Source organism: Telopea speciosissima, chromosome 2 (assembly GCF_018873765.1).
Source record: "Telopea speciosissima isolate NSW1024214 ecotype Mountain lineage chromosome 2, Tspe_v1, whole genome shotgun sequence".
Taxonomy (NCBI): Eukaryota; Viridiplantae; Streptophyta; class Magnoliopsida; order Proteales; family Proteaceae; genus Telopea; species Telopea speciosissima.
The window spans coordinates 1905962-2034790 of record NC_057917.1 but is presented as its reverse complement, the minus strand read 5'-3'; the positions used below and the strand labels follow the sequence as shown (position 1 = coordinate 2034790).

General features: G+C 40.6%; 7 protein-coding genes across 9 annotated transcripts; 4 read left to right on the top strand and 3 right to left on the bottom strand.

The window, feature by feature from the left end:
- Positions 1–7431: 7431 nt before the first annotated feature.
- On the bottom strand, positions 7432–9368 carry LOC122652088 (pentatricopeptide repeat-containing protein At5g66520-like). The gene has a single exon (XM_043845757.1). It carries the CDS (start codon positions 9347–9349, stop codon positions 7451–7453), a length of 1899 nt encoding a protein of 632 aa, XP_043701692.1. The 5' UTR covers positions 9350–9368; the 3' UTR covers positions 7432–7450.
- Positions 9369–26590: 17222 nt separating this feature from the next.
- Positions 26591–26935, bottom strand: LOC122653243 (nicotinamidase 2-like). The gene has a single exon (XM_043847208.1). It carries the CDS (start codon positions 26933–26935, stop codon positions 26591–26593), a length of 345 nt encoding a protein of 114 aa, XP_043703143.1.
- Positions 26936–27548: 613 nt separating this feature from the next.
- LOC122649840 (respirasome Complex Assembly Factor 1-like) lies at positions 27549–41398 on the top strand. Its single transcript, XM_043843087.1, has 4 exons — positions 27549–27885; positions 28362–28465; positions 40736–40865; positions 40984–41398. Exons 1-4 carry the CDS (start codon positions 27775–27777, stop codon positions 41020–41022), a joined length of 384 nt encoding a protein of 127 aa, XP_043699022.1. The 5' UTR covers positions 27549–27774; the 3' UTR covers positions 41023–41398.
- A 2691-nt stretch (positions 41399–44089) lies between these two features.
- On the bottom strand, positions 44090–50576 carry LOC122651369. Its single transcript, XM_043844737.1, has 7 exons — positions 50193–50576; positions 49702–49764; positions 49537–49623; positions 48933–49170; positions 48401–48474; positions 48186–48284; positions 44090–44468 (listed from the first exon to the last, which is right to left on the bottom strand). Exons 1-7 carry the CDS (start codon positions 50454–50456, stop codon positions 44376–44378), a joined length of 918 nt encoding a protein of 305 aa, XP_043700672.1. The 5' UTR covers positions 50457–50576; the 3' UTR covers positions 44090–44375.
- LOC122651368 (oxysterol-binding protein-related protein 3A-like) lies at positions 48286–78754 on the top strand. Of its 2 annotated transcripts, XM_043844736.1 has the most exons (11): positions 48286–48290; positions 53278–53399; positions 59757–59850; positions 62952–63068; positions 63172–63244; positions 63325–63443; positions 63669–63790; positions 70047–70223; positions 71164–71308; positions 77275–77453; positions 78504–78754. In XM_043844736.1, the coding sequence occupies exons 2-11, from the start codon at positions 53302–53304 to the stop codon at positions 78748–78750; spliced, it is 1371 nt and encodes a 456-aa protein (XP_043700671.1). In that variant the 5' UTR covers positions 48286–48290; positions 53278–53301; the 3' UTR covers positions 78751–78754. The 2 variants fall into 2 exon arrangements, with proteins under 2 accessions (XP_043700671.1, XP_043700670.1); XM_043844735.1 differs by lacking the exon at positions 48286–48290 and having other exon boundaries at positions 53094–53399.
- A 19786-nt stretch (positions 78755–98540) lies between these two features.
- Positions 98541–105028, top strand: LOC122651570 (telomere repeat-binding protein 5-like). 2 transcript variants are annotated; one of them, XM_043845008.1, is made up of 10 exons: positions 98541–98661; positions 100030–100174; positions 100274–101084; positions 101181–101372; positions 101492–101554; positions 101659–101738; positions 102663–102904; positions 103273–103587; positions 103703–103766; positions 104527–105028. In XM_043845008.1, exons 2-10 carry the CDS (start codon positions 100094–100096, stop codon positions 104695–104697), a joined length of 2019 nt encoding a protein of 672 aa, XP_043700943.1. In that variant the 5' UTR covers positions 98541–98661; positions 100030–100093; the 3' UTR covers positions 104698–105028. The 2 variants fall into 2 exon arrangements, with proteins under 2 accessions (XP_043700943.1, XP_043700942.1); XM_043845007.1 differs by having other exon boundaries at positions 101181–101390.
- A 10018-nt stretch (positions 105029–115046) lies between these two features.
- LOC122653231 (scarecrow-like protein 9) lies at positions 115047–117468 on the top strand. Its single transcript, XM_043847184.1, has one exon. It carries the CDS (start codon positions 115177–115179, stop codon positions 117466–117468), a length of 2292 nt encoding a protein of 763 aa, XP_043703119.1. The 5' UTR covers positions 115047–115176.
- Positions 117469–128829: the final 11361 nt, after the last annotated feature.

The following is a 128829-nucleotide window of genomic DNA, read 5'->3' as shown; positions in this document are numbered from 1 at the left end:
AGAGAAGAGAAGAGAGAAAAGAGAGAGATCCATTGAGAGGGTCAAATCTCTCACGATTTGGTTGAGAGCAAATCGTGAGAGAGCAATTATATTTATAAACATAGCACTTAAGTGATTACAAGTGAACTCCCCAAAATACCCTCACAATAGAATAAACCCAGAAATATAAATAAGACAAAAATATCCACAGCCACTAGTAAATATAAAACGACTACTCTTAACACTCCCCCTCAAGCTGGAGCGTAGACATCACCAAGATCCAGCTTTGAACAACCACTCAAGAATTGAGGTCGAAACAAGGCCTTCGTAAACATATCTCCAAGCTGAAATTGGGAACGAACAAAAGGAGTAACAATCAACTTTTTCTAAACAGCATCTCGAACAAAGTGACAGTCAATTTCAATGTGCTTGGCTCGCTCATGAAAAACAGGGTTGTTGGCAATATAGATGGCAGCTTGGTTATCACAGTACATCTCCATGGGTTGATCACTGAAATAACCAAGCTCACGAGCAAAAGAACGAACCCACATTAATTCTACAGTATGAGCCATAGCTCTGACTTTACGTGCTTGGAACGAGCAACGATGGTCTGCTTTCTTGCTCTTCCAAGTAACCAAATTACCTCCAAAGAAAGTGCAATAGCTGTAGTGGATCTTCTATCGCCATCAGAACCAGCCCAATTAGCATCAGAGAACCCAGCAATGCTGGTATGACCACGGCGACGATAAATCAGCCCCTTACCTGGAGCACCCTTGAGATAGCGTAAAATACGACAAGCAGCATCCCAATGCACTTGCTTAGGTGTCTGCATGAACTGACTAACAACCCCCATAGCAAAGGAAATATCGGGTCGAGTAACTGTAAGGTAGATAAGTCTACCGACCATATGTCGATACTGATGTGGGTCACTAAATTCCTTGTCATCAGAAGTGCCAAACTTGACATGGGGATCCATAGGAGTATCAATAGGTTTGCAACCCAACATTCCTGTCTCATCAAGCAAATCAGGAATATACTTCTGCTGGGATAGGTGAAGACCTCGAGAGCTACGAACAACCTCAATGCCAAGAAAATACCTGAGGCTACCCAAATCCTTGATCTGGAAACTGTCATGCAAATATGTCTTTACCTGTGCAATCCCAGAAGCATCATTACCAGTTACAATAATGTCATCGACATAGACTGCCAAGACAACCACGTTAGACCCCTGACGTCTAACAAATATAGAATGATCAGAGTAGCACTGAGAGAACCCACAACCAGCTACAACACTGCTGAATTTATCAAACCATGCACAGGGAGAGTGTTTCAGTCCATAAATTGCCTTATGAAGGCGACAAACCCGGACACTATCCTCCCCCTAAGCAACATAACCAGGAGGTTGCTCCATGTAGACCTCCTCCTGTAGATCACCATAAAGGAAGGCATTTTTCACATCCATCTGATAGAGAGGCCAATCAAGATTGACCGCCAAGGAAAGCAAAATACGAACAGAATTCAATCTCGCAACAGGAGAAAAGGTCCCAAAGTAGTCCACCCCATAGGTCTGTGTAAACCCCTTGGCAACCAAACGGGCCTTGAGCCGTTCCACAGTGCCATCCGGGTTGTACTTAATTGTGTACACCCAACGACACCGAACAAGATCCTTACCAAGCGGTAGATCAACCAACGACCAAGTCTTACGAGATACCAAGGCATCCATCTCCACATCCATAGCATTTTTCCACCCAGGATGGGATAAGGCAATTGTATAAGAATTGGGAATAAAGGTAGAATGTAATGCAGCAACAAAAGCACGATAATGGGAAGGAAGATGAGAAACAGAAACATAATTGGCCAAAGGATAGAGGGGAGTTTGAGTGCGAGTGCGAGTACCTTTCCGCTTTGCAATAGGGAGATCATCAATGTCTAAAGTGGGATCCGCAGGCAAGGCAGCAGCTGGTGGCGGAGGAGGAGCAGCATCAATAGGTGGAGATGGCAATGGAAGCAGCTGCGGTTGAGCACGGCGCGTATAGACCTTTATTGCGGTGGAACCAGGATGTGCAACTAACGGGACAGGAGGAGGGACAGGTTCAGCAATAATACCATTCACACCACCATTATCAACACCCAAATCAACACCAATGGAAGAACCAGCAAAATAAGGAGAGTTTTTGAAGAATGTAACATCAGCGGAAACAAATTGCTGACGAGAGACGGGATCAAAACACCTATAACCCTTCTGGGTACGAGAATAGCCAAGAAACAAACACTTGACAGCCGTAGGAGATAGTTTATCAAGGCCAGGACAAAGCACATGAACAAAACATTGACAACCAAAGACACGAGGGGGAAGAGAGAAAACAGACCGATCAGGAAAAACAACATTAAAGGGAATTTGATTATTAAGAATAGTGGAAAACATACGGTTAATCAAGAAACAAGCGGTTAATACTACATCAGCCCAATAGACCTTAGGGACATTCATATGAAACATCAATGACCTAGTAATATCTAACAAATGGCGATTTTTGCGCTCTGCCACACCATTTTGCTGTGGTGTGTAAGAGCAACTAGTTTGGTGAAGGATGCCATTGTCAGAACAAAAAGAAGAAACCTCACGTTGTATCATCTCTAGGGCATTATCAGTACGCAGAATTTTTAAAGGAATACCAAATTGAACACGAATTTCATTATAAAATTGCTTGAAAATAGAAACAAATTCAGATCGATCCTTCAAGAGGTACAACCATGTCATACGAGAATGATCATCAATAAAACTAACAAAATAAGAAAAACCTAACCAACTCTTGACCAGACAAGGGCCCCAAATATCAGAATGAACTAACTGAAACAAAGAAGTACTCCTAGACTCTGGACTCAAAGGAAAAACAGTACGATGATGCTTGCCAGGCTCACAAGCTTAACACTCAATGCGGGAGACAAATTTGCAGCTAGGAACAAGATGGCGCAGCTTGGATAAGGAAGGATGTCCAAAACGATAGTGCCAATGTAACGGGGACATGCCAATAGAGGTAGCAACCGCTGCCGTAGTAGTAGATGTCAAATCAAAATAGTAGAGGCCACCCTTCTCATGCCCGCCACCAACTGTCGTCTTTGTTGCAAGATCCTGTATGACACAATGAGAAGGATGAAAGGTTATAGAACAATTCAAAGTCTTAGTTAATTGACTAACAGAAAGAAGATTTAAAGGAAGCTTAGATACATGAAGAACATTAGTCAAAGAAAAATCAGAAGTTAAGGGGATATCCCCATGACCAATAATGGGTATAGAAGAGCCATCGGCAATAGAAATCCGAGATGGAATAGCAGACTGCGTAAAGGATGTAAATAAATTGGGCTTACCAGTCATGTGAGAAGAGGCTCCGGAGTCAATGACCCACGGAGAAGATGAGGAGGCGAAACAAGCAGTAGATGTACCTGAGTGGGCAAGGACAGCTGTAGATGAAGAGGATGATGCCTCAAGTTGCTGAACTCGTTGAAATAACTAAGAAACCAGGTCATTAGAGGAACTACCACCATCAGTAGAAGAACTATGAGTAGTGTCAGGAGGATGCACAGGATCAGCCACCCCATCAGAAACTGCAGCGTTTGCAAATTGTTCTAGTGCCCATTGTGGTTTGCCATGTTTCAGCCAACATTTGTCAATAGTATGGTTAGGGCGACCACAATGAGAACACCACCGAGAGGAACCATCACCAGAAGATGAACCAGCAGGGTTGGAAACAGCCCCACGACCACCAGAACCAGCCCCACGACTACGGCCAAATCCAGAACCATGACCTCGAGAAGAGGTACCACCACCACGACCACGTCCTCAAGTAGAAACAAAGAGAGCAGAATTGTCTTAAGAGATAGGCGTTGGATCAGATTTCACCACTGAAGGAGAAACAACTCTCTGGATTCGACAATATGCTTCATTCATAGACGGGATCTTCTCACCAGCCAATAATTGGCCTTTGACGGATTGAAGATCAGGATCCAATCCAGAGAGAAACTTCGCAACCAAAAATTCTGACCGTTGGGATTTGATCACAGAGGCATCAGTAGATATAGGCTGGTATACATTGAGTTCTTCCCACATTCCCTTCAGAGCACTGTAATATTCACCAAGAGACTTTCCTTCTTGCTTGAAAGAGAAAAACCTCTCATACAAGTCATAAATTCGAGATAAATTGGTGTTTTGAGAATAGCTCTCCTTGAGTTCGTCCCAAACGCCCTTGGCAGTTTTATGAAACATAACATTAGAGGCTACGGAAGGGTCCATGCTATTCCAAAGCCAACAAAGAAGAGTTGCATTTTCTGCCTTCCAATCATTATATTTGTCATCTGTAGAATCTGGTGATGTCATGGTAAGATAAGTCATCTTCCGGCGAGCAGTAACGTAAACTTCAAAAGCTTGAGACCAAAGTAGGTAGTTGGAGACACCATTCAGTTTGATGGTGGTAATCTGTACATTGAAGTTATCCGTAGGGGGCTTAGAATCAGCCATAAGATCAAATAAAAAATTGCCAAAGAACCCCTTGGATATAGATAGTGTAGAGGCAGCCAAAAACAGCAGATCAGGCAGAGATCGATTTCAGCCCAAAACCCTGACAAGGGCAAAATCGATGAACTTGAGATGAAGGAGGCTGGATAGTCCAATCAGTAAATATTGAGAAGAAAAACAACCCAAATCAGCAGTCGATGTTGAGAAGAATTCCCAAGAGAAAAGGGAAAAATCGATTCCACAGGGTATTGGAAAATCGATTTTTCAGATGTAAGCAAGCCTCACTTCGATTAGCAGAAAATCCTCGAGCAGCATCAGGCATAGGCACACATAAAAAATATCTTCAGCATATTAGGGAATCTTAGTCTTTCATTAGGATACGACTAAGATTCAGAATAAGAAATACAGCATCTGGTTGCTGTGAACCACGATAAAGGAGCAAGGAGAAGGAGAGACCTTCAAACCAGCAATCAAGGGACAAACAATCGATCAGAAATAGTGCTCTGATACCATGAAACAGATTAGAGCCCTAAGTCTAATCAGCAGCAAAAGAATAACAGAGAAGAAGAAGAAGTAGAGAAGAGAAGAGAAGAGAGAAAAGAGAGAGATCCATTGAGAGGGTCAAATCTCTCACGATTTGGTTGAGAGCAATTATATTTATAAACATAGCACTTAAGTGATTACAAGTGAACTCCCCAAAATACCCTCACAATAGAATAAACCCAGAAATATAAATAAGACAAAAATATCCACAGCCACTAGTAAATATAAAACGACTACTCTTAACATTTCCTTTCTCAAGTTTGATTGTGACTTGAAGGGCTGAAGGAGCCTGGCTGAGAGAGCCAAATCCACCTATCCTAACCCTTCCATTGTCATCTTCTCCTTATCCCCTTCTTCTACCTTCTTCTCCCATCTCCATTCGATTCCCGATGTTATAGTTGCTTCGAGTCACCAATCAAGTGTTGTTGCTACACCTGAGAAGGACCAGAACTCGATCCAGACTTCTGTTGGAATTGTTGTTGCTGATCAGAGCCAAGAAACCTTCTTCTCCATACCTGCCGGCTACACCCTTTGCAGTCCCCTGCTGCTGAAATCGAAGGACCCGAGTCCAGCATCCTCTGCTCCATCGAGGGTGGTATTTGAAAGGTTGATTCAGACCTGCAAGAGGTCCACTCAACCTCAGTTGCCGAGCCCTCTGTTGGCTGGATTGTTCTACAGCACAGACCTTCTAATTTGAGTCCTACCTTCTATTTTCATTCTTCTTCCTCTATCCCCACTTCTGGCCATCAAGATTGACCCAAACTTGCAGACAGAGCTTCTACCATTAAGGTCTATACTCGGTTGCAATCAGAGCCCAAGATCAGCTCTGTTTGAAGATTTCCCTTGACTTTCTAATTTGGGGTTTCCCTGATAATTCAGCACGCAGCCATGAGAACTGAACCAATTTTTTAGCCAAAGATCCTTTTAGCAACCCCTACACTCGACCCAAGTTTGATCACCATCACATGGCTGGTTTGGCTGGAAACCCTAAGTTTCTAATTCTGACTTTATTACAATTTTTAAATTTTGTGGGTTTTTCAGACTAGTAACCTAGTCTTACATGAGAAGGTGGATCCTCATTCAGTTTCTTCCTTGTATTTGTATGTCTGGGTATGCATAGACTTCATTTTTGTACATCATTTTATTTTATCTACAAATTTTTCTGACCTTTAGCCCCCCCCCCCAACAAAAAAAAGAAGAAGCACCAATAGGGTTGAGACAACTTACCTGATTTGTTGGATTGCTGAACACCGGGAGATGAAATACTAGCGGCGTTGAGACACCAGGGAGATGAGATGCTGAGAAGTTGCAGTGTGTCGCAAAATCGCAAATGAAGAGGAAGGCAAAACAAAGGGTTTTATAAACAGGATTCAAAATTACCAGTTTACCCTCACTTTGGAGTCGTTACAACACGAGCTAATTAAAGGTATAGCGCATAAATGGAGAAATTTGGTTTTTGGCCATAACACATAAATGGCTCTTGAGCCTTTTATGGTTTTTCTGTTATTTTTAGTTTATTTTAAATGAAAACAAGGTCCAAATGATACCAAACACCTGCAAAATGAAAATGTGCCAGAAAAAAAAATTGATACCAATGACAGCCTAAAAAGGCAAAAAAGTAAGGTTACAATCTTGTTGTAATCAACCTTGGACAACAAGATTATCCATGGTATATAACAATAAAAGCTTAAATTTCAAAGTTGTTAGTTTGGGTGGCCTAAAACTGTATAACGGAAATGATAGTTTCAATTAACGATTTAATAACAATGAGAATAAATAATATAGTTTAACTACTTGCAACCCTCCCCCCCCCCTTATGAAACAAAAAAAAAATGAAATTGTTCAATGAAACTGTAAGAGTGCAAGCTCAAAAATTTGCACTGAAAAAATATTCAAAAAAAGTTAGTTAATGCAACCATAAACAATTTAAAGAATGATTATGGGTTTGTCAAAAGATTTCCTGTAACCAAAAAGAAATTCATGTGACTGATAAAATATATGACTTTACATAAAAAGTTAGATATAACCATTCCACCATTACGCGTAGGATAGGTATCCTTTCCAATTGCCTTCTTTAAGGGTATGTTTGGAAGCCAAGAATAGGAAGAAAAAAAACATAATAGGTCAAAAGTAATGATGACACTAATGAAGTGTTAATGTGTCTATCTCCCTCCTCTTTTTCAAAACAAAATTAAATTTTTTTCTTGGCTTCCAAACATAGCCTGAATGCCAACATCTACCACATGGCATATTAGATGTGACTCAAATTTTGGGTAGACAGGTAGATACTTAGGTCCCAACTCACATGTCATGTTTCAGCCTTGTACGAATTTGCCACATGGAAAAATAAAACCTTTTTTTTAAGCTCCATAAAATCAATGATGTATCACTACCATAAATGATTTAAGTTGAATTTCATTACCAATAATCTTTACAAGAACAAGAACCATCTTTGAAGCGATGGAATCGATTCCGATCACGCACAACTATCTCTCGATCAACAATAGCCGATATAATTTTCAAAGCAACATGACAGTCCTCACAAACCCGAAGGTTCTTCATTATCCTGATGGGTGTTCCTGGTGGTGTCTTCATCAACCCGTAAACAACGGCCAACTTCTCACTGTGGCGATATAGAACAAGCTCCTTCTCATGCTCATCCATGTCAAGCAAGACTACTGAAGTATCCGGCACATACCCTTGTTGCTTCATCTTCACTAGCAGTTCTTCCCATCCATGATACATCTCTTCGGCTTGGGGATGGTCTCCATCCCCAGCCACAAACTTGTTAACAATACCATTGATGGTGATCGAGCTCCATCCGGGCGTTTTCTTCACACCTCGATCCCTCATCATCTTCCTCACTCTTGCTGTGTCCTTCCACCTCCCTGCATCCGCATATATGTTTGACAAAACTACATGGTACCCATTGTTCATGGGGTCCAACTCAATAAGGTGTTTGATCGCTTCCTCAGCCAACTCAATGTTCCTGTGCACTTTGCAGCCCCCAAGGAGAGCCCCCCACACAACCCCATTAGGCTTGATGGGCATGTTCAGGATGAACTCATGAGCTTCTTCAAGTAGCCCAGCACGACTTAGTAGATCCACCATACAACCATAGTGTTCAATCTCAGGTGTAATCCTGTAATCACTAGTCATGCTGGCGAAGAACCTGCGACCTTCACTTATCAAACCCATGTGGCTACAAGCATGTAGAAGGCCTATGAAGGTGACTGCATTAGGCTTGATGCCTATTTCGGTCATCCTGAAGAAGAGGCTCAGGGCTTCCTTGCCTTGGCCGTGCATTGCAAGTCCTCCAATCATGGCTGACCAGGACACCACTGTTCGTTCTTCCATCTCATTGAAGACTCCGCGTGCATCCTCCAGGCATCCACAATTGATGTACATGTCAATCAAAGTGTTGCACACGCGAGCATTCCTCTTGAACCCACATCTGTTCGAGTACTGATGAACCCTTCTACCCAAATCCAATGCACCCAAATCCGCACAAGCTGCCAGAACAGCCACAACCGTCACCTCGTTGGGTTTCAACCCTGCTGCTTCCATCTGCGTGAAATGATCAATAGCCTTCTTCGGCTGACCACACTGGGTATAACCTGCAATCATTGACGTCCAAGACCTCACATTTCTCTCAGGCATTTTATCGAACAATTCTTGGGCCTTATCAACCTGCTCACGTTTTATCAACTGGGTTATCATTATATTCCACGTTACAATATCTCTCTGCGACATTTTCTCGAACAGACGCCGAGCATCATCCATTGATCCAGAACAGGCATACATATGAACGAGCGTATTTTGCAAGAATAGATCTGATTGGAACCCAAGTTTCACAACCAACCCATGTACGATTCTACCGTTCAAGAGATCCGATAAGAGCGAACAAGCTTTGAGAACGAATGAACAAGTGAACGTATCGGGTAGGACATTAAAATGGCGCAACCGATAGAAGAGATAGATTGTGTCAATCGGGGAATCCCCCTCTGCAAAGGTTTTCAAGCAAGAATTCCATATTACAATCTCTGGCTTATCGACCCATTCGAAGATTTCTTGAGCGTAAGTGAAGCTTGGAGAAAAAGCACAGACCAAGCCAACTCTAGGGAGAGGAAGAACAGAGTAAGAATTGTTGGTTTTAATTATGTGAGAGTGGAGCTGTCTGAGTTCAAATGGGGTTTTGAAGTTGAATTGGAGATCTGTTCTGAAATTCTCGTCACATGAAGATTGTGAGGTCTGACGGTGAATCCGACTGGCTCTCAGTGAGGGTGGTACGTTAAGAGAAGCCAGAGATGACACCATACGTATCTTTCTGCGTCTGTGTCTATGTCTGTGTCTGTTGTGTGTGGGATGGGAGGGGAATTTTTATCACCCCCAATTCGCTGCCCGCTCCAATTCCTCACATAGAAGCAGAAATGCCCCCTACCCCACCTTGGGCAGTGTGTTCAGGCAGGGGGTAGGGTGGTCATTTCCGCTCCCATGTGAGGAATTGGAGGAAATTGGAGCGGACAGCAAATTGGAGGTGATAACGATTCGATGGGAGGGGGTGTGGCGAGAGAGAAGCTTTCGTCTTCTGTTCTGGTTACCGGTTCTCTCCTTCCGGACAGTACTATAGCATACAAAACGGGCGAAACATATTTGCTAACGTTTATCTAGATTTTCGAACAGTTGACCAGTGAGTGTTGGACTGGTGAAGTGTTGATCATAGTTTTAGTAGGATTAAAATCGTCTCCAATTCCCTAAAAGTGAAATGCGGTACAGTTCCGTAGTGGGATGTCGCCACCTGGTAGACGCGACATCTAATGGTCCGATCTTAATTCAGCCAGTTTTTTTTTTTTTTTTCTTGAGTTCGAATCGTTGAATGTCACACCTGCCAGGTGGCGACATCCCAACCCAAACTGCACCTCACTGCACTTTTATGGAATTAGAGAGAATTTTTTCCCATTTGATCCTCCCTAGATTCTATAGTGGCAGAGCCTCGTGTACTGGCTGCACTTTTTTTAAAGGGAAATTTACAAAACACCCCCTGAAAATGGGTCGAAACTCAAATCACCCCCTGAAATTTGAAAATACTTAGATCACCCCTGGTTTAGACCCAAAATACCAAATTAGTCCCAGACGTTAGTGTTATGCTGTTAAGTGATGATGTCACCCAGTTAAATAAACTTAAATCCCTAAACTACCCTTGACCAGTGTTGATTTACATTTTTACCCTTATAACTAAAAACCCCAAATTCTATCTTCTTCCTCACACCACTCTATTCCTCACCTGCAACTTAATCTCACTTCACCTGAGAGAAGAAATTTTTTTTTAAGGTGGAACAACACTAGAAAAAAAATATTGAATCTAAACAACTGAAGCGGGAGGAGGAGGAAGAAGAAGAAGAGTAGAACCGGAAGATATTGCAGAAAAATATATGATTCCAGATTATTGCCTAACTGAGCTCTGCAACCTACAGTTTCTCAAAGCTAAGGGCTTCACCTGCAACCCACCACTACTGACCTGCGACCCTAAACTGATTTTGTTTACCCTCTCAAAACCCATGAATGACAATGAAAAAACTGAAATGGATTTCAAAACTGCTTTTTCTTCTTCTTCGCACTTGAGACTGCAAATCTGGAGATGGGTTCATGCTTCTCTTCAAACGCCACTGGTTATATACCTCAGATCCGTCTACAGCCAAAGTCATCTCTTGATTCCTTCAACCATGATTGTCTCTTATTCGATGACTGTATTCCCGCCCTCGATTCCATTGATGAACTTCTGGCAGATCAGATCTATTTCGTCCTCTATACTAGTCGCCTATAGTATCGCCTCGCAGTGAAGGCTAGCACCGCGCTCGATGGAATAAGAAAATACAGTTATCTCTAGTTTTGGAACTGAACAACCAGAGATTCGGGAATGGTGGGTTTGATGGATATTATGATATGATTTGTTTAAGACTTCCAATGACAAGTCGAGAATCGGAGTTTCAAGATCTGAGTCCATTAGGAAATTGCAGAGAAATTCTTCCAGAAGAACCAAGTTTGGTATTCAGATCGTTTCGAATGAGGCTGAGCATCATTTACGAAGGATCGGTGGTCGATTAATTCTGGGTTTACTCGATCGGATCATCATCGAGAATTCGACAACCCTTTCATTTTCCTTCCAAGATTCTCCACCTGCAAAAAAAACCTTTTTCTAAGACTCGCCATTTTTGTTCTACAATTAACTCATTAATTTAAATCAAGATTTATCATTTATGGAAATCGAATTACGGACATCACGAATAAGGAGTAAAGCATCGAAGACCAACAAGTTGCATTTCTGTAAACCAAGTTCAAAGTTAAAACCAAGCCAGAGGAAGTGAATCGAAGATTGGAAATAGATCTTCTTCTTTCTTCTCCCTGATCGCACAAACCAAATTTTTAGAAGCCCTTAAAATGATGAAGACAATCATATGAGAAATCAGAAAACCCATAACCCTTTCCAAAATCAGCAGAACAAATTCCCAACCCAAGAATTGCATAAATCGAAATCGGCAGAACCAAAACCCTAGAACCTTCTCGTTTTGGATTTTCCATTTTAAATCTCAGGAATTAAATTTTGTGAATTTTTCTTTAAGTTCCCATCTCTCATGGCAATGCCTTCTTTTGAGTCACCATTCTCGGAGGAATCGTGTGATTTTCATTCCCAAATGAAGCAACAAAAGGGCGCAAGATTTCTTTTCAGCTTCTCTTCGTGGGGTTATTGAAACCCTAAGTAAAGAGAAGCAGCGGCAGCGGCAGCGGCGGCGGCGGCGGCGGCAGTGGTGGTAGTGGTGCTGCCAGCGGAGTTGCAGGGAAGGGGTGGGGTATCTTAGGTTGAAGAAGAAGGAAAGGGCAATATTGTAAATTTAATTCTAATGATTTAGTACAAGGGTAAAATAGTCCTATTACACCAATAACTAACAGTAGAATAACACTGTTAGTGTGGAGGGGGTGATCTGAGTATTTTCAAATTTCAGGGGGTGATCTGGGTTTCGACCCATTTTCATGGGGTGTTTCATAAATTTCCCTTTTTAAATCACGAATATTGTCAACTCCAAAGCCAATACCATATCGGATGCATATTAGATAGGATGGTTTTTTCCTCAAAGACATTGATATTTTACCATTTTACCCTATGTATTGTATCACTGATCTGACATTGACCAAATATCAATATCAGTGTCGGCCAATCGATATTGATTGCTAAAACAACGTTGATTAGAGGTACTAAAGGAACATATGGACACATGGGAATGCTGGCATGGCCCAGACAGAAAACTAATTTTCTTTAATCAAATACCCTCTCATGTATTGATATGCATTCAAATGTATTTCCATGCATGCCTACTATTACTTTGACTATTATTGTGCAATATCTCATAATCATAGATCTTCAAAGCTCAATTTTGCTGCTTGGAAAATTTCTGATTGGACTAAAACTAGTAGAGGAGTCTACTTGTTCACATAATTTGTATCACCTGTGTTGCGTCAAGAAATCGTCGAGCGGTCCTGCGAGTGCCGTCACCTGCAAGTGGACCAAAGGGGTCAACAGAGAGAACCGGTGTGGTCCCGGCCTAGGGCTCTCCGATGCCAAAGTTAGATCTCCTGGCGCAAACAGATGAATCGTGATTATTCAGTATGAGTTTAGATGTCCCCTGATGGGGTTGCGTACCTTGCCTTTTATAGTAGCATATGGCGGTGTATGGCGGTGTGGAGAGTCCCCGTTTGAGGGCGATTGTGCTGTTGAGTGGATAGAGGCCCTGGGTAACGGGACTCTATCCTGATTGGCCATCTCCCCGTGAGAGGGAGTGTCCTGGTGGCATCAGGATCCTTGGTGGATAGATACCCGCGTGTGGTGATAACGTCCTCGGTGCTTGAATCCGTCTAGATGACGTGACCTCTAAGCGGCGGTCTAGAGTCCTGGTAGTGACGTGAGTCTTAGCGATACGAAGGGTCGTAGATGGGTGGCCCCCACCTCACGTGCCCACGATGCTTGCTTGGGTGCGGAGGCGCGCGCTGGGTGAGGCCGCGCTGGATGTGTGGCTGCGGCCGAGGCCGCGCCCAAGTGGTGGCCGCGCCGAGTGAGGCCGCGCCCTTGTGAGGAGGCCGCGGCACGGGTGAGGCCGCTCCCTGTTGCGGGGCCGCGCCCCCGAGTGGTGCTGGGACCCCGGTTCGTTCCCCTTAGCTATGGAGCGGGTCGTCTGTGACACGTGGCGATCGTTGATTGGCCCGGTGAATATTGGATGTATCATTTGCCCCCCACTCTCTTGGGATAGGATGTCCAAGAGAGTAGGTGTCTTTGCATAGTGCTACGAATAAACTTTCCTGTGGGGTTTGCCTGTAAGTCCACTGATGAGGTAGGAGAGGTTGGGGGTTCAAACCTTACCTCCTACACTTTTCTTTTTGTTTTTTGTAGGTATATGTTCCTTCCTCTCCCTTCTTCTTTCACTTCTCATTTCTCTTTCTTACTTTTTGTCTTCCCTTTTGCTCTCCTTTCTTCTTTTTGTCTTTTGTCCTCTTTTTGGTGCCCACCATGTGTTTATTTTTGGGTCACCTCCACTAGTATCCACTTTGCTTGATTTTTGGGTCCTTGTGCTTGGGTGGTGTTCTCTTGGTGCCTTGGTTTGCTTGGAAAGCTTGAGTGCCTTGCCTCTTGTGACCTCTATTCCTTGGTTGTGCCTCGTGGTGTGGCTACGTCATTGCCGTGTGCTTGTCCTTCCTGCGCGTACATCGATTCCAACCCCTTTTTTTTTTTTTTTTTTGTAGGGCGTCTCCTCGAGGCGCTTGCGGGGTGTGGCTGCGGTGAGGCCGCGCCCTGCGGGTGTGGCCGCGGTGAGGCCGCGCGCCCTGCGGGTGTGGCCGCGGTGAGGCCGCGCCGCGGGTGGCCGCGGTGAGGCCGCGCCCGCGACGGAAGGCCGCGCCCGCGGGCTGGGGCCGCGCTGCTGGTGAGGCCGCGCCCGCGGTGAGGCCGCGCCCGAGGCTGTGGCGGCGCCCGCGGTGAGGCCGCGCCCGAGGCTGTGGCCGCGCCCGCGGTGAGGCCGCGCCCGAGGCTGGGGCCGCGCCCGTGGTGAGGCCGCGCCCGCGGCCGGGGCCGCGCTGGTGAGGCCGCGCCCGAGGTCGTGGCGCGCCCGCGGTGAGGCCGCGCCGAGGCTTTGTGGCCGCGCCACGCGGCCGGGGCAGCCCCCGCGGTGAGGCCGCGCCGCGGGTGTGGCCGCCCGGCGGCGCTGGTGGCTATGCCTGGGTGTGGTCCACGCCTTGCAGTGATGCCGCGCCTAGATGACCGCGGCGTGGACGTGATGGACCCTCGCTCTTCTTCCCTATTCCTCCTCTTGTATGTGATGGAGGCTGCTTGTTTATATTTTGCGGTGTGACATTCCTTTCCTTTCTTGCCAACTTGGGAGATTGCTTTCTCGAGTAAGTAGTTCGTTCCCCTCTTGTCCTTCATGTCGTTCGGGTGACCTTGGACTGCTTGATCGGGGTTGGATCTTCGGAGGAGCGTTCCCCGCGGATATTTTTCTTCTTTGCCTTCCCCTGTTGGTAGTGAAGGGGAGGAGGAGGTTTACGGAGATTCCACCCCTAGTAGGGGTCGTAGGGCCTCGGAGCTTCTATTTCTGTTGGTGACCTTAGGAGTAAGTTGGCTTTCATTCCTAGCGTCTTGATTTCTTCGGACTTGGCGGTTCGCATCCTGGAGAAGACCCGTGATTATGACTTCTCAAGGTTCCCGAGGTCACTCTGTTGCTACCCGAGACCGCTATAGTGGCTCGTGTCTCTCCTGAGGATGATGTTGTGGTGACAGAGGAGGGTGCGGTCTTACCAGAGGAGAGTGTTGCTTGTCCTGGTGAGGCGATATGATGTCTCCTTACGGATCGAGGCGCTCCTCCACTAGATGCCCCCGATTTTATAGATGTTCTTTCGGGTGTTGACTTTTTGGATGATAACTTTTGGATTGTGATGCTTGCTTTTGTATGTACTTGACTCTTTCTTTAGATGTTGATATGATTTGATCCTTGTCGCTTTGATATTGATTGCATTGTCTCCTGGTGATCGTTTGCGCGTTGATGCTCTCTGACCCTTGATAGTCCTCGGGTTTTGGTAGTGACGTCGTGCCTTGGTGATCCTCTGACCTTGGGGGTTAACGCCTTAGGCGTAGAGCCTCAGCGGTGGCATGACGCCTTAGGCATGAAGCCTCAGTGTTGGCATGTTGCCTTAGGCATAAAGCCTCAATGTTGGCATGTCGCCTTAGGCACGAAGCCTCGGTGTTGGCATATCGCCTTAGGCATAAAGCCTCAATATTGGCATGTCGCCTTAGGCACGAAGCCTCAGTGTTGGCATGTCGCCTTAGGCACGAAGCCTCAGTGTTGGCATATCGCCTTAGGCACGAAGCCTCAGTGTTGGCATATCGCCTTAGGCATGAAGCCTCAGTGTTGGCATGTCGCCTTAGGCATAAAGCCTCAATGTTGGCATGTCGCCTTAGGCATGAAGCCTCGGTGTTGGCATATCGCCTTAGGCATAAAGCCTCAATATTGGCATGTCGCCTTAGGCACGAAGCCTCAGTGTTGGCATATCGCCTTAGGCACGAAGCCTCAGTGTTGGCATATCGCCTTAGGCATGAAGCCTCAGTGTTGGCATGTCGCCTTAGGCATAAAGCCTCAATGTTGGCATGTCGTCTTAGGCACGAAGCCTCGATGTTGGCATATCGCCTTAGGCATAAAGCCTCAATATTGGCATATCGCCTTAGGCACGAAGCCTCAGTGTTGGCATATCGCCTTAGGCATGAAGCCTCAATATTGGCATGTCGCCTTAGGCACGAAGCCTCGATGTTGGCATACCGCCTTAGGCACGAAGCCTCGATGTTGGCATACCGCCTTAGGCATAAAGCCTCAATATTGGCATGTCGCCTTAGGCACGAAGCCTCAGTTGAGTAGTAGAAGAAGCCGAGTATTCCCGAATTTTTCAATTCATCTTTGAAATCGTAATGCCATCTCTGCTATCGTTGGTGGTGCCAAACTCCCTGTTGTTACTTATGCGATAGTACTTCTTCAAGTATAGTGAGTTCCAGTGCGGTCTACCTTCTTGCCCCCAGGTCTTCAGCGGTAGGTCCCGGCGTATCCGCTTGGAGACTATGTAGGGTCCTTCCGATTGGGTGATAGCTTCCACGCCTTTTGTGGGTGTGATGCACTTGCCCTCCGTAGTACTAAATCTCCCTGGTGGAATAGCCTTTCCTTGACCCTGGCGTTATAGCACTGCGCAAGCGCTGGCGGTAGGCGGCGTTCCTTAGCAGGTGCTCTTCCGCGGACCTCATCTATAAAGTCTAGGTTCGCCGCAGATCCGTCGGCATAGGTGCGTTCATTAAAGTGCGAGAACCCTATGGGACATAGCGCGAGACCTCTACTGGCGCCAATGCTTGATGCCATATGCTAGGCGGAATGGGCTCTCTCCTGTGGGCCGTCCGTCTTGTAGTTCGGTATGCCCACGGGACGCTTGGTAGCTCTTCTACCCACTTGCCTTTAGCTCCTTCTAGCCTTTTCTTGACTCCTTCCGATGCGTTACATTGGTGACCTCCACCGACCATTGGCATGTGGGTATGTTACCACACACGGCCGATAGTCGATGTTGTAGCGTGACGAGAATGCTTGGAATTTAGGGTTGTTGAATTATTTTTCCATTGTCTAAGACGAGGATCCGTGGCACCCCGAACCTGTAGATGACGTCGTCGCAGACGAACTTCTCCATCTCTGTCTCTGTTATTTTGGCCAAGGGTTTAGCTTCAACCTACTTGGTGAAGTAGTCGATCGCGACGACCAGGTACTTTCTGTTTCCTGGTGCTGCGGTGAAGTTGCCCAAGATGTCTAGTCCCCACATGGCAAAAGGTATGGGGTTGAGGATTGATGTCAGCTTGGTGGCGGGTAGATGGGGTACTGGGGCGAACAACTGACATTGCTCGCACTTCTTGGCATATTGGATGGCCTCCTCTTGCCTTCGTGGCCAGTATAGTCCCTGGCGGAGGATTTTGTAGGCTAGGGCTCGTCCCCCCATGTGGCTTCCACATATCCCCTCATGGACTTCGGCTAGGGCGTACTCTGCCCCCTTAGGTCCTAGGCACCGGAGTAGTGGTGCTATTGCCCCCCGCTTATATAGTACCCCGTCTAGGACGGTGTACTTTGCAGCTCTCGTCCTGATCTTCCTTGCCTCGGCCTTGTCTTCTGGTAAGACGTCGTCCTGTAGGTAGTTGAGTATAGGGTCCATCTAGCTAGGCCCCTCCTCAATCTCATTAACTTGCTTCTCCCGGCATGTTAGCTCATGTAATATTTCCACGTACACTGCATTGGCCAGGTTTCTGAGTTCATCATTGGCTAGCCTGGACAGTGCATCAACAGTTGCATTCTCGATCCTTAGAACTCGAACCATCTCGAACTTCCTGACCTCGGACCTCGAACCTCGAACCTTGAACCTTGAACTTCTACCATGGTTTGTCGATTGTGGCCCTTGGCCATGGCCAAAGACCCCCTTTTTATTTTTCTTTCTTCTCTCTTTTCTTCTTTGCTTTTGGGCAGCGGCCTTTGACGGATGGCACCCAAAATTTATTTTTTATTTTATTTTAATTTTTTTTTTCCTCTTGATAGGTGACGACCATAGCCCTTTGGCCGTGGCCTCTTGGTCGTGTTCTTTTGGCCATGGCCTCTTGGCCGTGGCCTCTTGGTCATGGTCTTCTGGCCATGGCCTCTTGGCCGTAGCCACTTGGCCTCTCTCTTTTGATAGGTGACATCCATTGATGACGACCATAGCCCTTTGCCCGTGGCCCCTTGGTCGTGGTCTTTTGGCCATGGCCTCTTGGCTGTAGCCACTTGGCCTCTCTCTCTTCCTTTTTTTTTTTCTGGCTCTGTCTCTGGTAAGGTGCATTCAACGACGAAGTCTGCCAAGGCTTGGCCTTTGATGGCCGTCCTTGGTTGGAACTTGATGTCATGCTCACTTAACTCCACCGCCCATGCTATCACTCGTCCGGAGACGTCCGGCTTGTGCAATATCTTCTTCAAGGGTAGGTCTGTGAGGACTGCGATGGTATGGGCTTGGAAGTATGGTCGTAGCTTCCTGGCTGCCATTACCAATGCATAGGCTACCTTCTCGATCCTAGTGTACCTGGTCTCTGCATCGATCAGGACATGGCTGACGTAGTAGATGGGCCTCTGGACTTTGTCTTCTTCCTTCGCGATCTTGCTGGCGACGGCAGGGGTGGCGGCCAGGTATAGCGCAACTCTTCGTTAGGTTTCGGTCGCCCAGCCAGGTGGGCTCTCTAGGTACTCCTTCAATTCTCCGAACGCCTTTTGGCACTCTTCCGTCCATGTGAAGTCCTTAGGGCTTCGGAGGTTCTTCAATGTTTTGAAGAATGGTAAGCACTTATCACCTGATCGTGACACGAACCTGGAAAGGGCGGCGACCCTCCCATTCAACCTCTGCACTTCCCTGACCGTTCGAGGAGGTGCCATCTCTTGGATGGCCTTGATCTTGGATGGGTTAGCTTCTATTCCACGGACTGAGACCATGAACCCCAGGAATTTTCCTGACGTTACACCGAAGGCGCACTTTGCAGGGTTTAGCTTCATCTGGTTCCTCCTCAGTACTGCGAAGGCTTCCTCTAGGTCGGTCAGGTGTTGGTTGGTGTGGACGCTTTTCACAAGCATGTCATCCACATATACCTCCATGTTGCGCCCGATCTGCTCTTCGAACATCTTGTTGACCATTCTCTGGTAGGTGGCCCCGGCATTCTTTAACCCGAACGGCCTGACGTTGTAGCAGTAGTTCTCTTTGTCCGTCCGGAATGCGGTGTAAGACTCGTCATCCTCATACATGAGGATCTGGTTGTATCCGGAGTAGGCGTCCAAGAAACTCGGCATCTCATGGCCGCGGTGGCGTCGATCGTGGAGTCGATCCGGGCGGTGGTACTCATCTTTTGGGCATGCCTTGTTCAGGTCGGTGTAGTCGACACACATCCTCCACTTCCCACTTGGCTTTGGTACCATGACCACGTTGGCGAGCCAGGTTGGGAACTTCTCCTTTACGATGAACCCTGATCGGCTTAACTTCTCGACCTCCTCCTTGATTGCTGCTTGTCGGTCAAGGGCGAATTACGCCGCTTTTGTTGAATGGGCTTCTGGTTGGGTCGACATGTAGTCGGTGTTCCACTATGGAACGTGGTATTCCTGGCATGTCGGAGGTCGACCATGCGAAGACATCCATGTTCGCTTGGAGGAGGTGTCCAAGACCTTCTTTCTGTTCCTTGCTTAGCAACAGCCGACTGAACGACCTTGGAGGGGTCATCTGGGCCGAGGGGCCATGGGATGAGGTCTTCCACCGGCCTTCCCCTTCTCTCTGTCGAGTTCATCTCTCCGTCACCGATCATGCTCTCTAGGCAGAGTGCCATTCCACGGGTGTTGCCATTATTCTTTTTCATGAAGGTGGCGTAGCACTCCTTGCTTTCTTACGATCTCCTCGGACTTCGCCTATCCCATTCTCGGTGGGGAACTTCATCTTCAGGTGAAGTGGTGATATGACTCCTCTAAGGGTCAGATGGTCGCCCTAAGAGGCCGTTGAAGGACACCACGGACTTGACTACCATGAAGTTTACCATGATGGTTACTTGTTGAGGGTGTACCCCGAAGGTGACGGGTAGCTCTATGGTACCTCTGATGGAGGCGGTGGCACCTGAGAATCCATGGAGATAAGTGGGCTCTGGTTTGAGCTGGTCGTCCCCAAACCCGAGCGTCGATAGGCGTCCAAGGAGAGTACGTCCAACGCGCCCCGTGTCTATCAATACCCGTATGCAGTCGATTGGCTACCTCCACTGTACTCCCAGGGCATCTTCATGCGGGAAGTTTAGTCTTTCCAAGTCTTCATCTCGAGAAGGAGATCACCGCCTCAGTCTTGGCTATCTTGCTGGGCTTCTCTGCCACTCCCACGAACCTGGCATGAGCTTTAGCTTTCCTGGTGGACTCTTGCCCTGGTCCTCCAAGTATGATGAGGATGGGAGGTCCCTTGGTGCCACTAGGTTCTGTGGCATCTCTCCGCTCTTCTGGGCGGTCTCTCTCTCGATCTGTTCTTCTTTCTTCTCGCCTCGGCTCCACTCTGTCTCCGTCGCGACCTCTATCTCCTTGGCCTGAGCGGTTGTCATGTCTCCCCTTCACATATTTGTTCAAGCTTCCTGCTTTTACCAGTTGTTCTATCTCCCTCTTCAATTGATAGCACTCCTCTGTGCCGTGCCCATTCTCTTTGTGGAAGAGACAATATTTGTTAGGGTTTCGCTTCTCTGGCGCTGCTAGCATGGGTCGTGGCCAATGGAGTAGGTCACGGTCTGGATCTGCATGAGTATCCGGGACTGGTGGTGTTCGATGGTGTGAACTCGGGGGTGCTTGCCCTCTCACTTCTCTCTGGGCGGCGGTCTGTCCTCCTAGATGGGCGGTCGCTCTTCTCTTGTTGGCGCTCTGTCCTCGACCTCTTACCCTCTTTGCGGTCATCAGGTGCTGACCTCTTGTTGTCTTGTGGCTTGGCCTCGATTATTTTTGTTCTAGCTTGTAGTACCTCGGCCATATTTGCAAACTCGTTGCACCGCTCCAGGAGCTCTTTCATAGTCCTGGTCTCATGACGTGCCAGGTCCTTGATCAAGTCCAGGTCCCTAATACCTCCTGCTAGGGCTGCATGCTGTGTCCGGTCATCCAAGTCTCGAACCTCCAGGGACTCCTTGGTGAACTGGTAACGTATTCCCTGAGAGATTCCCAGGGTTCGTACCACGTTTAGTAGATTGACGGTGGTCTTCTTACGCTTGTGACGCCGCTTTGGAAGCGGGTGACGAACTGCTCGCATAGCTCTGTGAACGAGCCTATAGATCTCAGTCGTAGCCTGGAGAACCATGATGTGGCTGCTCCCTTGAGGGACACAGGGAATGCCCGACAGGATACCACGTCTTACCCCCCATACAGCGTCATCATGCCATTAAAGTAGTTGATGTGGTCATTAGGGTCAGTGGTACCACTGTAGAGTTCAAAGGTGGGTAGTCGAAACCTGGAAGGTAGTGTGGCTGACATGATCTTTGCCGAGAAGGGGTGTTGTCCAGGTATGGAATGTGTCTCGCCTTTGGTCTGCTTCTTCAACCCTTCCAGCTTCTCATCCAGGTCGCGGAGTCTTTGATCGAGCTCCTCGTCCCGTGTCTGCCCCCCATGCCTAGCCGGACGTTCGCTGTGACCCCGTTCACGCTCTCTCCTGGATGTCCCCTCCCACCTTGAGCGTTGGCAGGATGGTGAACGGTCATGCCGTGATGAACCCTGTGGTGAAGGTGAGGGGCTTTCTTCTCTGCAGGTCCGGCTTCGTCGTGGTATGTGACCTTCTTCCAGTCGTCCGTCGAACACAGACCTCCGGACCGATCTCTGCGGGCTAGACACCCTCGCCCTGGGTGTTGGCGTCCTCCCATGTTCTGACCGTGGTGAGAGGTCTCTTGTTCTCCTGGGATGCTTGGGAAGGCTCCCCCGCCGCGGAGTGGGGGTTGCCTGTCGCGCAAGTCTCTCTCGATCTCGCGCCCGGGAGATGATCTCCTAGGGTTTGGCTCTTGTTGAGGTATGGGCTCCACCCTTGCTGATGGTGAAGTCCTCCGACGGTGAGATGTCGCACGCTGCGTCAGGTATTCTCGAAAGAGTCATTGTTCATCAAGGATCTGTCATTGCAGGTCGTTGATCTGACCCACAGTGGCTGGAGCATTGGGGTCAGGTGTCACCTCCACCACCACATTGTCGGCCTCGTCATTGTTGGGCTCGGCGATCACGAACTGGTCATTAAGGGGGATCTCCTCCTCCAGAGGGACATGGTCCTGGTTGTTGGCTCTGCGGCGAGAGCACTCGGGGTGGTGATCCATTCCTTGCTCCGTTGTTGGTGGTGGTAGTCTTCCTTCGTGCCATTGAATGAGTATGGAAGCGAGCTAGTAGTCGTAATGGCTAGCGTCGTTCCCACAGGCGGCGCCAATCATGGCGTCAAGAAATCGTCGAGCGGTCTGCGAGTGCCGTCACCGCAAGTGGACCAAAGGGGTCAAGAGAGAACCGGTGTGGTCCCGGCCTAGGGCTCTCCGATGCCAAAGTTAGATCTCCTGGCGCAAACAGGATGAATCGTGATTATTCGTATGAGTTTAGATGTCCCCTGATGGGGTTGCGTACCTTGCCTTTTATAGTAGCATATGGCGGTGTATGGCGGTGTGGAGAGTCCCCGTTTGAGGGCGATTGTGCTGTTGAGTGGATAGAGGCCCTGGGTAACGGGACTCTATCCTGATTGGCCATCTCCCCGTGAGAGGGAGTGTCCTGGTGGCATCAGGATCCTTGGTGGATAGATACCCGCGTGTGGTGATAACGTCCTCGGTGCTTGAATCCGTCTAGATGACGTGACCTCTAAGCGGCGGTCTAGAGTCCTGGTAGTGACGTGAGTCTTAGCGATACGAAGGGTCGTAGATGGGTGGCCCCCACCTCACGTGCCCACGATGCTTGCTTGGGTGCAGGCCGCGCCTGGGTGAGGCCGCGCCTGGATGTGTGGCTGCGCTGAGGCCGCGCCCAAGTGGTGGCCGCGCCTGAGTGAGGCCGCGCCCTGGTGAGGAGGCCGCGGCCTGGGTGAGGCCGCTCCCTGTTGCGGGGCCGCGCCCCCGAGTGGTGCTGGGACCCCGGTTCGTTCCCCTTAGCTATGGAGCGGGTCGTCTGTGACACGTGGCGGTCGTTGATTGGCCCGGTGAATATTGGATGTATCAACCTGAATTGCTACATGACATACATTATATCGGTCTAAAAAACGATTTCATCAATAATGGAACCCACATAATCAAGGAGGAGAGAGAATATTAGTGCAAAACCCAAATGGTCAAGAAAGAAAGAGAGAGGAATACATAAACATACGAATGCACAGATTATACTATTCGAAATCCCAGTACATATATTAAACCACATGCAACACAGGCTTAAAGGCATGGAGGAACCCTTGACCTTCTCAAAGGCCTTTGTGCCAGCTAAGAAGTTTCTATAAGTATATTTAAGTACCATCAATGACATAGCTGATAACATAGCCACCTGATTTGCCACTTTGTTGCATTAGACAATGGATAAATGTTGGTCTTCCCGTTGCCTTGGCAACTCAAGATCAGAGAATGAAATGTCTGGAGTTGTTTTGGCCTTCTTGTTCGAAACCTCTGTTGTATGGATGCCCCGAGCAAAGGCTTTGGCTTTATTTGAAGATGAAGAACTTTCACCTACCGCAGGTCCTCCATTGATTGTGGAGATAATTCCCGCTGAGGTATGGGGAGCTGTTTGTTTGCTGGATTGACCCTTGCTAGGCGAATGGTTTCGTCTTTGATCATCATCCACATATTCCTTGGTGGAGATCCGATCATCATGACGGGCAGATCCCTTAATCCTTCCTTGATTAGCAGGCGCTCTTTGATTGCCGCGATCAGAATCAGCTCGAGGATCATATCTAGTGTTGACGTAACAGTTAAGGTAGCCTCGTTGGATAAGGCTTTCAATTTCGCTCTTGAGATTTCTACATTCATCGGTATCATGACCACTACTGTTGTAAAATCTGTAGAATTTCTTGGGATTATGTTGACTTGGATGATTACCCATCTTGGGAGGCCATTTGATGAACTTCTCATTTTGGATTTACATGAGGATTTGGGAGCGATTATGAGTGAGAGAAGTATATCGATCAAATACTTTCAATGGGTTAGAGGTGCGACATTTGTCAGGAAGTTGTTTCTTCCTATCATCCTTTCTATCTTCACAATCGTCACGATCCGGCCTTTTCCCCCTAATTTTTTTCCCGTGCATTCTCCTTGGCATGCATAGTTTCTATGGCATTCATGTACTTTTCACTGCGTATCAGGAGCTGATTTAAGTCTTCCGGAGGATTCTTGTAGAGGAAAAAACTAAGATCTATATCAGCAATCCCGGTTGTAAGCGCAACTTTAGCAGCCTCGGGATCTAGATCTTCAATCTCTAACTTCATGCCATTGAAGCGAGAGATAAAATCACGGAGAGATTCATTTGGCTTCTGTGTCAGGGTGGTAAGACTGACAAAAGTTCTCTTATGACTGCAACTACTTGTGAAAGTAGTAGCAAAAGCTGTGCTGAGCTCGCTAAAAACATGGATTGACTTGGACGGAAGTCTCGTGAACCATGTCTTGGCTGCTCCATGAAGGGTTGTTGAAAATGCCCAACACATGATGGGATTAGAAGCTCCGCAATATGCCATGAGAGAGTTGAATCCCTCCAAATGTTGAACGGGGTTAGTTGTCCCATCATAGTATTCAAGAACTGGCATCTTGAATCCTTTGAGAAATGGAAAAGTTGAGATTTCGTCAGATAATGTCGTTTTGCCGAAAAAGACAGGCTTCTCGGCTTCGGCTTGTACTTGAACCATTTGATGCATTTGGTCTTGTAATTCCTTAATGTGTCTTTTAAGGTTATCTGTTGTAATCTAGTCAGTGCTTGGCTTCTCCTGTGGTTCCTTGGACTTTAATAATGTTGCGCCGGTTTAAGACCTTCTTTGAGCACGACTTAGTGGGTTTCGGCGAGTCGTAGAAGAGGACCGGCTATGATCGGCGGCAATTTGCTTTGGACGATAGAGCGAAGTTTTGTTTGAGCTTGTGCTTTCGTGACCGCTGAGTGTTCGATTGATAGCCATGGTCAAGGTCGAACTTGTTCTTGAAGGATGTCAAACTGTGACTTAGTAACAACACCTTAAGGATCTTGAGGAATGCTCTTGAACTGCTGATTAAGTTGGTTATCTCGGTTATTTTCTAACTGAGATAGGCGTCCTCGGCTTTTTCCCCCACGAATAGTGTTGCGTGGGAGTGTCGCAGGAGTTGAAATTTGGGCACTGTTGGTGATAAGATGTTGATCTTGCTCTTGGGAGGCTTGATGTGAAGCCCGTGGATGGTTTGATGTCGTCAGTCGGGAGGCTCTAGTGACTACCATCTTTGGTATTCGTAGGTTGGATTGTAAATACTCTTGTTGTTCCCACAGACAGCGCCAATCTGTTGCCGCTTGAACTCGAGATGGATGACTTGTAGAAGAGATAGAGAATGATTAGATAAAACCCGAGGTTAACTCGTGGTAACTCCGATGATTGAGTCAGAATTGGGCAATCAGTATATAAGAGTGAAATAACGTAAGAGTAATAAATGTGAATACTTACTTTTGTCAGACACTGTTTCTTATATGGTCTGAATTGATTTGTATTACGATCCGATTGGGTGGATGGTGAGCTGCTACAGTAAACTAAGTTAGGTCAGTCGTCTTTGACCATCCTAAAATGGATTAGAAGACATAATATCCCAAGTGTATTAATGATATGGGGCCCACACCGTTGTACGCAGTTGGAGGACCTCCCTAATATGCAACCATGTGTATAAGCATATTTTATGTATATCAGTACATATTGTATCTTAAATCAAATCAAAATCCATTCAACCATAGGTTCAAGAATTGAATCAGATTTTCATCAAAAAAAGAATTGAATCAGATTGGTTGAGACCAATTCCCCAAGGAGAATTGATCAATCGGCTCTTTCAATACTTGTACGGATAAACCCTAGGTGCAAAGAATATATCGATTCTGGGCCGACCCTGACCGATCAGATTCTGTAATCCGGATCCCGATTCCATTTTTTTATTTTGAGAAATTTTCGGCGACACCCCCTCTGATGGACCGTGGAATTAATGCCATCCCACTAAAGGCCAGTATATCAATTTTGACCCAAAAACTAACGAAAAAAGTCTTTAACGGTTAATTAGTGATGTCAGCATGTTAATTTTTTTTAAAGACAATTTTACCCTTATTATTTTTTTATTCATTTTCTTGCTTTCTTCTTCTCCTTCTGCTGTATATTCCGATGCAATACATTGCCTCGCCGCCGCCGGTACCCCCCTCCAGCCCTCCTTCTCTTGCTCCCCTGCAACCCCACCACCACCCTCTCCAGTCTCTCCCACCCCACCATGCTCTAAAGGATGTTAACTCAGAAAAACCCTAACCCTCTCAGAGCTCTTGGTGGTAGATCGCGGTTACAATGGCGGTGGATCGCGGAAGAAAGCAGAGCCACTGGAATTTCAGATGTGGGATTGATTTGCAACCACCGGTGAAACTGACACTTGACAGTTTAGTTTAATTCTTCGTCCTGCATCTTCCTCCACATTCATAACCAAGTAAAAACCCAAGAAAAAATACAACCACAAAATTAACACACAAAAAATAGAAAGAAAAAGAAGAAGATTTGCAGCAAAGATAGTAATGAAATAAACTAACAGAAAAAAGGGAAGACACATCGAGAGAAAAAGAGAGGGTGTAAAACATAGAAATTTGTAACTAAGAAGTATAAACACCTCTTTCACCTTAAATGCAGCACAGATTACAGTTCACAGATATGCTCAAATCTCTCTCTCTCTCTCTGCAACTCTCTTGGCCCAAGCCCTCAAAACCCCCCAAAGAGCCACGCCAAGACCTTATTTACCTCAATCACTCATCACTTTTTAGAGAAACCCTCCTTAAGCCTCTTACAATCAACCAAATAAGCAAACCCATAAGCCATATTCTTAAGCGTAGTCACATGCAACTCCCTTGCCAAAGTCGCCATCGCATCCATCGAAAAGAAAACCCTAAACCCTCTCACAAACGCCTCCCTCACCGTCGTTTCACAGCACAAATTCGTCATAACCCCTGTAATTATAACCTGCTTTATCCCTCTCTCCACCAAGTACTCCTCCAATCCAGTTCCTATGAAGGCACTGTAAGTGTTCTTTTCAAGAACTTTATCGTCAATTTTACGATTGACCTCCGGCATCAGCTCTATCTCGGGTGTTCCGTCCATGATCAAATTGTTGTTCCACCATTCTCCAAGCACTCCGTCATCGGAGGGGGACTTGTGGTTGTGGCACGTGAATATTATTGGGATCAAAAGGTTTCGGCAGAGATCGATTGCAAGCTCTGTTCTAACAAGCCAGGGGAAGAAGTGGGGGATGGTGGCGGTTGCCAAAGCCTATTCTCCGCTCAGTTGCAGGCTTGCAGCAGGTGGGCACAAGTGGGTCGGTTGAGAGAAAGAGACCAGGAGTGGCGGCGCAGGGAGGGAGATACACTTGCAGATTGATTGAATGGTTGTGATGCCTTCGATTTCATCGAACGGCCTAAAAGATGTTAGTAGATAAAGGGTAGTTTAGTCATTTGCATTTAATTCAGTTAACCCCGTTAGATTTTGGGCAAAAATTGATATATTGACCCTTAATGGGGTGGCATTAATTCCACGGTCTATCGGAGGGGGTGTCGCCGAAAATTTCCACTTTGTTTTTTATTGAGCCCGATTCCATGTTTTGAATCCTAATCAACTCAACTGGCCACTGAGAATTTTAGAAAGAAAGATATACTATCTTCCTTGAGTCTTCAGATCCACCAGCGAAGCGAAGCTAAGCATTGTCGTCTTAAGTGATGTTGTTACTGTTGTGTTTCGGTTGATCAAACAACGTTTAAAGTCGTTTCTTCGTTAATTATATTAATTCGTTTCGCTGGTCCAAAAGCCTAAGATGCTTTATTCTTTGTCACTCCTGCTGTTTATGGTGAGAAGGAAGAGCGATTGATCCAGAAAAAAATTAATCGAAACATCCATCTTCTTCGATTTCACTGCGATTTTTGTTGGTAATTTCCTTTATTTTCAGTATGAGAGAAGGAAAATCCGTTAAATTTAATATTCAGCAGCAGCAACAGAGTGGTCACATCTCTCAGTTTAAATTCGCCAAATTGTTAGATCCCGAAGCTTCGTGGGACAAGGTATGGTTTTTTTTTAAAGTTCTGTTTATATACAATGTTTTTATTTGAACTGTATTTCGGCTTTCTCTGAGTTGTGTGTTCTCTTCATGTCGAATTTACGCTATCCGGATTTCGATTTGATATTTTGGTGGAAGACTTCTATTTTCTTGTCCCAATTTCATAGGATGTGTAGTAGATGTTTCTCCCTCCAAAATTTATGCACTAAAACTTGTGTCTTTTTGTTTTCAATTCCGTTGATCTTGGTGCGTTAATAAAAGTGGAAGATTTTCATTAATTTCAAGTATTCCCCTAAATTCCTCATCTTTTTTCCCATTTTTAATCAATAAAAATGTTTTTATTTTTGGGCTTGTAAAATAGTCATCAATCCCATGTCTTTAAAATTTACTGTAGGACCGCCTACGAATTTAGCTACTACTATAGGCTGTCCCCAAGATGTTCTTATGTTAGTGAAGGCCAATGATTTTTTTTCCCTGCAGGATCAATTGGGCGATGTTTTACATTGGATTCGGCAAGTTGTTGCCCTTGTATGTGGGTTACTGTGGGGTGCTGTTCCTTTCATTGGAGCCATTTGGATTGTCGTGTAAGTTCAAATGCACAGACCTGCTTAGTAACACTGATATATTGATTATGGCTATATTCACGTTGTATATACTTGCCTTTGCCCGTAAAACTACATTCAGATTTTCTGTATTATTCAGAAAACTATATTCACTTGGTTTTTACAACATTTGTTAATGTGTATATGGTTCCCTTTCAAGTGTATTGTCAATCTCATAAAATTCTCCTATGAGTTTCTGATCGTGACAAAAATTGTGTTCTATCATACGTGAATTGGGCATTATAATGTGTCTATTATGTGGTAGTTTTCTTGAAAAAAATCTATTGTATTATGGAGAGGGAAGCCTTGGTGGAGCTTAGATTGTGAGTATTGAGACTATCACTTTTGTTACCAGGATTTCTGTTCCTGAATATCCTCTTATCGGTACTTAATCAAGAATGACTATCTATGATAGGTGGGAGGAGCCCAAGTCATAGGTTATTAGAACTCTTAAGATAAATCACGAGCTTCAAATGGATCATATTTATCTTCCACCTTAAGGTAGAATTTGTTGAAATGAACTTTGAAAGAAGGCTAGTTTATGTTAAAGATCTCGTTCAGGAACCTCACATGAAGAAACAGACTTTGGTATTGACACTAATAATAGGGTTCCTGCTTATTGTTTGGGTGGTTGAATATAGACCTTGTCTTGCAGATATGGAAAAGAAATCTTGGCACAATTAAATGACAAGGTTCTGTATTTTGATGGGCGGATGATGGTCTTGATGTGTCAAGCATCTTCCATCTGTACAATAGCTTTGATTTGGTTGGTTATACAGATTTATCCTTTTCCCTCATGTTCCTGGTTTATTCCCTTGAAATTCTCGGATCAGAAAAAATCTTTCGGAAAGGATGTAAAATATTATTTATTTGAAGAGAAGGAAAATATAAGGGAAACAAAATAAGCTAGAAAGGTCCCAAGGGGAAGGACCATTTATATTCGATCCTCTCTTTTGAATCATAGTTCGAGAACTCGTTTCGTTTCAGTATTTCGAGCCGACCGAAATATCCGAAATATTCGAAATTTTGGATATTTCGGTCGAAATATTGTATTTTTTCTGGTATGTTTCGATAGGTTATTTCGGTGGGTTTTAGGCCAAGTTAAGGCTTGAAACTTCATGGAAACCCTATTTTAGGCTATATAAACACATTTAAATGTTCAAATTGCAAAAATAGTTACCCAAAATGGTGTTTTGGATGTGCACCATTGATTGGCAACGTATGGTCGAACCCTAATGTATAACTTAGTTAATTACACAAATACACATACACATTGTACATTAAACAAGTAAATTGACTTGGAACTAAGTTGGAAACATAATGACTCATAAGTTAAGTCATAAATCATAATATTAAGTACATAAGACATCAAGTCAATAACAAGTTAACAAGTAACAACTTAAGAGTTAAGATTTAAGAAGATGATATCAATTATCAAACATTTCAAATCACAATATGTCAATATCCCCAATTGTCCCGTACAAGGCTATAAGCCAAGTAGTCAACTAGTCATCATTCATCTCAAATGTTTACAAATTTGCTAATAATAACTACTCCGCCGTCCAGGATCAACCCCACTCATGGTCCGCTGGAGCCGACGTGTATTGCTCTCCGACTGTAGGACAAATGCATGCCACGTCATAGTCTGGGAGAAGAAGCGAGTGTAGTCATCCATAGTGGCCATGTAAACTGCATCATCAACATGCTGAAGGTAACCTATCCTAGGATATAGGTCACCAAACTGTGAAGAAGTACTACCCACTGATCCACTATAATATGAGTCATATGACGGCTCTGGGAGCATGTACGGTTGTATGGCTGCGGCTGGTAGGTTGGGTAGCCAGTGTAGGAAAAGAAGTCATCCACAAAAGACGATCCACTATATCCCTGTGAGTGGGAGTCATACTCAAAATTGGGAATGGATAGAGAAGATATAGGCTGCTACCCCCAAGGGTATTGCCCAAAATGCCTTTCGCCATATGGATGTGAATGAGATGAACCATGCTTTGATGGACTGCTGTCTACATGAAAAGATGGGGCACGGAAATGCCCACTCGATCTACTGTCTCTATCGCCAATACTCAGTCCACCAACAGAGCCAGATAGGGCATCAATGTCCATAAGCTCAGCCTGCCTACTAGTACCACTACTACGACCACCAGGACGGGACTGGCCACGCTGCTTTCTCCAGTAGGTCGAGGTGGACGATGTGGGCCGTGTGGCTGGTGTGGGGTCGGTGGGGGCACGGATTACCTCTTGCTGCTCTTGTACCACAAACAGGACTCGAGTTCCCTCATATGCTTGACCACCATCACCATCATCATCACGTCCATCATTACCTTCATCATCACCTCCATCATCACCATCTCCACCAGGACCACCACCACCATCTCCACCAGATGACATAGACCAATCTTCATCCTCATCAACACCACCAGTAGGCTGGAACGGTATGGGTGACGCGTCCCGTGCGTGTACCTCACCCTCTACAGCCATAAAGTCATCCACATTAGCTTCTATGTGTTCAACTATCAAGGGGTCAGGTCTACCTCCAGGCTGATCTAACACTGGCTCACCTCTATCCCTCACCCAATCAACAATAGGATCTTCATCATCTAACTCCACCTGAAAAATGTCGGCGAGATCGATATTTTCCCTGATACCCTCTTGTCCCATGCGTATGTGCTGCATCTTCAACCTTAAATTATAATGCACATACACTAAGTCAGAGAGACGTTCAGAACCCAATCTATTTCTCCTCTTGGAGTGGATGAGAGAAAATGTACTCCAATTCCGTTCACAGCCAGATGCTGAACATATCTGGGAGAGAACCTTGATTGCTATTTTTCTTAAATTGTTTGCCGAACTCCCATACAACACCCACCATTCAGCTGCATTACAACAAAAGAAACATGTTACCTTCATTTCAAAAGAATAAGATATTGAATTGAGTAATGACTAATGAGTACCGGCATCACCGCGTGTCCGGCCTTGCTCTGCAACATCGGTTCCAAAACTTCCCAATGCATCCCTAAAAGTCTTCAACTATAATCATTTGGAAAATATTTAAAATTAGTAATGACTCATTACTATTTAGTATTGAATTGAGTAATTCCAAATGAATTATAACTTATAAGACTCACCTCATTGTTGCATATCGCCTGTAATTTACTATTCGGCTCCAACTTGGCAACTACTTCTTTGACTGCGTCAATAAGACTATTATTCAACCCAAGCCTATGACTGTATTGGTACTTGGGGTTCAAATAATATGCTGAAATTGACATTCATATTGACTAGTTAGTAATATATCCTTCAAATTAACTTTAAAAGATGTAATTGCATAAAAAACAAAGAGTGTGCACTCACCAGCCTTATGCAGTGGATGCATAAGTTGATTTTCCCAGCGCTCCTTGATAATTTTGAGAAAGTGTTTGCTACCTCGTGGATTTACATTGTAAACACCTTCATTCATCAAGTTTATGGCAGCATATAGATGTGGCATGGTTGGTCCCTTGAGAGCAGAATCAACTATATGCAAAACCTTGACCACTGGGTCCAGAAGTTGTACCACTTTATGCAACTTAGACCAAAAGTCATCTGATGAAATTGTAGCTTGTGCTTCCCTACCACCATGGGTATTGGACCCATTCCAGTTGAACTAGTCTTCAGAAGCAAACATTGTTCTTAGTCCAGACTTCTTAGTCTCTATACTCTTGAGTGCAATGTAGTTGGTGGTGAATCTAGTTATGTTTGGCCTCACTAAGTCACCCCCACACTTCTCCCTCAAGAGGTTTAGTGCAAACCCATGGTTGTAGACAAAGTTGGTAATTTGCCTTGCCTTTTCCACAACATGTTGTACCAATTTGATCTTTCCGATGTCCTTCAACATGAGGTCTATACAATGGGCAGCACATGGAGTCCAAAACAACCGGTACTTATTGTTTTGCATCAACCTCTCACCAGCACTCTTGTAGTTGCTTCCGATGTCCGTTACAATTTGGACAACGTTCCCCACTCCTACATCTTCTACCACTTCCTTCAGCAATTTGTAAATATACTTTGCATCCTTTTTCTCTTTTGATGCATCAACAGACTTCAGAAAGACTGTCCTCCCATCACAATACACCATAAAGTTGATGATGGACTTTCTTGTAGGACCAGTCCAACCATCACACATTATGGTCACCCCATAGTTCTCCCACAGCCCCCTTATTTCATTGATGTAGTCTTCAAGCTCTCTCTTCTGCTAGGGCAAATACACATTCATAATCTCATATGGGGTGGGCCCCTTATACCCTGGGCCAGTTTCAGCAATGGAATCTATCATAGTCTGATAAAAGGGGCCTTATGCTGTGTTTGTTGGGATGGTATGGTATAACATCAACTTAGCTATAGATTCCTTCACCATCCCCTTCAGATTTTTCCATGCTCCCTTGATTTTTGGTTGTTTGTTGCCTTTCTTTCTATAAATACCAAGTGCTTGGTAAAGTGCTGGGTCATCTTGTGGTGGTGGAGGCGGAGGGGAAGCTGCCCTCGTACTCTGTGATCTCCTTAAGGGATTAGGCAACCCACCTCCTCTACTTGTACCTGCTCCTCCACTACCACTAACACCAGCTCTAGAGGTACCAACTCCTCCACTACCACCTACTCTCTGTATCTCGACTCTCTCTTGATCCTCATGATAACTGGCTCTGCTCATCATCTGTGCTTGTCTCCAATCCCTAGCCTCTCGCTCAGTCTCTATATCATCAGGAACATAGACATCATCACTGTCATCATCATCATCATCACGATGGCTTGATTGGCCTCCCGCTGTACACCTCACTGCTTCCTCAAGATCTACTTTTGCCTTCTCCCTTTGAGCCTTCCGCTTACTCCCTCCCTTCATGTTATCAATGACAACCCTAGATACCTCCACAGGGACCATATGACATGCGACCACTTCAGGAGAATTCCCAGCTAAATGTTGTTTGAGTCTAGTGGCACCACCTCCCAAAAACTGCATATGACAATAGTTGCATTAGGATTTTCTTTTATCCCCATCAATTGGAGTGCCATGCAACCATGCAATGTCACCCCTAGTGTGCCTGGGTGTGCTCCCCTCCCCCCTGGGTCTGGGCCGGCTGCCTCTGCCCCTCTTGCTTCTGGCTCTGTCGTTTACCACGGTTTGCCATAATCGGACTAGTTTAGTGTTGCATGAATAAAAGACCATTCATTAATCACTTAAGCACATCAATTCTTTTAGTTTAAATGTTTAAGAATTAAGATTTAAGAGCACTAACACAACTATATAAGTATATAACTATTTAGTATTTTTCCTCTAACCCTCATAATTTTCTCATATTTAAAAATAATTTTTAAAAATATTTTTCAAATAAATATTGGCCTAGCACAACAAAATCGAAAAGATATGTAAATGGGCAGCAAATAAGAAGTATGTACAATTTACTTTTATATTTTTCAGTAATTTTAAAACAAAAACCTCATATTTTTTCTTATTTTTTGCTATTTTTTTGAAATTGTGAAATATTTTTTATAATTTCTGAAAATTAAAATAATTAATTATTGGCAGAAAAATATTTTTGACACCATGAGGCCATAGATCGACCAATGGTGTCTAACATATATTTAATTCATCACCATACAATATACATAACCCCTACTATTTTTTGATTTTTGTTGTAAATAAATCCAAATTTTGAAGTAGAAAAATAAATAAATAATATATATACCAAAAAAAATTTCGACACCGTGAAGTCGTAGATCGGCTTTCGGTGTCTAACATATATTTATTTCATCACAAACAAACATGTTGATCATGCATTTCCCTAAAAAAAATAAATTTTGAGAATATGGTTTTACCTGAAATAGTGGAAAGGCTTCACAGATGTGCTAAGAAGTTTGTTCTCCAAGTGATTCCGGAGTAGATGCGGCAAGGATTCAAGTGGGAAATGGAAGATTGAAGAAGAAATGAGCAAAAATCTTAAAAAACCAAGCAAAAGTGCCAAAGGAGGAAAAATGCTCTCTGTTTCTCAGTCTCGGTCAAAAATCTCGAAATATCTCGAAATCTCGAGAATTTCGATCGAAATTTTGTATTTTTTTTATTCAAGGGGCCATTTCGTTTCGAGAGGGTCGAAATCTCGATTGAGATTTCGCGAGATTTTGAACTATGTTTTGAATAACTTGAGTGTATTCTATTGATTTTCTTTTTATCCTGTAACCTTTATAAAGGATTGTCCCAATGGATTGTCCCTTAGTGACATTCCTTTGATTCTTTGTTAGTGTAGAATGTAGACTTCAGTGTTTAGCTTCCTTTAAGGTTCTATTTGAAAAAATTTGCATGGTTTGTTTCTGCCCCTAGTTTTCCTGAGGTAATAAGCTGCTTCCGAGTTTGTTCCAGATAGCATTAGGCAGACAATGGTTTTGAGCGTGGTGCTTGAAGAAAATGGGTTTTGAGCTCGAGTTTTGACATAGAGCAAAGGATGCATATTGGTTCTGGACTGTAATCTATTCTAGCCATTATGAAAGAGCTTATCTTTAATAGATGTTGCAGACTTGCAATCTTTTTACTGCTACAAGAGTATGCTTATTTCTTTTGGTAGTTTCATCTCATCATTTCTGCTAGTCAAGTTGATTGTACTGAGTTACAGTACCGGATGATGGAGATGTTTTTGTGGTAATTTTGAGTGAGCCCAGAGACTTTACGAGATATTAAGTGAATGGGCATCCATCCTATGCAATATTGGAGGAGGACATTTGCAAACCTTGAATGATGAAGTGGAATCTTGGACGGGAACAAAATATGGCTTGGCAAGGCCTGAGTTTGATTGAAAATGAGAACTCACGCTAAATGTGGTTTCAAAAAGTAAGAGTTGGAATTCTCTCCCTCCCTCCCCCTTAATAGTCCGAGATCTTCCAGATCTTGCCGAGATCTCGCCGAGATTCTCGGTTTTTGGATTTTCCGAGTCGAGATGGCCTACGAGTCCCAAAAGTATACTTTCTCGCCGAGATCTCGGTTTGACATAGGCAAATGCCCATCTAGGTCCTTTATATGAGTGTCACATCTCGAAATCTTGGTATACAGACACCTATCTATGCCAGGAACCAAGGCAGACAAGACAGACAGTTATTTATGCCTAATAAGTAAATGTTTTTGTATTTGTATTTCATTTACTTATGATATTAATCATAAATAAGCAAATACCCCCTATTTGAATCCAATAAAAATAGTTAAAAAATCAAATTCCAAAAGGAAAAAAAGTCAACCCCCTAGTTCAAGAACAAAAACTGGATTTTTGACGGTAGGTGCAATTTTCAACTTTCTAATGCTGGGGTTTTTCTCAAATCTAAAAATTTCATAAATCTTATTATGGTAAAACATTGCTAAAAACCAAAAGTGCGGTAAAATATTCATTTGTTTTGATGTCCAAAGAACTATTTTCATTCAGACCGATTTTGACAGCATTTGCACACACCGAATTAAGTTTGACCGGTACATAACTCTTTCAATATAAATCAGATTTTAGCAATCTTGGACTTGTTGGAAAGCTTTGTGTTGAAAGCTTTCCAACAAGTCCAAGATTGCTTAAATCTGATTTACATTGAAGGAGCTATGTACCAGTCAAACTTAATTCGATGTCTTGTAACACTTTCAAAATCGCTCCGAATGAAAATAATTTTTTGGACATCAAAACAAATGAATATTTTATCGCACTTTTGGTTTTTAGCAATGTTTTATCATAATAAGATTTATGGAATTTTTAGATTTGAAAAAACCCAGCATTAGAAAGTTGAAAATTGCACCTATTGCCGAATATCTAGTTTTTGTTCTTGAACTGGGGGGCTGACTTTTTTCCTTTTGGAATTTTATTTTTTAACTATTTTTATTGGATTCAAATGGGAAGATATTTGCTTATTTATGAATAATATCTTAAGTAAATGAAATACAAATACAAAAGCATTTACTTAAATGATATTAGGCATAAATAAGTCTGTCTGTCCTGCTTTCTAGCATAAGTAAGTGTCTGTCCTGCTTTCCCACTAACTGAAACTCCTATTTGGACTTTGTTTTTGCAAAATCTGATAGTGCCATTGTGTTTAAATGGCCTAAAATAGACTGAATACCAACTTTCAGACCCAAAAGGGGTCTAAAACCCACCGAGATGGCTCCGAGACCCGAGTTTTCGAACCTTGCCCCTTATAGCGAGGGAAGCATGGGAAGGACTCACAGTTGCACTAGGGTTGGGAGTCCCACTCCCAGTAGGAGTCTCAGTAGAATTATAGTCCAAGTAGGGATGCTTATAAACCATATTCAAACAACAACTCCTAGTCCAAACTGGATTTGATTTGAGGAATCCTAGTCCTAATAGGATCATGAAATCCTAATCCAAGTAGGACTTTGAATGATGAATTAAAATCAAATTAGAAATCCAATAGTGTCTCCCAATCCAAATCTGATTAGACTAACCTAACAAGGAAGTAACCAAATTTGAATAGCAGAAAACAACTTACTGAATTGTGGAATGAAAGAACAAAACTGAATTTTGAAGAAAAACTGCAATCTCAGTATTACCATATGCTTAGGAATAGAAAACAATAAAATCCAGATTTATAGAATTGATAATTCAAAACTGAACAAAGGTATCAATTTGAAAATAAGTTTACTGCTGGAAACTATGAAGCTGAAAGCAAGAACAGAATAATAGAAAAGAAGAAAATATGATTAGGAATCCACCTAAACTCTGAAGATAATCCACTTTTCCACTATGGAATCCACCCTAGAACTGTTGGAAGCCCATCCAAGCACATCATGAATCTACAAGGTAGAGGAAAGCAAAACCTCATTGCCAAAAAACTGAAACTTGTATGCATGAATGGCTTGATATATATAATGTAACAAAACAGGGATCTGGTAACATTACCTGCAAAGTAAAAGAGAGAGGAGAGAGAGAGAGAGAGAGAAGAAAGAGCTAAATCCACAATAGGTTCAACATAACTATCGTTGTCTGCCAATGAACAGTAAAACTAAAGAAGACCAAACATATCACAATAGGGACACTCCCCTATTGTGAGTAAACACAGTACATATCTCAACTATATATATATATATAAAACTCAATCCTAACATGACTACAAAAACCTAAACCATCTACTAGTCAAACTTGCTACTTTATAAGGTAAATTTCATATTCATAACTCCCACCCACATTATAAGCCCGTTAAGGTGATCAAATACAATGAAAATTTCTTGGACTAAAAGTTCAACACATATGTAACCCAACCCAAGGCTTATTCTTTCTCTCTCTCTTTGTGTGTGTGGGTGAGAGACTACCCTATCTTCTTCTTCTCTTCTTTGATTTCTTGTTTTTCATTTTATTGTTGGACCTGAAGTTTGTGATCCTCTTGTGGACTGGTCTACATTATTTGGTATCGGAGGCATGGAGGGACGGCATATGAAATCAACGGTTGTTGAATTCTACTTCCCATTGAAGGATGATCGTGCAAGTCTGATTCAACATCTCTACCAAACTCGTGGACGAGTGTTTTTTGTTTTTTTTTCTTTCCAAGCAGGGGGGGGGGGGAATTGATACAGAATAGTCATCTAAAAGACTTTTTTTTTATCGGAAATAAGCTTTGGGTTGGGTTATGTAGGTGTTGGGCCTTTGATCCCATGGGTTTTCTTTGTAATGGACCATTTTAATGGTTCTAAAATATGGGTAAAAAGTAGGAAAACGGGATTTACTTCATTAATTTGGTTAGTCATGTTTTGAGTCAATTTCTTTCATTATTTTAGTTTCCTACTCATTTTTAAGTTATCTTATTAATTAAGGATTGGGTTAGGCCTTTCTTTTTTAGTGTTTGAGTCTGTTTTTGAGTCTTCTGTATAAGTTTGTAAGGGGCTGCAGCCTTGTACACTAATTTGAATTAGCGAGATTGAAGGAGGGGGGGGGGACTATGTTTCCCTCAGTGAGAGAGTATGGTGAGATGCCATTGTTGAGAGACCTGACTCTGTGAGAGACTACCCTATTTTCATTTTATTGTTCTGAAATTTCCTGCAAATTTGAGATTCAATCAAAGTATTTACTGTTGCTGGACCTGAAGTTTGCGATCCTCTTGTGGACTGGTTATCACTTGTAACTTGTCTACAACACACGCAAGCACACACACACACACACCCCTTGTAAATCTAGTGGCTTTTCTATTTTTAGTTGTAATGTATTAATCTTTCATTAGAAATCCATTATACATTTATACCCTTCAGGTTTTCTTATTAGAGTTGATGAGGGTTGCTGGTATCAGGATTCTTTCGGTGAATACATTTGGGAAAGTTTGTTTATCTTTTACGCATCTATCCGGATGCGAACTCTCTTCTACATTTCAATAAATCAGTCTATTTTGCTCAACTAACTAGAGTAAAAGATATTATAATCATGGTTGTTGAAAGTCAAAACCATCTTGGGATTGCTTTTGTTAGATTTAATCCTTTACCGCATAGGAAATAAAAATTATGAGGTTATGATGTACTAAAGCTTTTTCCCCTTTTTGGTCCGTTTTCAGAATCTTTTGGACAATTCTTCTTGTCATGTTCATTTCTTAAACTCCTTTGCCATTTCCAATAGAAGGATATAATTGCATGTTGGGTCTTATTCAATTGTTTTGCACCTTCCTGGCTTTCTCTTTATACCCTTTAGAAGCTTCTTCGCCCTCTGTTTAATCTGATATTTATAGCAAAAGGTATTACCAATTAGAGGCATCTGAACTGAAGTCATGGTGAGAAAGTGTATCCTGAAGAACATGTTTGTTGGGATTTTATCCAGGGACTATTATTTCCTCTTGGAAAATGATCGACTCACCCACATGTTATTCAACTGATCCATTTCTTGAGCAGAAAAAATGTATAGGGGAACTTTGATAATTACATAAATATCGTAAACACTTATTCTTGCCATGTGATACAATCAGGTGAGCTAGTTAGCTCAGCCGCAGGTGACCGAATCACTGTCCTTTCCTGTTCAAGAGAGTTTGAATATACTACATGTTATAAGAATCACACTCATAAGAAGCGTGCTTGAAACCTATGAATATGCCACATGCTATTGCCCAAGAGTCTGGTTTGGTGGTAAATTAGTAGTAAAACTGTGAAGGTACTTTTAAGGGGAATAAATGCTGGAAAAGGGACAAGAAATTCCACCTGGTTGATTGGAAGTGGGTGTGCAAGCCTAAAAGTTGTTAGGCCCTGGTTTAGAAACTTTTGGAATATGAACATGGCATTACTTGGGAGTTGCTGTGGCACTTGAAGAAAGATTAAATTCCTCTTTGAAGGAAAAATATCAACGTAAGCATGGGCAAGTAATGGACGATAAGATCCAAAATAGTGAAGTCTACTTATGCTACTAAGGGGATAATGATTGTCCAAGAACAACTTTTGAGGACGATCTTTGAGGTGGGCAATGTTGAAAGAATTAAAATGTGGATAGCTGTTGGGGACAGTAGTGAAACTGTGACCTATGCATCAGACTTCATCCTTTGCTACTAAGTAAGAACCAGTTCATAGGTACCCTTTTTCAATTGAGGGAGGTGAAGTTTACTTAGGGTCCCAATTTCAATAGGAATTTAAGTGAGAGTTGGAGGAATGATGTATCCTTTTTTCCCCAAGCACTTGAATAGGCTGAGTGAGATGACTTGGAAGGATTTGTGAAGTTGGAGAGGGTTATGAGGGTAATGTTGTATGCTCTCACTGATAGATTATTCTTTGGATCACTTGGGGGAAAGGATAGTGCTTAGCCAATAAATTTGTTACATGTGAATCACTGGAGGAGATGATTGACTGTTTATTTATGAAATTTTGTAACAGCTATAGATGTATCGGTGTGTGTCTATATATATATTACTTTTTTTTTAAAAAAATTTTTGGGGGGGGGGGGAGATGCATGGTTCTTATTCTCTCTTCCTTGTTAGAGGTGGCTTGAATGATGCATCTTAAGGCTGTGACATGCTTCTAACTCCTATGGTACTGTCTCCCCCACCAACCCCCTCCCCCCAAAAGAAAAAAAAGGAGAAAAGTAAAATAAAATTTCTGTCAGATGACATGCAAAGCACATGAAACTATATCTGATTATCTATGTTGCTCCCTTTGTATTATTGCGCAACTCAAGCGATGATGCTTTGTTGATCTCCCTTGGACACACATTTTTCGCTATTCTTATGTATTTTAGCTAAGAAACTAACAATTCTTATTCTTGTTCACAGATTTCTGGTGCTATCCTCGGGAATTATTTATGGGTATTATTCCATAATACTAAAAATTGATGAGGAAGATTTTGGAGGTCATGGAGCCCTCCTTCAGGATGGACTTTTCGCATCATTAACTCTCTTTCTAGTACGTATGGTCATTTGTATGATATTTTTTTGTTCCAGATATCAAATTTTTTTATGTATGAAAGTATTAGTACAACAGTACCGATTTAACAACTTTTGTTTTTGGGTCAACCATGCAGCTTGTGTGGATCCTAATATACAGCTTAGCACATTTCTGACTAGCAGTTTCTGCTGATGGGGCAAATGCTTACCTACTGGATTTTCCTTTCTCATTGTCCTCCATTTTCATTTTGGACAATTTGCTCAATTCAGTGAGCCACAATTGGTTACGCCCACAGAAGAAAAGAATTTAAGGTTTTACCCAACAGATTTTTCACCCCTTTCGCATAATTAATGATGTTTTCATTCAATTGCCATGTTATGGCACCTAGCTGGCATAGATGCAGGAAGCAATGTAATTGTGCAGTTTGTACCTGAACCAATTATGGTGACAGAGGGTACAGGAGCCATGGAATTGTAGGATGGTGAGTTTCATTGATTTTTTCTTTGTAGCCTACTTTAATTTAAATCGTAAGTTTGTTTCTTTCATTCACACAAAATTAGGCTCAGATTTTCTTATTATCAGATGTTTCATGTCTAATAATATTGGTAGTGAAAGTGTTCTTTGGCAAGCTTGCCAACACCTTTGATGCTGGAATGAAACAAAAAGGCCTCATTACTGGATGCAAGGTTTTTGATTTTCTTCTTGGCTTTAAACTTCTTTGTTAACAACCTACCGAACCATCCTTGTGCTGTGACCACACATTCTGTATAGTAATATGATTTCGCAGTACATTACACATTATTCTACCCTATTTGTCCATTGATGAAAGACGATTATACCAACTTAACTAGGAATTTCTGATTCACAACCAACTATAGTCTAGTTTTCAGAATATATATATATATATATATATAAAAGGAAAATTCAATTGTTACACGGCTCGCCCTCAGTGTGCCATATGGACAAATGATGTGGTTATTGCTGCTATGCCAACTATTGGATGGAGAGGACATGGGCTGAATTAGCCATGTATCAATTTTGTAAATTCATTGTATATCTTTTTTCTGTCTTTGGTAAAAATTCCCCATGCCTCGTGTTGAAGAAATCATCCTTATTAGTGAACTTTGCATGTTCATGAATTGCAATTTGACAGTCCAGTCTTTCCTATGAAAGATTGCCAGACTTTTGTTTTGGCCAATTTCAAGCCAAAAATAAAAAAATAAAAATCTGCTTAGTGCACTTAGGTTACAAAAATAGAAAACCTTTTTTTTTTGGGGTTAAAACCAATTTATTCAGAAAAGCGAGATATACTCCTAAGATTTGGCTGAAAATGCTCAGATAAACAGGGATCGAAAATAGGCTAGGATGTCCTTCTCGCAGCGGATAAGGCCCTCCTTGCAAAAGCATCTGCTATAGTATTAGTAGTTATAGGAATAAACTGAAAAATACAGGACTTAAAAATAGAAAACTTCTATTATCACATAATGGGGGTTCATAGTATTTTTGTAGGGGCAAGGGGGTCGTTGGTCGACACGATCATGATGAAGGGGTGGCATTTTGGATACAAATTCATGAGTTTAGAGCATTTTATATATTTTGTACTATAGGAAGGAATAATGGTTTTATCTACATTGTCTATTGCTCCAGACAGATTCACTTTATTGTATTGTTGTTCGGTGAATATTTCTCCATTTTGTAATTTATAGCATGTTACAATATTTTGAGGTATAAAAAAGTTCAAACTTTGAATTATGTTTTAATCATAAATGCCTGTTTTTTTTTTGGGTAGAAATAAATGCCTATTTTTACTTGGCAGAAGCCTGAAGATGTGGTGGGCATGGGACCATTGTTAAGAAAAACGCGTTTAAAGCTTCGTTTCTGTTTTTTGTCGTCTTAAACACGTTTTGCCGTATGGTTCAAATTAATGGAAAAAAAAAACTCGTACTTTTGTCATACGCATTCACGTTTGTTTGAAGTTAAAAAAATGCCACATGTATCTTACATAAAGGCTCAACAAAAATGGCTTATTAAGAAATGAAGTTCCAATTCAAATTGGACTCCATGTCACAAAAATTTATTTATTTTTTTTGATGAAAAAAATAATTTAAGAAAAAAGATAACAAGAGGGAAAAAAAAAATTCTAAAGTAGATCATGTGTATAGAGTATATATTGATAAAGGAGCATAAGAGTATAAGACTCCTACTTTCATCTAACACATGTCCTAATTAAAATATGGGAAAAAGAACACTTACTCGTTGCATGGTTCTTCTACTTAGACATAGGACCTAAATTTACTGTTTAGCTCCCAGTGAAATTAAAAATCTCATTCAAGTATATCCCCCATGCACGTACTCTAATAGGCCCCTGCTCTGGTATAAACATTGCACGACCAAACAACCACCTCTTGTCCTTAAAATATAATCATATTGAATCAATTGCTTATACAGAAACTGTTCCTATGCAAAACTACAATCCCTTTCATTTCATGTGTATCTTTTATTATTATTATTATTATTATTAAATTTATAATTTGTTGTGAAATATATATGCATCAGTGTTGGATGTTATAAGTGTTTTAAATATTAAATGTAGGTAATCAGGTAATAATTCATTAATTCATATGAGTATATATATATATATATATTGGAGGGGGTGTCCCTTTTCTTGAAATCCACAATAAATTTGATATCTTACTAATCCAAACCATTCTCTAGTCCATAAATTCCATATTGACAAGCTACCAGGAAGACGGTTAACATTTTGAATTGGACCAACAGTGTAAGATGATTAAGCTCATGTATACTGGCAGGTCCTCGAGAGAATCTGCCACCAGCGATCCAAATACTGGCTGTCTGTGAACGGCTAAGCAAAGGATTTAGAATTTCTACAAAATATAAAAAAATATTCATCCGATATCTGATAACTAGTGAAATGAAGGAAAATGAAATTAATTTAGAAAAGAAAATCAAAACTTGTGTACTCGACTGTCTAATGAGCTCAAAATCTCACCAACTATGGTGATCAAAATTTTCAAATAAATTTCTTAGGCCTATCATATTTTCCTGTTCAAATCCAAGTAATTTGGTAGCAAAGTGAAATAATATTTTATTCCAATATTTTAGTAAGATTTTGATTTAGTGACACGATCATTACTAGTGAATATTAGAAAAAAAAAAATCATTTTATTTTGGTTTTAGTTTCACTTCCCTTGGTTTTGCTTTAGTTGCAACCGCACGGAGCATGAGTGAAAATTTTCATGTGATAGTATCCCCTCCTGGGCAGAAATAGATGCAGTAAAAATTCGACAATTAAACTGGCCAGGATGCTATTAATCTGAGGTCGGAAAATCATCCCATACAATCTTCAATGACGGAACTCTCAGTTTGATTCTGATGTGATATGTCACTGCCCAAGGCAGTTACAAGTTCTCCTCATTACACTTAGTTGAACAAGAAGAAAGAATGAAATTACTGTACATAAGCTAAGAGACCAGACAAGCCAAGATAATAATGGAAACACCACCTCTTCTACATCCATCTTTGATGACAGTTTGCGCCCCTACCTGGGACCAGGTAAATGCGACCATAGACCCAACGTCCACTTGGTCTTGAAATGGATTTCTGTACAAGAACCAACTTGCAGAATGAGGCAACCAAAAATATAAAGGCTAATGGGGTAAAATAAGAAGAGCAATAATAGTGCATAACCTGTTGGATTAGTAAAGTATTGAGATATCAGATTTAAACAGTCTTGCCAGTTCAGATAGATCCCACATCACAGCTTTTGAATTCCAACTTGAAGAATACTGGAATACTAATGCAAACCCGGGCCACAGAGGTTCTCATGCAGAACAGTAATTTAGATTTGAGGAGGGCTTTTCTGGGGTTTAAATTGAAATGGGAATGAAATAGACTTAAAGTTCAAGAAGCGAGATCTTTTTTTAATATTTAAATATCAGGGGCTTATAAGCAAATAAGAAGAATATGCTTCTTCCTCCTCACAACTTCATTGAAATGGCGGACTACCAGATCACATCTTGAGTGACATACCTCACTCGTATGGTCTTTGATTGACCTGAAACTTTAGGAGAGGATCAATAACCCACAATCCTATGGATTCCACACAATAATCCCTTGATTCAGCAAGGTGAGAAATACAAAAATTCTCAAAATGGACTTGGCGGACTGGGGAGGACGAGATCTGAAGAATTAGACTCTAAACCGAAAGTAACTTGCAATCAAACTCTCTCTCTCTCTCTTCTACGTAACCTACCCAAAGCAAATATAAGAAAATAAAAGACAGACTACCTAAACTACTACCAGCCTTATTAGACCAAAAACCTGGGTTGGGCCTATTTCGTCTAGGTTTGGGCTTCCAAACCTGGTCATGCTGGTCCAACCAGTCGAGTGCTACAGCATCACTAAGGCATACTTACCCCCGCCTCCTGAAAATTCCGCAACCTATTTGATTCCGAAGAGCAAGAATCACCATATTAGATTTCTCACACATGGTTCAAAATGTCGCGATATATCGCCGAAATTTTGGTATATTTCGGTAATTTCCACACTACCGAGACGAAATGGTCTTCCAAAATGAAAAATGTTCAAATTTCGGTATATTTCATTAAACAATGTGTATTTAACTATTTATACATCAGCGTCCGACCGTATACTGTCAATCAAGGGTGCAAACCCAAAACACCACTTTGAGTTCATTTTTTTTGCAAGATGAAGGTTTAAATGTGTTTATTTAGTTTAAATAAGGGTATACATGAAGTATCAGGCCTTAATATGGCCAAAAACCCACCGAGATGGAGTGCCGAAATATGGCAGAAAAAATACCATATTTCAACGAAATTTCGGTATATTTCGGAAATCTCGACTAGCCCGCAATGGCGAGACGAGATGAGATTTTAAACCTTGTTCTCACACGATCTGCCCATCATTAGAAAAAAGAAAAAAAAAAAAAAAAAAAAAAAAAAAAAAAAAAAAAACATCATGAGAAATGCTTCATCTTCTATTTTGATACAGTGACTTTTCAACACCTTGATTCAAGGAGCAAAATCAGAATGTTACACTACCATCCTTTCCAAAGTCTCAACTACGAAAAAAATGAGGAAACCTAATGTAAGACGAGAACCTGAATAGGTCTAATTCCAGGTAGGATCAAAAAAGAAAATCTCCCAAGAACAAGAAAGAGAGCAATGGAAATAAAAAACATACGAGGGAACAAGAGAACAATGGGAAGTAAGAATAAGGGAAACAAGAGAACAATGGGAAGTAAGAATAAGGGAAACAAGAGGATAATGGAAACTCGAATGAGGGAACAATTTCCTTAGTTGAAGTAACAAATAAAAAAACACCACAAATTTGTAACTTGTTGAAGCAGCAATGATCTTGCGTAACAATCTTCAAGAAATCGATGTGACAATCAGACTCAGTTAAAAGAAATCCCAGCAGCTTGTAGCACTCTTAAACTCCTTTAGGATTTGGAATCAAGAACCGATGGAAGGGGGTGGGGGAAGGGAATGGCTATCTCAGCCTGGGCATCTCACCCAACCTATCTTAGGATTTTTGGAAAGACTAAAGCCAATATTCATTAATCAAATTCGTGTACAATACTGACCACCCTTACAAACTTATATAGAAAACTCAAAAATAGATTTAGACACTAAAAAGGAAAGGCCTAACCCTATCCTCAAGTAATAAGGTAACCTAAATTGACTAAGAAAGTGAAACAATAAAGAAAACAGACTCAAAATAGGACTCTAACTAAACTAAGGAAGTAAATTCCGTTTTCCTACTTTCTACCCATATTTTAGGCCCATTAAATTGGCCAATTACAAAATAAACCCATGGGATCAAAAGCCCAACACCTACATAATCCAACCAAAGCATATTTTCAATAAAATAAGCCCTCTAAGTGACTTATTGACATCAAAACCCCAATTGACCACTTATCTTCCAAGTCTTAATCAAAGACTTGGGAGTAGTTCCTTGGATGAATCCAAAATTGTCTGGCACATAGTGAACTGCCAACACTTTCTTTTGCACTAAATATATAAGAGAACTTCAAAGAAGATGCCAAACTCAAGAACAGCATTGGTTGGGGGGGGGGGGAGAATGATCAGGAAAAGGATGTCCTTACCCAATTACCTAACAGTACTTGCTGGCAGGAAAAGAAAATCTGGTCAGATATAAAATTGCTTGTGTATTCCACAAGTTAACAGTTCATATGCATGGCTAAGCTAGCTGCAGTCGGCTAGCAGACAGCAAGTGGAATGCACAGAAAATAGTGTAGTTAAAGGTGAAGCTGCACCAAGTCGTCTGCTATGCTAATTCACAAACCAGGGACACTCACTAATTTGATAATTTCCTAAGCACGGCCGTGAAATTTTCAGTGACTAGTAAACTCTCTAGGTTTAGGATTCAATCCAATCCTGACCCTCGAGAGAAATAGGCAAATAATGCTTGAGTCCATGATTGTCTAAGTAAACAGCTAATAAAACTGAGCGAAAATGTTGTACACGCAGCCAGCCCTGAATTCCCTCTCACATTCTCTCTCCTCCATCCTCACTGCCCCCTATTTTACAAACCGTGCACTCAAGTCCCCTCCCCCCGGTTGGCTGTGCTTCCTAACCGCAGCCTACACTAGCAGCATGGCGATCCCCTCGAACATGGCTCTAGGAATCTTTGACTCTAATGACTGAATGAGTTGAGTATACACTCATGACCATTCGACCAATGAACTGCACTTGATAGTTGATACAATCAATGAATCCAAATAGTACCCATTATAAATTCCAAAAATTCAAAGTCCAATATCACCATCAACGTCATTCATTACCTCCCATCAGCAACAATAAACTTGATATCACTAACTCACCACAGTTGAGATCCCAAACTATTAAAAAAGTGCTTCATACATTTCAAACTCTTCCTCCTTAATCCTTCATACTATGTTTATTTAGGGGGTCAAAACTATGTCAAATTTCTAAAAACTCTTCAGCCCTTGGGATTGGATGTGGAGGGGAGAGATAGAGATATACAGAGAAAAATGAGAGAAACCTAGTCTATTACTGAGGTCCTCCACTGGATGATATTGGGAACTAATTTCCTAAAGCATAGATTTCTCAATGACACTGCAGCTAAAACAATCCATGGCTCCACCCCTATGTTTTAAATTCTTAAGGTTAAAAAATATCACTTATGAAGTACGTTGTTTTCTTGATTGACAGTTATTTTTCTAAAAGGGCCATCTATCTTACACACGAGTTGCTGAAGAATAAATTTAAACATTCATAATCAAGTGCAAGAAATAAGAGTACATTCTGTTACCTCGACTTTGGTGCGGAATTCTAGAGTGCACTGACATACGTGACAATCTGCTCTATGGGGAACTTGATTGAATTGATCTGCCCTCACAAATGCATAAACCTGAGAGTAAAAGCACTCCGAAGTTCAGTCCAAATGATTGAGATTGTTTTCATCAAAATTCATTCAAAAAATTGTAAATAATAATGTTATAGAGCCTGTAATTCATCAAAACCAACCTCCTCCGTGCAGTTTGGGCACGGTCCCTTTAATGCCACCAAGTTGTTTCTCCACAGGCCTTGAAGTGCTCTGACTGTCAAGAGTGATTCCCCAGTAAGTGGTACCAGTCAGATTGTACAAATAACCAATTGTCCTCCCCCCTCCCCCCCCTTGTTAGACCATTCTTGCATGAGGGAAAAAAACAGCTTGACACAGTCAACAAAAAGAGTAAAATGCCCTGCTTGACTAATTATTCATATACCACAAAACTTCATGAACATTTTACATAAATTTTTTTTTTTTTAATTCGACTTCTAATTTCTGTAATAGTTTCATAATCTACCAATAGGACCCAAGTAAACAAAAGAAATTTACTCCATGGTTGATGTCCCTCTTCAAATGAGTCTACGTCACTAATCATATATAAACAAAGTAGAATATTTCCAGCTAATATTTATCATACCTACTCAAGGTTGAAAAAAAAAATACGAAAAGAAAAGAAACTGAATTAAGTGTAATTACAAACAAGGCAATTGAATTGAAAAATATTACCAGAAGCTGATGCAATAGGATAACCTATCAGGGACCCCAAAGCCATTAAGAGGATGCCATTCACCATGGAAAGAAATTCTAATGTAGATGACGAGCTACTTGATAAAAACTTTGAGGTGAATGCATCCTGATAAGCCCGACCAACAGTGTAGATGGTAGGCACCAGAAAAGCTAAGCCACCAAATGCAAGTATAAGGGTCCAAACGCTAGCTAATGCCAAAACCTGAGAGTGATCTTCCTGCCCTACACCCAAATCAATCAATCTTCAAGTCGAGTAAACAAAGAAACTTCTACGCATTAACTCAAATAAATTAAACATGTAATGGCTGAGGCAGAACTAAAATCATATGACAGATGACATTGTCCTTTTGAGCTGTAACTAAGATAACTGTGACTGGGAAAAAGTGACAAAAAGGTTTAACTTGGACACAGAGAAGGAAGAGAGAGAGTGAGAGATATGACAATTTGTACATATGTACCAAAGCCACAAGAAGACTTCAGTAATAAAATGAAACACGAGGAATGATGAGTTGATGCTCCCAAACGAATATGAGGAGGCAGGCTCCATCCAACAATTACAAAACATAATTGAGAAGAGGATTACCTCAGCATCTGCATATGTTGATTGCCGCCTAAGACTGCAACGGGGATACTTCACAACAGATTTTGAGCCATACCAGCGCAATTTCAGCTGTTCCGATGTAATTTTCCACGAATGAATAAAGAGACCATTTATATTAAGTATAATCGGAATGGGATGTATTGTTACCTCTACTTTATCAAACATGTCATCAACAATCAAAGGCTTCCCGCTGTAATAAGCATCTCGTGCCTATAGAAAAAAAGAAGAATCAATTTACTGCAAATTTCTAACTTGATTAGCCAATTTAGAATTAAACAAAATAATCAAGTACAAAGCCGGGGCACACGAGTGACTTGGGGGCATAATAGCATTTCAAGTTGAATAAACAAATTAAAAACTCTTTCAAAATTGTGGGGGAAGGGGGTCGTGATCACATCAAAATTGCAAGAAATTTGTTCCTTTTTTCTTAGTTAACGATATCTTCCAGTTATAATGCTCGTAAGAACAGAAACGAATATGTGGGACGCAGCAGAATAAAATAGCAGAGGACCAAGCAGGATCACCAAACAAAACAAACTCTCCAGAGCTACACTTGCTGCTGAAAAAAAAAAACCCTAGATCAAGTCTTTAGCTCTATTGACAATTATAGCTACCAAGTGGTGATTAATAAAGCACACCTGACGGTACAGAGCTTCTAAGGTTTCCTTACTGGCGGTCTCGATAGGTCCAACAAAGATGCATGAAGGTCCCTCAGCAAGGGCAAGATTTGAACAAGAACTCCGACTACTACAAGCGAAGACGCCATTACTTTTCGTTGCAATTCGAAGCGGCATGAGAGAAGCACCAATTCTGTGGAGCAAAGGACCAACACCGTTGATTCTAGGGACTTCAACAGGCGTCGATCCAGTCATGGGAGGAGGAAAAGTGCTCGTGCCGGCCATGAACCAAACTGCTGTGGTCGCCGTATTGGCAGCGATGTCGCAACTACTACTGCACCATCAATCATGAGGTTGAAGTCTTGACAGTTAAAACTCAGCCACAGAAAGTTTCGTTGTTAATAGAGTAGTGACGATGACGACCATGATCATTTTGACGAAGATAACCAGTGGAAATGTTGTGATTTGTTTTCTTCTCCAGGCTCTTGCTGCAAATATCTTACTCCATAAATTATGCTTAACCCCCTTTAATTTCTGACAATTAGATATGGCCCCTTAACTGATAACATCACTCACCGTCTCAACATAAAAAAAAAGGGAGAAAAAAATAACACTAGGCTCTGTGATGCATTTCTGAATGCGAAATCGCCCCAAAATGCATACCAAACACACCTTAAATCATTTGATTTTTTTTTTTTGTTTTTTTTGGTAAAGAAATTATTTGATTGGTACGTCAAGAAATGTTGCAATAATGGGTTCGGAGCAAAAATAAAAATCAGACTTGGATCACCCCCCTGCGAGTTTGGATTGGATCTGCTACTCACATGGGAACAGATCTAAACCCTCCATGGGGTGTGGGACCCATTACCTATGGAGGGGTCAAATCTATCCGCACTTGTCCCCATGTGGGTAGCTGATCCGGATTCCCCCCTCGTTGTATAATTTTTCTAGTGTTATGTGTAATCCTGGTCGATTTTGGACAATTGTGACCGAATGGATCAAAGTCAACTAGACCATGTTCAAAAGGCCAAATCCGACTTCTAAAATCTTGGTTGGGAGTGGGGGATGAGAGATTGCTTTATCAGAGTTACAATTTTAGTTGGCTGTGTTTTTTTATTGTTTAATTATTTGATGTCAAATTTCCATTGTTTTATTTTTAAATTTTACCCTTTTTGTTAAATTTCAACCATAAATCTTAATTTTATATTTCACTTTATTTTTGAATTTTGTTGAATTAAAATTTTAAACTTAAAAGGCATAATTTTCTTATTTCATTTAAAACTATATTTCTTTAAATGTTTCGCTTCTAATTACTTAATGGAAATAGTTTCCTCACACTGCTGGCTTGGGAAGAAATCCACAAATAGGAGGAATAATGACTTTTAGTTAGGGTATGAAACATCTCAACCTTTTGTTATCGCTATACTATCAATCATGATCTACCGCCATTGAATCTCTACAACTTCCACTCCTCTCCCTTCTTCCTTGTTGGCATTGCAGTAAAGCATTAAAACACACAACAAACACAGGTATTGTGAAGGATTAAGAAATTTTGAAGGAGAAAAGAACACTGCTAGATTGCGTAGTGTACATTAACACTTCTTGTGTATATCTCTCTACTCTCTCCTTTGAAATGACATATTTGCCTTTATTGTAGAAGAAGAGAGACAAATACAGGGAGACGTTAATACATGTTACTTAGTACGACAAGGAACTCAACCCCAATTTTGAATTTGTAGAATTTGTAGAATAGAAAGAAACATATAAAAAAATAAAGGAGAAATAGAAAGCAAAGTTTACTTTTTGTTGGGAAAATCATAAAAAAAACAATTTAAGTATAAAGAATTTGAGAAAATGACCGTTGCTTTTTTTAAAGTGCCGCATAGTTGTTTTTTTTCTAGGTATTTTTTTGGCAAACGAGTGTTGCATGCCTGCATAGTTGGGATTGGGCGCCTTTAGGGTGCAGAAACATCTTCTTGCGTGGCATCAGAGCTCGTCACGTGGACGAGTTTTCATTTGGACGGTGTAGGTTGAGCTGAAAATCCATATTTTAAAATTAAGAAATCCTTTTACCTATGTACACCACACCTAACTTTACTTCATCGATCCACGTGGTCCAAATGGGAGCTCGATCATGGATTTGAATCCTTTATGGCTTGTGGTTGAATGGTCATCATGCTTCGTTCAATTCATAGGCTATCACGTGAATTTCATGTCAATCTAATGGTTGGTAGATGAGTTCAATTCAAAATTCAAAAATATCAGACCCTCATCTATCAATTATTGGATCGACATAAAATCCACATGGCAATTTGTGAATTAAATGCAACACGATACTTGCTCAACCCCAGCCCGCAGAGAATCCAAATCCATCATATAAGGGACGAGCTCTGGTGCCGAAGATGTCCGGCCATCCCTGCGCCGTAGAGGAGCTCGGTTGGTTTGAGTAATTTGGGGGGAAAAAACCCCTCAAACAGTCAAAGTGAGGGAATGTCGCTTTCAGAAAACAAATCCGATGTCTTCCACACATTCGTTGAATGTCCACTGTGTGGGCCTATGGGGCCTCACACCGGACTTGACGGATCCAAGTCAAACTCTGACGGCCATTTGTGAAAAGACTCTGGTCATTTCAGTCTTCTCATTCGTATCGATAGACAACTTGCAACAAGACTACGAGAGGTTTTTCCAATTTTCCAGGCTCTGCTCCTCTTGAGCATTGTGAGTGAATGCGTGGGATTTGAGTTTGAATCAAAAGATATGCAATTTTAAAGTTTAAAGTTTAAAGTTTAAACCACACAGCCGCTAGCGAGTTCCACCTATGGTCCTCGATGTTATACGAAATTCCACTTCACTCCATTTATTCAATTTGGTTTTTAAAACCTTTGCGCTCTTTTTCGCTCTCTCCCTCTCTCTCTCTCCATCTGTCTGTCTCGTGGACAACCCTTTTGAAATTCTCGATTTCGAATTGAGGGAATCGATCATCGATCGAGTGAGGCTTTGGGCTTCCCGTCGAAGATCGATTCGATGAAGATCTTATCCAACCAATTATAATTTGTTTTGTGGGTAAAAGATCATTTAATTGTTTGTAGATCTTGTCGATTTGAAGGAGAAATCGAATAGGTTTCCTAAGATGGCTTCTAAGGATCAGAAGCAGGGTGGTGGCTTTTTCGCGTCCATCGCTTCTAGCTTGTCCAACTTTGGAAACGCGATGCACAAATCTGTCAATGGGTACGTGGACTCTTCCGATTTAGTCTTGCTCTTCTCTTTTTCGTTATGATCCCTACACGCGGTTGTGTTGTTATTTCGAACTAAAAATTTATGCTTATTGTTGCCACGGTACTCTTCAATTGTGTATTGTTTGTGCATCTTTTTTATCAAAGCATGATTTATTTTCTTTACGCTATTCTAACTTTTTCACTGACTGCACTTATTCTCATCCCAGATTATATTCAATCAGATCTTTATTTTCTTTGTTCGTCATGGAGTGTGAGCCATGAGTTCTATGAAATTGAAGTCTGCCTCTTTTTTTTTCTTCCTTATATTCCCGAGCATGCAAAGCCATGGATGTTGGGAAATTCTGTTATTTTGGGTCTTGAACGGGATAAGTATTTTTGCTGGTTACTTGACTGGCGGGGCCAATAGTTAAATTTTGCATTAAGACTCGAACATTGATTTTCCTTTTTTTTTTTGGGGGGGGGGGGGGGGGAGTGCTGAATTTAGGTCTTGAATTGAAAAAGTATATGTGCTGGTTGCTTAACTGTTGGAGCGAGTGGTAAAATAAAAAGAAAATAATCTATTGACTCAATTACCGTATGGTTTGGAATTATTTTTGGTATTGAACTGACCAGTTAGATCTATAGAAAGAGGTCTCAGACAAAATGAAGTGGACACCTCCATTAAATTCCTGTATCTATTTAAGAGAACTAATTATTCATGGTAATCAGTTTTTATCCCTACAATGGATGCCATTTGTGAATCAGATGCCCTGGATTAGCTACTTGGTTCTGATTTTCTTTTACTGAATTGGTAAGCAGACTTTTGGTTCAGATGATCACCATTGCCTATTTATTATATCTTAAATTTGTAAGTTCTGGATTTTTTTACTATAATACTGAGTTCTATTTTTTTTAGCCAATCCATTAAAAAAAAAAAAAAACCTCTCTGCGAAAGTAGGGATAAGGCTGCGTACATTATGACCCTCCCCAGACCCCGTGGTGGTGGGAGCCTCGTGCACTGGGTACGCCCCATCAAAAAAACTTTTCTATTTTAGAAAATGCTGCTCACCAGGTGTTGACTCGAGGATAGACGGGGAACTTGTTTCCGTAACCACATAAACCTTTTGATGCAGATCCTAGCCTCCTCGAATTGAAGAAGCCACCCTAAGCCTAGGGTTTTAGTAGGAGCCTTAGTTTAGTTTATTTTAGCTCTATACTTAGTTTTTATTTTGTGTTTTTAATTGAACCGGCTTAAATTGGTTGCATCCAATTGGTTCAATTGGTCTAATTTAAGTGAAGTGATCCTATTGGCTAAGAGGTTCTTATATCCTATTGGCTAGTAGGGAATCTTCTTTTATTTAAGTTGTTTTAAGTTGTCTTAAGTCATTAGGGGTAGATAAGTCTTTTTCTTTAAAATTTTTAAGTTGTTTTTAAATTGGTCCACCTCTCCATGATTTAAGTGAGAGGCTTGATTTGTAATAGATTTAGGAATAAGGCCTTTGGTCTCTTATTTAAATATAAACCGTAGGAGAGGCTCCCCCACCTAATTATGTTTGAAAAATCGTGCTTTGTTGTTGGCTTTTTGCTGCTGCTGCTTCTCTTCTCAGAGAATTGCCTTGTGAGTAATATCAAGGTTGCCTTGTGAGTAATATCAAGGTGAGGGCTGGTGGACTCCGGCGACTCCTTGCATCTTGTAGATCGGGAGGTCGTTCTTCTTCTTCAATCAAGTTTCTCCGAGCTGCCATTGAAGAACCTGCAATTCAGTAAGTTATGTTACTGTTTTAGTATTCCCCTCCTTCTTCTAACCTTCCAACCTAATCCTAATCGATCCCCCTTACACCTTAATTGTTTAAAACCCAAATTATCCTGTCCAGCCCCTTTCCACCATCAGATCTGTCCCACTTTTACACCATAGTTCCAGCAGGCCATCTCCTTCACTCGATCCCCATTCTGTCCCCATTCTAACAGCTAAACCCTAATCCCCCTCTTCCTCATTAAAACCCAAAACCCTAAGATAGTCTCAATTCTGTCCAGACTATTTTAACCATCAGAATTAACCAATAATTTGATCAAACCTTTCCCCCCCACTGCCAGTAAAACTCGACCTGAAACCCAGTCCTAAAATCCCTTCCTAAACCCTAGTTTTCAACCTAGATTCTAAACCTAAACCCAAAACCCTAACCCTAGAATTTCAGAATTTTAATTTTCTGTTTAAACCTATTTAAAACCTATATCATTAGCTTCCTTTTGACCCGCACATCATTACTAAATAAAACCCTAGCTCAAACTCCTAGTTCTAACCCTAATTCTGCCCTAATTAACCTAAGCTGTCCCAATCGGCCAGCCTTTGTGTGTGGCCCTATTACCCTGGCTCCTAGTGGGACTATTCCTACCTAGGACTACATCACCTTTCTATCCCCTCCAACTCTCTCTCTCATCCCTCCTACTCTCCCCCTCCACTCTGTCTTGTTTATCTGAGATTAGAGATTCAAGGTGTGATATCTCATGTTGCAGAGTTGGATGTGGAAAATGGCTGTTCTATGTTGAGGAAACATTTTGTGATGTAGCTCTAGATAGGAGGCTGTCCTACTAGAGGCCAGGTGTACAATGGTTGTGAAATTGATCATCCGATTGGGGTAAAGCAGGCTGATTTAACTCAAAATTAGGGTTACGTAAGGGGAATGAGTGAATGTGATATATGATAATGTTGGGCAGGTCTAAAGGAAGCTATTGATATAGGTTTTAAATTGGTTTAAACAGAAAATTAAAAGTCTGAAATTCTAGGGTTAGGGTTTGGATGAGTTACGAAATTTTGCAATTTAGGGCAGAATTGGATTTAGGGTTTTGATGGACAGATTGGGCTGCAACTGAGATCGAGTGGAGGGATAAAGCTGGACAGATTTTAGAGTGAAGCTAGGGTTATGGGAATCGATTAGGGTTAAGTGGAGGATTAAGAAGAGGATTGAAATTGCAGAATTATAAAACTACTTACTTGAATTAACACTGATCTCCAACAGTAGCAGATTGAAGAAAAGCTAAGAGAGGACCTCCCGATCTACAAGATGCAAGGAGTCACTGGGGATTCCAGTCCTTCAACCGTGATATTACTCACAAGGGGGGGTCTTGATATGGCACACAAGACAGTCTTTGAAGAGAGAAGCAGCAGCAGCAAAGACAACAGCAAAACAATATTTTTTATTAATCAAATTCGTATTCAATGCTGGCCTCCCTTACAAACTTATATAGAAGACTTAAAAATAGACTTAGACACTAAAAATGAATGGCCTAACCCTATCCCTAACCTATTAGGTAACTTAAACTGACTAGGAAACTAGAATACTAAAGGAAATAGACTCAAAACATGGCTGGACTTATAGAGTCCTAATCCAACCCAACTTACATCACATGACCACTTAAGTTGTCACATGACCACTTAACCAAGTCACATGATCACTTAAATTGAACCAATTGGATGCAACCAATTTGAACCGGTTCAATTAAAAAACATAAAAATAAACTAAGTATTGGGCTAATCCCGTATGCAACCTATATACCCCTAGTTTAGGCTCATTAAAGTGGCCTATTACATAGAAAACCCTTGGGAACAAAGGCCCAACATGTATATAACCCAACCCTAGGCCTATTTCTAAAGAAATAAGCCAATTTCTATGATGAACCTGCATCAACTCTCCCCAACTTTAAAAAATTCGTCCTCGAATTTTGCAGTGATGGGGGGGGGGAATCAACATGTGATCAGCAGCTTTGACCATCTCCAAACAAAATTCCGATGAGGTAGGAACATTGGGGATTAAGTCTTCAATGCGTGGAGCTTGCTCTTCCAAGAACCATGGTACCATAACAAACTCTATGTGTTCTTTCTTTGAATCAGTAGCAACTGTCAATGTCTCGTCCATAGAGCCTTTAGTGTTAGCAACCTTCTCATCTAATGCATGAGACACAAGCTCCACCTCTTCAAGAACAGCATCTTGAAGGTCATTGTTTTCCTTTGGAATGCTCTTAATCAACGTTTCATCTTCTACTGTTTCAGCTTTGTCTACTTTGTTCTCTTCAATGTATACCTCTTCAATAGAATCTTCTACAATTATGTTTTGGACCTCCACATCAATTTGATGGCCGAGCTTCTCAATTATGATCTCAACTCACAGTGCAGCTTGGTCTACTTGAATTTCTTTAGCTATCGGTTCTTGAATCTCTTCAACACAAACTCGCCTTAGTAGAATTTTCTGTTGGTACATCCGCCATTGGTGAAACTTCAAACACAGTTGATGCCACTTACAATTGAATTGACATGTTTGGCAGTCCCTGTGGCTGTACAGTCGATGTGGTCACCTTTGGTTGTAATCCTTTTAGAGTAAACAAATGGTATAGACGATGTCGATCAGGTAGGACACTCGAGTTGTTTTCAGGTTTAATCCAACCTTGTCGCTCATCCAACGAATTACAACCTACTGCAATAACGCTCCTTGGAGATGGTACTGGCTTACACCAAGCACCGTCAGAATTGAGGAACACTCAAATTCAACAAAGACTTGACCTGTAGGCATGATGCAAATCTCTCCTGACTGGGACAACATATTCACCACGGATTGTAAAATAATGTTGTTACGTCTCTCATCAACAATTAATATGGTTGTGCTCCCATTGGGTATACGAACTCGGGTCTTAAAAACGAATGGAGGTGGGTCTTTCGAGGCTTGGTTGGAGCTTCCCTCCGCCATAGCTCTGATACCAATTTGATGTAGTTCTAGATAGGAGGCAGTCCAACTAGAGGCCAGGTGTACAATGGTTCTGAAATTGATCAGCAGATTGGGGCAAAGCAGGCTGATTTAACTCAAAATTAGGGTTAAGTAAGGGGAATGAGTGAATGTGGTATATGATAATGTTGCGCAGGTCTAAAGGAAGCTACTGATATAGGTTTTAAATAGGTTTAAACAGAAAATTAAAAGTCTAAAATTCTAGGGTTAGGGTTTGGACGAGTTACGAAATTTTGCAATTTAGGGCAGAATTGGATTTAGGGTTTTGATGGACAGATTGGGCTGCAATTGAGATCGAGTGGAGGGATAAGGCTGGACAGATTTTAGAGTGAAGCTAGGGTTATGGGAATCGATTAGGGTTAAGTGGAGGATTAAGAAGAGGATTGAAATTGCAGAATTATAAAACTACTTACTTGAGTTAACACTGATCTCCAACAGTAGCAGATTGAAGAAAAGCTAAGAGAGGACCTCCCGATCACTGGGGATTCCAGTCCTTCAACCGTGATATTACTCACAAGGGGGGGTTCTTGATATGACAGACAAGACAGTCTCTGAATAGAGAAGCAGCAGCAACAAAGACAGCAGCAAAACAATATTTTTTATTAATCAAATTCGTATCCAATGCTGGCCTCCCTTACAAACTTATATAGAAGACTCAAAAATAGACTTAGACACTAAAAAAGAATGGCCTAATCCTATCCCTAACCTATTAGGTAACTTAAACTGACTAGGGAACATAGTTTAGGTTCTTTAAAGTGGCCTATTACATAGAAAACCCTTGGGAACAAAGGCCCAACATGTATATAACCCAACCCTAGGCCTATTTCTAAAAAAATAAGCCAACTTCTATGATGAACTTGCATCACTTTGTTTTGATGGGAGCCTTCCTGGAGGTGGAGAGTTATATTGAGTAATTCTTTGCTGTTGCTGAAAATTACTGTAAAAATGAACAGGTTCTGACTGAGGAATGCTAATTGATAAAAGTACCCAGAATTATTTTTTCCCTTATATTTAATTGAAAAAGATCTGAAATTTGGAGGCATGGCTACAGTTATTGTTCTGTGTGAATCAGAAAAGCTTTTGTCCAGGGCTTTGATTGGGATGATTAGAAAGTATTAATTTACTTTTGGTTTTATGAGAACAGGTTTATAGTTTCAGCCTTTACATCCTTTACTTGTGACTGCTAACGTTACATTCTTTACTAGTGATTGGTAATTATATGTTTATTATTTATGTTCTTTGCTTCTATGCAGGTCCTGATTAAATCTTGCTGGTTTATGTTGTGCTTCAGTCTTAATTTAAATTCTATGCCTTGTGATTGGTCCGTCTGTTAGGAACTTCATTTTTCTTTTTGGGAAAGGGGGGTTTGAACTTCGGAGTAATAGGTGACGCTGTTACTATACCATCTTTGCTCTTATTTGTTGGATGTTGTCACCTATTGTATGTAGGACTCAAACTGCTGTTCCAAATAAGGGTAAAATTCTAATATGTGGTTCATGTTGTATGTGACTTCATATCATATGGAATGACTAATTGATTGCATTTTGGAAATTTTAGTTTATAACCAATGCATGGTATTATTTTTTCATCTTCAGGTTGCTCGGTTACGAGGGACTGGAAGTTATAAATCCAGAAGGCACTGCAGAAGATGCGGAGGAGGAAGCTCAGAGGGGAAGATGGAGGCAGGAGGTTTTCTATTTTTTTCTCTCCATTCACATTGGTCCATTTTCTTTCATTGCTTTTTCCTCCATTCTTTGGGTTCATTACCTGGTCTTTTTGTAATGCTGAGTTGTCTGTTAAATACTAGTTCTGGGGTGATAGTGTTCACATATCCTTGCTTCTTGCAATGTTGAATTGGCTTATAGAGAGACCTAGGGCAAACCATATGAGAAGCTTTAGTGCGGCTGTTGGGGAGTTGGTGTTTGAGCAAGGCTGTATGTCTGGCGAGGACCTGCCTATTGTCAGGTGGAGGAATCCCTGAACCCAACCTGTTTATACTCTGGTGGCTTTGGTGTCGATAGAAATTAACAAATGATATTACTTGTTAGTTTAATTTGAAAGAAACAAGGTAGGCAACTAATGGCGTCCAACCCAAAAGCCCGAGCTTAAGGGTGGAGAGGCCCTTGCAAGGTCATAAGCCAAACTGCCGCACACTACCCGACCGATGTGGGACTGAACTCCCTCCCATTCCTGGCCATGGAGCGCATTCACTGTATCAACTCCCACCAGCTTTGGGCCATGGTCCCCCACATGGCCGTTGCACGGACAACCCGCTCTATTAACACTTAATGGCTTCCAACCCAAAAGATGGAGAGGCCCTTCCAAGGTTATAAGCCAAATTGCCGCACACTACCCGACCGATGTAGGACTAAATTCCCCTCCCATTCCTGGCCAGGGAGCGCATTCACTGCATCAGCAACTGATTGGGTGGGGCTTGTATGTGGCCTCACAGGAAATTGAGTGGTTAGGTTCAGGTTGGAGTTGAGGGGATACACCATCTGGTTTGAGACCATGTATGTCCGAGCCTATCTCACTGAATAGTGTCACTGGTTGGTGAAGCCCAGTAACAGCCTGTTTATGGCCCTGGACGGTGATAGAAGACATAAAGTTCCACGTCAAGAATTACCATCCATAGTGCTATTCTTGGGTGGTAGAAGACATAAAGTTCCACTTCAAAGTTCAATAATATCTGTGAAGTCTACTAAACTTTGTCTACTAAAGTCTAGCAAACTTTGTTTGCATTGGTGTGTTCAGAATTTTATATATTTTCAACATTTTTTATGGCCTTTATTTCTATAAAATTTGATGGATGCGTTTATTTGGGCATGACATTGATGATTCACAGAAGATGATCATAACTTAGTAGTGATAATCATAGTTTAAAGGCAGATCGAACTGCTTGTTGAACTGAAGAAACATTACTGTACACATTTGTGGTTTGCGGTTTTCTAGTTAAATTTCTGGTTGGTTGAACCAGAAAAACTGGGACTGGAAACTTTTTTGTTTGCTGTAGTCCAGTTTTAGAAATCATGGTGATAATAATCTAGCTATAGGTACCATTCTGCTTGTGTGAGGCTAGCATAGGTGTGTAGGCATCGCCTAGGCTTACAGGCGCCTTGGTCCACCTTCGTAGACTTCTTGGTGTCGCCTTGCATCCAGGCTCCTCCAACTCCTTGGGTCGCTTAGTCGCCATGATAACTATGGAGGCTAGTAGAGATTGGAAACAGCTGGAAGCCTCTATTTTTTTTTCTTCATATTTTAATCTTTTTGTCTGTGGATTTTCCTGATATTTTAGTTTTACCCAATTTGAAGCAGCAACAAATTTTCTTTTCAACCTAATCTTTCCTTATGTCATCAAGTTACTTTTGACATTGGGACAGAATACTGAAGAATATTTCCATTGTGAGTTTGTCTGAGTGAAAGAGCAAGCGGGTGGAACCACTCACAATTCCATGAAAACAAAAACATCAGGAGTAGAAGGAAACAAACAGTAAGAACTTGGTGCAGAGAAGCAAATCAAGAGGGAACCATGGAGAAGAATTCTGTGACTAGGAGGAAGCTTGATATTCTTGAACCTTGTCAACATTGAAGTCTATGTAGCTGGTATCATTAAGTGAAACAACTCTCAGCTTTAAGCTTCATCAGTGATATTATGCTTATAAGACTATCAGTACTTAAAAGGACCTTAATCTGGTGCAAGTCCTGCTTTCACAGGGTCCGAAGAGGCGAAGAGGGGTGGATTCGAGTTGATTCTAGTCTTCAGCATCTTTTACACGGAGTGGGGCCACCTTTGGATGCCAACAAAAGTTTTCTTACTGGCAGCCTGAGTATTTATTATCACATAAACTCCCCTAGAAATAAAAAAGTAGACCACGGTGGAATCAGTGATCTTATTAAGTCCAATTGATGACTACAAATTCTCAAACATAATCAAATACAATAGCGCTATGTGGGTCTGTAGATCTCTTCATTACAAAGGGTGCTTCTACTTATCACTTTATCAGAAAGGAAAATGTTTTTGAGGCATATACTTTGATTGAACAATAGAACAATAGAACAATTTTATTTTTGGTGCCATGTTGGTTTGAGGGAATGTGAAACCTTTGGTGCATGCAGATAGGGGTTATGGGGGGGGGGGATATGAGGCTAGTTTGACCACATCTGACTCAGGAATATAGTATTGCAACTAAAGAAATTGCATTCTTAGGCATAGTTGTCTCGGCGACCCAAGGCGGTGGAGAGGGTCCAAATTCAAGGCGACACCAATCAGGCGACCAAGGCGCCTGGACGCGACGCCTAGGCGACGCCTTGACAACTATGTAGTCTTAAGTCTAAGTAAATGCTCTATGCTTTTCCAAGTTGTGACAGAACACTTTTGGGTGTATTACAGGATTTACAGCTATTTTCACATTAGAACCGTGTTAACGATTAAAAAAAGGCAATGGACGCAGTGATTATCTGTTTTGGCTCCACTAGAGCCTAGTTATTGCATGAAATTAATATAAATCTCACTCTTTCTCTCTCTTTCTCACATACACAAACACATGCTCAGATGGTTGATAATCTGGGGACCTGAAACCCCACTCACTTTCATGATATAACACCAACCAATTGGGCCATGCACCTATTTGTGCATGATGGAATTTGTACCGGATTACATACTGCTTTATTCAGCACTTGGAAAAAAAATGTTTGTAGATTTTCTTGTCATGCTGGGAAGAAGCTTCAGTGAGTTTGGAGTACCTTCTGCAGTTTCCATGTCTTTATTTTGCATTCTTGTTCCACTGTAGGATAGAGATAGTTACTGGAAGATGATGCAGAAGTATATAGGATCAGATGTTACATCAATGGTAACACTTCCCGTCCTTATTTTTGAGCCAATGACAATGCTTCAGAAAATGGCAGAGGTGTGTACAATTTGCATTTCAATTTCATGTGTAATGCTTATGTAATACAATTGATGCGGTTTTATGCTCATAGAATAATGGGTTATGGCTTTGGTTGTTGCAGTTAATGGAGTACTCCACTTTGTTAGATAAGGCTGATGAATGTGAGGATCCCTACATGCGGTTGGTTTATGCTAGTAAGTATTCGCATGGATTGAAGTGTTTATTAAGTATGTGTATGTATTTTATATATTGGAACTTTTGGTTTCGATTGCAGCAACATGGTTCATAACTATCTACTTTCCGTACCAACGACCCTGGAAACCTTTTAACCCCATACTTGGCGAGACTTATGAAATGGTCAATCACGGTGGCATTACTTTCATTTCAGAGCAGGTGAGTTATTCATGATTTTCCTTGCATTTGTTTTACTCTTGGCTTCTTTTGCTGCTGACATTTTCTTACGCATGTTAAATTGTTTTGGTTAAAAAACTCTTGCATTCCATTGGTTTATTCCCCACTCTCCTGCTTCAACATTCATGTTCAGCCAGGTTGGAATAATTTTCCACGTTATATCACTCCATAATGGTGTACCTTGTTATAATTCCTTTTCTATTTCAGGTGAGTCATCATCCCCCAATGAGTGCTGGGCATGCGGAAAATGAACATTTTACTTATGATGTGACATCCAAACTAAAGACCAAATTTTTAGGAAATTCAGTTGATGTCTATCCTGTTGGAAGGTAAGCTGAATATCTCCCCCTGGTTCCTCCCCCCACCCCCCAAAAAAATGAAGAGTATTCTTCTTTTGCCATCCTATCGAGGTTATGTATGTTGTTATATTCATGCAGCGTGAATAAAAAATTTCTCTTATTCCTTCGAGCACTTATTTTAGACATGTCATTTATAAATTCCCTTGTAGCCTGAGTGGGAGGACTTCCTTTAAAACTGTCATGTGAGGTAGGTAGTTTGTGATATGAATGTTCGTGAAAAAATTAGTGTTGCTCTTTAGATTTGTTTGTAAGACTGAAGGATTATTACATATAGAAAGGAAAATTTTGGTACGGGGTGAGGTTTTGTTTGTAGGAATTAAACCCATGTCATGTTTGGGTTGTATCATCCCATGAGTTTAGGTATTAAGTCTCTCTCCCCCACCCCCAAAAAAATTTGTGTTAATTTTCCCTTATCTGCCATGATCTGCTTTGTTCATGGAGTGGATCCTATTAAATATGATTGGATTGGGTTCTGGTCGGCCAAAATCCTTTATGTATTCAAGACATTGTTTCCTTAATTGTGCAAAGTTTTAACTTGAATTTATTTTATTTTTAGGGTTTTCTTTTGTTCACTACGCTTTGTGAAACAATTCACTTCACTATGACTTTCTTACCCAGTTACCCCACTTTTCACTCGTGTTATTCAATATCGTCTATTCTCGTATTTTTTTGTATATAACTCTTGATACAATCCCGAATTTTTGGATCTTCCTAAAGACCCTCCGAATAACTTTTTGGTTGTGCAAACCAAAGGGAATAACTTTTTTGTTTTTTTTGTTTACTACCCCGTATAAATGGTTTATATAGTAATTTCAAAAACCAATAATACTTTACCAAATCTCTACCCCAGCTCCCGTCCCCTCCCTCTCCCTCTCCAGTTGTCATGGTAAAACCAAACAAGTCAGAATGTGGGTGTCCATTGCATGTTAGGCTGTAGAGTTATTGCCATCATATGGGATTTTGTTGGCCCATGTTAGGTTTAGGGTTTGTGTTTCAATGGGTAGATTACTGTAGAAAATCAATGGCGGAAGAAGGGGTGGTAGCAGGCAGTATACTTGAAGCGATGATTCAGCTATAGAGAATGGTCACCAAGAACAGCAGGCAGTAAACTTAAGTGAAAAAGGGGAAATGCAGGAGCAATCTTTTTTCTCTACAAATCGAGGAACGGAAATGGATTGTCTGAAAGCCCCTTAGTGAGGCCTGTATGAATAATTGTTTGAGTTAGCTGGTTCCCTCTGTCTCATTGATGAAGATTACAAGTTAAGTATTGTGCAAAAAACCCCATTTCTTTCTAGGGCATATACTCCATTTCCAGTTACTGGACGCATCAAATTAGGGTTGAAGAACATAAACTCTTACTGTGTTCTTTTTGTAGCATGACTTACTTCTTCTCATCCTAGAGATAAATCCAATTTCTTCTTACGGGACACCTAGGTCTCAGTTTTTTAGGTTTAAACCCATTTGATCACTATTCTTTCTATTTTTTTTTTCCAGTTTTTTTTTGTATGCTGTGGGAATTAGGTTGTGACTAACCCTCTATTGTATTGCCTTCTTATTGAAAACAACAGCAGCAACAACAAACACAGCCTTATCACAACTTAATGGGTCAGCTACATGGATCCAAAACAAACAAGAAAAAAGAAGACTATTTAATAAAAGGGGGTGGTGGTGGTGGTGGTAATGAAGAGGTGACAAAAGGGAAATGACAAATGAAAGATGAAAACTAAAAGAAAAAGGAAGAAAGAAAGAAAGAAAGTGAGATGAAAGTAAGAGGAAAGAGGTACAACCCAGCAAGTCAGGAGAATCTCAGCTAAATGGGGTTTGCTACATGGATCCTTGCCTTCCAATAGGCTCTATCCGAGGTCATACTTGGTACAAGACCTAGACTATGCATGTCCTTCCTTACAACTTATCCTATGGTCATTTTAGGCCTACCCTTAGCTCTTTTAACTCCTTCAATCGGGATCATATCACTCCTAGGGGCCTACCGTCTACCCTTTACTTCCCCTAGCACATCTTTGGCAACCCTCTAATACAAGTCATCATCTCGTTCCACAACGTATTGGTGTCTCCGTCAAAGTCACGTTTTCCTTGTTTAACTAACCTTTCAGAAAATGTCTTTAGGGGCTCCCCTTTTAATCTTCACCACTTTATTTTAGAGAGCATAGGTTCCCTCCTCTTACTCTTCTGTGCACTGAGACCCATATCCAGGACCACCGGCCTATGTTGCATGGTTAGGCTCTCTCCAGGGATAACCTTATAATCCTTATACACCAATTGGTCCACCATTCTTGTAAGGAAGAAGTCTATTTGGCTGGAATGATTCCCACTTTTATAGGTAACTCCGTAACTAAGTGCTCTTCTCTTTTTTCAAAGAAAGTGTTCACAATGGCAAGATCATAAGCTACCACAAAGTCTAGGATTGATGACCCCTCATCATTCTTCTCACCAACCCCGTAACTACTGTGCACACCTTCATATTCCTCTACGATCACTCCCAACATGTCAGTTCAGGTCACCTCCAATAAAAATCGGTTCATCCTAGCCAAAACCCTGCATTAAATCATCCATTGGTTCCCAAAATAGCCACTTACTATTTTTATCCAATCCTACTTGTGGTGCATAGGCGCAAACAATATTTACAACCTCTTTCTCCAAAGCTAGTTTGATGGACATAATCCTGTCTCCTAGTTTTTTGACCTCTACTACATCCTTCTTTAGGTCTTTGTCCACAATTATGCCCACTCCGCTTCTATTACTATGGTCTCCCGAATACCAAAGCTTGAAGTCATCCAACACTGTAGCTTTGCTACCCTTCCATCTAGTCTCTTGGATACAAGCGATATTTACCCTTTGTCTCCTCATAACATCTGGCAACTCCAGGCTCTTACCCGTAAAGGATCCAATGTTCCAGGATGCTAATCTAATCCTACGCTTCAGGCATTGACACGGCACGCCGCTTACAGGGGACAACCTAGTAAAAGGAGGGTGGAAAGACATGATAACGAGATAAAAGAAATCAAAACACCAAAGGATCCATGCAAAAAGTGATTGGCCGATTATATTAAAGTGCCGGCTGCCAACTTGACGCACCACTATAAGAAAATAGATATATGTAATAGGAAGGTAAAACAAAAAGGTAGAAAGGAGAGTTCACGCTTGCTGCATTAAAAGACTGCTTACACTCTCAAAGGTAAAAAATGGTGTATAATCAAGCTAAGTAAGGCACATAGATGGTAAAACACTGCTTACAACTAAACGAATAATGATGGTAAAGTAAACAAATAGTTCAATGTTCAGGGCAAGTACTACAACATGACATAGAAAAACACTATCCAGGCCAAATATAATGAAACAGATGGATTCAATATAAAACAAAAATATTACGGATTCTAGCACTTTAAACTATAGCGTCTCAGCCTATTAGGGAATGGAAAAATATCATGCAAAAATTAATTAACAGATAATCACTTGCACATGAAAATAGGAAATCAAATATCAGGACGACCAATATAAACACCACATATAGGTGAACAATACATACAAGAAAGGGTGATGCAAACCCGAATGGGTAAGCAAGCCAAGATTGAATATGGAAGAGAATAGGGGTAGGTGCTGGACAGCTTGGATGATTTGGTTAGTTCGGATCCTGCTGTGTTGGTGTTTGAATGATGAAGGTGGAAATGGTGCAAATGGTGATGGATGATGAATGGTGAATGTTGAAGATAGTAGGATAACTTTGGCAAGCTAGAGTCCCACTAGTTGCCCAGCCATAGGAGTCCCACCTAGGCCCGTTGTAGGAATTTCACCTAAGCCTTCTTGATTCACACAAGAAAATATTCAGATTGTTTACTCATAGTTGGTAAGGCGACTAGGCGTAGCAAGGCAAGCGAGGAGGCTTAAAACCAAGCGGACACCAACAAGGCGTCGCCTAGGCGACCAAAGCGGCACCAGAAATCAAGGCGAGACCAAGGCGCCTGGACGCCTAGGCGACGCCTTGACAACTATGTATTTGCTGTAAAAATTCATTTGGTGCCTTTGAGAGCAGCCCATGGTTTGCATTATATAGGGGGGGGGGGGGAGGCTTTAAAAGCCTTGAGTACATCAAGTAGCAGTAAAGTAGACTCTTAGAATTCCAAAGCCCCTTTGAAATTCCCCATACATAGATAACAAATCCTAGAGAAATCTGCCCCATGACACAGAAAACTGTTCCCAAGAAAGTCAAAGTGAAAAGACCAAAGCGAAATTAAAACTCAGCACTAGACTCTTTGACTACTACTTAGAAGGCTGAAAAGACTAATTAATACTTCTTAGGAAAATAAACCCATTGCATTAATCAATCTAGGAATGAAAATAAGCTACTACTAAGCCTAATCCCGTATGTCTCGCTTGCACCCACATTTTAGGCCCATTACAAAAAAAAAAACACATGGAATCAAATGCCCAATGCGTACATTACCCCACCCAAGGCTTATTTCCAATAAAATAAGCCTATTATGTGACTTATCTGCATCAAAGGGTTTTATGATTTTAACACAGCACAAACAGAGTAAGTAGGAGAAACAAGAGCCAATATCAGATTGGATGAAACAACAAATAACTGAAACATCACACTAACAGAGAAATATGTAGCAAGAGAGAAAGCTTCGGCAAAGTGTAGCAAACAAAAATCAAGACAAGTGAGGTACAAAAGGGAAAGATATGGATGTCCTTTACAGAGTGGAGATCAATGATCCCCAACCAACCAAAAACGATGGACCCTTCCCTTGAAGACGAAGCACAGGGAAAGGGCCTCGAACAACACTAACCGTCCTACACGAGACCGACGAATGCCTCACCAGAGAAAGCTCCTTTGCCTCCAAATCTGCAACCAGGCAGTGCTTGTTGGGCTGGGGTAGCGGTTCTGTCTTGTACCCTGGTGGTACTAGTTGGGCGGCAGGGGTAGGAATGGGAAAAGGGTAACGGTAGAGGAACCAGGATAGCAGGCTCTGGTTCGGGGGTGTATATAGGTATAGTTGACGATGGGTGTGGGTTTTGGCAAATCGTGGGAGGAGGATTTGGTGGTGGAAATAGGTTACTCCGGGTTTGTTGCCGAGGGGTGAGGGATTAGTGAGGGATCTCGATGCTGGTAACAGGCTGGGAAGGAACCTTGCGGGGGTATAAAGAATGGGGTAGAGAGAAATCCCACCGTTGAACCTGCAAATAAGTTACTCAGGCTCTGGTTCGGGGGAAGTAAAGCAATCTCACCTTTGAACCTTTTTTTCCCCCCTGGTTGTGGTAGAGAAGGTGATAGATAGGATGGGGGTATAGAGAATGGGGTAGAGAGAGTGGGGATAGAGAAAAAGGGAATAGTGAAACAGGGTTGGGATGAGTTGGAGAGACTCGGAGAATGGGGTTTTTCCACCAAGTCCCCAGTTCTAGGTTAACGAACCTGGTATGCTTCAAAACTGGTAGCTGATCTCGTTGGGGAGTTGTGCCCTGCTGCTGGTAACTCCCAAAGCTCAGGAGAGATCCTTCCAACAGCAGCAGTGCAAGGTTCCAAGTCCTTTGTCAAAAATTGACCAAGAGTGCTCTAAAAAATAAGACTGTTGGAGATGCTCGTGGGGAGTAAATTTTCTTTCTATACCGTCAAAGACTCACTTTACCTGCTAGAATACCGTTGAAGGGGTGACCTGCAACCCTCCGCTCGCAATATCGTTGCTTCTATCTAGGATCTTAGATGGAAGAAGCTTGCCCCTGACCTTTGATCCCCTGCCACGCCTGCCCTCCCAACCGAACCCAACCACCGCTGCCTCCAACAACGATCCCCTGCACACCCGATCTCACCTCCCTTTCCTATTTGAGACCTGGAATATCTCTCTACAAGATTCCATTATAAGTGAATTTACAATATTACTCTTCAGTCTTCACTTCAATTGTTTAAAATGATATACAAGGATAGATGAAAAGATAGTGAAGTGAGTTCCTTCACTCTTCACAGCGACGTATAGAAGGACCTACCCTTATTTTTATATCATTTGTTGCACTTTCATGCTCTTTAGTTGGGAATTCACCTTTCCCTGCTTACGTGCTTATAAATTGAATTCTAATTTGATTGTCATCATAATAATCATTGCAATCTGTGGTTTTCCCCTTCCCAATTTATTATGATTGAATGACTTAATTAAGAACTAACATTGTATTGGAAGCAAATAGTCTCTTATGTGGTGTATTATTTGGCAAGCAGGACACGTGTGACCCTTAAAAGAGATGGTGTAGTCCTGGATTTGGTGCCTCCTCCCACTAAAGTTAACAACCTTATATTTGGAAGGACCTGGGTTGATTCGCCAGGGGAGATGATTTTGACAAACCTGACAACTGGGGACAAAGTTGTTTTATATTTTCAACCATGCGGCTGGTTTGGGTATGGCTATATTACTACCTTTCATGATGTATTTGATTCTTTTGAATTTAATAGAGGGAATGCATGTGTCGCGTGGCTCCAGACGGTATAGTATTGATATTTCATTTCCTTCCTCCCCCCTCTAGGGGTGTCAATCTTGGACCGGAACTGACTGAAATTAACTGGAACCAATTATTAATTGTTGGTTCTGTTTGTAGGCATTAGATTTTGATTTGAATTTTAGAACTGAAACCAGACCAAAGCGATTAACTGGTTGGAACTGAGTAAGAGCTGATTATGTTGGTGGTTAGGTTTTTCACTCACTATGCACTTTCCTGGGCCAATCATAATATCATACTCATGTTCAAATGGGCTTTAAAATTCATTTTTGTGTGATTTTATCATTGATTGTGCATGAGCCCAATATAGGGGCTAAAAAAGCTCTCTTTGAGCTTATTTGACTGGTGCTTTGGTTTTTAGACCGATTAAGAACCTGGACCAACTAAGAACTGGAACCAACTGGATCGATTAGTAATTGATCCTGGTTCCAAGGTATAGGACCAATTAGTTAATCTGTCCAGTTCCGGTCCTGGCCTTAAAATGGTGGAACCAACAAGAACCTGAACTGATTGACACCCCAACTGGACCAATTAAGAACCAGAAACAACTGGATTGATTAGGAATTGGTCCTATGTCATACTAAATATTGTTGATATATGTAGCTGAATTGATATCTTCATTGGTGGTTGATTCTGAATTTATAGCTTTATTCAATCATCTGTCTGTGAGCTTTTTGGCTTTTGATGTCTAAGAGATGATTTCCTAGTTAAATATTTTGATTTGATTTTAGCTAGCATTTCCTCTTTTGAGTTTCAGTTCACAATCTCCCACCAGTACCTTCTCCATATATTATTTTGTCACTCATGCATCGTTTCTTACTAGAAGTGGTAATTGGTTGTAGGGCTGGTCGGTATGAAGTGGATGGATATGTATATAATGCTGCTGAGGAGCCCAAAATATTGATGACTGGGAGATGGAATGAGTCAATGAGTTACCAACCTTGTGATATGGAAGGGGAACCACTCCCCGGCACTGAACTGAAAGAGGTGAAACTTTTATCTGAGCTGTCGTCGGTTGTTATTGTTGGTTTTACACCATGATGAAATCAACTATATGATGAATACCCCCTCTTCCAAAAGAGGAAAAATAATATATAATAAGAGTATTAAAATATTTGTTTACAGGCTTGTGTTTTCTATTGCACCATTTGTGGGATTTTTGTGTCTGTCAATACGAGTTAGTGAAATGTCTATTGTTTCAATTTTTTGGGTGAAACATTGATTCTAGTCATAGTTATTATGTTCTTTTTTGCTTGGACATGGTCAAATTTATGGGTGAAACATGGAGTCTAGTCATAATTCTCTTGTTCTGTTTGCTTGGACGTGGTCAAATTATTTACGTTCTTGCTACAAATGATAGAAATTGGAAATTATCTTTTAGAGGGGGAGCTCTAGAGATACCTTAATACCTCATCGGGGGAGTGGGGGAAGGGAAGGGAAATAAATGATAGGCTGAGTTAGTTATGCAGTGAAAACTGATGATGGCATTAGTTATTTGGTGTAAGATTGATTATTGAGGACTGTGAGATATGAAACATGGTGAAGGCTGGAAAGGACTTAAATTGGGGTAGTGGATTGATTTGAGACCTTGTTCTTTAGCAGAGGATATCTCCCTTTATACAGTTAAATGGATATGTGAAGTAAGATTTGAAGTATTGGTATCAGGTATCGTGTTGGAAAGGTTATTTTAAGAGATATATTGTATCATATCAGAGTGACACAAGATACACAACAAATACACATAGAAATGGTCAAGAAATGTATGGAAATACTTAGGATACATACAAAATACAGTTTTGAAGCATAAAACCTTATAAATAAGTAATATGTAAAATATATCATGTATAAAAAGGAGAATAAAGTATGACCAGACAAGTGCATTTCAATTGATTATGTATAAAGGATGAGGTTTCTTACATGTATACCCAAAAAATGGCATTTTCAATTGAGGAAGATTTAGGGTTTTGATGCACACATCATTGCCAAAAAAAAAAATCTAGTTTGATGCAATCATTCAGGTTTCCCCCCCCCAACTAATCTAGTATAGACACTAAAAATTAAAATTTGAGCAAAAATTCAAAGTTCATAGATAATTGTTCTTGCACAAATCTGGTTTCGATCCTTCATTGCAGGTTGTTTAATCCCAGGCTGTTTTATCCTTAAATGATGATGAAATCAATGCTACTAAAGTCGTTTTTGCTAGTAGAAGCAAGAACTCAAGTTGATTTTGCCAAAACAAAAATGAAAATGATTAGAATGCCTTGCAGGAGCTCTTAGCTAGTGTTTTGGAGTTATGGATTGTGTTCTTTAGTTTATAAGAGATGCATTGACTGTCAACCATATCTGGTTACATATATGTTAAACTGGCTTCAACACACTGAGAGGAGGGGGGGGGGGGTTAAATCAGTGTTTCAAAATTTTAGTAGCAAAATTGTATTTCTGTTCCACCACTGACACTATTCAAATCTGAATCACAAACTGAAGTCACCACTGGCTGGAGCTGACTAATTTTGCCAGTTGTAGACTTATAGTTCACATGTATTCCTGCCTTCAACCAAGAGTGGCCAAGCCTACCAGGAGATGCATCCCTATCCTGCAAAACGATTTCACTTCTATGCAATCCAATAATCATTCACAATACACAAGTTTACATGGTTTGGCAATATGCCTACATCCATAAAGATATATCTCCTGGGATGTTGTATTTGCTCAATACACTCCAAGTATCAACCACTACAACAGCTAGGACTCCTCCCCTTCTGTCCTTGATTGTACAAAGACAAGGGTTACCATCCTTCTAACCCACGGCCACAACTATGGGTGTCTAGCTCCAACTAGACAATTTATTGAACACCTTGTGAGCACCCACTCCAAGATCTCTTACAATGCGTGTAAAATGATAAAATATAAATTACCCAATCGGGCTGTGGCGGGAGCTGGAGGATCCAGCCCAGCAAAAATAGGGGTGTTTGGTCATTTCACAGGTGCCCCCCCCCCCCCCCAAAAACAAAATTATCCAAACCCCCCTGTTTTTGCTGGGGGGGCGGGAATCCTCCAGCTCTCGCCACTGCTGGGGGAAAGCCAGGTCCCCCAAAATGACCACTAGTTATACATCAACATTCAACACAACCTAGGATCTATAAGAGGCAAGGGAAAGTAATTCACCTAAGTGGACTAGCCATTTGAAGAACAAAGCTCACAGCCATCATCACCATACTCTTGGTGGTCCACTTGATGAAGAACAATGCCTTGAACGCAACCCTAATGCTTCCAATATGTAGTCCAAGCTTCTCCTTCAAAATCTGGGCATTTAGGGTGTTTTCAACTCACACAAGCACTCCCACAGTGTTCTTCATGTTTTTCTTGAAAAGCTGCAACTTGAACCAACCAATTTGGACTTGGAACGGCCAAGTTATGGCCATTTTTCTATTAAGGGGGTCCTCTTCTGCGGTAGTCGTGATAGGGCGAGTCACAGGAGGTTGGCGTGATAGCTGTCATGTGTCATGAGCCTACCGGGTGATACAAGAACCTTTGGATCAAGAATTAAAAGCACGTGTGGATTCTAGGCCTTTAGATCTGAATGATTTCGTCGGCGTGCAATACGACACTCCTTAGCCAATTAAATGGAGAAACTCCATGTATCACAGACTTAAACAATCAAATTGTCACGCATACCTTGACTTCTTTGTGCAACCAACGACATAGCATGTGATGGAATTTTCTTACGACTTCCCTGATCACTTGATTCTGTGAAGTGCTGCACATCGATGCTCTCTGCTCCCGACCAACAATAACATGCATGCCAGTGTATTTCCCACTAGCCCTTGTCTGTGCTTTCCAATGGGAATCTAATCCTTGGATTCCAGTCCAGTAGTTCCAATCATTCTGTAACCGATTAAAGTAATCAAAATCATGTTCTCAGACTATATCTTCCTGAGAGCAGCTGCAATTTCCTATTCTTTCAGGCATTATGATGAACACTTTAAGGGTATTTCATGCTGTTAGAATAAGAGGGAGTATTTTGAGCAAGGGTAGAATTGTAGTTAGGGTTGTGACACTGTTCACGTGAACAGTGTTGGGTCAATTCTGTAATCTTTCTCTCCCCTCTTCTATTATAAATAAAGGGGCTTGGATGTTCATTAACACATCCAAGCATTGAGCTCTATTCTTTCCTGTTAACGTGGCATCAAAGCAGGTTCAAGTGTGGGTTCAAATCCCTTTTCTCTTTCTCCCATTTTTTCCCTAATTTTTTTCTTTCTCCTTCTCCTTTTTTTCTCTGGTTTCTTCCATTGTTACAGGGCAGCACTAATGCGGTGATCCATGGATCTAGTTACTATTTTTCAGCCTCTTCCCTTCATCGATATCAGCCAAATTTTTGGGTGGTTTTTTCAAAACCCTGACAAGATCGATCTTAAGGTTTATGGGCTTCTGTTGCTGCTGGTTTTTGGAGGAGTGTTTCACCATCAACTAAGGAGCACTTGTTCTGTTTCTTGGCCACATCAGCTTTGTTTTTTTGGTTCTCTTCTATTGTGCCCTAATGTCTGACGACACTTCTACTGTTACTTCTGGCCTTGATGGACAGCCATGACAAGAGTATCTTCCCTTTGCTCCCTCCATCAAACTTGATGGTATTAATTACCTGATGTGGTCCAGGTCTACATATCTCTCTATTGCTGGTAGTGGTCTCACTGGACATATCCCTGGCACTGCCAAGAAACCATCTACTGCTGGTCCTCTTTAGGATCGATGGATCTCCAATGACTCTCAAGTCATGTCTTTTTTACTCAACTCCATGCAACCAGATCTGGCCAATGGTTATTTGCTACTCGAAATTGCTGCTCAGATTTGGCTGGCTGCGAAGGAAACTTATGGACAATTTGGAAACGATGCCCAGGTTTATGAACTTCGCAAGAAGATTCATGACACCACTCAGAAAGACCTTTCTGAGTCAAGAGGTAATTTAGTCAAGAGTAGACTAAAAACTAAAACCATTAAGTATTATATTCGAGCAATTTAAGCACCCCTCTTATTTTTTACTCTCTTTATCACCATGTGGGTCTGCATCCCTACAGATGCTCCTATGTTTGCCCAACTTACAATTGGTTACTTTAAACAGGGTTTACTCAATAGGAACTGTGCCTTGCATTGCTGTTCTGTTTCGCTTTTATGGTTAGATAAAATTCCTTTCGTCTCTGAGACTCACTTGAGATCCTGTAGCATCTAGGACATGATCTTCAGTTTCATTGGAAAAGGTAAGATTTTCTCAAGCTTTTGTCCAATCTGATCCATACTGAATCCAAATCATATATTTATGGGTGAGAATGTCTAGTTTTGGATATTCATGGATAATTGAAATTGCCCCGATCAATGACAAGCTCCGAGAGAGTAGTTTAAGGTGGTATGGTCATATTCAATGGAGGCCTAGGGTTGCCCCAGTAAGGAGGGGTGATATGATTCCGATTGAAGGGAGCTAAAGGAGCTAGGGGCAGGCCTAAAATGACCATAAGGGAAGTGGTGAGGAAGGACATGCATAGTCTAGGTCTTATACCAAGTATAACTTCGGATAGAGCCTATTGGAGGGCAAGGATCCATGTAGCAGACCCCATTTAGCTGAGATTCTCCTGTCATGCTGGGTTGGGCTTCTTTCCTCTTACTCTCTTTCATCTTTCATTTGTCATTTTCCATTTCTCTTCTCTTTCCCCATTCCTCTTTTTTTTTTTTTGCTAGAACTCAGTTTTCCTTCGTTTTGTTTGGATCCATGTAGGCGACCACATTAAGTTGGGATAAGGCTGAGTTTGTTGTTGTTGTAATGTCTAGTTTTGGATATTCATGGATAATTGCGATGCCATGTGAAACTAATGGAGCAATATTTCCTAATGTTCCAATTTTATGTATACTAGGGATTTTCTTTCCTGAATCTTATTCCAGTACTGACCATAGTTAGTAAGTTCGCGAATTAATTGCAGTACCCGACCATATAATTCAAAATCCCGACTCTTACCGTATTCTATGGGGTTGCTTAATTCCGTACACGACTTTTAAAAGCACCTGTATTAATTGCCGTATTAATTGTTGTATTAATACATATTTATGTATTTTAATTTAATTAAACAAAATAAAAAACTAAAACTTAAACCTAAATGCCGTATTAAATGTTAATACATATTTACGTATTAATCGCCGTATCAAATGTCGTCTTATTTGATTAAACTTAATTAATATTAGATGTAGAGATCCAAAAGATGGGAAATGATTTCAAATTGGAAAGCCTTATTGGTTTTAAGTGTTCATTAATGCATGAGAAGATTAGAATTTAGTTGCAAAAAAATCAGTTTTCTCCTTGATTTTTACTAGGATAAACCAGTATTTTTGCTCCCGTACTATTTCAGAGCAACCGTATTAAAACACATATTAAACACGGACCAATTAATTGCCGTATGCGTTTTATTGTGCCGGATTTTGAAAACGAACTATTGCCGTGTGAGCCGATTAATTGCCAGACGTATCCGTTCCCGTATTATTGCCGTACCTAAACTTACTAACTATGGTACTGACTGCCTCACCCCTTAATTGTTTGGGTATGGTATGACTCCACCAGGTTTGGTTGGGTGTAAGCATTTGGAAAACCATGGGTATCCTGCACCCACCCTTCCCATTTCACATTATGGTACCCATCTCAGTAAGTATTGATGTGCAGTGTGTATGTTTCGTAGGCTGGTTCAATTATTGTATGGAAGAAATTTTCCTAGCATCAAATCAATGGTTATTAGGTTTTAATGCTTGAGGTGTTACAGACAGACCATTCAGCTTTATGAACCCCTCCCTCCCCTCCCTGCCCCCACAGAAAAAAAGATTGCCTGTTATTTCAGGGTTTCCTGTTAGTTTGTATAACAATGTCTTCATTAGTGTAAACTGCACTAAATGCTGATTATTCTGTTGTCACTACACAACAGGTCTGGAGGGTGGCTGATGTTCCAGAGAATGACAAGTTCCAGTATACCTATTTTGCACATAAAATAAACAGCTTTGACACTGCTCCCAGAAAGTTATTAGCATCTGATTCTCGTTTGCGTCCTGATAGATACACACTTGAGAAGGGTAATTTATCGAAAGCTGGTGCTGAAAAGAGCAGGTCTCTCTCTCTCTCTCTGCTTGCTGTGTGTGTGTGTGTGTGTGTGCCCGTGCGTGCTTGCTTGTTGTCCCCCTTCCCCTCTTGTTCGTCTTTGACGACAGGATGGAAAGAGCTTTGTTGTTGCTCATGTTCTACATTGCACACTTGATGGTGTTAGGACACAGAAAGTACTGTCAGTTTTTTGGATTAATAATTGTCCAAAGCATTTAAAGTACTGACATTTTCTGGACAGTTGTTTCTAGAACCGAGTTTTCCTTCACCCATGGACCAAGGGGAAAGGTATTTTCGAATTTGTCAATAGAGGGTAGGAGTTTGTTGATGGGACATCATATGGTCACATCCCCAGAGGGCTGGGGATTCTTCCTCCCCCACTAGTCACATCATCTAGTAAGGTCGTAGCTGCTGTCATCATTTCCTTCACTTGTCTCAATAGGTTGGGTCCAGGCATACCTTTTCTCAAACACTATTACATGCAGCATTTCTGGGTCTGGGTAGACCTGGCCTGGCCTTGGAAGCTTGGATGCTTAACTACGTACCTAGTCAAAGTTATATTTAAGGTGGAAACTTTACTGAAATTTGAATCTTGTAATATAGAAACATGGGACGGAAATCCATGGACGTTTACGACATTTGTTGCTTAAATTTCCAATTTATGAACTCGTACGTTATTGGGTAGTCTATAAGGACCTGCCAATTTCTACCTTACCGGTTGTAATTTGGACCTAGATCTGACCATTCATTGACTGGGTATGAAGAATTGGATCCGGTCGCAGTTGGTTTTATAGGTAATTGGTGTTCATGGCTCCCCTACATTTGGAAGAACTGCCTTTCAGTGTCTCTAAGTTAAAGGTCATTGCTTTTGATCACAGGAGTGAGAAGCCCAATGAAATATTGTTTGATTATGGTTGGTTAAATGATGCGAGGCCATGTTAGAAACAGGGGCATAAAAAAGAATTGAATGTGTGTTTCTCTTCATTTTTAGATACTAACAACAGATTTGTTCGTTTTCCATTATTAAGTTACTTTTTTAATAAACTATCGATTTTCCAGTCTGGAGGAGAGGCAGAGAGCTGAAAAGAGAAGTCGGGAGGCAAATGGCCAGCAGTTTATTCCAAGATGGTTTGACTTAACTGATGAAATTACTCCGACACCTTGGGACGACTTAGAAGTGTACCAGTACAATGGGAAGTACACAGCACATCGTGCTGCTGCAGATAGCTCCAATAGCATTGATGAGGTTGATGTCAGATCTATTGAGTTCAACCCATGGCAGTACGGAAATTCGCCAGTGGTATGATTTCCACCCCCTCCCCCCCCAACACCAACACCCCCTTTCCCTTGTATTTCTTGTTGCTTGCTCTTGTTGTGCCTTTGGTTGGTCTTCTGCCAGCCAGTAACCGCAAACCCTTTAGATTGTAATCTGTAGAAATTATTTGTTTGAGAATGTGTACATGGAACCCAAATTTATATTTCATTTTATATTAATTGATCCTAGGAAGTCTAGTTTTTGTCCATTTTCTTCTATGCTAGCGGCTCTGTTCGTGTTCAGTTAATTAAGAAAAGTTCGGCTAAATTTTGTATTTTGAGAGAGAGCATTCTACTTGAAATCTTCTTTTTCATTTTGTTTTTACTGATCTATCTTGAGCAAGACTTGTCTTAATTAAAGCATCTATCTCTAGCATTTCTACCTATTATCTTTCTTCGTTTCAGTTGGCCTTAATCTGTTGAGAAGAATTTAGAGATTAGATATGAATTTTTCTATTTGTAAGTGGTAAGCCTTACCTTGTTTCATGGAAATAGTGCTTGTTGCATCTCCTAAGAGAAAGGAGTTGGTGTTAAGAGTGTTAATTCATATCTGATTGAGAAGTGGCTCTGAATTATTTGGAGAAAGAAAGTGTATGGAAACAAGTAATCAAAGCGAAATATGGGCAAGGTGGCTGGTGCACGTGATCAGTCACTAACCTTACGGGGTTGGAAATTTAAAACGTATGATGGATGATACCTCTTAAGCTTTTAAACAAGTTATTCAGTTGCTTTTGGGGAAAGGTGAATAAGAGTTTTGGTATTGGCTTGACATTTGGGCTATGCTTGGAATGCAAGAAAAGAAAATAAAAGAAAAGAAAAATTGGGAATAAATAAATTTATTAATATTCTTGTCTTATTATGTTTTTTTCTTTTACCTTATTCTCTATCAATTTGTTATGTTTCAAACATGGAGTTTTCTATCAATTTATTATGTTTCAAACATGGAGTAGAGAGAATAATGACATCTCAATTGTTAGATTCTTTTCACCTAGACTCAGTTTTAGAGAGAACTTTTAGATTCTGAATTTCTTCGAATAATATATTTTCACGAACAAGGTGGCGTTTGTTCATGTTGAGCCCAAAGACTTACCTGAAATTCTAAAGAATATTTGGGAATCTGATAAAGACGATCTTTTTCCTTTTTCTTCCACGCCTTCTCAAAATTTGTTCTTTTATATCTTATTTTTTAAAATCGTGTTTTTTTTTTAATATTTTCTAAAATCGTTTGAGGTGGCATAAACATGTGCAACACAAAGGTCTTAAAATAATCCAAAATGAATGAATAATTTGATTTAGATTGAATAAGCGGAATTACTTTTTTTCTCTGGGATTTCCTACTGGAAAAGCTTTTCTCTACTTCTCAATTTGTTTGTCATTATCTCTCTGACCCAAAATTACTTTAAAAAACCCACATTTTAAGAAAGTTTTTGTTAATTCATTAATCACCCACTAATTCGAACCCTTTTTGCCAACACTACGCCTATTCATTTGAGTTATATAACAGAGGGAAACAATTAAGACAAGTGAATAAACTATCAATTAATGTGTGGATGTAGGGCTGCAATAGGGTCGGGTTGGGTCGGACTTTTAAAAACCCCAGCCCAACCCTTAGTCACCTTAGTTGGGTCCATGCCCAACCTGACCCTGACTCAGGGCCTAGAAAAATCAACCCTGATCCACTCTTAGAGTTAGGCCTGGTTAACCCTCATTGACCTTGATCATGGAGTGGGGGAAGGGAGAGATTCATGGACTGGACTGAGTTGGGCTCAAAATGGTCAATTTACATGAAATAACACTATTGAAGAAATAATGATAATAATGGCTTGTGTAGAGCAATGAGCCCTCCACGATTTATTTATAATAGTAAATCCATAAAAAACCAACTACAATTAGAACTCTAACTCTAACTAGCTGACTAGGCAACATAGTATAGCTAGGAATAGGAATAAACAACTAAATAGGAAAAACAACCTTATGGGTCGACCATATATCATGGGTCGACCCATTTCTCACGGAAAGCCCATATTCCAACACTCTCCCTCAAGTTGGTGCATAAATATCTGTCATGCCCAACTTGCACACTAGAGGTTGAAAAACTTTTCCACTTAATCCTTTTGTGAACACATCAGCCAACTGGTCTCCAGATTGCACATAAGAAACGCAAACAGTCCCATTATCCAGATTCTCCTTGATAAAATGACGGTCAATTTCAATATGTTTCGTCCTATCATGCTGTACTGGATTATGGGCAATACTTATTGCTGATTTGCTGTCACAGTAGAGTCGCAGAGGTAGAGTAATAGGAATGCTCAAATCTTGTAACAAGGTTTTGACCCACAATAGTTCACAAATACCGAGAGCCATAGCTCTAAATTCAGCCTCTGCACTTGAACGGGCCACTATTGTTTGCTTCTTGCTGCGCCATGTAACACAATTTCCACCCACAAATGTACAGTAACCTGTGGTGGATTTTCGATCAGGGGAACCAGCCCAGTCTGAATCAGTGTAAGCCTCAATCAGATGATCATGACGGGATAATAACACACCTTTACCAGTCGACTTCAAATATCGTAAAATCCCGAGTATGCTTCCATATGATTAGACCGAGGATCATGCATAAATTGATGATAAGACTCACAAGATAGGCAATGTCAGCCGAGTGTGTGAGATAAATAAATGAGTTGCCCGACTAACCTCTGATATCTCCCTTTGTCTACTAGTTCACCATCAGTGTCTCGAAAATGAGCATTTGCTTCAATAGACGTATCAACAGGAGAACAGCCTAACATGCCAGTTTCAGACAGAAGATCTAGAGTATACTTGCGTTGAGATAAGAATAGCCCTTGAGAAGAATGAGCCACTTCAATCCCTAGAAAGTAGCGAAGTATGCCTAGATCCTTGATCTCAAATTCCTTGGCCAAATATGTCTTCAACTTGAAAATTTCAGCGGGGTTATTTCCAGTTACAACTATATCATTAACATATACTATGAGGAGAGTTATAATGCTGTCTGATTTCTTGATGAATAAGGTGTGGTCTGCGTTGCTTTGTTTATAACCAAATGTCAACATTGCCGTCTGAAAGCGACCAAACCATGCACGTGGTGATTGTTTCAGGCCATACAAAGCATGCTTAAGTTTACAAACCTTGCCGTGAGTTGCAGCAGATGAGAACCCAGGAGGAACATCCATATATACTTCTTCCTCTAATTCACCATGGAGGAAGACATTTTTAACATCAAGTTGCTGTAGACTCCATCCTAAGTTCACAGCACAAGAGAGAATTACCCTGATAGTATTCATTTTGGCAACCGGTGCAAAAGTTTTCAAATAATCTATCCCATATGTCTGAGTAAATCCGCGAGCAACCAGACTTGCTTTAAAACGGTCAACAGTTCCATCGGCTTTCTGTTTAATTACAAATACCCACTTGCAGCCAACAATCTTCTTCTGTGGTGGAAGTGTGACAAGATCCCATGTACCACTCTTCTTAAGAGCTTGCATTTCTTCGACAATGGCCTCTTTCCACCTAGTATCTGCAAATGCCTCCTGCCAAGTCTGTGGTATAGAAACAGAGGATAAAGAGGAAACAAAAGCATGAAATGAGGGGGACAAAGACTCATATGAAACAACCTGTGAAATTGGATGTTGCGTACAAGACCTTTTTCCCTTCCTAAGAGCAATGGGTAGGTCAAGTGATGGATCAGAAATAACAGGAGAAGGATCTAAAGGATCAGAGATATTACCAGAGGAAGTGTCATTCGGTCCTGGTTCAGAGGAGAACTCTTGGTGTGGTAATACTGCAGTGGTGGGCTGTCTTTGCCCTTTTTTCTTTCTATAATACTGCTGATTAAAGTCTTTCTCTGGCTGTACCTGCTGCTCCCCCTGGTCATCATCATCTAAAGGTACATGGTAACCATCAATGGGTTCATCTAGAGGAGGTGGAATAGTAATCGACACATCTTCTAGAGTAGGTGTAGACTCCCCCTGAAGAGGTGCCGAGGAGGGAAAGAAAGCCACCGCCTCATGAAAAACGACATCCATGGAAACAAAAACACGACGAGAGGTAGGGTGATAACACTTATACCCTTTTTGAGTAGGAGAATAACCAATGAAAATGCAGCGGAGACCACGAGGATCAAGCTTACCATGGGCATAGTGATTCCTAACAAAACAAACACACCCGAAAATCTTGGGCGGAATAATATATGAAGAAGACCCCTTTAAAAGATCAAGAGGGGACCTGTAGTCAAGGACCCGAGAGGGCATTCTGTTGATAAGGTAAGCAGCCGTTAAAACAGCCTCACCCCAAAAATGAGAAGGGACATGCATCTCAAACATAATAGAGCGAGCCACATCAAGGAGATGTCTATTTTTGCGTTCAGCCACTCCATTTTGGGGTGGAGTGTCAACGCAACTGGTTTGATGAATAATACCTTGAGTAGCAAGGAATAACTGAAATGCTCCATCAAAATATTCACGACCATTGTCACTCCGGGGAGTTTGAATGGTGGCCTGGAACTGAGTTTGAACCAAGCTATAAAAAACTTTAAAACAAGAAAACACTTCACTTTTGTGTCGCATTAAATAAACCCAGGTGATGCATGTGTGACAATCAATAAAGGTGACAAACCACTTAAAACCAGAAATAGAAGATGTACGTGAGGGACCCCAGACATCAGAATGAATCATAGAAAATGGTTTAGAACATCTTTTATTGGAACTAGAATAAACAGAACGAGTTTGTTTTGCAAAAACACAAGCTTCACATAATAAAGAGTGAGGATTACAATGCTGAAATAAAAGAGGAAAAATCTTAGCTAATGTTCCTAAAGGTGGATGGCCCAATCGACGATGCCAACGATGCAGTTCAGATAAATGATGGTCAACGAAAGTAGCAGTAAGAGCCTGTCCAGACTTAGCAGCAACAATACCAGAGATAAGATCATCATCAAGCAAATAAAGGCCACCACGCATTTTACCAGTTCCAATCGTTTTCCCTATCCCCAAGTCCTGAAAGACGCAATATGAAGGATAAAAAATAGCTTTACAATTTAGATCAGAGGTCAAACTTCGGATAGAAAGCAAATTAGAAGTTAGCTTAGGGACATGCAAAACAGAGGACAAAGATAAATAAGGAGAGCAATGGATGGCCCCCTTCCCAGATACAGAGGAAAGAGAACCATCCGCTATTTTAATTTTATCTTTGCCTGAACAAGGAGAGTAACGAAAAAACAAATTAGATGTACCAGTCATGTGGTCAGTAGCTCCTGAATCAATTATCCAAGGATGAGATAATGCCGAAGCACACTGACCAGCAAAAGAAATACCTGGTTTGGAGAAAACAAGGTTGGATTCAGAAGAGGGAACCACAGTCGAAGTAGAGGCAGATGCAGATGAAGATGCAAGAGATCCAAAGTTTGTCATCATGCAACGAAAAATAGCAAGTTCCTCTGCAGAAAGGGTAGTAGTAGGGGCTGTTTCAGTAGCTTCAGAAAGGTGAGCCTGTGTGCCACCACGACCACCACGACCACGACCATGGCCTCGACCACGACCACCACTACGACCATCAGATGAATCAGATGGCCGACCATGCAACTTCCAGCAATAATCCATAGTATGTCGTTCTTTTCCACAATGGGTACACTTAAGAGGTTCCTTCTCAGATGAGGAACATGTACCAGTATTAGAAGAGCCACCCCCAGAGGAAATTAAAGCAGATCTCTCTGGTTGTGTAGTTGGTAACATGGTGGAATGACGAGTATCTTCCAATTGTATCAAAGAGTAGGCTTGCTCCAAAGTGGGAAAAGGTGAACGACTCAGAACTTGAGACCGAAGCTTATCATATTCCACATTAAGGCCAGTCAAAAAAGTGTATACTCTGAATTTGTCCTCCCTAAGCTGAAATTTGGTAATATCAGAAGGACAATCAAGCTGAAAGTTATCATAATAGTCAAGCTCCTACCACAGACTACGGAGTTCACAGTAATATTCGGATAAGGTCAGTTCACCCTGTTTGGTTGCATGAATTTTTCGTTGAATATCATAAACTTGTGCATCATTCCCTACCTGGGAATAGGTACCCTTAGCAGCTTTCCAAATTTTTGCGGCTGAATCAAGTAGTGTATAGCCACGGGCAATGGAAGGAGTCATTGCACTGAGAAGAAAAGACATAACGAGAGAGTTACTTGAACTCCACTTGTCTTGTAATGAACCAGCCTCACTTGGCTTGACAGTGGTACCATAGATATATCCCTTATAACCCCTTGCATCAATGGAAAGAAAAACTGATGTGGACCAGAGTAAATAATTGGTGCCATCGAGCTTCACTGGGCTGACTGGAAAAGAGGGATAATCATGATGATTCCCTTGTGCAGTAATTTGACCAGTGGCCACTGTAGAGACTTCTAAATCAGGCATATTGATCACAAAAAAATCCAAAAACAGCCAAGAAAATTGCGATATCGATTCCAAAAAGTGCGAAATCGATTTACGCAAAAAAATCTCGGCTTGTGATGGAATACTGGTTTTGCTTATGTATAGTGCGGAAAAACCGAGAAGAACAAAAATCTGCAGGAATGCTGGAAATCGAGAACTGCGAAACAAAAAAATCATTGTGGCCGCAGTCGCAACAAGAAAAATACCTACAGGTTTTGGAATAATCTGCAGTCTTCAAAAAAATAGCAGGGCTTCAAAAATCTACTGGTCTTCGAATAAAAAATTGCAGGTCTTCAAATAAAGCTGCAGGTCTTCAAATATAAATAAGCTGCAGAGTTTCAACAAATCTACAGGTCTTCAAATAAACTGCAGAGCTTCATAAAAAAATATGCAGGTCTTCAAATATAAATAAGCTGCAGAGCTTCAAAAAATCTGCAGGTCTTCAAATAAACTGCAGAGCTTCAATCTTCAGACATGGATTTCACGATTGTTGGAGATCATAAAAAGAGAATACACGAAAGGAGGTAAGATTATGGGCAGGTACTAGATCATTATGAGATCACCTCAAAGTATCGCCTCCATAAAAGAAGAAGAAGAGAAGAGAGAAGGCTTTAGGGTTTCGGTGGGTTTAGGGTTTTAGGAAGGGGAAAATGAGTGGGAGCAGAATTCAATCTCAAGTAGAGAGATCGATACTAGGATGTGAGAATTATCTCTCAGGTATCGTTTTCAGTTCTGATAGCATGAAGAAATAATGATAATAATGGCTTGTGTAGAGCAATGAGCCCTCCACGATTTATTTATAATAGTAAATCCATAAGAAACCAATTACAATTAGAACTCTAACTCTAACTAGCTGACTAGGCAACATAGTATAGCTAGGAATAGGAATAAACAACTAAATAGAAAAAACAACCTTATGGGTCGACCATATATCATGGGTGGACCCATGTCTCACGGAAAGCCCATATTCCAACAACTATAATAAAATATAGTAACTTATTATCTTCATATATAAGATATTATATAACAAAATATGTGTGACATTTAAAGTTTATAATATATATAGTATATCAATATATATTTTATAGTATAACTTAAAAAAGGATCGGGCTGGGTCTAGCCTGAGGCCTCAACCCAAGCCCAACCCGACCCTTACTTAGGGTCAGAAATTTCTAGCCTTGACCTGCCCTCAGGGCTAGGTATCTCACCCAAGCCCTGTTCGGGCTCCAGGCGGGTTTGGGCCAACAAGGCTAAACTTGCACCCCTATGTGGATGATTAAATAAGGGGCATTTGGAGGAAACCAACAAAACTTCGTATCTTAGTTTTTTAAATAGATAGAGATTTAGGGATAGTGAAAAATCTTTGAGGGCAGAGGAAGTAATTGATACTGCATGAAACGGGTTGGTTTTGAATCGATCAATCTAAATCTGATTCTTATCAATCAATCGAATCCATATCCAAATTCTATTCGGGTCAAACATATAGATCAAAATACATGAAAGAATATTTAAAAAAACAAAATGACACATGTCATCACCTAATCATAAACATGACGCATACATGTACGAGTAGCTGCTACAAAAATAAAATGTGTACTAAAAAAATTTCCTACTGAAATGATCATATTCATAGATAATCATCCTTGGTGCTCAGTAGTTGGTTCCATGCTAATCCCATATATTTGAGAGAGAGAGTTCTGCTTTGGACTTGTGATAGCTGGCGCATGTGATGAAACTATTGTTCTGGTGAAAACGTGGCTAACCAAACCAAATCTAACCTAATTGCCACCTAAGCAACCGGTATATCTTTTTAAGCTAACCAATAAGCTCCATCTGTCCACATGATGTTATTAATATTATTAGTGGAAGTATTGCAATTTTAAACTTTTTTTAATTTTCTTTTGGTTGGTGAACTCACTTCATTAATTTTCTATGGGATACAGTTAGGTGATGACTTACTTATACTACTCAAATCATTTTTCACAAGGGTAGAGGGTTCTCTGACCAAACAGGTATTTTACATTTTCTTACATTAATTTTTTTATTATTTTTTTTTCTTTAAAAAAAAATTAATAAAATAATTCAATATGAGGAGGCACAGTGTACAAGTTAGGCTCGAAGAGCCTCCACTAGCCCCACGATTGGAATAACTAATGCATCGTACAAGAAATGTTTCCAAACATATCCCTATAGACTATATAGTTGAAGTGTTGAACCCAAGATTATCAACAGGATTTTAGTGCACGGTATTCATGGTTTTATGTATCGGATATCGGTATTGGTATAGGTGGGAATAGGTATCGGGTCGATTATATAAGATGGTTTTGTCGATAAAGATAGCAATATTTGACTGGATTGTGACAACAATATCCTTTATTTGTACCATTCACGGATCTGATATTGGCCAGGTATAGATATCAGTGTCGGTTGATACAGTTGATCCCATTCAGGAAGGTCATTTCGCTCACTCCCATGTATCTAGGCGCATCCTCTGCCCCAAGTACAGAGAACTTTATCCCAAATAGGGCGGAAGTCCTCTGTGCAGCAGCGCAGGCTGTGCCCAGACAGCCCATTCAGGGGGCAGGATGGTCATTTTACCCACCCTCAAGTGTCTGGGTGCAGCCTGCGTTGTTGCACAGAAAACATTTGACTTATACTTTATTTTTTGATCCATTCCTCCCCTTTTTTTTTTTTTTTGGTGTCCTCTTTCCTCTGGCATCCATCTAACATTTCTATCAACCCCCTTTCAGATCCAAACAGAGAGAGAGAGAGAGAGAGAGAGAGAGAGAGAGAGAGAGAGAGTTTGTAAATAAAGTCTGTTTCTTCATGTGACGTTCCTGAAAGAGATCTTTTACAGAAACTAGCCAAGTCTTTTAAAGTTCGTTTCAACGAGTGAAGAAAAATATGATCCATTTGAAGCTTGTGATATATCTACACAGTATTATTACACATTATAATTTCTTCAAGGTTAAATTACACATCATCCCTTGGTTTTCAAACAAAACTAAAAAATCATCCACTGGTTTTTGAAAACACTCAAATCATCCCCTCTACAACAACGGTGTTAGTCTGTTGTTAATTATTGGTGTGAAAGGACTATTTTACCATTGTACTAAAATATTAGAATTACATTTATAATACTACCCTTCCTTCATCTTCAACATTGGTCAAGGGTAGTTTAGAGATTTAAATTTATTTAACTAGCTGACATCATCTCTTACCGGCATAAAACTAATGGTAGGGACTAATTTGTCATATTGGGGTCTAAACCAGGGGGTGATTTGAGTTTTTTCAATAGGTACAGAAAAACCATTACTGATAAAGCGTCACAATCATGGTTCGTGATCTCGGTATTGGCTGGATCGGATCGGATCAGGATCACCCAAACTCGGGCAAATATGATACTTTTGTCCCTGTTTTCTTATTAAAAAGCTAATTTTTTTTTTTACATTTTTACCCCTGTCCGTACAGCTGGATCAGATCAGTATTTGGATTGGTCTCGGCCGATACTGATCCGATACCTCAAACCATGGTACTCACGGCTCCATTTATTCTTCATCTTCTCTACCAGCCTGCAACACACAACAATTGAAAAAATGGTAATGGTATTTAATAGAGGTGTTAGCATTTAGAGAGAGAAAAAAACATTAGGTAAAGAAAATTTTGGTGAAGTGTGATTACAGTACTGTTGCTGATCAAATTACCTCTTCCACTCAGAATTCTGATCGCCCAATCGCTGCATGTACCTCGAAAGCGTTTTGGAATATTGCCTTCAATTCTTCCACTTGGTCTATGTAGCGACCTTTCTCTTTCTCTTCCATAAGGTACGTACCACACGTGTGCAGCTAAGCTCCAAGTCTGCAAATAACAAAAATCAGACACTTCACACAAATTGAAGACTGAAACATCACATAGGCAAAGAAGAAACTGAATAAACATACTTACATAATTTTTTTTTCTTGTACTAGGAGACATATCCCCCTCAAATTCTTTAGTGAAGTCCGTTCTTCTATGAATCACAGAATAAAGTCAAAAAAAAATCTAATCTAAAGACACTAAAGAATCAGAGAGTCAAAATTTAACATTAAATCTAAAACAAAGAGAGTAAAGAAAATTTACAAGAAGAGAATGAATGCTCCAAATGTTATTGGATCATCATATTCGTACAAAATAGGATCTTCATTCGTCGGAGCTTCGTTCATCGGATCTTCGTTCAGAGGACCTTCGTTCGTCGGATCTTCGTTCAGAGGAGCTTCGTTCATAGGAACTTCGTTCAGAGGACCTTCGTTCAGTGGACCTTCGTTCATCGGATCTTTCGTTCAGAGGAGCTTCAGTCATAGGAGCTTTGTTCAGAGGATCTTCGTTCATTGGAGCTTTGTTCACCGGAGCTTCGTTCATCGGAGCTTCATTCATTGGATCTTCTTTCAGAGGAGCTTCGTTCAGAGGAGCTTCGTTCAGAGGAGCTTCGTTCATCGGAGCTTCGTTCATCGGAGCTTCGATCTTCTTCTTCCCAGCTGAAGCTAGTTTCTCTATGGCAGCAGCAAGAGGAGCTTCGATCTTCTTCTTCCCAGCTGAAGCTAGTTTCTCTATGGCAGCAGCAAGAAAAACAGAACATTCAACGGTGAGTCCCATAAGGAAAATTATCGCCCCCAGTAGTACTGGGGTGCTGTGAGCATTGTGGGGTGCTGCGCCGGGCCCCACTGTGCACACATGGGCAGTGCTACGCTCGCACGATGCGCACAGCACCCCAGTAGTATTGAGGGCGATAAAGGTCCGTCCCATAATGGTATTTATAGTTAATTCCTAAGGGGTTTTCAATTTATAGCGGGAAGAAGTCATTTAAAGTACTGTCAATTTCAGTCGGATCGGGTTCTGTAGACATTGAATTTTGTCACCCCCCGACGATGATGATAACAGGACACTGACAGATATCGGTACCTCTCTCAAAAAAGACTTTCGCCCCAACAACAAAGCCATATTACTCTCACATCTTTGAAAAATCCCAAAATACCCTTAAAGCCCGTAAAGGATAGCCTAAAGGCCCATAAAAAGTTCAAAAAATGAGTGTTGAAGGAGTATTTTAAGCGCAGCGCTGCGCTTTTAACCACAACACCGCGCTTACTACAAAAAGGACGAATCTCCAGGCTCGTGTCACCCGGATGATGTCACCCACAGTGCTGTGCAACTTTGCTCCACGGCGCCATGGAGGACAAACACGGCACCGCGCTCGTAGGGTGCCCACCTATAAATAGGGGTGACCCCTTCCCCCCAAAACATGAAAAAAGGAGCGTGTGGGAGAGGGTACCGATCCATTTTCTTGGCTTTTTTTACTCCTTTGAAACCATTTTGAATGAGTTTTCTCCTTAGCCTCAGGTAGATCCTTCGATTACCCCAAAACAAGGAGGAAAGGATCCACTTCCCCAGTTTGTCTCTTCCAAGAGTAGGGAATCACTTTGGCGATGGTGATGGGTAGATCCTTTGATTATCCCACCTATGAAGTGATCCTACTAATTATCTCTCCCGGCCGTTATTCTATTTGCATACAAATAACGAAGAAACCTTCATTACAGTCATTGTTCTGTCTGTATATAGATGACGAGAATTTCATATACAATCGTTACTCTGTCCAAAGTCTGAATAACGAAACCCATCTCATGTAGCCTTTACTCTGTCCGATAAGAGAGAGGCAAGCCGATCATCCGTCTCCACCTGAGCCGTGTTTGAGACATCGCATATTTCGCATTTGGTACAATTTTATTATTCATCCATTTATTTTATTGCATAGTCCTTAACTATCTTTTTTTTTTCTTATTATTCTTAGCACAATGTAGACCATTAAAGTAGTTCACTTCAGTATATATAGTAATTAATTTTTCCTTTTCTTTGTCATGTTTAGTGCATCATAACTTAATCCTATATGTTGGTATATGACACATTATTACGAGAGAATATTCGAAATCTTACATCTAATAGAAAGATTGGTTTAACCGGACGAGATGGGGTGCTAATACCTTTCCACACTCATAACTTGACTATTTACCCATAATCTTTGATTAGATCATATGGAATTACGTAGCCCATTTCCGCTTACCTTGGATATGGCTACATCTATTGGATCCTAGGCTTGAATCTTAGGTGGCGACTCTATTTATTTTAATTTATAAGCATGATTCCAATCCCCATGCTGATATATCGAAATAATACACGATAATCCATCCATGAAAGGTAAATCCTATCGTCATAAGACCGAGGAGCACCCCTCATCCTGAAGACTGCAGTACTTACCTCTCACATAGATTATAATATTATTTTCTCTTTCTTGTTTTAAATAATTGGGTCTCATGTGGATGATATATGTTTTCAGGACACCCATTGATGTGGCGTGCAGATTCCTCCCCACACTGGCAGAACAAAGATTTCTCTCCCTAATAATAATAATAATAATAATTTTAAAATTAATTATCACTTCTAAATAAGATTAAAAAAAATATTTACTTTTACCTCCCTTTCTATTGGTTGTGGATACAATGTTAAATAATCCTTCAAACTCCATGTTATACACTTTTGACCCAATAAGCTAATCTACCAATCCATTTTGGACTACCTTTTGAGTCACAACTTTTGGTTTCCATAAACAGACAAATGAAGAATGCGAGAAACGATACTTTTAATTAGATAATTGTTTTGCTTCTACTTTTTTATTTTTTGGTAAAAAGTTTTGTTTCTACCTAGACTCATAATTAATTATTTTAAAATAAGAGGATAAAGTCAATTGTTTTTAAAAATATTTCCCAAATTCAATTATTTTTATTTAAAATTTGTAAAAATTTTTTTTATTTCTTTTTATCTTATTCCAAAAGTTCTTTAAGTCAAGGGTTAAAAAGTTTTTTTATAATAGTTTAAAAATACACTTATCATAATATCATTTTCAAGAGTTATCATTCTCTCTCGTACATTTTTTGAATATACAGGTAAAATGATAAAATTTATCCTCATTAAAAAAAAAATATTATATTAAGGGATAAAAAAAAATAAGATTACAAATTATTTGATACATTCATTTTTAAATGGAGTGAGTTTTCATTCACCCATGGCAAAAGAGGAATCCCCTCTCCATAGGTATCATCCCCTCTCATTGAACCCAAAATTGGTATATGTGACCATGAATAATAGGATGTGTGAGTTAATGATGACCCAACCTTTAACACCACCCCCCTCAAATTATGAGAGAGGGTTTCTCTAAGCAAGCTACATAATGGAGTACAATGAGATGCGATGAAATGGTATCATACATAGAAGGACAATAATGCCATTTTATGTGAAAAGGAGAGAGATAGACATAGAGGATTCTAATATTCCCTTCTTGGTGGCTCAAAAAATCTTTTCCGTTAAATTATATAGACAGGGAATCTTCCCTAAATCCCTTGTTCTTTCCACCAAACATAGAATAGCTATTGGCACGGGAGGAGCTATGGTTAATAGAAGGATGGGCACGTGGCCCCTTTTCGCTTTTTGTGATTAAAATTGTGGGATAAAGACAAGTCTTACTTTTAAGCGTTTAAAAACTCTGAGATTGAAGAGTAGATCTCGATCGGAGAACATCATCAAAGTTAAAGAAGAGTTATATTAAGTAGAACATCTATCCATTTCATCAGGTCTTATTCCTCTTTCGTTTCTGATCGAGCTCCCCCCTTAAGGTTTTTCATTATAGTCTAAATAAAGAAGTGAAAAATTAAAAAGCAAAGCTTATAGTTTAAAAACTTTTCCTTCTTCCTCTTTTTGTCTTCACAATTTGGTCATGACTTCAACTAAGATGGTGCTTGCTTATACGTCAAGAAAACTAAGAGAGTTTCATAAGTTTTAAACTCTCCCACCTCCAACCATAGATAAAATGGGAATGACAAAAAATAATTTTGTTCAACAAGTTATGTTTAAAATGGTGCAGAATTTAAATAGAATCGAAAAAAAATACAGTCAAATATTTCAAAATTTTATTGGCATATGATACTAAGAGTAATTTCACACATTTTTTTTTTAATAAAGAATAATTTTATTGAAGATAAGCATGTGTACAAGTAATAACTTCAAATAGACAAAGTCTGTGAAGACAGAGAATGATATGCCTATGGTGAATGAGTTTAGTGAAAGATAGCTTAGTTCTTTCTAAAATATCAATTTTATGATGAAAGAACCTAATAGTATTTATATATTGGGGCATTGTTCTTTGTGCCGTAGTGCAGGCTTCGCCCAGGCATATAGGGGTGGGCGTAATGACCATCCTACCCCCTGCATAGGCTGCCCATGTGCCTGGGCGCAACCTACATTGCGGCGCAGAGAACATTCTTCCTTATACATTTTGGAAGGTTTACCTTGATCTTCTTTAATGAGAATGTATTTGACATAATCTCTTCATTTCAAAAAATAAATAATTAAAACCTTCAAGGAAAAATAATAATCATATATGCCTTACCTTCTTTTTTTTTTTTAATGATTTTGCACAATTGTTATAAATATTTTTTTTCACCTTTATTTAGGGTGAAGATCTTTACTTAGTTTTGGTCCATCTATAGATTAAGTGAGAGATCAAAAGACAAGGACACCTCAATCCCCTAACTAGTGATTAATTATAATTTATAGTGGTATTAGGAGTATAATATGAATTCATCGAAATGGTCCAACTGAAAATCAGAAATTGAATCGAATCCGGAGCCAAATCGATATATAAAAAAAAAAAAGTTGTTAGAAAATGCAAAACAAAACAAAAAAAATTATTTTTTTATATATAAAAAATGGAAATCCAACCAAACTAAAACCGATATCGAACCAATACGAGTTGTTAGTAAAAAACCAATAAAACCATATCAAAACCAAAACTGACATTTGACCCGGTTCCAATCCGAAAACTCTACAAAATAACCAAATTGACAGATTGACACCTCCACACGACTCCCTCAAAATATTCCTATCAGCTTGAAAGGGGCCCACCTCCTGGGAATGAACACGTGTGAGTAACATTATGAAAGCGTAATTTTTAGTGACCGGCTCTTGCAGTCCGTAGTTCTCGTACGGACTACGGACATGTTGGCGGGGATAACCGTCACCGTCGTGGGCGTCGTGTTCCACACCAAAAGAATTAACCTCCCTTTATTCCCCGTAACTAACGCCCGTTAAATATCATGGCTCCCACCCTTGACTCCACCCCTCTACGTCCAATACCGTCAACTTTTGCGAAATCGATGCTCTATTCGCCGTCATGGCGACGCCTACTAGTACTACTACCAGGGTTTTAGGAATTAGTGTTGGTATCGGCCGAAACGGATATAATAACCAAAAAAAAAAAAACGAGAAGTCAGAATTTCGCTGATACCGTATCAGTATTAATATCGGTTTGGGAACAGCATACGCACTAAATCCAAGCATACCATGGTTTAAAAATCAGATAGGGATCCGTCTCGGCCAATACCGATTCAGATCGTCCTGAATTGATTTTGATCAATCAATATAGCCCTTGTTTTTTAATAAAATCTTGGACCGTACAAATGGATCAGTATCGGATCGATTGAGGCCGATGTCAATCCAATCAGGGCAAATTGACCAATGTAATCCTGAGATTAAAAACCAGAAAGCCTCGATGAAGCACAGCTGAGCGTAGTGCACGTGCAATAGACACGAGGATTTCTGAATTTTGAAATCTGGATTTATCGAACGATTCATACCGTTCAATTGGGAGCTCATCCACATGGCCAGCTCTGGTGCCGCGTCAGAAGATGTCCAAAGCACTCCTACACTGAAGAGGAGTTCGATCCATTTAGAGAGATCTTTTGGAAGAAAATAAATACACGTGATTGGGAAACTGTATGAAGAGTAGTTACACTCCATGTACATAGAACTATGAAATAAAAAATTTGGATAAGGGTTCCCATAATGCCAATGTGGGGGGAGGGACTCCCCACAATAAACCAACATCGAGGTATAAAATGTTGGGGGGAAAAGAATGCTATTTGATCCCGTGGACCATGCCAGAAGGCGTGAAATGATTGCCCTGCCCCCATGGAAAGGGTAGTATTCCCACCACCTTTGATGCTTTCATGCATGTTTTCATTGACTCCCAGGTGCTCTCTTGCCTTAAAGTGTTGTATCCACACGTTGGGCTCCTCTGTGGTGCACATCCCACGGCCTACAGTGCTTGGGTACGTAGCTCAAACATTGCGGGCCGTCCGATGGTGCGCTACACATTGTGTCGCACTACAGAGGACCCAAATCCTATATCCACATGGTCTAGGTAAGAGAGACAAAACAATAAAAAATCATGTAAGAGGGCAATAGTATATTGACATTATGACAAACTTTTCGCCGATAGATTAATAGTATGAAGCAATGAGCATATGTGGAAACAAAACAATTTAATGTTAATTATGTGTGCATCTTGTTGTAACTAAAAAATGGTGAACTAGGAAGTTGAAACCTTTTTTTGATTACCCCAATCTTATTCCCAAAAGCTATTTAAATTAAGGATAAAAAATGTTTTAAAAATAATATGAATTTGACTTACCATTTACGGTTACATTAGTCTCAAGAACTCTAATTGTCTAGTATCTTTTTGAGTATATATATGAAATAACAAGATGTTACTCCCGTTGAATGAAGATGTGTTACACATAGGTTATGTTTGGTATGCATTATTAGAATAGATCCTTGGTCTAGAACACATTTTCAAACCTGATTTTTCTATATTTGCTCGTTTCAAAATGTATTTTAGATCCAGAATCTATTCCAAGAATGCATACCAAATATAATCTTAAGGATCTTATCAAAACAAAAAATAAAAATGTTAAGGATCTCTCTATACGTCACTATGAAGAGTGAATCAATGCACTTTACTATCTTTGTTTTACCCTCGTTAATTTTCTTGTTGTATTGGAAGGTAGAGGGTTAATTTGTAAATTAATCCTTCTCGAATCTTGTTGAGAAACCATATCCAGAGGGGTAAAACATGTAAGAATATTAATAGGAGAACTTGCTAATGACAGACCATAGAGGAATAGGTGGGGGAGGCGGAGAAGCATACAGTACTAGCAAGGGGAGAGGGAAGGTGGGCGTGAGAGAGTTGGTCAAGGTGAGTAGGGGGAAGGGGAAGATGAGTGTGGGAAATGGGAGGAGGGAGGAGGGAGGAGGGAGGAGGGAGGAGGGAGGAAGGAGGGGCAAAATTATCCTCTCAGGTTCTCTGCCCGGTACAGTTCCCTAGTGCCTCTTATAAAAGGGGGGTGGACCCCACCCAGGCAGTGTGTTCAGACAGGGGATAAGGTCATCATTTTCGGCCCCTATAAGAGGAATCAGACGAACTGTACTGGGCAGGAAACCTGAGAGGATAAAGATCTAGAGGGAGGGGACTGTAGAAAGTGTTTGTGGGCGGAGAGAGGGAGAGAGGGGTGTCGCATCTCCAAACTACGATGGCAGTGGAAGCCTTTGCAAGAGCAGACATAGAGATGCCACTTGCTTAGAAAGAAGACTTGCTAAGGACAAATAAAAGAATAGTAAAACAAGTTTGTTCACTCTTCACCTTTCCATGGAAGAAACCCTAATCTTAAAGGGCAAAAAAATAAGGTGATAATTTCTTTTTCACCAGCTTTGGTTATAAGTTTATATCAAGATTTTTCCATTAATTATTACATATGTATATGTAATAAGTAACTAATAAGTGTTTACATGCATGCATGTAAATAAAATGACTTATATACCATTGACCTTTATGAATCATGATATTTTTTTTGGGAGAGGGATCCCTACACCACCCGAATGTAGTTTTGGGCGAATAGAGGACACTGCTTTGGAATTTGACAAAAGGGGGAGGGGCATTGATGATATATCACCCTTCACATGAACAGTGATATGCGAGGGGACGTGCAATTTCACTTTTGAATTGACGTTGTGTGAAACTTTTTTCTCTATTTTTTTTATGAGAAAAAAAAGCACCGATGTCAAAGTACAAATTCCAACTTAGTGCTCTCTCACATAATAAGATATGAGACTCACATTTTCTCTTCTTCTAATCTGACACATTGATGATACCATTCTCTGTACTCTCATTAGTGTTGTGCATAGATTCCTCCCCACATTGGTGTTGTAGGGAACCTCTTATTTTCTTATATTTTATAATGGTTGTAAAACAACAGGGGAAAAGAAGTCTGGCAGGCTACATAGCGTAGATATTTCTGCCCAGAGGAGAGAGACACAAAGATAATGCTAACGTACGTTATGCAGCCGGACAGGTAACTCAATCCTAATACAATAACCAAAACTTGAAGGGCAAAGATGGACAAATTGCTAGATGTGAAACAAAGATAGCATCTTCCATGCCAAACCAATGAGAATATGTGAATGGATGCCACACGATTAATAGATAGGGACCCACATATCAACAAAGGGATAGAGAGAGAGAGAGTATAAAAGGGAGCATGATACTGCCAGTGCCTGGTCCACGCCATGGCTAAACAAGCTAATCTCCCCCATATCAAGATGAGTGGCCTTATCTAAATCTTGATTAATCTTAATCAATAAATTAAGATGATGCCTAAACTAGCATTATATGATACCATAGCGTCTTACTAGTTGAGAAAAAGCATGCTTAACGTGATACAACAACAAAATGAAAATTAAAATTTTTTAAGGACCTAAGGATACTACAGTCAACTTAGAAGAAGAAAATTTGGATTTTTATAATACATTTAAAAAAAAATTTTACCCACTATATTTTCTGAATTTCATATCTGCAAAATCTAACTAACTAAGAATATTCTTTTGTTAAAAATGTAATTATTCAAAGTTTTAAATTGTAAAAGTGTAATCTCACGCAACAATTAATGAAATTCAACTATTTAGATGAATTAATTATGTTTTAATCAGAAAAGAATTCATAATTCATGTATTAACAACAAAGAATCTGTGGGCAAATCCTATTCATGGTAAAGAGAATGCAGAAATAAGAACACGTTTCAATCATCTAGTCTGAATAGGAAGTTGTGTGGATCGACAGAAAAGATGAAACAGGCTTGGTGGTTTTGTTGGTGACTGGAGGTAGGGGAGGGGTCTGGGTTTTTACCGATTTGTCCGGTTATGGGGGTCAAAGGTATAAGAACTGGGGTTTAAGCAATGGTGGTGGTTTTCAGATGGGTTTTTGGTTTTTGGTGATCGGAGAAGCCAGAGAGAGAGAGAGAGAGGGTAGCGTCTGAAACAGCGTTTTCTCAAAGAAAGAGAAGGATGAGAAGGAAAGAAAGGCTTGCATGAAGCAAAAATCAAAATTTTGTTTTGTGTTTTTTTTTTTTTTGTGGGTTTAAATTCTTCGGCTATTCGCGGATCTCACAAATCGGAATTCTGAAGCAATTCGCCGGAATGGCATGATTGTAGTGAAGGTCTCTCTTTGGTCTAGAGTCGTGACAAATCCGACCAGAAAGTTGTTATTTAATAGGTCCGTCCATGGATTTTACTCTATTGTTGCGCTCTGGTTTGAAAGTTTCGATTTTTTCTCCATTGTTTTAGCATTTAGATGAGTTTGTCTTTTCGTTTGTTTTTTTTGTTTTGTTTGGGGGGGGGGGGGGGGTGGTAATTGCTTCTCGTTTCTTGTGTCTTTCCTCCCTTCCAATCCTGAATTTACCAAAAGTTCAGTTATATATATATATATTTTTTTCTTTTTTGAATAATGTTTCGTATGGGTCTGATCTGAGGTTCTGATTGGGTTTTAGGTGCATCTTGTAGTTTTCATGTTGGAAAAACTCGGATTCTTTCCAATGAATTCATGGTATATGTTGAGATCTGCCCAATTTAGTTGAATCGGATGTTAATTGTTTGAATTTATCTGGATTGATCTGGGTGTGAGGGTTTTGGGACCTAAGATTTGTTTAATGTTGATTTTACAGAATTCTGTGCATATATGGGTGATTACACGTATGTGTTTGATTACGTTGTTTCCGCCTCTTCACTTCGGGGTTTTGTGGGTTTTAATTCATTTCTTTCGTAAGTTAAAATTTTCTCATCTTTTGAATTGCAGAAATTATGGAGAAGAGATTTCTGTAATTCAATTCGACATCATCTGTCCGCAATGGTTAGCGGAAGCTCTACCTTAAATTTCTTCACATGTAAGATGTTTAATCTTATCCGCTCAACTATTATTGGTTTCTATTTGGGATCTCATATAATCTCTCTCTCTCTCTCTGTCGTGTAAATATTCTCTCCACCTACGAAAGTTGGGATTGATATTCATAATTAAATTCACCTAATCCTCTTGCTTAACTTGCTTCAATCAATTGTTCTGATTTCTGTTGGTTTCTATCTCTCTTCCGCATTGTTTATCTCCTGTTCATGCAGATCCATTAGAACTTAGAAGACACTTAAATTGAGTTAATACTGTTGATTCGTAGACTTCAATTAAAGTTGGCAAAACTTTAATTGCTTCTGTTGTTGGAAATGTTCATTCCAGTTGTTTTCCATTTAATGACATCTTGATAAGTTTCCCATAAACTTGGCAAAACTGATTAATTGATCTTTCATATGAGACTGCGGTGCTCAAAGTAAGACATAGGTATTTGGAATTCCTCCCCTGCAGCTCTCCCCCAACAGATGAACACACACAAGGGAAAATAATTTGTTGACCCAGTGTCTAGGATGTACTTGAATCCTGTTATCTTTGGTATTTCTAGTGGCTTAGTTGGTTACCTGGTGAAGATAGCTCATAAATTTCTTATTTACCTACTGGCTTTTAATCTTTTGTGCTGAAAACTCTAGCTCTCACTGTGTCCTTACATGGCTTATATTTTGCATTTTTGGATTTGCAAACAGAAAAATGGGTACAATGGTTTCGGTGCTTTGTGTTTGCTGAGTTCATGTTGGTGGAGTTTCTGAGATATGGTGTTGAAGAAGAGGTTGGACTATGGATTCAATGGCTACCAAGTGCCTGCCACGCCCCAAGCATCAAGATCAGCCAGGGTAACCATATGATACAATTTTATGATTGGTTGTTTTTCAAGTTTTGCCTGTTTGCTGAGGGAATATTTCAAACTTCTTATTCTTTATCAATGGTTTTAGGGGAGAGGTTGTGTTAGAAAGAAAGCAGAGATCAATCAGATTTGTGCATTTGACTTACTAGCCACTGTAGCTGGCAAGCTATTACAGGAGGGGAAAAATTCACCTTCTTCAAGTACTGTTAAACAGGAACAAGTGGATGAAGAGAATCAATTAAAAATAGAATCTTGTGATCATGGAAGCTGCAATGAGAGTGTGTGTGTCTCAGAGCTCAGCAAACATAATTATATATCAAAGGAACTCTTACATGTTCAGAGTGTTGGAGGTTCAGGACTCACATCTGTAATAACAAATCCCAAGCATTCAGAGAAGTATGGTTCTGCTGAGGAGTTAGTAGTTGGCAACAGCAGCAGTAGTTTTGGAAACTATCCTAACAAAGTAGAGAGAGGCTTACCTGGGTTTGGCAAATATTGTGAAGACAAAGCAGAGGATGGAACTGAGAGACTGGTGGATGCTGAGGCACAAAAGAGTGGAAGTGTGATCAATGGAACTATCCCATATACAAGCAGTAGGGAGGATCCAATGGAATTGGATATGAAACCTCATGCACTGCTCAGTTCAGACAGCAGTGTTGAGGTGCCTTTGTGCAGAGACCATGTTCCTCATGATTCTTTTCCTAGGCGTTGGGATGATTTGAAGGTTGTTAGTAGAGATGATGACGAAAACTCTTCCGGTTGCACTCAACCTAGCAATATAACTTCAAAGGGCTTCAGGTCTCCATCACATATTGGAGAACGGAAGATAAGGAAGTTGTTGGCTTCCAAATATTGGAAAATGGCTCCAAAGCTGAAAGATGAGGATATTTCAAACAGTGGTAAGCAATTGATTTGTTGTTAGCTTTCTGGCCCCACACTCTTCTGAGTACTTTAGTTTTCACCTATGCAATTGAGTTTCTAATTTTTGTTTGTAGATGGGGAAATGAAGCCTGTTCACCGCAAGCGGAAAAACTCTTATACACGTCAGAGATCACAGAGGAATTCTCTATTTAAGAAGAGAGAGCTATTTGATGGAAGCTCCATATTAACATCTGATGGTGGGATCAGTAGTGAAGGCATTTCTAACTCACCCATAAAGGGCATTCATGGAGATGTAGCTGGTTCAGGTGCAACAGTGCATGGAGGTCTACTGATATCTCCTCAATCTTTTCTTTCTCCTTAAATCCTGTGTCTTTTGGCATTTAAGGTTGGAGTTTTTGCTAAATCATCTTGTTTCTTCATGCAGCTAGTGGTGCTTCATCTTCTGTGGCAGGTCATCAAGCATCCTTCCACTCAAGGGCATCTCATGGTAGTGGAGCCTTTGATAGACTGATTTTTGTTTAGCTATTTTACTTGAATCATGTTCTGAGATCTGAGAGGTTCTCATATGTGCATTATCTTGCCTTTTTTCAGTGAAGCTTCGTATCAAGTCCTTTCGTGTGCCAGAACTCTTCATTGAAATTCCTGAAACTGCAACTGTTGGTTCACTGAAGGTATGTGATTCTCCCTTCTATCTTATCATGTCATGGTAAATATATCATTGTACTGCCTGGTACCTAGCATAGAAGACACAATACAATGTGAAGTTTGAGGAAAAATGGATCCCTGACATATCTTCTACAGCTGAAAGTTATGTTACTGAAATTCAAGTTCTTATTCGTTATTGTGAGTTGTATCATATGAAATTCAAGTTCCTATCATGCATTTTGTGACTGGTAGATTATCTGAAGTTTCTCTTGTTAGAGAGCATGAGGCAATCATCATATAGCTTGTGGTGTCAACAGTTTAGTAGCCAAACATTATAATGCACCTTAGATTACATTGTCCATACGTGCACCTATGAGGCAGTTGCAGCTAGGCCTGTAAGCGGATCGGATTCGGTTCGGATGTAATCGGATTCGGATATTTCTTGGTCGAATTCGGATACCTCTAAACGGATTCGGATGCGGATCGAATTTGGATTTTTGACCATCCGTTTACACCTCTGCCTTGTGTAACCCAAACCTTCCTCCCCCTAGTGGATACAATTCACTCTCAATCCATAGTTTTAGATCATGATTCTCTTTTCCTCACATTCTAGAACCTGTTGAATCTTCAAAAACCCTCAAGATCATTATTTACTTAATTTTTTATAATTAAGTATTCGGATTCGGATTTTTATCGGAATATTCGGATTTTTTTCCGGATATCTCTAAACGAATTCGGATACTCCGAAACGGATACGGATGCAGATCGAATTCGGATTTTCGGTTATCCATTTACAGCCCTAGAACTTGCAGCCACATGAAATGCCGACATTTCCCTAGTACTTCATCTATCTATATGCTATATTTGTTCCCCTTTTAGCAATATTGTTACTTTTGTCATGTAGTACTGGTTCTCTAATTAATGATCTGCGTGTATGATTTGTTCTGCAGACGACAGTTATGGAGGCTGTCACTGCTGTACTAGGAGGTGGACTACGTGTTGGTGTACTTCTTCAGGGGAAGAAGGTTAGAGATGACAACAGAACTCTGCTACAGACTGGAATATGTAATGAGGACAAGCTGGACACTTTGGGTTTTACGCTGGAGCCTAACCCCACTAATGTTGCCCCTCCTTTGTGTACTGAAGATCCTTCCTTTCAACTTCCTGATGATACACCTCAACCACTAATCAGGTTGTTCTTATTCTTACATCTCCAGTTGAAGGATAGACTGAAATGCAGTATTGAGTTTACATTTTTAATTCTTCCCCTCCACCCCCACCCCATGTGTAGGTCCTGTTTCTTTCCCCATTAACCTCACAGCACCAATCTTTTGAAGCAATAACTTTATCATAAACCTTGGTGATTGTGGGGGAAGTGATAGAGTTTTAGTTTTGTTCAGCCATTGAAGTGAATATTGTAACATTGATCTTTGGGGAGAATGGGAATATAGATTTTCATTTCTCTTGATGGATTTAAAAGTAGTTGGAATCATTACCACACAATATGATCCACCCAGTCAGTCATCACTGAATTTTTATTACCTTATGATGAATTACCAGGTATCCAACCACTGCTGTTTTAGATCCAGGGACTTCCATTGGCTCCCCAGATCCACCAGTGACCAGCATAGGTAACTGTGTTGAAGGTAACCATGATTCAGTTCCCTCTCCTGCTGACATTTCTGCGGACAAAACAACATCTGATTGCAGAGCACTTGTTACTGCTCCTGCTATGAGTGTTGAGGTGTTATCTTTGGTTCCATTCAACCGAAAATCTAGGCGATCTGAAATTGTACAGCGCCGGATCAGAAGGCCTTTTTCGGTATCGGAAGTGGAAGCACTTGTTCAAGCAGTCGAGAAACTTGGGACTGGAAGGTGTGTCATGATTACCACACATCCTTGGTCAACCAGAGTACCCTTTGCACTCTTTGAGTTCCAAATGGGAGGAACTCCTCTGTAAGCAAGTTTTACTGATCTCTTTGATCTGCAGGTGGCGGGATGTTAAGTTACGTGCTTTTGATAATGCAAAGCATCGAACCTATGTGGACTTGAAGGTAAGCAATTGTTAATATATTTCAGCTTAATGGTATAGCCATGCACCATAGTTGCTCAAACTGTATACGAAGCTACCTGGCCCTAAATTGCCCCCAAAATTGTATAGAAAAGCAACTTATTGAAAAAGGGCAGTTTTTCCTAGTTGTATTATTGATATCCCTTTGCTGGAAGGTCCCTTCTGGTAGCAATGTGGCAACTCCAGGCCGTCCATCAAGTTAGTGGACCTCTTAATCAAGCTATGTCAGCTCAGTAACTCAAACCCTCCCCCCCCCCCCCCTCCAGCTGAGGAAATGCTTCTCATTTTCTTCTTTTGTTTGCCGGTATCTCTCTGTCGAAGCCACCTAAGGTGGAGGTTGACATGAGTAGCCTTTTCAGCTTGTAGGTTCTCTGGGCCATGTAGGTTGCTTATGCTCCTTGTTAGCTAATTTGTCTGAGGAAAAAAACTGGTTCTAACCATGGGCTAAAAGCCACCTTGATATCAACTTCAATGGCTAAAATTAACTCTGTTCATTCGAAAATCTTTTACTGGTCAGTGTGTTATTGAAGAAAAGAATGAGGAGAACAACAAAAAAAGCCATGAATCCAGTAGCTTTGAATCTTTGTTAAAACTGAACAGTAGAGGACGACCCATAGGTTTTATCTGGGATCATCATCTCCATAGCAAAAGAAAAATGTCTTATATGTATTGAGTGATGATGGGAGAGATTTTGATTGTCCTGAATCCTCACATGATGGTTTCTGGGTTGTGGGGGTGAGCAGGACAAATGGAAAACACTGGTGCACACGGCAAGGATTTCCCCTCAGCAGAGGAGGGGAGAACCCGTTCCCCAGGAGCTCTTGGACAGGGTCCTCTCAGCCCACGCTTACTGGTCTCAGCAGCAAGCCAAGCAACAGTCCAAGCAACAGTCAGAGACATGCCTTCTCCTCTGAAACAATTTAGAAACCAAGAGGAGTTAGGAATATTTAGAATTCGGAGTTCTTTTCTCTGATTATTTTGTAAAAAAAAAAGTTTTTAAATTGATGATGACGAAAAAATGGGGGTACTGAAGAAATTCATGTAATATTCTCACACTCACCAAGCTTCTGACTCGGCCAGATTGTTCCTTTCACTGGAAATGTTGGCAATTGTAAATGTTCACGGAATAAGAGTACGGTATCGGAATTGGTCTTGGTCCGTCCGACATCGGAAACACCGGAGTATTGCAGTCCATTACATTTCATCCTTACCATTCAATTAGATCTGATTTGATTCCTTGTTGAAAGAAAATAAGAAAGAGAGAATAACAGTGAAGAAAGGAATTTAGGTGCCATTCATTTGTTGGTCTAATCAAATTATCAATGTAATCTTCCCTTGTTTATAGTTCAATGGTCTTACCCTTTCTTCTGCTGATGTATCCTCTTTCTCTCTCTCTCTCTCTCTCTCTCTCTCTCTGTCTCTCTCTGTCTGATTGGTTGGACCCGATTCAGATACCGATTCCTTGTTTTAAAACTCTGATTATAATCTCCGCTTCAAAGTTGCCCTAACCCTAGATTTAGGGTTGCAAGCAATGGAATAGTTTTAAGTGGTGTCTGAATTTAAGGGTGTTTGGTAATGGGATTACACTTGAACGTGTAAAGTTTCCAAAGTGAGAGGGGCGATCATTTTCAAGTTAGGCTTGTGAAGACAATTGCTTAGCGTAGCTTATGATATCATACACCACCTATGTTTTTGTAATCCAGAAGATAATCTTTTTGTGAAGTAACCATATGCCATCCTGAGTCAACCCTAAGACCATGAGAAAATATAGGAGTGTTCCTGTGGGGGGACAGGATTACAAAGTCAAAGTTACTGGTCGGATAAGGCGTCAACTGCTTTAGTCATCAATTTCGTTTCACAAGGATTTTGGTCAGAAAATTGTTCCGGTCAAAGGGTAGGTTTGTTTGGCAAGAAAAAATGAATATGATAAAAATAGCGAGGGTAAGAGATCAATGCCTGGTTGCGTGGTCCTTGCACTAGTGTGGAGGCCAATGAAAGTCTGTACATAGTATCAATATAGATGAGATTTTTTATTTCATGGGAATAAGACAGTAATTTCACATATTCTTGTGTCTAGACACAAGAACTACACAATCAGATAGTATTCTTTTTCCCAAACGAAAATAATACATACAAAAATAATGATGAAAACATACAAAACTTTGTGTTTTTATTTTCTTCTTTTTCTATAGATTTCTTTCCAACCAAACACACCCTAGTCGAAATGTTTATGGGACATTTTTCATTATTTCTGAAAAAATGAAATTTTGGGTTTCAATTTTTTTTTGTAGGAATTTCAATTTCAGCCAAACGTTAGATACCTCAAGTGTCATTTAATTTATTTTTTTTTGGATGGATAAGAATTTTATTGCAAAGAGGCAAAGGTCTGTGACTAATGGAGCTTTTGGATTAATAAAGTTGGGGATTTTACAATCAAAGGTATGCTTTCTTGATTTTTTGCTATTTTATAAGCTAAAAGAAGGAAATAATGGTAAAAAATGGAGATCAAACATTAAATCTAGCTTCTTTCAATATCTTCTGGCATCCCTATTGACTATTATCTCATTGGGATGCACAGATGGATTGAATGGTAGAGATCTTTTCTCTTGAAATAAAAAAAAAACATTTTCCTATATATTTAAAGGGGGAAAAGGTTCACTAAGCTGTTGGTATAGGGTATGCTAGCAGCTTTGTGTCTATCTCTCTCCTCCTCAAATGGATTGACTTTGCTGCCTCCAATATATGATACCATTTTTAGCTAGCTAATCTGGAGGCTAGGGATATAAGAATGTCCCATACTTCCCTTCTTGCTCATCAACCTGTCTAGATATGGAATTATGTATTTTTCCAAGTCTTAAGCTCATGGCCCATAAAATTGGAATGGTAAATATAAATAACTGATCTAATATAAGGTTGAGAGAGAGAGCGAGAGAGAGAGAGAGAGAGAGAGAGAGAGGATTTCCCACACCAACAGTGTGGTAGGAATCTTCTACCTTACATCGATCAGAACATGGGAAATAGTTCAGTCCAATAAGAGTCCACAAGGTCAAGAAAAAGAGAGAGTATTAGTGCAGGATCCCTACATTGTTGGCATATGAATCTTTTTCCCTAAAAATATTATTATAAATGCAAAGCCTTTGATATTTATATCCTCATCAAGGTTATAGGTATCATTATTGGTGTCCGTATCAATCTCCACCTATAACCATATGATACTGATATGGATCGATCGAGTTTGTAGCTGCCCCACATAATAAAAAAAAAGGTAAATTACACGTACCCCCTATAATGCACCCAATATTCTTCGTACCCCTCTAAGCTTCTGATAAGTCCACGTACCACCCCTCAATATTCCACGTACCACCCTTGCTTTACCCGCTAATGCCATTTAAGTCCACACCAGGTATTAAATGCTAAAAGACGATCATACTACCCTTTCTTCTATTTTTTCTAAAATTTGAAAAGACGCAATTGCCTTGACCTATTTGCTAAAATTTGAAAAGACCAAAATGCCCTCATCTTCTCCAAATCATCAACTTCTTTTACATATCCACCACCACCACCGCTGCCACCACCACCCACCATTAACACCATCATCATCCCACCGTAAAGCCCCACCTCTCTGTCTCTCCTCCCCTCCTCTACTTCCTCCACCTCTCGTTGAGTTGGGAGCCGGAGCCGCAGCGACAACATCGCTGATTGTAGCGAAGATGGGAGTGGGAACGTCACTACAATGAGGTGGGGTTTCATGGTGGGAGAAGAGGGAGAAGAGTTATGAAGGAGGCAAAGGGTCTTACAACTTTTTATTTAATAGACAGACAACTAAGCAAATCAAGCTGAAGCAATATTTAATTAGAAGTAAGAAGCCACGACCTGCAACACCCATATTTTCTTCCTTTTTTGTTTTAGTTTCTTACTGCTGAACCATTAATTAGTTTTACATTCACTACTTCCCATTTCCTGTTAATTCAAAACTTCTAATCGTTGCCTAGAGGCAGCTATGGGTCAGTACCTTTGTTTTTAGGATAAATACTCCATTTTAAAATTGGGTAAATTTCTAAAAAGGCTTTTACACTCAGGAACGGCCAAGATCATCCAATCCAGATTAGGATCAGACACCATGTATTAAATCTATACCTAACAGGACTGGAACTAGGACTAGAAAATCTCATCTCGTCCTAACTGAACCCTCCAATCTGACCTTTCAACCTGGCCCAATTGCTTGACCAGCTGGTATCTTTTAAAAAATTCCAAAATCTGGCAATTTAGGGATTGTTAATCAATTGATCCAACCGGTTACTAGTTGGCGTTTTCTGGTCTCATATTTTTCAAATCTAAATGTTCATAGTCTTTCTCTGTATGAGTCATCAAGCAGATGTTAGGCTACAATGATCTGAGCTATTCTCTTTTATCTCATCTTATCCTAAAGATGGGAGTGGGAACTTCATTACAATCAGCGATGCTGTGGCTGCGGCTCCGGCTCCCAACTCAACGAGAGGTGGAGGAAGTAGAGGAGGGGACGAGGTGGGGCTTCACGGTGGGATGGTGATGGTGTTAATGGTGGGTGGTGGCGGCGGTGGTGGTGGTGGATATGTAAAAGAAGATGTTGATTTGGTGAAGATGAGGGCATTTTGGTCTTTTTAAATTTTAGCAAATAGGTCACGGCAAGTAGGTATTTTCAAATTTTAGAAAAAATAGAAGAAAGATTAGTATGATCATCTTTTAGTATTTAATATCTGGTGTGGACTTAAATGGCATTAGGGGGTTAAAGCAAGGGTGATACGTGAACTTATCAGAAGCTTAGGGGGTACGAGGAATATTGGATACATTATAGGGGGGTACGTGTACTTTACCCTAAAAAAACCTGACCATTTTTCACTTATACCATTGGTCCATATCAATATCGATATCAGTTTCAGATGATACCGACACGTATGACCGACATATCGATAGTTAGAACCATGATCCTTCTTGTAGGAAAAGACTAAAAAAACTAGCCACCCAAAAAACAATAGAAGGTATTCGATCTTATCCTCCTGGTTGGTAATCGTATTTAAATCTACAGCCCTGCCTACTCGCTTTGGTGATAAAGATTTTATGTTGGTGGGAAGTGGGAAGTGGGATCAGAACATTCCCATGCAAAAAAGCGTCAAAGATAACAATGGGCCCATGGCCCATTTGGTTAATCCTAAGGCTAAGGTGTACATTATCTATTGCTCACTCCTAATAATGTATTACCAAACTCTTTTTTATAACTCATCATTATTCCATCCTCAGATTAACTTAACCCTAAAAGGCTTGGAACTGTGACGTTAATTAATTAAGTGTTGTTTATCTTTATCCAAAGAAAAAGAAAAAGAAAAAAACATGTTAATTAATCAGGTGTTAAACAATGTGGACAGATGGTAATGATAAGGTGTTCCCCCGAATTTTTTATAGTACACCTCAAGTGTATCAAAAAGATACATCTGACGTTACATCTTAAAGTGCTTTTGTTTAAAACACTCCCCCAAGTGCATGTGCACCGTCATATGTACTTTTTTGATGCACCATCAGATGTACTGTATTTGAAGGGATAAAGGTTCGTGTTCCCACTTCCAAGCTGGAGGATCTCCTTCATGCAATTGCAACCCTCAGGTAAAACTACTTAGGAAGTGGAGAATCCTTAAATATAAACTATTATGATTATTTATCCTTAATTAATAAATTTCAAAGATAGTGGAGAATCCTAAATCCTTAATTCCAAGGCTTTTTATTGTCCCTAGCTTCCACACTTACATCCCCCACCCCTTTCTCCTTTTCTCGTACGATGATAAAGAGAGACATATTTTGATACCCCCCCAGATATGGTCCCTCCCTCCCCTTCTCTCTTGCATTGATTTTGTATTATTTTTAATTTTAAGTATGTCTTAATTCTGAATTAAGTGGTGTCCAGTCTGCACTAAATTGGCTTAAAGTGATTTAATAGAATTAAAAAAAAAAATAAATTAAAAAGTTTGTGTTTATGTAAAGCTGAAGCAATAAAAGGGTGCTTTAGATACAAACCCATCCTCATTCATGGAATATGAATCACAAAATAATAGTACTACCACCTTGGTTTCTTCACTTATTTATTTTTGTTTCTCTTTTTAATTAATTAAATAATTAATAATAATAATGTAGTGAAAGTGACAAAGTGACTTAGTGTATGTTGTACAATGCTCTTGTTAGTCATTCACTTTTTTTTTTTTGGTAGGACTAGTTACACACTTACACATAAGCATTGCCGGGCTGCGGGCTGCGAACTATTTTTACGGCTTTACATATTACATCTTGAATTTTACTACGCAAAGCCACGTATGAGGTGTATGATTCAATGGACTCCACTAATTAAAAGAAAAAAATTAATAAAAGAAGATATGAAAAATAATTTAATTTAAGAGCACGATTTTAGGTGTCCATATGAATATCCGTGTCGGTCTCAGCCGATATTGATATATGCAGCCTTACCTCCTATTCGTGGAGAGATTGACTCAAATCCAGTGATCACTAGATCATAATGAAGCAATCTTATTATTGTTCGTATTGGTCTTGACCGATATTGATACGATATCAATATGGATCAATTGGAATTGAGCCGTATCAGGCCAGGATCGGATATATAAGTATTGTATTGGGATAGGGTCAACAATTATATCACTATTATATGGTTGAGTAGAAATAGGTAGAATCCTTTAGTTCAAAATCCGAGCCAATAAATAAATAAAATCGAGGTCATGAATGAAACATTCAGGAAATAAACATTATATTTTATGATAGTGACAACTTTAGATTAAGATAAGACCAGTACTGCCATATTCCACAAACATCTTTAGTGGGGCATCATTTTTTAATTTCAAATATGTAAACAATGTGAGGGTTTCTTGATGCCAGTGAGTGTGGGGAAGGAATCCCAATGCCTCACTAATGGTAGTGGAGAGAATGGTATCACCCACCTGAGATTCATATGAAACAGAATATAAAGAATATATTAGCGTGGATCCCACCTCACATTATGTGAGAACATGCATATTGAAATCTTCACTCCCTTTGTTTTTCCGTTAGATAGGGAGAAAAATAATTTTTTTTTGTAAAGTTAGATTGTTTTATTGATGTATAACTTTAGTTACACTAGGATAGTAAATGAGATAGTATAAAAAGAAGTGAAGTGATCATTTTAGGTTTTTGACCCCAATCATAAATAAAGAAATTGATGCAGATGATGATATTGTTCGATCATAGAATTAGAATATAATGGATGAAGTAGAGAGGTGTGTTTAGAGTATTGTGTGATTGGTGTATTCATTTAAAGCCTAAAGAAAATTTTTATAGGACTGTTATACAAACGCCTATGATATATGATGCGGAATATTGGACAGTTAAGAAACGTTAAATTGATAAACTAAGTGTAGTAGAGATGAGAATGTTAAGATGAATGTGTGGTGAAACTAAGAAGGATAAAGTAACAAATGACCATATTAGAATAGATTTGAGAGCAGTAGTTCCAAACATGATAAGACATTGAAAAAATTGAAATGGCCGAGGGGACAGACTTAAAATGGGCTTTGGAGAAATAGTGAGGAAAGACATCCATACTTTAGGCTTTGTATTATGTATGACATTGAATAAAGCTAATTGGAGAGCAAGGATCCATGTAGTTAACCCCATTTAATTGAGATAATATTATGTTGTTGTTGTGCATCTCATGCACTTATTCACACATACACAAGTGACATAAAAGCGATAAAACCCTTTTGCGTATAAGACATTATCCCCTTATTTTATGGGGTTTGAGCTAAAGGATGGGCAAAACCGTTATAGAGTCAGGCTAAGTGTAATCAATAAAACATTTTTTTCTTTTTCGAGAAAAGGCTCTCTGAGCCGTTTGGATGGGATATACCAGTACCTTTGTATCTATCTCTATCCTCCTCACATAAAATGATCTCGCTACCCTCTTTTGTATTTACTATTTCATCGCACTTCATTGGTATGCTCTCTCCTATGTACTGCTTGCTCATAGAATTCTCTCTCTCTCTCTCTTCCTTTGTTTTTTGGTTTTTCAAAAGTCTCCCATTTAAACTATTTGGTTTTAATCTTGTGATGTATTTGAATGTTTTTGTCCTTGATCCAAATAGTTAAATCAATGATGCCAAAAATACATCTAGTACAAGTATGGGGTACATCATTCGAGGCCCACGAAATTCTAAACTACCAACTTAGCAGCTGCCATGTGAGTTATTGAAGGAAAATGATCCTCTTCTGTGCAGTACGGGCACTATCGATCGTGCATCCAACGGCTGGACTGTCATGTTGCACATGTTAATACACATCCCGATGCGTATACATGGCAGCTCAGGCGCTGGATGCGCGCCGGTGCGGATCTGAAATTGTCATTGAAACCCATATACGTACGAAAACGTTCTTTTTTATAAGCACGCCTTGGAATAAGGTTTGTAAGGGCGCATACAGGTTAAATATTGCTAAACCATCAAAAGGCTCAATCCCTCCACAGTCAGCTAGGCCACAAGCACTTGGGTCGGCGCACTGGTTAAGGATAAGGACGGAGGAGAGAAAACACGGATTCCAGATCCTCTACTGTCGAGCTGTCCGACAGGACGGTACTGTCGAGACACAGCAAGGCAGGGAATGATCGCCTTACCCCTGCCCGAGTGCCTTGCCCAAGTAGGGGTAAGGCGGTCATTCACTGTCTTGCTGTATCTCGGCAGCACGGTCCTGCCGGGCAGCTCAGCAATAGAGGATCCACATTGACAAAACACAAACGCATATGAGAGAGAGAGAGAGAGAGTTATGAGATATTATGCTTGTTATGCTACAGATGAAGATTTAAATCTTAAGAGTTTGGTCTCCCAACCCCAAATGACAAAATAAATAAAGGAAAAATGTTATTCTTATTTGTTCACTCCAAAGACCTTTTACTTATTCTTCGAAGTGACTTTTCACCTAAGGATGTAGCATGCAATATACTAGATGTAAAAATGTTTGTCTTTCGAGCTATGTTTAGAACATGGTTTGAGGTATCATTATCGTATCGTCTATAACGTAGGGTACATATCGATTTTGCTAGTTGTCGATGCTGATATTGTACCAATATCATATCGATGACACGATATAAACAAGGGATAAAATAGTTAAAAAATGCCATGTTTTTTAAAGGAAATCAAGGACAAATTTATCCGATATGGTTGATTGCATTGGTATCTTATTAGTTTTGCAAGTGATTGATACCCAATCTATACTGTGCACTAAAACCATGGTTTAAAAAAAAAAGGACTTACCCAGTGCACGAGGCTCCCACCACTGCGGGATCTGGGGAGGGTCATAATATATGTAGCCTTACCCGACGTTGTAGTGGTTATTTTCAACTGTTGCACCAAGATCCACCCTCTATTAAAACCATGGTTTAGAAAGTAAAAAAAGAAAGAATAGAAAAGGCATAATAAAATAAAATGGACAAGAGATCTCTACTTGGTGGTGTTTCCTACGCCCTCTCACAGGACACCGTGAGATGACTCCTCTACCCTCTGGGTACATACCCATGTGCTCACCCATTGGAGAGCGTAAGAAACACCACCAAGTACAGATCTATTTCCCAAAATAAAAATAAGGAAAAATTACGTGTACACCCCCTATATTTTGGATTAAGTGCAAATCGACCCGAGGTTTCAAAAAATGAACGTGTACACCTCTTAAATTTTTAAAACCATGCAAAACTAACTACCCGTTAGCAAGTAAACGTTAAGTGATGATGTGGGCTTTAAATTGGACATGAAATGATTATTTTACCCTTAGAAACCCACTAATCTAAGGAATAGATGAAGAGATTCCCCCTTCTTCCATCTTGTTAAGAAAATAACGCCCAGAATGACAATTTGCAGAAGAAAATGAAAAATAGAGAAGACACAACACACAACACTAGGGATTTACGTGGTTCACCTCCAAGATGGAAGCTACGATATGTCCACGGTTGAGCAATGGAACAGATTTCACTATCTTTTGAAAATGTTTACAAAACCTCTCTTACAGCCCTCCTAGAGATAAGAACATTATATAGAGAAGCCCTAACCTGAAAAAGTACAGAAATGCCCTGACCCAAAAATACCAAACCAGACAGGGTCGGACCAATACATAACATATGTATCAAAACATATCGATTCGAAGGTCTCGACGAGCCCAACACAACTCACAGCCTTTGGCAATGATGTATGCCCTTTTTAGACCATTCGAGCTTGTTTCGAAATCGAAACGATCCTCCAAAAATCCCAATTGTACTTTCTGGACCAAAATTAAGCTTCACCAATAACGCATCTTCCTTCCCAAATCTCTTCACGAAAACCCACGAGATAAGCCTTGCAGCCTCCAAAAAGCGCAAGCACTGCATGGCTCTCATAATTGAATTTTATAAAAGCATACTAAAGCGGAAGGAAGGAGATCATCTCCTCCATTAGTTGGTTGATTTTTTGATGTTCCCATTAATTTTTTTAATCTTTGATTTCACCTCACCAAAACTTTTACCAAAAAAAAATTCACCCCACCAATTAATTAAAGAAATTTTTTTTTTATGATTTATATTTATTGTTGGGGGAGGAGGAGAAGCATCGAATGGGCTGTAAAGAGGAAAGGGAGGGATTATGAAAGAAGTCAGCAGGAGCCAGCAAGGTGACATTTGGAATCATTTAATCCAACGACTGAAATGCAACCACTTGGCTCTTTCTTAAAGCTTCGTTTCTATATTCCCAGATTCCCTCCCCTTTAAGAGTGGAGGCCTGGAGGGAGCGAAGGGTTGCGAAGCCCTCTTCTTTTCCAGCTTCATTGCTCTGCTACTGCTTTCTCTCTGTCTCTCTCTCCCTCTTTCTCGTTTTCTGTGCTCGTAGTCTTCTCCACTTCAACAACTCCTCTTTTGCTTCTAGGGTTTCAAATTCACTCGAAGGTACTCCTCCTCCTCCTCCTACCTATCTCAGTTTCAGTTCATCCTTCTCATGGTCATCTCTTTCTTCAATCCGATATTCCGATTCGATTCTCAAAACTGATTCTTGCATTTGTCAATGGACAGAAGATATAGGTTATGACTTTAATTCCTCTTTAATGTTCCTCAGATTTCGTTACTTGTTTACCAGTAAGTGTTCTCCTCAATAATCCTGCTGCATCTCAACGGGTTTAGAGTTTTACAAACTTTGTTCTGCTTTCGCTCGCACGGAGGAGGGCTACTATCCGTTTAAGTTGTTAAATCCAGCCTACATTACACATAATTATCGGATCCTTTAGTAGTTAATTTAGTTAATTAATTCGATTTAATTGTTAAATCGATCTGTTTGGGTTTGGATTAGGAAATCGGAGGTAGAATTCCTCTAGAATAGATGATCAGGGATCCGTGTCTTGCTGAGCTTTCTGCTCCAATGAACGGATTCAGAGTCGATGATTGGTCCGGTTCTTATCAGAACCTCGGCAACGGCAACGGGTTCAAACTCAAGGAGCCCTTTGTAAACGGCAATTTCGTCGACCTTCCTTTGCTTGCCCCTTATTCAAACTCTTCTTGTGTTATTCCCACTGCTCCACCTCCGGTCGTGATACCTGAGGAAGAATACCCTGAAGATTGCGATTTCTCTGATGTAGTTCTTAAGTACATAAACCAGATTCTTATGGAAGAAGACATGGACGAGAAGACCTGCATGTTGCAGGAGTCCTCCGCCCTTCAAGCTGCTGAGAAACCTTTCTATGAGGTCCTTGGCAAGGAGTATCCCCCCTCGCCCTCGCTCTTGCCCTTGCCCGAGTCCTACCAACCCCATCCCAATTTCGACCACGATGCCGAAAGCCCCGACGACCTTTTTACTGCTAACACCTTCACTAATGGTAACATCAGTGGCAGTTATGGTTTCGGCGACGCACTGGATTCAAGCCACAGGTTTTCCGTTCTCGGCGAATACAACTCCTCCTTCTGGTCGGAGGCGGTCTCCCCTTACTATACATCTCTGTACACTGCCCATTCTTCCAATGGTGTCACAAGCATCGTAGATGGTGCGTGTGAGTTCGTGGAGTCTCCATTTAGTACACAACGGATCATCCCGGGTTTGTTTAGCGAGAGCGAGTCTGTTACGCAATTCAGGAGAGGAGTGGAGGAAGCTAGTAAGTTCCTTCCCAATGGTAATGAGCTGATCTTTAATCCAGAGAAGCGTGGGTTTTTACCTGAGAGTGAACCGGTCAAGGTGGGGACGAAGGATGAGAGAAGGTATTCAACCACTGGGGTTTCCAAGGGAAGGAAACATATTTATGGGGAGGACCCGGATTTAGAAGTGGGGAGGAGAAACAAGCAATCAGCAGTTTACACAGAGGCGGCGGAGCGGACGGAGATGTTTGATATGGTGTTGCTGTGTGAACCTGGAGGGAAGTCTACACTCCGTGAAGCCTTGCAGAACGGAGGAGACAAGAATGGGCCGTCGAGTGGGAAGACGCGTGGTAAGAAACAGGGGGATAAGAAGGAAGTGGTAGACTTGAGGACCCTTCTCATCCATTGTGCAGAGGCGGTCGCAGCCGATGATCGAAGGAGTGCTAATGAACTATTGAAGCAGATCAAGCAACACTCCACTCCTTACGGGGATGGATTGCAGAGGTTGGCTAATTATTTTGCAGATAGCATCCAAGCACGGTTGGATGGTACAGGGAGCCAGCGTTATATAGGTCTCTCCAACCTAAGAACAACAGCGGCAGATATTCTCAAAGCTTACCAATTGTATCTTGCCGTGTGTCCGTTCAAGAAGTTTTCTAACTTCTTTTCGAACGAAACCATTTTGAATGTGGCTGAGAAAGCAACGAGGCTCCACATTGTAGATTTTGGGATCCTTTATGGGTTTCAATGGCCTTCCCTGATACAAAAACTTTCCAAGAGACATGGAGGACCACCCAAGCTTCGGATAACTGGGATTGAAAATCCCCAAAAGGGTTTCAAACCATCATCGAGAGTTGAAGAAACTGGGCTTCGATTGGCTAATTATGCCAAGACTTTCAATGTTCCTTTCGAGTATAATGCAATTGCACAGAAATGGGAAACAATTCAACTTGAGGATCTCAAGATTGATCGTGATGAGGTACTGGTTGTCAACTGTATGTACAGGTTCAGGAACTTGCTGGACGAGACGGTGGTGGTGGTGGATGATAATAGTAGTAGTCTTCCTCCAAGGAATGCAATTCTTAACCTGATAAAGAGACTGAACCCAGATGTTTTCGTCCAAGGGGTTCACAATGGTGCCTACAATGCCCCCTTTTTTGTTACTCGATTTAAGGAGGCACTTTTCCACTTCTCTGCAATCTTTGATATGCTTGAAATGAATATAGGACGTGAGGTTAAAGAGAGGATGTTGCTAGAGAGAGAGATCTTTGCTAGGGAGGCAATGAATGTGATATCGTGTGAGGGGTCAGAGAGGCTTGAGAGGCCTGAGACATACAAGCAGTGGCGGATCCGGAATCAGAGAGCTGGACTTAAGCAGCTCCCATTGAACCCAGTTATCATGAAGAAGGCAGGGGATGAGGTGAAAACAAGTTACCACAAGGATTTTGTTATCGACAAAGATCGCGATTGGATGCTCATGGGATGGAAAGGACGGATTATTTACGGGCTTTCAACTTGGAGATCATCTTCTGTGTGTGATTCCTGAAATGCTGCTTGAATTGATTGATTAATTCTTCTTTCTTCTTGAAGAATTAAATGTAGTCTTCTCTCATCTTCTCTGTCCTATCCCTTATGTTCAGGCATTGATTGTAATGAACTAGGTTGTTTTCCTTTTCCAATTTCCATGGGTTCTTAAAAGCGATTTTCCCTTGTTTGCCAACTTGCGCAAAAAGGACCTTTTTGCGAGTATGTGAACTATAGCTGCTGCCCTATATCTATGGTTTAGAAACAAGGGGATTAAAATCAGCGGCAGTGCTTAATCTTGCGGTGCCTTTGTAGTTTAGGTCTACGGGCTTGACACCTGAAAAATACTTTATACATTTACTTTATACATTAGTGTGAACTCGAGAAGAAAAAAATATATATATATTAACAACCGAGTCTTTTCAAACTCTCATTGCTTGATGAAGCATTTTGAACTTTTTTCCAATATTACTTGATACTACTACATGTATTATGCCTATTTTGTATGTAGCTATCATTTGTATAAAAAAAAAAAGGGAAAAAGTTCTCTGTTCGGGAGTGTGGCCTACACCAGTACTCCAATGAGTCTATCTCTCTCCTTCTCATGTGAAAAGATACTTCTGCCCCCTTGTTTTAAGTAGGAGAGAGATAGACATATGGGAGTGCTGGCGTAGGCCACACTCCCGTACAGAGAACTTTTTCCCAAAAAAAAAAGACACGGGGTTTTCTCCCATCGCATTGTTTCCAATAAGTTTGAAATCGGTGGTTGTGTCTGAAATAATGAGTTGGATTGATTCCGTACACTACTGCTGTGGGTACTGTATTGTATTTATAAAATGGATAAATGAGATAAGATAGAAAAGATTACAGTAGATAAGAGTACACAATCAAGGTCATTAGTTGGGTATTGACTTGGTCACTGATATCTTAACCATATGAAGTAGACTTGCTCTATTAGTATCAACTGAAACCCTAAAAATTTGAAGGACAAAGTTTTCCTCCACCCATTGAGGACAATTCACCCACCATCCTATGGTTCACAAATCCCTCCTAGGGTTTTAGTATGTTCCAAAAATACCCTCCCACCCATTCCTGCCCTCTCCCATCCCACGATGAATGGGATCTAGGGCTGTAACAGGGTTGGGTTGGGCCGGGCTTTATAGAAACCTAGCCCAACCCAAAGTCCCATTAGCTAGGCCCAGACCCGACCCGACCCTGACTCAGGGCCTGAAAAATCCAACCTTGACCCGCCCTCAGGGTCGGGCTGGGCTGACCCTGATTGGCCCTGATCATGGGAGGGGGAAGGAAATGCATAGGTCGGAATGGGCCAGGGAGAAATTTATCAATTTTACGTACAATAACACTATAATAAAATGTATCATATCACTTATTATCTTCATATATAATATGTTACATAAAAAATGTGGGTGACATTTAAAGGTTTGCCTTTTGGTGTATTTGAGAAACATGTAATGAATATGGGATTGTGTTAGGCCAAGTGGGAGACTGTTAGTATTGTGTGGCCCAACACAAATTTATTTTGTGTAATTTTTGCACATTATTGGACATTTCTATATTTTCATTTTGTGGCTTGTGTCATGTGGCATTTATATTTTGTAGCTTATAAAATTAATTAAATTGGTACCATGGTTTTTGGTCTACTTGGCTAGTGGACCGGTGTTTTGGATGATCATCCAGATGAGCCGCTTTGTAGTCCTCGGCTTGACCGCACCTATCATGATGTATTACATGTTTATGTATGCATTATTGGACTGTGATAGGTTTGAGGGGTGCAAGTCAAAATTGCTCAGACTATGGGAGACATGAGGACTAGTCTTTTGATGGTCAGTACACATAAGGTCTGTGGAGTCCATCCATGGAAAGATCTCGTGTACGTTGAGTGTTGATCTTAGTGACTAATATTCCATTACCAGTGATTTGAAAATTACGAAAGTGTACGTGTACCTACAAATTGCTAATTTAAAAAGGTTTTATCGTCAAAATGGTTTTGTGAAAATGTTTTTATTTATTGATATAAATATTATTTATTTTCTATCTTTGCAAAACCAATTTTGATTTGTTTTTTTGGTAAGGGCAGTTTTGTAATATTGGTCTCCATTTTTTTGGGGGGGCATTTTTGGTAATTGTCAAGGTAAGCCCAAAAGGCATTCTGAATATGGATATTAGGTGGCTAGCATCTCACTTAGAGTTGGACTTTATGGGTGGTCTTCTCCACCCTAGAGATATAAAAATCTCAAGGTCACACAGGCAAGGGGATCTTTTGGAAGCTCAAAATACCGGATTGTGGTATCCCTGTCCAGCTGGGGTGAGCACCTTGAATGCTTGCGAGATCCTTGAAAGTGGCTTCATCAAATTGTGATAAAATATAATCTTTCTTCTACAACTTAGAAAAAGAGATTTAGAATCATCTTATTCAACTCATTCAACAAAGTAACTCCAAAAGGTATGTCTTTTATATTTATATGATTCATTGTTTGAGTTTCTTTTAGGACTCAATTTCTAATAGCACAAGCATGATGGCTTTGCATACTTCTATCTCCTAAATGATTCTTTTGATGTTCGTATTCTATGGACATCGATCGAAGGCATTGGTCAATAAATACCACATTGACCGTGGTTGAAGGAAAACTCGGTCCTTCATTTCATGAGATATTTTTGGGAAGAAAATGTCCACACCAGCGATGTGGGGAGGCTTTCCCACACCCTTTCATGTCTGACCATGTGGACTCCTCACTGACACTAATATCATATGGGCCTTATTGACTAAACCGCCCCTCATGCAGCTATTGGTCTGGTCTGGGAGATTCCCTCACTGGAGTTGCGTGGGAAAGGGAAACCTGAAATCCTAAGCCCAGGCCCAGGTTGTCATTGGGTTAGAATGCCGAACTTGATCTTAATTAGATCTCTCTCTGTTCGTAAACTGACGAGCCACTCCTTTTTATAAATCAGACCACCATGATCTGTTCTCCTTCTTTGTCTTGTTATGGTCTCGTTATTCCTATCCTATTCCTATTCCTATTTTAGGATCCAAAGCTTAATTCAAAGACAGAGGGCATGGCGTTGTGGGTTTCTCAGTTCGAGCCCTTGCTAACCTCTTTTTGATCTTTCCTTTATTTTTTTTGTCTCCCATGAGACAAAACCGCAAGTAAAGTACTGTTGAACTTTTACTCCCATATCGTTGGATTGGGCTCCTCTCCTTGGAGGGCGTTGCCCAATGAGTGTCTAATGAGGCATTCAACGGCTGGGTTGTGCTGCACACATTTCGATGATTTATTGGACACACGTTGGGATGTGTACGGTACAACCCAATCATCAAATGCCTCATTGGGTGATGCCCTCCAAGGAAAGGAGTCGAACCCTCCATGGAGGAACAGCTTATATATTGGTGTGCAAATTTATCATGGACATGGGGTAGGGGGTCATCAGAGTATGGGTTGAACTTGAAAGTATGAACTTCCAATTCTCTAATCACCGAGTGCGGTGTGGTTCGGGATTGAGAGAACGACATGTGGCACAATTCTCAAATTTAAGATGTTTGTACTTACGAAAGAAGGGGTATTGTTGTTAGCATGGCTCATTGTCTTTCTAAGAGAGTTACGATAGAGGGGTTGAGGTTGTCAGCCGCAGTGAATGTTATGGACACTATGGGCTTCTTTGTTTGTTGGATAAAAGTGAGATAGGCAAAAAGGAGTAGAAAAAGTGTACTATTTCTAGGGGTGTAAATGAATAGCCGAAATTCGTTTCCGTATCCGTTTAGCACTATCTGAATCCGTCCGAAAACTAAACGGATGCGGATACGGATAGGCTATAGCTATCCAAAAAGCTATATTTACATGTAAATGGATAAATTATCCGATCCGTATCCGTTTAGCACTATCTGAATCCGTGCGATAGCTAATCAGATGCGGATGCGGATATCGCACTATCCAAGCCGAATCCGGTCCGTTTACATCCCTAACTATTTTTTCACAAAATACCAAGGATGTGTGTGTTTGGATGCATGGGGTAGGAACCTTCCGAACAAGCTCATTAAATGCATTTATTCTTGTGAGGTGGCATCCCTCTTTTTCCCACCCCACTCACTTTCAAAGTCCTACCAAAATTGGTTAGACTTTGACACTATTCATGGAAAAGTTACTTTTGAGTCTATCTCTCTCATCTTCCTATTTTCTATCTTTCTCATGGAATCCCACCCCATGTCTATTTCCTCTCTCTCCCACTAAATCCCACTCCACTACAAAATCCATATTCCATTATTTTCTTTCCTTTCCTTTCCTTTCCTTGTCAACCCAACCCACAACACGTGGGACCCACCCTCACAAGTTTTCCACCCATTTTTATCCGGCAAACAAACAGGGCCTATATGTTCTTTGTTTTCTCAGTTTTTATTTGGTTTTTTTTTTTCAAAAAAAAAAATGAAAGAAAATTAGTGTTGTGTTTGGTATGCATTCTGGGTCGATAATACAATCCAAGAAATCATGCCAAACGTAGCCTTAGTTTCAAAAAATCCATTATACGATTTCAATAGCCTTCAAAGTATAGCTGTATAATTCATTCTCTTTAACCACGGTTTAGAATTGAAATCTTCAAGGGGTACGGTGCTCGAGATCCACAAGATGTTGAGATTGAGAAGATGAGATGACAAATATACGTTAAATAAATACTGGATCTAGATATTGAAGATCATAAGTGGAAAACTAAGGTTGTGTTTGGTATGATTTCTTGAAATGCATTATCGACCTAAAATACATTCCAAGAATACATACCAACCACAACCTAAATTTTGACCATTGAGTAATATATATTGTACTCCCTCCACTCGATGATTCAGATTGCCCAACTTGGCATTCTTTGTGGCAGATAATAGGGGACTTGAGTTATGAAAACTGGGAATCTATGATAGTAAAGAAGTACGGCAACTCCCTCTTCACCATTTGTACTTTAATGTAATGACTACAAATGCAAACTGTGATTTGAAGTCATTGTTCTATTAATCATTTTACCCCCACTTAAACTATTGTCTTCCGGCCATCAGAAACCTTCTTGTGCTTGTCGTTCAATTTGATCTTGATTTGGTAAACCTACCTGCTTTTGAGTCTCTGGTTTTTTCTTTCAATACAATTACCATTCTCCAATTTCCAACCTTTCTATTGATTCTCTGCTTTGTAGGTTCAATTTCAAGTTGGCCCTTCTCTTCTTCAATCAACTCAGAGCGAGTGGGTTAGTCCCATAACTATATCAATTTATATAGGTATGTTCCTATTTCTCTTTTTAAGTTTCAGAGTTTGGGTCTCCTATGTTTTTTCATTTGTTTATGAATAGGTTATACAAATTATGATTTTAAGGGGTTTTTGCTTTTTATCAGTTTCTGCTTCGCCGCAAATCGAGTGATATTAGGAAAAGCAGCCAGGATTCTTGGTTCTTTTTGGAGCTATTAGGCTATTAGCCATGCAAAAGAGCTTCAGAGGAGTTGAAAACCACATGTTTGATCTTCACTTTAATTGGACTCTAAAAGGAAAGAGTTCTCACAGCTTCTTCTCTAACTTGATAGATTTTTGCCCACTTCACATGGTTTCTGATGATAAAAAGATGATATATGGAAGGTTCTTTTGTTTCTTACGGTGATGGAATCCACCTCCACTGACGGAGGCGCTTTGGTCAGGTCTGTCGTGAGAGAGGAGAGACGGAGAGAGACAGGGAGAGAATGGAGGGAAAAATCGGATTTTGTGAAATGAAAGTCCAGATTTCACTTTTTTTAATGTAGACCGTGAGATCCCATTATACCACGTGTCAAATCATCGTAGGGGTAGTGTACTTGACACGAGGATGAAATAAAACAATAACAAATTCATTAAATTGCCAATTTATTGTGGAGAAAAAATATTGGAAAAATTTACCCTTGTTTGTTTTCATAATACAAGTAAAATAGAAATCTTGGTAACTATTGTAGGTAGGTGAAGTTTGTTGAACACACAGTGCAGATGACAGTGACTGTGTGTTGGTTGTCATTGTTGTCAACACAGTGCATGTATGTTGTTGTGGTCAACACAATGTATCTTGGTGCAATTACAACGCTCAGGCCAGTCAAGCAGCATTCTAGTTGAGTAGACATACTTATGGCAGTGCAGGCAGTGACTGGATTGTGTCCTCACCATCCCCAGTAGTTCTTACAGTGTTCACTACGACAGTGATATCATTACAGGGGTATGGCAGTGTATACAGAGGTCCCATAGTGTTTGGGAGTCATCCAGGGGCATTTTGATCATTTGACAGTGTCGTGGCATGTTGGCAATGATACTGGAGCATCCGGGGATTATGTGACAGCATGAGATTGTTCATTCCAGTGTTTGGATGCCTTATACAGCCTTGGGTGAAGGCTAGGTGCATTAAGAATGTTGATTTTATAGGTTTCTGCACTAGCAGCGTGTTCGTCGGTATTTTTGGAGGATATATTGACAGAACTGGGTGGAGTATTCTACATGAATATTTTAGTTCGTCGAGTCCTCTTTCCATCGGTTCAAACGGTTCATCAATCCGACGTCAAATGAGGGAGTTATGATTTTTTCCGTTTGGATGCGCAAATTAGAAGCAAATCTGAAAAGTTGGATTTCAAATTTTACTCTCGGCCAACAGCTTAAGATCACTTTTTGGTCTCAGGGATTTAAATGCAAATAAATTTAATTAATGTCTATGATGACATAAATAAGTGAGGTTAGAGGGGTTTTTTTTTAAATTATCAAAGTTGAAGAGATTTTCCAAAAAAAGGAAATCATTACTCTCCCACGTGAAGGTTGTGAATGGATGAATTAAAAAGCTTTTCAAAAAGTCTTTGATGCCATTTAAAAGCTTTTGATTGGTTCTTCAAAAAGCACTTTGGAAACTGTGCCAATCTCTCTCTACCTTAAGAGAAGTACTTTAATCGATACTTGATTGAAGATTCCTTTTATGTAAATTCCATTGGCCCATCTAAAAAGGACTATTTAGTCTTTTACTTGATCTTTTGTAAAAAAGAGAGAGAAATGATTCTTCTTCTTCTCCAAGCGAAAAAAAAGCTACAGAATCGTGGAGAGAACTATAGAAGAAAAAGGGAGAAGAAAAGAGAAGGAAGGAAGAAGAAAAAAGGGGTTGCAGCCCTAAGCCCTAAGAGGTGTTGTATGCATCTATGATTTGAGTCTCCCTCTCTATCTCATGTCTCCAACCCTTCCTTGATGCCATTGATATTTTGAAATCATAGAACCAGAACTTCTTTAGGTGGTTGTAGCCAAGAAGGAAGAGGGAAAAGAGAAAAGGAAGAAGAAAGAAGAAGGAGAAAGCAAGAAGAAGGAAGGAAGGAAGGAAGAAAGGAAGAAGAATAGAAGAAAAAGAAGTTTGAAGCCTCATCTCAAGCCCCATCTCAGATTCGGTGGAGGAAACAAAGAAGAAAGGAAAGGGAAAAGAAAAGAAAAGAAAGAGAAAAAGGAAAAGAAAATAAGAGAAAGGAAAGGAAAAGAAAGAAAAGGAAGAAAACAGTGGTTTCTCACACTGCCAGGAACTACTCCAGTGACAAAGCACACTTGAAGATTTCAGTTCTTCATCAAATTGGGAGAAATTGAAGATTCCTGTGAGCCACCAGGGTTGCCAGACTCCAACACCGGACAACAGTGATCAGAGACAGTGCATGGTTGTGAGATTTTCTACACTTTATTGCCTATTGTGTTTGATATATTGTATTTTCATTGCATATGCTAGCTAGGTTATACTGCCATAGACCTATGCTATGTGGATTTCATTGTAGGGCATTTGTATAAGCTCAATTGTTTTTATTGAGTTGTCCAGTTGCATCTGGATACAGTTCTAGTTACCAGTGGGTGCTGGGAAAACCATTGGGGGTAACACCCTTGTCTCTATACTTAGGGATAGAAGCAGGTCAGATGTCCTGAGTCATAGGTGTGACTAAAACATCATCTGCCGTGGGTGCGGCCTCTCAGTTTTATGCTGAAAAAATTAGTGATGAGTAGATGCTGAGGTCCAAGTGACCATTACTCCGTGCATGTAGGCAACTTGCCGAAGCACGTATTTCTCTGTGTTGTGGATGCTTGCTTGCTTTGGTTAGAAGTGCCTTTCTGCAGGATGGGTGTACACACCTGGTAGAGCCTTTGAGTCTGGCTGGGGTGTGTACACGATTTTGTGGTTATGTTCAGATCCTCCAGTTGTGATTGAGTCAGTGTGCTTGAGTGAGGGATCTCCAACAGTTGACATAGCAGTTCTTGGTAGCACTTTGTTTAGTAGCTCTTGGCAGCAGTATCAGTGATTGTGGTTGTATGTGACTGTGTCAAGATTGCTAGTTAAAGTGTGGTTGTGTGCCTGTTTGCCTTTTAAGAAGACTATGTGGTTGGTTGTGGTGAGTGTTAAATATCTCAACAGGTGACCTAGGAGGTGAACCTGCTTGAGGAAAAAGATTTTTATAGTCCACTGATTCACCCCCCCTCTCAGTGGCCATCACTGTTCCACAGAGTTTGTGTTGGATCTGGGAAGTGTAGCTAAGGCAGGGGGGAAGTGACATTGAGGAGCAGCTATCTCTTCCAAATCTACCATTGTTTTAGGTGTAAATACCCAAAAGGTAGGAGTCCAAGTAGGTGGGTCATTCTCAGATTCCCCGAAATAATTGGAGTAGTCTTCATATATATATATATATATAGATGGAATTTCCATTTGCGTTTCCCTTTTTTCCCATCCGATCTAGAAAGTGTTGGGCAGGGAGTGACATTGCGGACAAATTCTCCTACTCCTGAGTTGTAGTAAGCCAACTTCTTGAACAAATTCTTCTTATTATTAAAGACGACAATGGCTAACACAACAACGTCTTTAATTTGTTCTACTACGAGGGTCCGAAGATATATAGAAGTGCCTTGTAGACGAAATGGTTCTTGGAAGAGAATCGTAGCTGAATTAGGTGTCTAGCTAGAGACTGGATTGAATAGCTGAATCTTGTGATCAGTAGTGGATTTATATTCCGGTATAAGTATTAGCCAGCCTTGAGAAGATCCACAACAACACTTTCCTGCAATCTCTGGGAAATTAAACCTACAAGTTTTGCAACTCCTAAAACTATAGAATTGACGAGTTCCATAGGGGTTATCCACCGGATGCATCAGAAAAGGAAGTAGTTGTTGACGTTGATGGGGAAGTCCGTCGATTATTATTGACTACAAATGATCCACATGAGGTGCATATAGAAGCAAAGCGAAAATGGTCGGAGAGATTATGTGTCAGACAGTCGATCAAGGATGAGCTCCATGCATGAGATCAGGTATTAGTCCTGGGAATATCCGGATCCGATCTGTATCCGAGTCTAATTCATTTCAGTGGTGTTGTGACAAAAATATATTAATGGCCTAGGCTTCACAACCAGCATGACCTTGAATAGAGCTAATGGCTGGGGAGAATCTACATTTGGTTAGGAAAAGGCTAATAGTTGAGTTGAGTTTGTAATTAGTGCTTTACTTATGAATGACAGAAGTTAGTGTGGTGCCAAGTGCCAACTAGAGTTGGATTGCAGAGCAGTAACCATGTTTCCAATCTCAAGTAGTTGAGACCTGAGATGAGGCTTAGTTGAGGGAACAAACTGAGGCACAATAAAAGAAATTATAAAGTTACTATCTCATAATGGAATGCTTGTCCCAAAGGAAAAGAAAATCCTTTTTTTACACAGGCTTAATTACTTAGGCTCTGTTTGGTTGCAACAAGGGGAATTAAAGAGAAGGGAATGGAAAATTTTCAAACCTAAAAAAGAAATTTTTGTAATTATTACCCCATGTGATTGTATAAACTACTTAAATTTCTTATCATATCTAGTAATGATATATTTTACATGTAATATTTATTTTATATTTTAAACCAAAGAGAAATTTTTTTTTTTTTGGGGGGTAAACAAATCAAAGAGAATTGGATGCACAGTAAAGTGGAATTTAATAACCAAATATGGAATGATTAGAAGTTAGTGAGATTGTAATGATTACAACATTTTCTTTTTTAGGTTGGAAAATTTAATTTCCTTTCCCTTTAATTCCCCTTGCAACCAAACGGAGCCTTAATGCTTTCAGTTCTACATCAAATGGACATAAAATTGATGTCTATTGGTTGAGCTAAGTGAGGTTTCTTTTTATAAGTAAAACACTAATTACAAACTCAACTCAACAAGCCGAGAGGGAAGTGATCTTGTTGTCGAGCACTTATAAACTCGAAAAGACCCACAAAGCCCGCGCGTTAGCCCAACCTACATTACGGGCTTTCTTCGCAAGCGGCCAAAAAGCAAGTCGCTAGGTGCTGAAGCACCCTTATGAGCTTCTCCCAATTATGTCTAATAATAGAAACACAATAAGACTGCAATAGGTCTAGAAGGGAGCCTCTGCACACTCGAAGATGGGACAAATTGGCATAGGTTGGCCGGGGAGCAGGTATCAAACACGGGGGGCGAGGTGATCGAATCCACAGGGAGAAGAACTCTGCCAGAAGGAAACTCGGCAACCCACAGAATCCCCTCTTAAATGGTTCGCAGTGGCAGGGGTGGAGTGGGAGCTCGTAGCGTAATTGATGAAAGAGGTGATCTAGACTCGTGTTAGTACAAAAAAGAGAAAAAGAAGTAGAAGCAGAAGGGACAGTTGAATGCAATAAAAAAAAAAGAATGAAATTACGTTTTTGCCCATCAAAAGAGCTATTGTTTATCAAATGCTTTTTTTGCTGATAATGTATATTAAGAGAAGGAAAAATAAAATACAGAATAGACTGGTGCAACACCAGGAAACAAATAACAAAAAATCACTAGGCACATCCCCCCACCTACGGCATAGCCATCAGCATGGGAAGACACCAAGCGACCCAGTAAAAAGAGAAATACAAAAACTAGAAAACGGTTAACACAACCAGAATCTAGGTCTTCCCTGAGCATCTATCCTCGGCTCCTCCTTCATCCTACAAGGCCAGGAAGGAATCGGAGTTGAGACTTCAAAATTTGCAGCTGATTTTGCAAGGAAATTTGCTATGGGATTGGCCTCCCGATAATAGTGACTAATCTTCCAAACAGTTCCATCAAGAAAACCTTGAAGAGCAAGCTATTTTTGCCAAATGAACCAAGGAATCGCTAGCTTTAAAACCAGCAAGACCACAACTGTTGAATCGCATTCAATCCAAAGCTTCGGAATGCGGAGAGCTTGAGCCAACTCCAAACCAATAACCAAAGCCTGAAACTCTGCCACAAAATTTGTGGAAACCCCAAGGTAGGATATGAACGAAGAAACAACCTTGGCATTGCAATCTCTGATAACCCTTGACGTTTGTCTATATTTTAAAGCACCCCCACTAACTACCATAATATCAACCGCCT

Coding starts and splice junctions, on each gene's coding strand:
- LOC122651368 (XM_043844736.1), top strand. CDS start 53,302: ATGGCTTCTAAGGATCAGAAGCAGGGTGGTGGCTTTTTCGCGTCCATC. Junction 53,400..59,756: donor ATGCACAAATCTGTCAATGG/GTACGTGGACTC, acceptor TTTCATCTTCAG/GTTGCTCGGTTACGAGGGAC. Junction 77,454..78,503: donor GCTGGTGCTGAAAAGAGCAG/GTCTCTCTCTCT, acceptor TCGATTTTCCAG/TCTGGAGGAGAGGCAGAGAG.
- LOC122652088 (XM_043845757.1), bottom strand. CDS start 9,349: ATGGTGTCATCTCTGGCTTCTCTTAACGTACCACCCTCACTGAGAGCC.
- LOC122651369 (XM_043844737.1), bottom strand. CDS start 50,456: ATGGCCGGCACGAGCACTTTTCCTCCTCCCATGACTGGATCGACGCCT. Junction 49,765..50,192: donor TAGAAGCTCTGTACCGTCAG/GTGTGCTTTATT, acceptor TTTTTTCTATAG/GCACGAGATGCTTATTACAG. Junction 48,475..48,932: donor TCCTATTGCATCAGCTTCTG/GTAATATTTTTC, acceptor CACTCTTGACAG/TCAGAGCACTTCAAGGCCTG.
- LOC122653231 (XM_043847184.1), top strand. CDS start 115,177: ATGATCAGGGATCCGTGTCTTGCTGAGCTTTCTGCTCCAATGAACGGA.
- LOC122653243 (XM_043847208.1), bottom strand. CDS start 26,935: ATGGACGGAACACCCGAGATAGAGCTGATGCCGGAGGTCAATCGTAAA.
- LOC122649840 (XM_043843087.1), top strand. CDS start 27,775: ATGAGAGAAGGAAAATCCGTTAAATTTAATATTCAGCAGCAGCAACAG. Junction 28,466..40,735: donor GGAGCCATTTGGATTGTCGT/GTAAGTTCAAAT, acceptor TCTTGTTCACAG/ATTTCTGGTGCTATCCTCGG. Junction 40,866..40,983: donor CATCATTAACTCTCTTTCTA/GTACGTATGGTC, acceptor TCAACCATGCAG/CTTGTGTGGATCCTAATATA.
- LOC122651570 (XM_043845007.1), top strand. CDS start 100,094: ATGGTGTTGAAGAAGAGGTTGGACTATGGATTCAATGGCTACCAAGTG. Junction 103,588..103,702: donor GAGAAACTTGGGACTGGAAG/GTGTGTCATGAT, acceptor TTTGATCTGCAG/GTGGCGGGATGTTAAGTTAC. Junction 103,767..104,526: donor GAACCTATGTGGACTTGAAG/GTAAGCAATTGT, acceptor GGGGGTGAGCAG/GACAAATGGAAAACACTGGT.